The 143,005-nt window shown below is 51.7% G+C and overlaps 3 protein-coding genes across 6 annotated transcripts; all 3 read right to left on the minus strand.

The window, feature by feature from the left end:
- Nucleotides 1-7,005: 7,005 nt before the first annotated feature.
- LOC140715693 (uncharacterized) lies at nt 7,006-8,561 on the minus strand. Its single transcript, XM_073028062.1, has 3 exons — nt 8,533-8,561; nt 7,953-8,294; nt 7,006-7,841 (listed from the first exon to the last, which is right to left on the minus strand). Exons 1-3 carry the CDS (start codon nt 8,559-8,561, stop codon nt 7,445-7,447), a joined length of 768 nt encoding a protein of 255 aa, XP_072884163.1. The 3' UTR covers nt 7,006-7,444.
- Nucleotides 8,562-20,877: 12,316 nt separating this feature from the next.
- Nucleotides 20,878-66,949, minus strand: slc35a2 (solute carrier family 35 member 2). 2 transcript variants are annotated; one of them, XM_073028624.1, is made up of 5 exons: nt 66,782-66,949; nt 41,531-41,713; nt 26,321-26,472; nt 24,907-25,565; nt 20,878-21,032 (listed from the first exon to the last, which is right to left on the minus strand). In XM_073028624.1, exons 1-5 carry the CDS (start codon nt 66,825-66,827, stop codon nt 21,005-21,007), a joined length of 1,068 nt encoding a protein of 355 aa, XP_072884725.1. In that variant the 5' UTR covers nt 66,828-66,949; the 3' UTR covers nt 20,878-21,004. The 2 variants fall into 2 exon arrangements, with proteins under 2 accessions (XP_072884725.1, XP_072884724.1); XM_073028623.1 differs by lacking the exon at nt 66,782-66,949 and adding an exon at nt 66,367-66,583 and having other exon boundaries at nt 20,879-21,032.
- Nucleotides 66,950-76,693: 9,744 nt separating this feature from the next.
- otud5a (OTU deubiquitinase 5a) lies at nt 76,694-135,774 on the minus strand. Of its 3 annotated transcripts, none has more exons than XM_073028621.1 (9): nt 134,106-135,772; nt 107,109-107,199; nt 91,560-91,624; nt 89,731-89,905; nt 88,754-88,902; nt 83,743-83,928; nt 83,256-83,463; nt 77,580-77,693; nt 76,694-77,012 (listed from the first exon to the last, which is right to left on the minus strand). In XM_073028621.1, exons 1-9 carry the CDS (start codon nt 134,778-134,780, stop codon nt 76,888-76,890), a joined length of 1,788 nt encoding a protein of 595 aa, XP_072884722.1. In that variant the 5' UTR covers nt 134,781-135,772; the 3' UTR covers nt 76,694-76,887. The 3 variants fall into 3 exon arrangements, with proteins under 3 accessions (XP_072884722.1, XP_072884721.1, XP_072884723.1); XM_073028620.1 differs by having other exon boundaries at nt 107,109-107,202; nt 134,106-135,771; XM_073028622.1 differs by lacking the exon at nt 77,580-77,693 and having other exon boundaries at nt 107,109-107,202; nt 134,106-135,774.
- Between the last annotated feature and the right edge of the window lie 7,231 nt (nt 135,775-143,005).

The raw sequence follows: 143,005 nt of genomic DNA on the forward strand, positions 1-143,005 counted from the left end.
GGGCAGAGGGAGGGAGAGAGAGACACACACACACACGGGGGAGAGAGTGTCTCTCTCTCTCTCTCTCACACACGGGGGAGAAAGAGAGGGAGAGGGGAGGGGGATGGGGAGACACACATGGGAGGACAGAGAGATAGAGACACACACACACGGGGGGAGAGAGTGTGTCTCTCACACACACGGGGGGAGAAAGAGGGAGCGGGGAGGGGGGATGGGGGGGAAGAGACACAGACACTTGCAGAGACGGACAGAGACGCACACACGGGAGGAGGGAGAGAGGGTGTCACACATAGTGGGGGGGAAGAGAGTGGGGGAGAGAGTCTCTCACACAAACACGGGGAGGGGGGGAGAGAGGGTGTCTCACACTCACGGGGGGAACAGAGAGAGTGTCTCTCACACACAAACGGGGAGGGGGAAAGAGAGGGTGTCTCTCTCTCTCACACACATGGGAGGGGGGGAGAGGGTGGTCTCACACACTCGGGGGAGGAACAGAGAGATGGAGAGAGTCTCTCTCCCTCTCACACACACACATGGGGAGGGGGGGAGAGAGAGAGGGGAAGAGAGGGTGTCTCACACACAAACACAGGGAGGGGGGGAGAGAGAGGGGAAGAGAGGGTGTCTCACACACATGGGAGGTGGAGAGAGGGTGTCACACACTCGGGGGGGGGACAGAGAGAGGGAGAGAGTCTCTCTCCCTCTCACACGGGGAGTGGGGAGAGAGAGAATGGAAGAGAGGGTGTCTCACACACACAAACACGGGGAGGGGGGAGAGAGAGAGGGGAAGAGAGGGTGTCTCACACACACACGGGGAGGGGGAGAGAGAGGGGAAGAGAGGGTGTCACACACTCACAAACACGGGGAGGGGGAGAGAGAGAGGGGGAAGAGAGGGTGTCACACTCACACAAACACGGGAGGGGGGGAGAGAGAGAGGGGAAGAGAGGGTGTCTCACACACAAACACGGGGAGGGGGAGAGAGAGGAGGGGAAGAGAGGGTGTCACACACTCACAAACACGGGGAGGGGGAGAGAGAGGGGAAGAGAGGGTGTCACACACTCACAAACACGGGAGGGGGGAGAGAGAGGGGGAAGATGAGGGGTCACACACACACCACGGGAGGGGGAGGGGGGAGGGGAAGAGAAGGTGTCACACACTCACAACACGGGGAGGGGGAGAGAGAGAGGGGGAAGAGAGGGTGTCACACACTCACAAACACGGGGAGGGGGAGAGAGAGAGAGGGGAAGAGAGGGTGTCACACACTCACAAACACGGGGAGGGGGAGAGAGAGAGGGGGAAGAGAGGGTGTCACACACACACAAACACGGGGAGGGGGAGAGAGAGGGGAAGAGAGGGTGCACACACTCACAAACATGGGGAGGGGGGGAAGAGAGGGTGTCACACACACACAAACACGGGGAGGGGGAGAGAGAGAGGGAAGAGAGGGTGTCACACACACACAAACACGGGGAGGGGGAGAGAGAGGGGGGAAGAGAGGGTGTCACACACACACAAACACGGGGGAGGGGAGAGAGAGGGGGGGAGAGAGAGGGGGGAAGAGTGGGTGTCACACACTCACAAACACGGGGAGGGGGGAGGAGAGAGAGGGGGAGAGGGTGTCACACACACACAAACACGGGGAGGGGGGAGAGAGAGAGGGGAAGAGAGGGTGTCACACACTCACAAACATGGGGAGGGGGAGAGAGAGGGTGTCACACACACACAAACATGGGGAGGGGGAGAGAGAGGGTGTCACACACACACAAACACGGGGAAGGGGGAAGAGAGGGTGTCACACACACACAAACATGGGGAGGGGGGAGAGAGAGAGGGGAAGAGAGGGTGTCACACACTCACAAACATGGGGAGGGGGAGAGAGAGAGGGGATGAGAGGGTGTCACACACTCACAAACATGGGGAGGGGGGAGAGAGAGGGTGTCACACACACACAAACATGGGGAGGGGGAGAGAGAGGGTGTCACACACACACAAACACGGGGAAGGGGAAGAGAGGGTGTCACACACACACAAACACGGGGAAGGGGGAAGAGAGGGTGTCACACACACACACACACGGGGAGGGGGGAGAGAGGAGGGGGAAGAGAGGGTGTCACACACACACGGGGAGGGGGGAGAGAGAGAGGGGAAGAGAGGGTGTCACACACACACGGGGAGGGGGGAGAGAGAGAGGGGAAGAGAGGGTGTCACACACTCACAAACACGGGGAGGGGGAGAGAGAGAGGGGGAAGAGAGGGTGTCACACACACCGGGGAGGGGGGGAGAGAGAGAGGGGGAAGAGAGGGTGTCACACACACACACACACGGGGAGGGGGGAGAGAGAGAGGGGGAAGAGAGGGTGTCACACACACACGGGGAGGGGGGAGAGAGAGAGGGGAAGAGAGGGTGGTCACACACACACGGGGAGGGGGGAGAGAGAGAGAGTCTTTCTCTCACACCGGGGGGAGGGGGGAGAGAGGGAGGGGGAAGAGAGAGGGAGGGAAGAGAGGGAGGGGGAAGAGAGGGAGGGGGAAGAGAGGGAGGGGGAAGAGAGGGAGGGGGAAGAGAGGGAGGGGAAGAGAGGGAGGGGAAGAGAGGGAGGGGGAAGAGAGGGAGGGGGAAGAGAGGGAGGGGGAAGAGAGGGAGGGGGAAGAGAGAGGGAGGGGAAGAGAGGGAGGGGGAAGAGAGGAGGGGGGAAGAGAGAGGGGAGGGGGAAGAGAGGGAGGGGGAAGAGAGGGAGGGGGAAGAGAGGGGAGGGGGAAGAGAGGGAGGGGGGAAGAGAGGAGGGGGGGAAGAGAGGGTGTCACACACACACGGGGAGGGGGAGAGGAGGGAGGGGGAAGAGAGGGAGGGGGAAGAGAGGGAGGGGGAAGAGGAGGGAGGGGAAGAGAGGGAGGGGGGAAGAGAGGGAGGGGGAAGAGAGGGAGGGGGAAGAGAGGGAGGGGGAGAGAGGGAGGGGAAGAGAGGAGGGGGAGAAGGGGGGAAGAGAGGGAGGGGGAAGAGAGGGAGGGGAAGAGAGGAGGGGGAGGGGGAAGAGAGGGAGGGGGAAGAGAGGGAGGGGGAAGAGAGGGAGGGGGAAGAGAGGGAGGGGAAGAGAGGGAGGGGGAAGAGAGGGAGGGGGAAAGAGAGGGAGGGGGGAAGAGAGGGAGGGGGAAGAGAGGGAGGGGGAAGAGAGGGAGGGGGAAGAGAGGGAGGGGGAAGAGAGGGAGGGGGAAGAGAGGGTGGGGGAAGAGAGGGAGGGGGAAGAGGGGGGAGGGGGAAAGAGGGGAGGGGGAGGGGGAAGAGAGGGAGGGGGAAGAGAGGGAGGGGGAGAGAGGGAGGGGGAAGAGAGGAGGGGGAAGAGAGGGAGGGGGAAGAGAGGGAGGGGGAAGAGAGGGAGGGGAAGAGAGGGAGGGGGAAGAGAGGGAGGGTGGGGAAGAGAGGGAGGGGGAAGTGAGGGGGAGAGGGAGGGGGGAAGAGAGGGGGGGGGAGAGCGGGAGGGGGAAGAGAGGGAGGGGGAAGAGAGGGAGGGGGGAGAGAGGGAGGTGGGAAGAGAGGGAGGGGGAGAGAGGGTGTCACACACACACGGGGAGGGGGGAGAGAGAGAGGGGAAGAGAGGGTGTCACACACACATGGAGGGGGAGAGAGGGAGAGAGTCGTTCTCTCACACACTCACAAACACGGGAGGGGGGGGAGGAGAGAGGGGAAGAGAGGGTGTCTCTCTCTCACACAAACACGGGAGGGGGCAGAGAAAGTGAGGGACAGGGAGACAGAGACACTTCAAAAACAGACCCCACCCCCACTTCTCACCAGTAGACAAACGGCTGCACACCCACTTCCTTTGGCTCCTGACCTTTCACCCGGTCTCCAGGAAATGGCGTCATATCCCTCCCCTTCGCGGGAAGAGGGTTGAGTTTGAGGCAGGGCAATAACTCATTGGCTGCGAAGCGCCATTCGCGTCTCATTGGCTCGGTCTGAACGGCTCTTTGGGCGCAATTGGATAAATTTGACTGAGAGGATTCGCCCTTATTGGCTGGTAGCCATCATCGGCTGGGAGATGTCCGCTTCTCATTGGCTTGTGACCATCATTTGCTGAGGATCTCATTGAGGAGGTGTCTGGGTCTTATTGGTTGAGTGGTGTTGCCACCTCATTGGCTTTACTGGGGCCTGGAGCCTCATGAGAGACAGAGTCAAGGCCTGAGAGTAGGAGCAGGTTGTCAGCAGCATCGGAGAGAGCAAGGACTAGAGCCTGAGGTCAGGGTTGACTGTACTAGGGTCAGGATCAAGATGCAGACGGGTTCAAGGTCAGGGGTGAAGGTGGGGGTCACGGACAGGTTTAGGATCTGGGTGCAGGTGGAGTCAGAGTCAGGGGTGCAGCCAGGGTCCGAGTCAGGCGAGTGGTCAGGGTTAGAAACATGAACAGGGTCACCAGTACTAGGTCAGGGGTAGAGTGATCCATAGAGCACAGCTGTGGTCGATGTCAAGGATGATGATTCAGGAACAGCTTCTTCCGCTCTGCCATCTGATTCCTAAATGAACATTGAATCTTTGGACACTACCTCACTTTTTTTTAATATACAGTAGTTATGTTTTTGCACACTTTTTAAAAATCTAGTCAATATATGTAATTGCAAACACAAGGAAATTTGCAGATGCTGGAAATTTAAGCAACACACACAAAATGCTGGTGGAACACAACAGGCCAGGCAGCACCTATAGGGAGAAGCACTGTCGACGTTTCAGGCTGAGACCCTTCGTCAGGACTAACTGAAAGGAAAGATAGTAAGAAATTTGGAAGTAGGAGGGGGAGGGGGAAATGCAAAATGATAGGAGAAGACCGGAAGGGGTGGGGGTGACCTGACAGCCGAGAAGGTGATTGGCAAAAGGGATACAGAGCTAGAGAAGGGAAAGGATCATTGGACAGGAGGGCCTAGGGAGAAAGAAAGGGGGAGGGGAGCACCAGAGGGAGATGGAGAACAGGCAGAGTGATGGCAGAGAGAAAAAAAAAACTAAATATATCAGGGATGGGGTAAGAAGGAGAGGAGAGCATTAACGGAAGTTTGAGAAGTCAATGTTCATGCCATCAGATTGGAGGCTACCCAGCCGGTATATAAGGTGTTGTTCCTCCAACCTGAGTGTGGATTCATCTTGACAGTGGAGGAGGCCATGGATATACATATCAGAATGGGAATGGGATGTGGAATTAAAATGTGGTGGCCACCAGGAGATCCTGCTTTCTCTGATGGACTGAGCGTAGGTGTTCAGTGAAACGGTCTCCCAGTCTGCATCGGGTCTCACCAATATATAAAAGGCCACACCGGGAGCACCGGACGCAGTATACCACACCAGCCGACTCACAGGTGAAGTGTCCGCCTCACCTGGAAGGACTGTCTGGGGCCCTGAATGGTCCACTTACAAGATCAGTGGGAAAGGATTGGTGGGGGGGGGGGAAATGAATGGACAATGGAGTCGCGTAGGGAGCAATCCCTGCAAAAAGCAGAAAGAGAGGGGAGGGAAAGATGTGCTTGGTAGTGGGATCCTGTTGGAGGTGGCGGAAGTTACGGAGGATTATACGTTGGACCGCGATGCTGGTGGGGTGGTAGGTGAGGACAAGGGGAACCCTATCCAGAGTGGGGTGAGGGCAAATGTGTGGGAAATGGGGAGAGATGCGTTTGAGAGCAGAGTTGATGGTGGAAGAAGGGAAGCCCCTTTGTTTAAAAAGGAAGACATCTCCTTCATCCTGGAATGAAAAGCCTTATCCTGAGAGTAGATGTGGCGGAGATGGAGGAATTGTGAGAAGGGGTATAGCATTTTTGCAAGAGACAGGGTGGGAAAAGGAATAGTCCAGGTAGCTGTGAGAGTCTGTAGGCTTATAGTAGATATCAGTAAGAAAGATCAAGAAAGGGGAGGGAGGTGTTGGAAATGGACCAGGTAAATTTGAGGGCAGGGTGAAAGTTGGAGGCAAAGTTAATGAAGTCAACGAGCTCAGCATGCGTGCAGGAGGCAGCGCCAATGCAGTCATCGATGTAGCGAAGGAAAAGGGGGACGGATACCCGTATAGGCTTGGAACATGGACTGTTCCACAAAGCCAACAAAAAGGCAGGCATAACTGGGACCCATACGGGTGCCCATGGCTACACCCTTGGTTTGGAGGAAGTGGGAGAGCCAAAGGAGAAATTATTCAGAGTAAGAACTAATTCCGCTAGACGGAGGAGAGAGGTGGTAGAGGGGAATTGGTTAGGTCTGGAATCCAAAAAGAAGCGAAGAGCTTTGAGGACCGTCCGGGTGGGGGATGGAGGTACATAGGGACTGGACGTCCATGGTGAAAGTAAGCCGGGGGGTCATGTACGTAATTGATTTACTTTTTTATTATTAAATTTACTTTTTCTCTCTGCTAGATTATGTATTGTATTGAACTGCTGCTGCAGTCCACAAATTTGAAGTCACATGCCGGTGATAATAAACCGGATTCTGATGCTGCAGAGGGGAAGAAGCTGTTCCTGAATCATTGAGTGTGTGCCTTCAGGCTCCCATACCTCCTCCCGGAAGAGGGCATGTGCTGGGTGATGGGGTTTTTAACGACTTCTTCTCCAGCTGGGATGGGTGGGGCCACGGTGGTGCTGGCCGAGCTTACAGCTTTCTGCTGATCCTGAGCACTGGAGCCTCCAGTTGCAACCAGTCGGATGCTTTCCACTGTTCTGTAGAAATTTGCAAGTGTCTTTGGTGACATACCAGATCTTAAGTTCCTCCTGAGTCAAGCTGTCCCCTGTGAACTTCTCTAACACCCCTCTGACAAGAGTCACCTCCTTGAACCACTGAAGGGTAAGAAAGGTTTTCCTCACGGTGCACGGGAGGTTGCTGGCTGTCTCACTTCTGGCACAGCATGACCACACTCCCTCCCCCATGGCTCTGGGCAACCCCACCTTCTGCAGCCCAGGGTGAAGCCTCCTCTTCCAGCCTTGACTGGGGCTGGGGAGAGGGCAAACGCCAGGTCTGAGGCCGGGCGGGTGGAACCAGGAAAGGTGGACACAGGAGGTCATAAATATAGTTTATTGGTCTGGAATCACTCACACAGAGACAAAGACAGATTTCACAGAGTTTTCCAGCAGGTGGAGGGAGATACCCCTGGCTGGAGGTATCACCTAAGGGTGCTCTTCTGCCTGCTGATGGCCAGGTTTCTGCTGAGGACTGCCCAACCTCATGAACTTGTGGAAGAGGAATGCCTTGTAGAACATGTCCCGTTGCAGCTCAGTGTAGACATCCTGCATGTTGGGCTGGGCAACAGGGCCCATCACTTGGGACGGGGCCCGCCTCAGGCTCCTCCATCGCCAGGGGCAGCTCGTGCTCTGGGGAGGCAGGGGGTCCTCCAAGCTCAGCCGGCCCAGCCAGCACCAAGCCTCCTGACTGCCCTCCCTTTCTGCAGCCCTCATCTCGTGCATCCTCCAAAGGGTCGGCACTCTCGCCCTCCTGGAGCTCAGCATGGGGTCACTGTGCTGTCCTGTGAGTTGGCCGGCAGGTGGCTGCTCTCACCATCCTGGTTAACAGCCATGGAGCCACCATCCTGAGAATCTGCCAGCCCGACACAGTAGCAGCGATCTTGGCATTCCCCCATGAAGTCACTGGAGCCACCATCTTGAGTGTCACCCATTAGCTCACTGGAGCCGCCATCTTGGGTGTCCCCCATGAAGTCACTGGAGCTGCCATCTTGGGTGTCCCCCATGAGGGTCACTGGAGCCACCGTCCTGGGAATCTGCAAGCAGGACACTGGAGCCACCATCTTCAGTGTCCCCCATGAGGTCACTGGAACCGCCATCTTGGGTGTCCCCATGAGGTCACTGGAGCCACCATCCTGGGAATCTGCAAGCAGGACACTGGAGCCACCATCTTCAGTGTCCCCCATGAGGTCACTGGAACCGCCATCTTGGGTGTCCCCCATGAGGTCACTGGAGCCACTGTCCTGGGAGTCCTGCAAGCAGGAGCACCTGGAGCCACCATCTTCAATGTCCCCCATGAGGTCATTCAAGCCACCATCTTGTGTGTACTCCATTATGTCACTGGAGCCGCCATCGTGAGTGTGCATAAGTGGACCTCTGAACCTATTATCCAGGCTGCCCAACACCATGTCAGAGACGCCATCGTCACCAGCGTCCTCGTCGCCACCGGCCGCCAGACATGGCGGAACCAAGAAGCCTGGGCTGGAGCCCCTGTTCTGGCCCCAGGGCTTAGTGAGGCGGGGGGAATGCCGGCCTGGGCCCAGGGGGGGGCGAGGCAGCCCTGAGGAGCTGGGCCTGAAGGAGACCTGGCTTGCCGAGGGCCCCAACCTTCTTCAGACAGGAGAAGCTGGGAGCGGCAGCCGCTCAGCCTCAGGGGGAGGCCCATGGGTCATGGTCGAACCAGGGGCAAAGGTCACATGGCTGCCTGTTGTCTTGGTAACCTTGCGGAGCTGGCCTATCTGCTGGGAGACTGAGGTGGAAGACGTGGTGGGCTCCTCGTGGGCCAAGGCTGCCCTGGACGATTGAATGTGGGGTAGCTCCTCTCTTGCATGGTGGGGAGACCCAGTACAGGAAAGGAGCCTCCTCTGGGGGCTGCATGTTTCTGGTGCCACGTACCTGGGGAAGAGAGAGGGTGAGGCGTTACTACAGCCTGAGGCTGGGCCTATCCTGGGACTGGAGATGTATGCTTCCGCTAGACCCTAGCCTTTCCCCACTCCCACTCCAGCCTCAGCTCCCTTCTCTTCCCCGCCCCCTGCTTTCCCTCCTCTCTCTCTCTCTCCATCACCAACTTATCTTCCCTCTGCCACCTCTCTTATCACCTATTAGGGACCAGATGGTGTTCTAGAAATGGGGGAGACATGTAAGAGCCAGAGGGCAGTACAGAGATTTGGAGGGTTGGAGGGGTGTAGGGGAAGGGGGGGGGTCACAGAGACGGGAGAGCTGTAGGGAGGGAGGAATTAAAGGATATGGGGAGAGGTGTAGGGAGGAGGTCACAGAAATAAGGAGGATTGTAGGGGAGGGGAGGGGGGTCACAGAGACAGGGACGGGTGTAGGGGAGGGAGGGGTGTAGGGAAGGGAGGGGGTCATGGAGATGTGGACGGAAGGGGTCACAGAGAGGGGTTTAGGGGAGGGAGAGGGTCAGAGACTGGGAGGAGTAGGGGAAGGCTGGGGGGGTCAGACAGAGAGGAGTGTAGGGTAGGGAGAGGGTCACAGAGATGGGGTAACGCCGTAGGCAATGGAGGGACAGAGGTCACTGAGAATGGGAGGGTGTGGGCTGGGAGTCCAGACTCACAGTCACTGCCCAGGGCCGTGTCTTCAGCCTCCTGCAGGCTGCTCTCGTTCTCCTGGGACCTGCACTCGGAAGGTGACTGGGTACCAGGGGCAGGGCCCAGCTCCCAGGGTCAGCTCCCGGATCTCGCGCAGTGCCCACAGGCTCCTGGCCTGCAGCCGCCGTGCGTTACGCTCCTCCTCCTCGTCCTGGAAAAGGACCTGGGAGCCGGGGAGCACAGACACGAGGCCCTGCCCTCTCCGCGGGGTCACACCGAGCTTCCACTCCCGTGCAACGTCCAATAGACCGGAGATCTTCCTCTGCTGCCTCCCGGCTCCTCGCCTCCTCTGTGGAGAGACGGGTGCAGGGTTAGACACCATCGTAGGCTCAGCCTGCCGGTGGGAGTCCCTCAACGTGATCTTCCTGGGATTTACACTACATCCCACTCAAGATTAGAACGTAGAGCATTACAGTACAGTACAGGTCTGGCCCACAACGTTGTGCCGACCTCTTAACCTACTCCAAGATCCCTTCTACACATTTTTCTATTACCCATGTGCCTCTAAAAGGTCTTTTAAATGGCCTCTTTTTTCCTTCTTTCCGTGTACTATTAATTTAATTGTAATATATAATTCTTACAGTAATTTAGAGTTTTTATTGTTATGCATTGACAACGTGCTGTTGCCACCGAACAACAGATTTCCTGACATGCCAGTGATACTAAATGTGATTCCCTGATGTATCTGCCTCCAGCACAGCACCAGCCCTGGCAGAGTGTTCCACACTCTGACTCTTGAGTATTTAATATTGATTTGTCACGCCATGCTTTACGTTATTAATACTGTTATGCTGTTAGGTGTTTTACCCTTCTCAAAAGGCAATAACTGTTCCTTTCATCACATATACAATCGAGAGTTCCATTTTTGCTGTTTAAAATAAAAAACTCAGTTGATTAAGCTAGGCTTGTTGAATTAGACACGTGAATTTGTCTTGGGAAAACTAGCAAGAGTGAGCGTGGGAATAAGCCTAGACTTCTAGAGAGGGCATGGGATTGAGGAAGGAGAATGGAAACGAACAACAAGCATAGCAGAAAAGCGAGGTGAAACACTCATGGAATCCGTCTGGAAGGACAGATACTGCGGTCGGAAAATCCTCATGTGGGCATTGGTCTCACGGAGAATACGCAGGTAACTTTTAGTTAGCGCCGACATTGGAGAAAGTTCGACGCCTTTTTCCTTGGACGTGGCCTGGATATTTATTTATGGTTTGCTGGGACTGGGTTTTCATAGAAATTTACAGCTATTACAGGCCCTTCGGCATACCATGCGACCTACTTGAGAGACTGCTTAGAATTTCCCTAGCGCATAGCCCTCTACTTTTCTAAACTCTATGTACCTATCGAAGAGTCTCTCACGAGGGGGTGATGAATAAGTTCGTGGCCTAAGGTAGAAGGAGTCCATTTTAGAAAACCTAGCACATTCATTTTTCAACAGTCCCTCCTACGTGTACACATAGTCCAGCGGTCTTGGAGCAAATGGATCCCTTCTTTGTAGAAGTGGTCCACAGCAGGGGTGATTGATAAGCTTGTGGCCTAAGGTAGAAGCAGATGAGTTATTAATTTCAAACTTTCTGCATAATTACTCTGAGTTGAACTGCACGTGCATGTAACGAGAGCATCCAGGTGGTCCACAGCAGGGGTGATTGATAAGTTTGTGGCCTAAGGTAGAAGCAGATGAGTTATACAGCTCTCGTTACATGCGCATGCAGTTCAACTCTGAGTGATTATGCAAAAAGTTCTCATCGTCTACTTAGGCCACGAACTTATCAATCACCCCGCTGTGGACCACTTCTGGAGGTCCAAGATGCCGACTTCTACAAAGAAGGGATCCGTATGCTCCTCAGTCACTGGACTAAGTGTGTAAATGTAGGAGAAATAAATGTGCTAGGTTTTCTAAAGTTGACTCTTTCTACCGTAGGTCATGAATTTTATCAATCACCCCTTGTAAAAGATCCTTTTGTATCCACTGTCGCCGTTAGTGCATTCTGTGCACTCACCACTCTGTGCGAAAAATTTACCTCTGGCACCCCCCCCCCCCCATACCTACTTCCAAGCACCTTAAAATTACGCCCCCTTTGCGTTCGCCGTTTCATTGCAAACCTGTCTCAGTGCCATGAGCAAATGAAGTGAAGCAAACTGGATTGATTTCACAATGAGCTCCAGCCATTAATACACATTCTACACCAGGGGTGTCAAACTCATTTTAGGTCATGGGCCGGATTGAGCAAAATGCAGCTTCATGCGGGCCGGATCAGTCAGACGTGTGCGAATGCTGCTTTCGTTGCCTCCGTTTTTTCAGCCTGCTCTCATGTGTCTCAGTCTCTGCTATAACTACAAAGTGTTTCACTTTACAAATTCCGTTTCTTATGAAGAAGACTGCCGAATAAACACTAAAAACCCTGAAAACCTGGTACCTGAATAAACTCAGCATTAGCCATATCATACGCCATAGGCGCTTCGATTACTGGGGCCAGCTTTAATAGTAATTAGATATTATCTCGCGGGCCAAAGATAATTCCACCGCGGCCTTGATATATTCTAACTAATAGTTATATATGATAGGTCTTTTCTTTATTTTGTATTGTATAGTATTATTTTGTTATAGTTTAAAATGTTTTGTCAATATAATTTTGATCTAAGATTATACTGGTGAGAGTTAAATGATTATTTCCTTGGTAAACAGCAAACTTGCCTGGGTGCGTCAATGTTTGCACAATTACACAAAGGAACATTCAAACTTTTCTTTGTTGTGTTTATTTACTGGGGATGGTCATTACTCCCCATGCATTGTTGAGTTACGTTGCTGTTAGCTCATATTCACAGTAATACCTAACGCATTACAGCCTACCGCAAGAGGGTTATATATAGCTTAATTAAGCATTTTTGTTCGATTAAATAATTTGCTGCAGGTTATATGTAAAAATACATTAATTGCATATATCACACTCAACCACGTGACATGTGCGCACCTTGTTCAAAGTAAACATGGATTTAGACTCACATTTGGATTCCTACATCTTCGTTTGAATTAGTTTACTGTTTTCAGGTCACAAACCCCACCACTCTGTGTGAAAAAAATTACCTCCAAGATTCCCCCCTATACTTTCCTCCAATCTCCCGAAAATTATGCCCCTCCTATTAGCCCTTTCTACCCTGGCTGTCCAGTCAATCTATGCCCCTTCTCATCTTGCACACCTCTATCAGGTCACCTCTCATTCTCCTTCGCTCCAAAGAGCCCAAGCTGGCTCAGCCTATCTTCATAAGACACACTTGATAATCCAGGCATCATCCTGGTAAATCTCTTCTGCAACCTCTCTAAAGCTTCCACATCTTTCCTACGATGAGGTGACCAGAACTGAACACAAAACTCCCAAGTGTTGGTCTAAACAGGGTTTTAAAGAAGTAAGCATCACCTTGCATCTCGAGCTCAAGTCCCTTGACTAATAAAGACCAACACCAGGCATCTTCTTAACCACCCTATCAACTTGTGGGGCAATTTTGAGGGATCTATGGATGTGCCCCCCCAGGATCCCTCAGTTCCTCCACTGCTAAGAATCCTGCCATTAACACTGTACTACATCTTCAAATTCAATATCCTCCATCCCTTAGGTGCATTCCATCTGGGCTAGAGGATTCATCAAATTAAATTGCACCCAGTAGTGTACCTTTAGCCTGACCAGAATCTCTGACTCCCACCGCTGCGACCCCAGCAGCAGCTTTCATAATGGAGATCTGATTTACTAGAGGTGCCAACACACTCTTTTTTCCTGGGATTGAGATGCCCAATACTGGGGAGAAGACAGGGAACTGGGGTTGAGGAGGAGAATAAAAAAGGATCAGCCATGATTGAATGGCGGAGCAGTCTTGATGGGCCAGATGACCTAATTCTGTCCTTCGTCTTATGGTCCAATACTAGAGGTGACAACTTTAAGGCGAGAAGGGTGAAGTTCAAAAGAGATGTGTGGGGCACGTTTATTTTCACAGAGAATGGTGTTTTACAGATTTGTTGCTCCGTTTTCTGTTGTTGGTAAAGAAGATGGGGGTTGAACCAGTGTGAGGTGTTGCGCTTTGGGAAGCCAAATCCAGCTGGAAAGTGTTCAGTAACAATCGGGACCCTTTGAGCCCTGACGCACAGAGGGATCCCAGGGCTGCAAGTCCACAGTTCCCTGGAAGTGACTGAACACGTAGATTAGGTGGTAAGCAAGGCATACTGCATGCTTGCCTTCTTCGGTCAAGGCACAAGTTACGTTGTAGTTGTATAAAACTTTGGTGAGGACACATTTGGAGTTCTGGTCATCCTGTTACAGGAAGCGTATGGGGTCTTTGGAGAGGGCGCAGAAGAAGAGGTTCAACAGGATGCTGCCTGGATTGGAGAGCATGAGCTACAGTGAGAGGTTAGACAAACTTGGGTTGTTTTCTCTGGACCAGTGGAGGCTGAGGAGAGATGACCATAAGATATAGCAGCAGAATTAGGCCATTTGGCCCATTGAGCCTCAACTGCCATTTTATCATTTTCTCTCAGCCCCAATCTCCTGCCTTCACCCCATATCCCTTCATGCCCTGACTAGTCGAGAATTAATCAAGAATTGTTGGTGGGTGGCCAAGTGGTTAAGGCATTCGTCTAGTGATCTGAAGGTCGCTAGTTTGAGTCTTGGCTGATGCTGCGTGTGTCCTTAAGCAAGGCACTAAACCACACATTGTTCTGTGACGACACCAGTGCCAAGCTGTATGGGTCCTAATGCCCTTCCCTTGGACAACATCGGTGGCGTGGAGAGGGGAGACTTGCAGCTTGGGCAACTGCCGGTCTTCCATTAAAAAAAACCTTGCCCAGGCTTGCGCCCTGGAAACTTTCCAAGGTGCAAATCCATGGTCTATCGAGACTAACGGAGGCCTACACTCCAATCAAGAACCAATAAACCACAGCCTTAAATATAGCCAGTGACCTGGCCATCACAGCTGTCTATGACAATGAGTTCCACATATTCACCACTCCCTGGCTAAAGGTTCTAAATGGACATCCCTCTATTCTGAGCCTGTGCTCTCAGGTCCTAGACTCCCCCACCATAGGAAACGTACTCTCCACATCCACTCTATCAAGGCCTTTCAACATTCTACAGGTTTCAATGAGATCCCTCCTCATTCTTCTGAATTCCAATGAGTGCAGGCCCAGAGCCATCAATCAGTAACCCGTTCATTCCTGGAATGGTTCTCACGAACCTCCTCCAGACCATCTCCAATGTCAGCACACAAAACCACAAGACATAGGAGTAGAATTAGGCCATTCAGCCCATTCTTAGAAAAGGAGCCCAGATCTGAGAGGCATAGATACAGTAGACTGACATATCATTTTATTACACCAGGGTTGAAATGTCCAATTCCAGAGGACATGCATTTATGATGAGACGGGGGGAATGTAAAGATGTGTGGGACATTTTTTTTATACAGAGTGGGTGCCCTGGGATGGTGGGGCTTCAGAAGCTGTTAAGAGAGACACATGCAGAGGCAGGTAACAGAGGTTTGCGGACCATGTACCGGCAAGGTGGGATTGAGTTCAGCACCTTGATGGGCTGAAGGGCCTGTTCCTACGGCGTACTGCACTGTTCCGTGGCACCTCTCAACCTGCGCTGAATATTAATCCTGACTCCAATTGAAAAGGAGGGAAGGGGAAAAAAATGCAGTGAGGAAATGTACCAGAACCCCACCGCTGAACAGACTCCCTACCTCAGGACTGGCCGGCTTTCTGAGACGGTGACCTTTATTGTGCCTTTTAAGAAGTCCCCAATACATCTGCCTCTGTCACCACCCCCAGCAGTATGTACCACGCACCCACCACAGTGTGGAAAAAAACTTACTCTGATATCCCCCTAAACTTTCCTCCTATCATCTTAAAATCATGCTACCTCATATTGACCATTTCCACCCTGGGGGGAGGAGTCTTTCGCTGCCCACTTCATCTGCGCCTCTTAACATCTGTACACCTCCATCAAGTCACCTCTCACCTCCTTTGCTGACAGAGAAAAGTCCTAACTTGTTCAATGTGTCCTCATAAGACACTCTCTCTATATCCAGGCCGTGTAGACCCTTTAAAAGCTTCCACATCCTTCCTGTAACAAGGTGACCAGAACGGAAAACAGTATTCCAGATGTGGTCTATCCACATTTTATAGAGCTGCAACTTTACCTCACGGCTCTTGAACTCAATCCTCTGACTAACGAAGCCCAACACACCAAATGCCTTCTCAACCATCCTATCAACTTGCACAGCATCTGAGGGATCTATAGAGGCGATCTGCAAAATTCCTCTGTTCCTCCACACTACTAAGAATCCTGCCATTAACCGAGAGGGGCAAAAACATGGCAGATGCAGTTTAACGCTGGTAAATGTGAGGTAATCCATTCTGGAAGTCCCCTGACTGGTTGCATTGTGGTCTGGTACAGAAATTCGAATGCGCAGGAATTTAAGAAGCTGTAGAGAGCAGTGGACTCAGATCATTACATCAGGGCACATCCCTCCCCTCCATTGGCAGTACCTACGGGAGGCGTTGCTCAGGTAGGCAACATCCATCATCAGAGGTCCCCTCTGTCTGGACTGTGTCTTCTTCTCAGATCTCCCATCATGCAGGAGGTACAGAAGCCTGAAGACACCACCAGGTTCAGGAACAGCTACTTCCCTTCAACCATTTGGTCACCCAGTTTAAAGGGAGGAGAAGAGGTAATGATGCGGGATTCAGTAGATATGAGGTTCTGTGGACATGGAAGAGACACCCAGATGGCATGTTGTCTCCCAGGTGCCACAATCAGAGACATCTTTCATTAGGTCCATGGCATCCTAAAGGGGGAGGGTGAGCAGCCAAAAGTCTAGGTACATATTGGCACCAATGACATGGGTTAAAAAAAAGTCTGAAAGCGAATTAATAGGGAGCTAGGTAGAAAACTGAAAAGCAGGACCTCAATCTCCGGACCACTGCCTATGCCATGCACCAGTGTGGGTAAGAACAGAATGACTTGGCAGATGAATTGGTGCAGGGGGCAGGTTCCAGAGTTCTACATCATTGGATCTATTCTGGTGGAAGATATGAACTGTAGGAAAAGGGTAGGTGGCACCTGAACCCAAAAGGGGGACCAATATCCTTGCTTAAAGATTCACCCGAGTTGTTGGGAAGGATTTAAAATAATTTGGCAGAGGGTGGGTGGGGGCAGTGCGTACTGAGACTATGAGGAAGAATTAAGCAAAAACAGTTCAGAAAAGTGAGGATAAAGTAAAAGGGAAGGAAAGTGCAGGAGAGATTATGAAAGTCACCAGAATAAAGAAAGACAAAAAAAGTTTAGAAAAGGTTAAACATTTAATTCCCAGTAACATGGAGGAAAAATTGAAGGTGGTGATGAATACAGGGCTGAAGGTGTATTGGAATGCACACTGTGTATAAAATAAGGCAGATGATCTTGTAGCGCTGTTAGAGATTGGCAAGTACGATAATGTGGGTGTCGCTGAGTCGTGGCTCAAAGATTGTAGTTGGAAGCTTAACATCCAAGGATACACATTGTATTGAAAGGGCAGGCTGTTACACAGAGGGCGACTCTGGTGGTAAAATACGAACTCAACTTCTTAGGAGGTGACATAGGGTTGGAAGGTGTAGAATCCTTGTGGGTAGGTAGAGTTAAGAAACTACAAGGATATAAAGACTCTAATGGGAGTTATAAACAGACCTCCAAACAGTAGCCAAGATGTGGGGTACAAATTACAATGGGGGATAAAAAAGGCATACTAGATGTATCAGTATTATAGTGGAGCAAAGGGAACTACAGAAGCATGAGAGAAGATGGCGAAAATTGACTGGAAGGGGACACTAGCAGGGATGATAGCAGAGATAGCAGATGGACCTAACCAGTATTTTGCATCTGGTCTTCATTGTGGAAGACACCAGGCATGCCAGAAGTTCTGGAGTGTCAGAAGGCAGAAGTGAATACAGTAGCTATTATTAAGGAGAATGTACTTGGGAAGCTGTAAGGTCTTATGGTAGATAAGTCACCTGGACTAGATGCACTACACCCTCGGGTTCTGAAAGAGGTAGCTGAAGAGACCATGAAAGCATTAGTAATGATCTTTTAAGAATTGCGAAGGTCACTCCACTTAAGAGAGGGGGCAAAAGATAGGAAAATATAGACTAACACATACAAAATACTAGAAGAACTCAGCAGGTCAGGGAGCATCTATGGAAATTAATAGTCAACATTTCGGCCAAGACCCTTCATTAGGACTGAAAACTTTCTGAGTTCCTCCAGCATTTTGTGTGTTGCTCTGCATCTATTGAATCTCTGGTGTTTATGAATTATAGGCCTGACATCAGTGCTTGGGAAATGGGAGTCCATTATTAAGGCCAAAAATCAGAATGGCTTCTTTTAAGGGGAGATTTTGCCTGACAAACCTTTTGAAATTGTTGGAAAAGTAACAGGGAGGACAAAGGAGAGTCAGTAAATGTTATATATATATATATATATATATATATATATATATATATATAATATATAACTACGACATTTACTTAGATTTTCAGAAGGCCTTTGACAAGGTGCTGCACAAGAGCCCACAGTATCATAGAAAAGATATGAGCATGGATAGACGATTGGCTGACTGGCAGGAGGCAAAGCTTGGGAATCAAGGGGGCCTTTTCTGGTTGGCTGCCGGTTACTAGTGCGATTCTGCAGGGGTCAGTGTTGGAACTGTTCCTTTTCATGTTTATGTAAATATCCAGATGATGGCATTGATGCCATTGTGATCAAGTTTATGGACGATACAAAGTCAGGCGATGTTGAAGAAGCAGGGAGCCTACAGAGGACAGATTAGCAAAGATGTGGTAGACATGAAGTGTGTGGACATGCATTTCAGTAGGAGTAAAGGTGTGGACTATTTTCTAAATGAAGAGAAAAATTGAAACGTCTGAGGTGCAAAGGGACTTGGGAATCCTTGTGCACGACTCCCTAAAGTTTGTGGTTGGCGGTAAGGAAGGCAAATGCAATGTTAGCATTCACTTCAAGAGGACTAGAATATAAAAGGATGTGTTGCTGAGGCTTTATGAGGCATTGGTCACACCACACGGAGTATTGAGAGCAATTCTGGGCCTTCATCTAAGAAAGGGTGTGCTGACATTGGAGAGGGCCAGGAGGTGGCTCACAAGAGTGATCCTGGGGATGAAAGGGTTAATATTTGAGGAGCATTTGGTAGTTCTGGCCTTATACTCCATTTAGAAGAATGGGGGGGGGGGGGGGTCATTGAAACCTATCAAATATTGAAAGGGAAAACCCCGGAGCGAACGTGGAGAGGAAGCCTGGGCCCAGAGGGATGTCCCTTTAGAACTGAGAGAAGGAATTTCTTTAGCCAGAGGGTGGTGAATCCGTGCAATTCATCGTCACAGATGGCTGTGGGGGGCGTCATTAAACGGGAGGTTGATATGTTCTCGATTAGTAAGGGTGTCAACAGTTACAGGGAGAAGGCGGGAGAATGGGGTTGAGAGGGTTAATAAGTCAGCCATGATGGAAAGGCAGAACAGACTTGTCGAGTCAAGTAGCTTAATTCTGTCCCGTCGGAGATGCGACATGTATTTAAAAAATTGAGTGTAATTTGTTCTTCTTGAGAATGCTTCTTATCTGACGCTGCTGTAAGGAGGGGTTCCACGTGGACTTGTGCAGATATAGAGTGAATTTAGCTCTGACTTTACAAACTCTGCAGGCAGTGCCACGGGTGCTGGTGTACAAGCGTCAGTGTGGGCAAACGTTGCTCCTCCCCGAGGCAGGGCTGTGTCCGGGGAGGATGATGCGGAGGTAAAGGCATTGAGGGGTTGCTGGGCACCTGGCTGAAAGGTCACTCTTCACAACCGGCCACCTCACCGAGGGAGTCACCTTCCACAGTGTGCAGCAGGACTTCCTGACCAGTGTGGAGCTCCCTCCACCCCTCCTCTCCCGGAGTGGAGCTCCCTCCACCACTCCTCTCCCAGTGGAGCTCCCTCCACCCCTCCTCTCCCGGAGTGGAGCTCCCTCCACCCCTCCTCCCAGTGTGGAGCTCCCTCTCACCCCTCCTCTCCCGGAGTGGAGCTCCCTCCACCCCTCCTCTCCTGGAGTGGAGCTCCCTCCACCGCTCCTCCCCCGGAGTGGAGCTCCCTCCACCGCTCCTCTCCCGGAGTGGAGCTCCCTCCACCGCTCCTCTCCCGGAGTGGAGCTCCCTCCACCGCTCCTCTCCCAGTGGAGCTCCCTCCACCCCTCCTCTCCCGGAGTGGAGCTCCCTCCACCCCTCCTCTCCCGGAGTGGAGCTCCCTCCACCGCTCCTCCCCCGGAGTGGAGCTCCCTCCACCGCTCCTCACCCGGAGTGGAGCTCCCTCCACCGCTCCTCTCCCAGTGGAGCTCCCTCCACCGCTCCTCTCCCAGAGTGGAGCTCCCTCCACCCCTCCTCTCCCGGAGTGGAGCTCCCTCCACCGCTCCTCTCCCGGAGTGGAGCTCCCTCCACCCCTCCTCCCCCGGAGTGGAGCTCCCTCCACCGCTCCTCCCCCGGAGTGGAGCTCCCTCCACCACTCCTCCCCCGGAGTGGAGCTCCCTCCACCCCTCCTCTCCCGGAGTGGAGCTCCCTCCACCCCTCCTCTCCCGGAGTGGAGCTCCCCCCTCACCCTGCCCCCCATCCCACAGTGCGGAGCTGCCCAGTTGGGCCTACGCCCGGTTCTCACCGTCCAGTTGCTTGAGAAGTCTCAGGAGAGTAGGGGTGGGAAGGACGTCCCGGAACGGAGGTGTGGATCCCATCTGTGATGTGTGGGGGCAAAGCAGTGCCCTCAAGCTGTTAGGCACGAGGTCGGGGGGATGGGTGGGATCTCTCCCTGTGTGAGGTCATCGTGACCTCACAAGGGGTGCGACATTGTCAACCTCCCCACCCAGCAGCTCCCACTCAGCCCACAGTCAGTCAGCTCAGGACGGGCAAACCCGCCCCACAGCGCAGTGTGCCTGCCTCACTCCCCTCCCACAGACCCAGGCTCACACACAAAATACTGGAAGATCTCAGCAGGTCATGGAGCTTTGTTTCCTGGCCTCTTCGCCTTTCCTCTCTGTTCCTGACAAAACGTATCTGTCCATTCCCCGAGTTCCTCCAGCATTTCCAGTGTTGCTTTGGGTTTCCAGAATCTCTTGTGTTTTCACCCCGCGTTGCTCGGGGTGGGGGGGTGGGGGGTGTGTGTGAAGACACAAGAGACATGTTTGACCAGTGGGGACACAATGTCGCCTTGTTCACACTGACAGCTGGGCCAGTGTGAACTCCACCGCTCTCCCAGCCGCACTCTGAGCAGGGAGAGGACACTCCCTCCTCCTGGAGCTGGAACATGAGCCTCCCAGTCTGCCCACTGTGTATGGTGGGCCGTGAGCCAATTCTCAGTTGTTTAGCTGTTGTCTGAACCTCATCTGCCAAACCCCTCCACACCCAGCCAGCAGAATGAACACTGTTCCATTGACACACACACCACGGGTCTGGTAGCAACTGCAGAGCACTGAATGATGAGCCAGCGGGGGGGGGGAGGGGGGGGGGCGGAGAGCACAGGGCAGTAGGAGCTGGGGCAAAGCCAAGCTATTGTAAGTCTCACAGCAGCCCCCCAGAAAGCCAAGAGCTCTGAGTGGAGTCCATCCCCCCACAACATAATGTCCGAGTCCAGAATCCGCTGCCTCTGCCAGTCCGGTCGGTCTGGAGTCAGCAACCCTTCTCCTTGGAGCCGATTCTGCGAGGGAGGGGGGGCAGAGAGGGGAGGGAGAGAGAGGTTGGATGGGGGAGTGGGGGGGAAGAGAGGTTGGATGGGGGAGCGGTCCGAGGGAAGCAGGGTTGGAGGGGTGAGAGAAGGTGGGTGGAAGGGGTGAGAGAGTGGAGCAGGGAGAGTGGAGGGGAAGGCAGAGGGGGTTGGGGGGGGAAAGGAGAAAGGAATTAAACACCTGTCTTCTCTCCTCCATGCCTCTCCCAACCCACTTCCTCCTCCCCTTCCAAAACTGTGATCCCACTTCCAGACCCCTCCCTGTAATGATGCTCCCCCCCCCCCCCACTGTGAATGGTTCTCTCGGCTGATGGAGACTCGCATCCGTTTCTCTGGGTCATGCCTCACAGAGCAGTGTACAGGACAGAGTGGTTTCTGGAACCCTGAGGAGTGTGGGTAACTGCACTGCCATTGACGGTGGTCAGCATGCTGAGGCTGGAGATGCCTCCTCCCTTCTGGGTTTAGCTGGCTATTCCCCACCCCGTGTGTCTGTGTCGGTCACACTATCTGGTAAGGCACAGGGCAAAGTCCTCCCTCTGGGTTACGATGGTTGCCTCGAGGTGAGAGTAGGGGAGGATTCATTCTCCAACTCCACCCAGAATCCTGCCTTGCTCTCTGATATCAGTCCAGCTAAGTTCAGCCCCTCAGGAACCAGCCAGGGTGTAGAACAGATCATCTTTCATGACACCAGATGTGCCTGTCCGAGGGGAGGGTGCGTTCATTGTTAAGTAGTTGTAGGTTAGAAACAGGCCCTTCAGCCCATTGGATCCAAGTCAGCCCGATCTTCTTCCAGTCCCATCAACCCGCACCACAGCCCTCCATATCCCTCCCATCCATGTAATGACTCTTAAATGTTGAAATCAAACCCATGTCCACCACTTGTGCTGGCAGCTTGTTCCACGCTCTCACCTCCTTCGAGTGAAGCAGTTCCCTTTATGTTCCACTTAAACATTTCACCTTTCAGCCTTAACCCATGGCCTCTAACTCATCTCACCCAACCTCAGTGGAAAAAGCCTGCTTGCATTTCCCCTAACTACACTCATGATTTTGTTTAGCTCAACCAAATCTCCCCTCATCCTCCTACACTCCGGGGAATAAAGTCCTCACCTATTCAACCTTTCTCTGTAGCTCAGGCCCTCCAGCCCCGGTAAAATCCTTGCTAATCTTCTCCGCACACTTTCAATCTTTTTCCTGTAGCTTGGTGACTAAAACTGCACACAATACCCCAAACTGGGCCTCACCAACATCTCAACATCCCAAATCATGTACTCAATATTATGGACGCAGTTCTACCATTATATTTGAATGAGATCTTTATGTTACTAATTATTAGTACAGCGAATTGTGTCGTTTGCCTCAACACCAGCACAATCTGCGGGTGATGCTGGGGGCAGCCCGCAAGTTTTGCCAAGCCTGCGGAGGCTAGGAGTGATTAGCCTCCTCACTGACCCTAATCTGTACGTCTTCGGGATGCGGGAGGAAACTGAAGGAACCCACACAGTCACGGCGATAACAGACTCCTTCCTTCTAGACTGCGGTGAGAATAGAACCCGTGTCACTGGCCCTACTATTGCAAATGCTAACTGCTACACAACTGAGCCGCCCACTTTAGGATTTTCCAGGATGTGAGGGAGAGGTTGGACAGACTAGACCCTCCTTCCTAGGAGACTGAGGAGGGTATAAAATCACGAGGGGCTGAGGGTGAATGTGCACAGTCTTTTTCCCAGGGAAGGGAAGCTCTAGATTCAAAGTTCAAAGTAAATTTATTAGCAAAGTACATACATGTCACCATATACAACCCTGAGATTCATTTTCTTGCAGGCATACTCAATAGATCCATTATAGAACAGTAACCAGCGAGGGGTAGGTTAAGAAAGGGGCCTGAGGGGGCAATGTGTTCATACAGAAGGTGGTCTGTACCTGTTTCAGACACATATTTTAACATTTAAAAGGCACTCCAACAGGTTTATGGACAGGAAAGGTTGAGAGGGGTACAGGACAAATGGCTGGCAGAAGCCCGTTCCCCAACCCCTCAGGGTTTTGAGTCAGGGCGAGACTATTCAGTACCGGGGACAGGAGATCAGGATACCGTGCCATCGACGGAGAGCCAGACAACACGGAACCACCTGGCCCTCCGTGTACTACTGACTTACTGTCAATCATTACAAGGAAAATCTCAGGAGAAAGTTGAATTTTATTGTTGAAGCAATTTATACTATCACCTTTAATTTAAATATCTTTATGTATAGAACCTTTTAATCTTGATCAATGATACCTCTAAAACAAATATCAAAAAAATATATTAAAAAAAATAGTTTTCTTTATAAAGAATCTCGAAGTAAGCCCACTCCTTCACCTGGTTCCCTGGAGGTGAAGGGAACCCTCTATTTAATATCCCTATTGCCATTTCAGAAAAGCCACCGCCATCGAGGAAATGTGCTCTCTGAATCCCTCTCCAGCTCACACACCCCCACAGACTGGGGAGGGGCTCAGTCATTCAGCTCAGCTTTGTAAACACCCCCACGCCCCTGAAAATACTCAAGATACTCTGTGAGTCGGGCTGGGAAGAGTGTCAGAGTCACGCACCCGCACAGCATCCAGTCCCCTGGACAGAGTCAGCAGTGGGGTCACTCCTTCCAGTCTCACAGCCTGGATTTCTCTGTTGAAATAGTGACTAACAGAACTGGCAGATCCACAGGCAGCTGCAGCTGGACTTGGCACCCAACCACTCAACTTAGAAATGATTAGAAAAGAAATGAACCCTTCCTCCCCACACAGGCAATGCAGAGAGACCAGGCCAGCAGTGCTTGCTGACCACACACCCTAGCGGCCAGAGCAGAGTCTTTGGAGACCAGCATCTCTGCAGAGTGGGAGGGAAGGGGGAACCACTCGACATCCGGTATAAGACAGAAAAGATCCCTAAACAAAGCAGCTTTTCTCAAAGAGTGTTCACCTTGACATGCAGCAAGGCAGTGCTGGGGAGTACAGTGTGAAATTACCTGGGTAATATCACTGAGTGTTAGTGCATGGGCATGTGTGGGACCCGCGCCCCCAGCGAGGGCCAGCAGGCGGGACACTTGCCCAAAAGCAGGGTCAGTGCACGCGCCAGACACATCCCTCAATAAGTGTCACTGTGCAGGACACATCCCCCAGTGAGTGACAGTGTGTACACAGGACCAACACACAGTGAGGGTCAGTGCACACATGCGACCTGTCCCCACAGTGAGGGTCGGTGTGCACGCAGGACACATCCCCAGTGAGGGTCGGTGTGCACGCAGGACACATCCCCAGTGAGAGTCAGTGTGTACGCGGGGCCCGCCCCCCCCCCAGTGAGGGTCAGTGCAACACAGGATACATACCCAGTGAGGGTCAGTGTGTACGCAGGACCCCCCCCACCCCAGTGAGGGTCAGAGCAACACAGGACACATCCCCAGTGAGAGTTGGTGTGCACGCAGGACGCATCCCCAGTGAGAGTTGGTGTGCACGCAGGACGCATCCCCAGTGAGGGTCGGTGCGCACGCAGGACACATCCCCAGTGAGGGTCGGAGCGCAGGCGGGCGGGACCCGTCCACCAGTGAGGGTGTGTGTGCGTGTGTGCATGTTCGGGCTGCTTAGTGACCTATGGAACTTAAACAGCCCCTTTCCCACGAATGAACCCCTCCAGGTTACGTCCGTCTCCCCCCTCACGGGCAGTAACTGCAATGTCCCCAACCAAGCAGCCACGCCATTTGCAGAGAGAGGGAAGCCAGCAGCCCGGAGGAAAGGTCCCAGCCTGCTTGCGGACCAGGGGTGAGTGGGGTGTGGAGCAGATGGCAAGCCGCACAGTTCCTGTCATTTGATGACTAACTTGGTGGTGGCTGCCTCTGGCGGCTTGGCCATGCCGGGGTCGGTGCTGGGGCTACTCCTGGGCTGACTGTACAGAAAGACGGCGACGATGACGAGCCCGGCGCCCAGCGTGAAGTACAGGTCGAGGTGGAAACCGAACATGTGGATGGAGGCAACAGTAGAGATGATGATGGAGATGGAGGCAGCGAAACCCTTGAGGATGTTGTCGGCGTACTTGACGACCATGGCCACCAGCAGGCCCCCGAAGGCCTGGTTGAGGATGACGGACCACACCAAGGGCGTGTAGGCGAAGAAGAAGCCTTTCTGGGCGATGGCAGGGCCGTCCTTGGACATCATCGCCCCCAAACCCAGCAGCGTCCCAAACAGGCCCAGCTGGATGTTGCGAAGCCAGATGGAGGCCGAGGTCCCCTTCAGGATGCGCTCAAAGTAGACGCCCGCAAAGCCCGAGGAGATGCAGGAGATCACTACGGCCACCAGTCCCACCAGGTAGCTCTGGCCCGGCACCTGGTCCCGCCCGGCACTGCCCTCCTGCGTCACTTGTACAATACCAATGCCCATGAAGAGGATGAGCAGGGAGACCCACTGCAGCCGGCCCAGGGATTTCTTCAGCATCAACACCGAGAACAGGGCCGTGGTGAGGATCTTAAACTGGTACAGGACCTGAGGGGAGGGAGACGGAGCCACAGACCAAAGACAGATCAGTTTCCCCAACTCCACTCGTCCCCGACTCCTTCCACCCAAACAGAGGCAGCCACCTCCCACAGCCAGAGACCAGGGTACAAACCCCACCTCCCCCACTACACGTGGGGAGTTGTCACGCTCCCCATAAGCTCCCATTTACTCCTGCACTCTTTCCTCATGATTGGAGGGCAACTTTCCATGTAGATCTCCAAATTCCTGACACCACCCCCCCCCAACCCCGGCTGCGTTAATCCCCACCCCTCCCAGCCACACTTCCTGGACTCTCACCCCCCTCTCCAGCTCACCAAGCCCCAACAACCCCTAACCGCAAGCCCAAGCGGGGTAGAGCACAGGCAGAGCGATGGACTCGGGACCAGACTGCATATCAAACCGGTGGATGATAGGGTGACAAAGCTAAGGCTGACTGGGGCAGAGTGCAGATCCAGTCCTGTGCCCGTGCAGACATTGCAAACCCACGCGGGCAAGGCACAGAGCAGTCAGGACAGAGCGCAGACCATGCGAACCCACGTAGGGGAGTGTGGACAGGATGCAGACAGAATGGACCTGTGTGGGACAGAGTGCAGACAAGGCACAGACAGAGCCCAGATCCAGGAGCAGCCTGCGTGGGACAGAGCTCACACAGAGTGCTGACGCATGCTGACAGGGTTGGATGGACTGAGCGTGGGCTGAAAGCAGATCTGCGTGGAACAGGACGCAGGCCGGGCGCAGCTTACCTGGAATGTGGCTGCCGGCAGGTTGGAGATGGCGACGTACTGCAAGTTGTTCTGCAGGGTGTAGATGAGCGAGGGGATGGCCATCTTCATAGTGTCCATGTAGTGAATGATGAGACTGTCATACAGATGCAGAGCCAACTCCTTCACGTTCCCTATGGGGAGGGGAGGCAAGATGCTGTTAGCATCGTGGGGGATCACAATGCCACCGATATAGCGCGTGGTGGACGTACCTCAAGGTGGGAGAGCGGATATTGCCGTGGGCAGTCGGGGGAGGGCGTATGACAGTACAGACCACGCTTCTGGGACGGCAGATGGGGAGCGGATGTCGCCATGAGTGGGAGAGAAAGGGAGTGTGTTACAGTGGACTCCTGAAGCTGAACAGGCCCTGAGAGACTGCTTCGGTACTACTAACTGGGATGTACTGCAAGGGGGGCTCTGTGGGGGCGTTGAGGAGGTCACTGAATGCACAACGGACTATATTAACTTTTGTGTGGATGCCGTTGTCCCTGTTAGAACTGTTCGCTGCTATCCCAATAATAAGCCCTGGATCACTAGTCACATCAAAGGCCTCCTAAACCAGAAGAAGAGGGCCTTTAAAGATGGTGATCAGTTGGAGCTTAAAAGAGTTCAGAAGGAATAGAGTACAGATAAGGGGGGCAAAGGAGCAGTATAGGAGGAAGCTAGAACAAAAGCTGCAGAAAAAAAGCATGAAGGAGGTGTGGGATGGGATGAAGATCATCACCGGATGCGGTGCAAAGCGGGGGGCGAACATAAGTGGAGATGTGGAGAAAGCGAACCAGCTGAACAACTTCTTCAACAGGTTCGACAGCTCAATCTCATCCTCACCGCAGAAATCCACACCAGGCTTACTTCCCTCACAGGAAAATAGCCACTCACAGGAGACCTTGCCCACGCCCAGGATTACGGCTGCACAGGTGGAAGGTCAACTGAGGAAGATCTGTACCAGCAAGGCGGCTGGACCGGATGGAGTTTCCCCACGATTACTGAGGGCCTGTGCGACTGAGCTGGGAGAACCACTACAGCGTATCTTCAACATGAGCCTGGAGCAGAGAAGAGTACCCAGACAGTGGAAAACATCCTGTATTGTCCCGGTACCGAAGAAACCACAACCAAAGGAGTTGAATGACTTCAGACCTGTTGCCTTGACGTTGCACGTGATGAAGACCATGGAGCGGCTGATAATACAGAATCTGAGGCCACAAACCAGGCATGCCCAGGATCCTCTTCAGTTTGCGTATAAGGAGAAGGTGGGAGTGGAGGATGCTATCACGTATTTGCTGCACAAATCACTCTCTCACCTAGATGGGGTCAGTTGTGCTGTGAGGATTACATTCCTTGACTTCTCTAGTGCCTTTAACACCATCCAGCCCAAGATCTTAAGGCACAAACTAACGGAGATGGGAGTAGACTCTCACATGGTGGATTGGATAGTGGACTACTTGACAGATAGACCTCAGTATGTGCGGTTGGGAGACTGTAGGTCTGACACGGTGGTCAGCAGCACAGGAGCGCCGCAGGGAACCGTACTCTTTCCGGTCCTGTTCACCCTGTACACATCAGACTTCCAATATAACTCGGAGTCCTGCCATGTGCAGAAGTTCGCTGATGACACGGCCATAGTGGGGTGTGTCAGGAATGGACAGGAGGAGGAGTATAGGAAACTGATACAGGACTTTGTGATATGGTGCAACTCAAACTACCTGCGTCTCAATATCACAAGACCAAGGAGGTGGTGGTGGACTTTAGGAGATCTAGGCCTCATATGGAGCCAGTGATCATTAATGGAGAATGTGTAGAGCAGGTTAAGACCTACAAGTATCTGGGAGTACAGTTAGACGAGAAGCTAGACTGGACTGCCAACACAGATGCCTTGTGCAGGAAGGCACAGAGTCGTCTGTACTTCCTTAGAAGGTTGGCGTCATTCAATGTCTGTAGTGAGATGCTGAAGATGTTCTATAGGTCAGTTGTGGAGAGCGCCCTCTTCTTTGTGGTGGCGTGTTGGGGAGGAAGCATTAAGAAGAGGGACGCCTCACGACTTAATAAGCTGGTAAGGAAGGCGGGCTCTGTCGTGGGCAAAGTACTGGAGAGTTTAACATCGGTAGCTGAGCGAAGGGCGCTGAGTAGGCTACGGTCAATTATGGAAAACTCTGAACATCCTCTACATAGCACCATCCAGAGACAGAGAAGCAGTTTCAGCGACAGGTTACTATCGATGCAATGCTCCTCAGACAGGATGAAGAGGTCAATACTCCCCAATGCCATTAGGCTTTACAATTCTACCGCCAGGACAAGAACTTTTTAAAAGCTATTATTAATGCTTTTTGAGATAGTGATTTAGATGCATATCATATTTTTTACTGAGTTAATTGTAGTTTCATTGTAGTAATTAGTTTTGCTACAACAAGTGTATGGGACATTGGAAAAAAGTTGAATTTCCCCATGGGGATGAATAAAGTATCTATCTATCTATCTATCTACAGCACTGACCTCTCCGGTCCAACACTCTGTGTGTGACAGGGGAGGGCGTGTGTGTGACAGGAGTGGAAGAGGGGAGAGGGGGAGAGAGGGAGAGGGAGAAGGGGAGGGGAAGGTGAGGGGAAGGTGAGGATGAGGGAGATGTACTGACCCCCATCCTCTGGACAGCAGATGGGGAGCAGATCTCACTGTGGGTGATAGGGGAGGGTGTGTGTGTGTGACAGGAGTGGAGGGGGGAGAGAGGGAGAGGGAGAAGGGGAGGGGAAGGTGAAGATGAGGGAGACAAGTACTGACCACTCTGGACAGCAGATGGGGAGCAGATCTCACTGTGGGTGATAGGGGAGGGTGTGTGTGTGTGACAGGAGTGGAGGGGGGAGAGAGGGAGAGGGAGAAGGGGAGGGGAAGGTGAAGATGAGGGAGACAAGTACTGACCACTCTGGACAGCAGATGGGGAGCAGATCTCACTGTGGGTGATAGGGGAGGGTGTGTGTGTGTGACAGGAGTGGAGGCGGGAGAGAGGGAGAGGGAGAAGGGGAGGGGAAGGTGAGGATGAGGGAGACAAGTACTGACCCCTCGCCTCTGGACAGCAGATTGGGAGCAGATCTCACTGTGGGTGATAGGGGAGGGTGTGTGTGTGTGACAGAAGTGGAGGGGGAGGGGGGAGGGAGAGAGGGGAGGGGGAGGGGAAGAGAGGGGGAGGGGGAGAGAGGGGGGGGGAGAGAGGGGGAGGGGAGAGAGGGGGAGGGGAGAGAGGGGGAGGGGAGAGAGGGGGAGGGGAGAGAGGGGGAGGGGAGGGGAGGGAGAGAAAGAGAGGGAGAGGGGGACAGAGGGAGGGGGGAGAGAGAGGGAGAGGGGGACAGTACTGACCTCTCCTCTGGAACAGCAGACAGGGAGCGGATCTCGCTGTGGGTGATAGGGGAGGGTGTGTGTGTGTGACAGGAGTGGAGGGGGGAGAGAGAGGGGGAGGGGAAGGGGAAGAGAGAGGGAGAGGGGGAGAGAGAGGGAGAGGGGGACAGTACTGACCTCTCCTCTGGAACAGCAGACAGGTAGCAGATCTCGCTGTGGGTGGCAGGGGAGGGTGTGTGTGTGTGACAGGAGTGGAGGGAGAGAGGGGGAGAGAGAGGGAGAGACAGAGAGAGGGGGAGAGAGGGGGAGGGGAGAGAGGGGGAGGGGAGGGGAGGGAGAGAAAGAGAGGGAGAGGGGGACAGAGGGAGGGGGGGAGAGAGAGGGAGAGGGGGACAGTACTGACCTCTCCTCTGGAACAGCAGACAGGGAGCGGATCTCGCTGTGGGTGATAGGGGAGGGTGTGTGAGAGACAGTACTGACCAATCCTCTGGAACAGCAGACAGGAAGCGGATCTCACTGTGGGTGATAGGGGAGGGTGTGTGTGTGTGACAGAAGTGGAGGGGGAGGGGGAGAGAGGGGGAGGGGAGAGAGGGGGAGGGGAGAGAGGGGGAGGGGAGAGAGGGGGAGGGGAGGGGAGGGAGAGAGAGAGAGGGAGAGGGGGACAGAGAGAGGGGGAGAGAGAGGGAGAGGGGGACAGTACTGACCTCTCCTCTGGAACAGCAGACAGGGAGCGGATCTCGCTGTGGGTGATAGGGGAGGGTGTGTGTGTGTGACAGGAGTGGAGGGGGGAGAGAGAGGGGGAGGGGGACAGTACTGACCTCTCCTCTGGAACAGTAACAGCAGACAGGGAGCGGATCTCGCTGTGGGTGGCAGGGGAGGGTGTGTGTGTGTGACAGGAGTGGAGGGGGAGAGGGGGAGAGAAAGGGAGAGACAGAGAGAGGGGGAGAGAGAGGGAGAGGGGGACAGTACTGACCTCTCCTCTGGAACAGCAGACAGGGAGCGGATCTCGCTGTGGGTGGCAGGGGAGGGTGTGTGTGTGTGACAGGAGTGGAGGGGGAGAGGGGGAGAGAAAGGGAGAGACAGAGAGAGGGGGAGAGAGAGGGAGAGGGGGACAGTACTGACCTCTCCTCTGGAACAGCAGACAGGGAGCGGAATTCGCTGTGGGTGATAGGGGAGGGTGTGTGTGTGTGACAGGAGTGGAGGGGGGAGGGGGGAGAAAGAGGGGGAGGGGAAGGGGGAGAGGGAGGGAGAGGGGGAGAGAGAGGGAGAGGGGGAGAGAGAGGGAGAGGGGGAGAGAGAGGGAGAGGGGGAGAGAGAGGGAGAGGGGGAGAGAGAGGGAGAGGGGGACAGTACTGACCTCTCCTCTGGAACAGCAGACAGGGAGCGGATCTCACTGTGGGTGATAGGGGAGGGTGTGTGTGTGTGACAGGAGTGGAGGGGGGAGAGAGAGGGGGAGGGGAAGGGGGAGAGAGAGGGAGAGGGGGACAGTACTGACCTCTCCTCTGGAACAGCAGACAGGGAGCGGATCTCGCTGTGGGTGATAGGGGAGGGTGTGTGTGTGTGACAGGAGTGGAGGGGGGAGAGAGAGGGGGAGGGGAAGGGGGAGAGAGAGGGAGAGGGGGACAGTACTGACCTCTCCTCTGGAACAGCAGACAGGGAGCGGATCTCGCTGTGGGTGATAGGGGAGGGTGTGTGTGTGTGACAGGAGTGGAGGGGGGAGGGGGGAGAGAGAGGGGGAGGGGAAGGGGGAGAGAGAGGGAGAGGGGGAGAGAGAGGGAGAGGGGGACAGTACTGACCTCTCCTCTGGAACAGCAGACAGGGAGCGGATCTCGCTGTGGGTGATAGGGGAGGGTGTGTGTGTGTGACAGGAGTGGAGGGGGGAGGGGGGAGAGAGAGGGGGAGGGGAAGGGGGAGAGAGAGGGAGAGGGGGAGAGAGAGGGAGAGGGGGACAGTACTGACCTCTCCTCTGGAACAGCAGACAGGGAGCGGATCTCGCTGTGGGTGATAGGGGAGGGTGTGTGTGTGTGACAGGAGTGGAGGGGGGAGGGGGGAGAGAGAGGGGGAGGGGAAGGGGGAGAGAGAGGGAGAGGGGGAGAGAGAGGGAGAGGGGGACAGTACTGACCTCTCCTCTGGAACAGCAGACAGGGAGCGGATCTCGCTGTGGGTGATAGGGGAGGGTGTGTGTGTGTGACAGGAGTGGAGGGGGGAGGGGGGAGAGAGAGGGGGAGGGGAAGGGGGAGAGAGAGGGAGAGGGGGACAGTACTGACCTTTCCTCTGGAACAGCAGACAGGGAGCGGATCTCGCTGTGGGTGATAGGGGAGGGTGTGTGTGTGTGACAGGAGTGGAGGGGGGAGGGGGGAGAGAGAGGGGGAGGGGAAGGGGGAGAGAGAGGGAGAGGGGGAGAGAGAGGGAGAGGGGGAGAGAGTGGGAGAGGGGGAGAGAGAGGGAGAGGGGGACAGTACTGACCTCTCTGGAACAGCAGACAGGGAGCGGATCTCGCTGTGGGTGATAGGGGAGGGTGTGTGTGTGTGACAGGAGTGGAGGGGGGAGAGAGAGGGGGAGGGGAAGGGGAAGAGAGAGGGAGAGGGGGAGAGAGAGGGAGAGGGGGACAGTACTGACCTCTCCTCTGGAACAGCAGACAGGGAGCGGATCTCGCTGTGGGTGATAGGGGAGGGTGTGAGTGAGACAGTACTGACCTCTCCTCTGGAACAGCAGACAGGGAGCGGATCTCGCTGTGGGTGATAGGGGAGGGTGTGTGAGAGACAGTACTGACCTCTCCTCTGGAACAGCAGACAGGGAGCGGATCTCGCTGTGGGTGATAGGGGAGGGTGTGTGTGTGTGACAGGAGTGGAGGGGGAAGGGGGAGAGAGAGGGGGAGGGGAAGGGGGAGAGAGAGGGAGAGGGGGAGAGAGAGGGAGAGGGGGACAGTACTGACCTCTCCTCTGGTACAGCAGACAGGGAGCGGATCTCGCTGTGGCTGATAGGGGAGGGTGTGTGTGTGTGACAGGAGTGGAGGGGGGAGAGAGAGGGGGAGGGGAAGGGGGAGAGAGAGGGAGAGGGGGAGAGAGAGGGAGAGGGGGACAGTACTGACCTCTCCTCTGGAACAGCAGACAGGGAGCGGATCTCGCTGTGGGTGATAGGGGAGGGTGTGTGTGTGTGACAGGAGTGGAGGGGGGAGAGAGAGGGGGAGGGGAAGGGGGAGAGAGAGGGAGTGGGGGACAGTACTGACCTCTCCTCTGGAACAGCAGACAGGGAGCGGATCTCGCTGTGGGTGATAGGGGAGGGTGTGTGTGTGTGACAGGAGTGGAGGGGGGAGGGGGGGAGAGAGGGGGAGGGGAAGGGGGAGAGAGAGGGAGAGGGGGAGAGAGAGGGAGAGGGGGAGAGAGAGGGAGAGGGGGAGAGAGAGGGAGAGGGGGACAGTACTGACCTCTCCTCTGGAACAGCAGACAGGGAGCGGATCTCACTGTGGGTGATAGGGGAGGGTGTGTGTGTGTGACAGGAGTGGAGGGGGGAGAGAGAGGGGGAGGGGAAGGGGGAGAGAGAGGGAGAGGGGGACAGTACTGACCTCTCCTCTGGAACAGCAGACAGGGAGCGGATCTCGCTGTGGGTGATAGGGGAGGGTGTGTGTGTGTGACAGGAGTGGAGGGGGGAGGGGGGAGAGAGAGGGGGAGGGGAAGGGGGAGAGAGAGGGAGAGGGGGAGAGAGAGGGAGAGGGGGAGAGAGAGGGAGAGGGGGACAGTACTGACCTCTTCTCTGGAACAGCAGACAGGGAGCGGATCTCGCTGTGGGTGATAGGGGAGGGTGTGTGTGTGTGTGACAGGAGTGGAGGGGGGAGGGGGGAGAGAGAGGGGGAGGGGAAGGGGGAGAGAGAGGGAGAGGGGGACAGTACTGACCTCTCCTCTGGAACAGCAGACAGGGAGCGGATCTCGCTGTGGGTGATAGGGGAGGGTGTGTGTGTGTGACAGGAGTGGAGGGGGGAGGGGGGAGAAAGAGGGGGAGGGGAAGGGGGAGAGGGAGAGAGAGGGAGAGGGGGAGAGAGAGGGAGAGGGGGAGAGAGAGGGAGAGGGGGACAGTATTGACCTCTCCTCTGGAACAGCAGACAGGGAGCGGATCTCGCTGTGGGTGATAGGGGAGGGTGTGTGTGTGTGACAGGAGTGGAGGGGGGAGAGAGAGGGGGAGGGGAAGGGGAAGAGAGAGGGAGAGGGGGAGAGAGAGGGAGAGGGGGACAGTACTGACCTCTCCTCTGGAACAGCAGACAGGTAGCAGATCTCGCTGTGGGTGGCAGGGGAGGGTGTGTGTGTGTGACAGGAGTGGAGGGAGAGAGGGGGAGAGAGAGGGAGAGACAGAGAGAGGGGGAGAGAGAGGGAGGGGAGAGAGGGGGAGGGGAGAGAGGGGGAGGGGAGGGGAGGGAGAGAAAGAGAGGGAGAGGGGGACAGAGGGAGGGGGGGAGAGAGAGGGAGAGGGGGACAGTACTGACCTCTCCTCTGGAACAGCAGACAGGGAGCGGATCTCGCTGTGGGTGATAGGGGAGGGTGTGTGAGAGACAGTACTGACCAATCCTCTGGAACAGCAGACAGGAAGCGGATCTCACTGTGGGTGATAGGGGAGGGTGTGTGTGTGTGACAGAAGTGGAGGGGGAGGGGGAGAGAGGGGGAGGGGAGAGAGGGGGAGGGGAGAGAGGGGGAGGGGAGAGAGGGGGGAGGGGAGGGGAGGGAGAGAGAGAGAGGGAGAGGGGGACAGAGAGAGGGGGAGAGAGAGGGAGAGGGGGACAGTACTGACCTCTCCTCTGGAACAGCAGACAGGGAGCGGATCTCGCTGTGGGTGATAGGGGAGGGTGTGTGTGTGTGACAGGAGTGGAGGGGGGAGAGAGAGGGGGAGGGGGACAGTACTGACCTCTCCTCTGGAACAGTAACAGCAGACAGGGAGCGGATCTCGCTGTGGGTGGCAGGGGAGGGTGTGTGTGTGTGACAGGAGTGGAGGGGGAGAGGGGGAGAGAAAGGGAGAGACAGAGAGAGGGGGAGAGAGAGGGAGAGGGGGACAGTACTGACCTCTCCTCTGGAACAGCAGACAGGGAGCGGATCTCGCTGTGGGTGATAGGGGAGGGTGTGTGTGTGTGACAGGAGTGGAGGGGGGAGGGGGGAGAAAGAGGGGGAGGGGAAGGGGGAGAGGGAGGGAGAGGGGGAGAGAGAGGGAGAGGGGGAGAGAGAGGGAGAGGGGGAGAGAGAGGGAGAGGGGGAGAGAGAGGGAGAGAGGGAGAGGGGGACAGTACTGACCTCTCCTCTGGAACAGCAGACAGGGAGCGGATCTCACTGTGGGTGATAGGGGAGGGTGTGTGTGTGTGACAGGAGTGGAGGGGGGAGAGAGAGGGGGAGGGGAAGGGGGAGAGAGAGGGAGAGGGGGACAGTACTGACCTCTCCTCTGGAACAGCAGACAGGGAGCGGATCTCGCTGTGGGTGATAGGGGAGGGTGTGTGTGTGTGACAGGAGTGGAGGGGGGAGAGAGAGGGGGAGGGGAAGGGGGAGAGAGAGGGAGAGGGGGACAGTACTGACCTCTCCTCTGGAACAGCAGACAGGGAGCGGATCTCGCTGTGGGTGATAGGGGAGGGTGTGTGTGTGTGACAGGAGTGGAGGGGGGAGGGGGGAGAGAGAGGGGGAGGGGAAGGGGGAGAGAGAGGGAGAGGGGGAGAGAGAGGGAGAGGGGGACAGTACTGACCTCTCCTCTGGAACAGCAGACAGGGAGCGGATCTCGCTGTGGGTGATAGGGGAGGGTGTGTGTGTGTGACAGGAGTGGAGGGGGGAGGGGGGAGAGAGAGGGGGAGGGGAAGGGGGAGAGAGAGGGAGAGGGGGGAGAGAGAGGGAGAGGGGGACAGTACTGACCTCTCCTCTGGAACAGCAGACAGGGAGCGGATCTCGCTGTGGGTGATAGGGGAGGGTGTGTGTGTGTGACAGGAGTGGAGGGGGGAGGGGGGGAGAGAGAGGGGGAGGGGAAGGGGGAGAGAGAGGGAGAGGGGGACAGTACTGACCTTTCCTCTGGAACAGCAGACAGGGAGCGGATCTCGCTGTGGGTGATAGGGGAGGGTGTGTGTGTGTGACAGGAGTGGAGGCGGGAGAGAGGGAGAGGGAGAAGGGGAGGGGAAGGTGAGGATGAGGGAGACAAGTACTGACCACTCGCCTCTGGACAGCAGATTGGGAGCAGATCTCACTGTGGGTGATAGGGGGAGGGTGTGTGTGTGTGACAGGAGTGGAGGGGGGAGAGAGGGAGAGGGAGAAGGGGAGGGGAAGGTGAAGATGAGGGAGACAAGTACTGACCACTCTGGACAGCAGATGGGGAGCAGATCTCACTGTGGGTGATAGGGGAGGGTGTGTGTGTGTGACAGGAGTGGAGGCGGGAGAGAGGGAGAGGGAGAAGGGGAGGGGAAGGTGAGGATGAGGGAGACAAGTACTGACCCCTCGCCTCTGGACAGCAGATTGGGAGCAGATCTCACTGTGGGTGATAGGGGAGGGTGTGTGTGTGTGACAGAAGTGGAGGGGGAGGGGGGAGGGAGAGAGGGGAGGGGGAGGGGGAGAGAGGGGGAGGGGGAGAGAGGGGGGGGGGAGAGAGGGGGAGGGGAGAGAGGGGGAGGGGAGAGAGGGGGAGGGGAGAGAGGGGGAGGGGAGAGAGGGGGAGGGGAGGGGAGGGAGAGAAAGAGAGGGAGAGGGGGACAGAGGGAGGGGGGAGAGAGAGGGAGAGGGGGACAGTACTGACCTCTCCTCTGGAACAGCAGACAGGGAGCGGATCTCGCTGTGGGTGATAGGGGAGGGTGTGTGTGTGTGACAGGAGTGGAGGGGGGAGAGAGAGGGGGAGGGGAAGGGGAAGAGAGAGGGAGAGGGGGGACAGTACTGACCTCTCCTCTGGAACAGCAGACAGGTAGCAGATCTCGCTGTGGGTGGCAGGGGAGGGTGTGTGTGTGTGACAGGAGTGGAGGGAGAGAGGGGGAGAGAGAGGGAGAGACAGAGAGAGGGGGAGAGAGAGGGAGGGGAGAGAGGGGGAGGGGAGAGAGGGGGAGGGGAGGGGAGGGAGAGAAAGAGAGGGAGAGGGGGACAGAGGGAGGGGGGAGAGAGAGGGAGAGGGGGACAGTACTGACCTCTCCTCTGGAACAGCAGACAGGGAGCGGATCTCGCTGTGGGTGATAGGGGAGGGTGTGTGAGAGACAGTACTGACCAATCCTCTGGAACAGCAGACAGGAAGCGGATCTCACTGTGGGTGATAGGGGAGGGTGTGTGTGTGTGACAGGAGTGGAGGGGGGAGGGGGGAGAAAGAGGGGGAGGGGAAGGGGGAGAGGGAGAGAGAGGGAGAGGGGGAGAGAGAGGGAGAGGGGGACAGTATTGACCTCTCCTCTGGAACAGCAGACAGGGAGCGGATCTCGCTGTGGGTGATAGGGGAGGGTGTGTGTGTGTGACAGGAGTGGAGGGGGGAGAGAGAGGGGGAGGGGAAGGGGAAGAGAGAGGGAGAGGGGGAGAGAGAGGGAGAGGGGGACAGTACTGACCTCTCCTCTGGAACAGCAGACAGGTAGCAGATCTCGCTGTGGGTGGCAGGGGAGGGTGTGTGTGTGTGACAGGAGTGGAGGGAGAGAGGGGGAGAGAGAGGGAGAGACAGAGAGAGGGGGAGAGAGAGGGAGGGGAGAGAGGGGGAGGGGAGAGAGGGGGAGGGGAGGGGAGGGAGAGAAAGAGAGGGAGAGGGGGACAGAGGGAGGGGGGGAGAGAGAGGGAGAGGGGGACAGTACTGACCTCTCCTCTGGAACAGCAGACAGGGAGCGGATCTCGCTGTGGGTGATAGGGGAGGGTGTGTGAGAGACAGTACTGACCAATCCTCTGGAACAGCAGACAGGAAGCGGATCTCACTGTGGGTGATAGGGGAGGGTGTGTGTGTGTGACAGAAGTGGAGGGGGGAGGGGGAGAGAGGGGGAGGGGAGAGAGGGGGAGGGGAGAGAGGGGGAGGGGAGAGAGGGGGAGGGGAGGGGAGGGAGAGAGAGAGAGGGAGAGGGGGACAGAGAGAGGGGGAGAGAGAGGGAGAGGGGGACAGTACTGACCTCTCCTCTGGAACAGCAGACAGGGAGCGGATCTCGCTGTGGGTGATAGGGGAGGGTGTGTGTGTGTGACAGGAGTGGAGGGGGGAGAGAGAGGGGGAGGGGGACAGTACTGACCTCTCCTCTGGAACAGTAACAGCAGACAGGGAGCGGATCTCGCTGTGGGTGGCAGGGGAGGGTGTGTGTGTGTGACAGGAGTGGAGGGGGAGAGGGGGAGAGAAAGGGAGAGACAGAGAGAGGGGGGAGAGAGAGGGAGAGGGGGACAGTACTGACCTCTCCTCTGGAACAGCAGACAGGGAGCGGATCTCGCTGTGGGTGATAGGGGAGGGTGTGTGTGTGTGACAGGAGTGGAGGGGGGAGGGGGGGAGAAAGAGGGGGAGGGGAAGGGGGAGAGGGAGGGAGAGGGGGAGAGAGAGGGAGAGGGGGAGAGAGAGGGAGAGGGGGAGAGAGAGGGAGAGGGGGAGAGAGAGGGAGAGGGGGACAGTACTGACCTCTCCTCTGGAACAGCAGACAGGGAGCGGATCTCGCTGTGGGTGATAGGGGAGGGTGTGTGTGTGTGACAGGAGTGGAGGGGGGGAGGGGGGGAGAAAGAGGGGGAGGGGAAGGGGGAGAGGGAGGGAGAGGGGGAGAGAGAGGGAGAGGGGGAGAGAGAGGGAGAGGGGGAGAGAGAGGGAGAGGGGGAGAGAGAGGGAGAGGGGGACAGTACTGACCTCTCCTCTGGAACAGCAGACAGGGAGCGGATCTCGCTGTGGGTGATAGGGGAGGGTGTGTGTGTGTGACAGGAGTGGAGGGGGGAGAGAGAGGGGGAGGGGAAGGGGGAGAGAGAGGGAGAGGGGGACAGTACTGACCTCTCCTCTGGAACAGCAGACAGGGAGCGGATCTCGCTGTGGGTGATAGGGGAGGGTGTGTGTGTGTGACAGGAGTGGAGGGGGGAGGGGGGAGAGAGAGGGGGAGGGGAAGGGGGAGAGAGAGGGAGAGGGGGGAGAGAGAGGGAGAGGGGGACAGTACTGACCTCTCCTCTGGAACAGCAGACAGGGAGCGGATCTCGCTGTGGGTGATAGGGGAGGGTGTGTGTGTGTGACAGAAGTGGAGGGGGGAGGGGGGAGAGAGAGGGGGAGGGGAAGGGGGAGAGAGAGGGAGAGGGGGACAGTACTGACCTTTCCTCTGGAACAGCAGACAGGGAGCGGATCTCGCTGTGGGTGATAGGGGAGGGTGTGTGTGTGTGACAGGAGTGGAGGGGGGAGGGGGGAGAGAGAGGGGGAGGGTAAGGGGGAGAGAGAGGGAGAGGGGGAGAGAGAGGGAGAGGGGGAGAGAGAGGGAGAGGGGGAGAGAGAGGGAGAGGGGGACAGTACTGACCTCTCTGGAACAGCAGACAGGGAGCGGATCTCGCTGTGGGTGATAGGGGAGGGTGTGTGTGTGTGACAGGAGTGGAGGGGGGAGAGAGAGGGGGAGGGGAAGGGGAAGAGAGAGGGAGAGGGGGAGAGAGAGGGAGAGGGGGACAGTACTGACCTCTCCTCTGGAACAGCAGACAGGGAGCGGATCTCGCTGTGGGTGATAGGGGAGGGTGTGTGAGAGACAGTACTGACCTCTCCTCTGGAACAGCAGACAGGGAGCGGATCTCGCTGTGGGTGATAGGGGAGGGTGTGTGTGTGTGACAGGAGTGGAGGGGGAAGGGGGAGAGAGAGGGGGAGGGGAAGGGGGGAGAGAGAGGGAGAGGGGGGAGAGAGAGGGAGAGGGGGACAGTACTGACCTCTCCTCTGGTACAGCAGACAGGGAGCGGATCTCGCTGTGGCTGATAGGGGAGGGTGTGTGTGTGTGACAGGAGTGGAGGGGGGAGAGAGAGGGGGAGGGGAAGGGGGAGAGAGAGGGAGAGGGGGAGAGAGAGGGAGAGGGGGACAGTACTGACCTCTCCTCTGGAACAGCAGACAGGGAGCGGATCTCGCTGTGGGTGATAGGGGAGGGTGTGTGTGTGTGACAGGAGTGGAGGGGGGAGAGAGAGGGGGAGGGGAAGGGGGAGAGAGAGGGAGTGGGGGACAGTACTGACCTCTCCTCTGGAACAGCAGACAGGGAGCGGATCTCGCTGTGGGTGATAGGGGAGGGTGTGTGTGTGTGACAGGAGTGGAGGGGGGAGGGGGGAGAGAGAGGGGGAGGGGAAGGGGGAGAGAGAGGGAGAGGGGGAGAGAGAGGGAGAGGGGGAGAGAGAGGGAGAGGGGGAGAGAGAGGGAGAGGGGGACAGTACTGACCTCTCCTCTGGAACAGCAGACAGGGAGCGGATCTCACTGTGGGTGATAGGGGAGGGTGTGTGTGTGTGACAGGAGTGGAGGGGGGAGAGAGAGGGGGAGGGGAAGGGGGAGAGAGAGGGAGAGGGGGAGAGAGAGGGAGAGGGGGACAGTACTGACCTCTCCTCTGGAACAGCAGACAGGGAGCGGATCTCGCTGTGGGTGATAGGGGAGGGTGTGTGTGTGTGACAGGAGTGGAGGGGGGAGGGGGAGAGAGAGGGGGAGGGGAAGGGGGAGAGAGAGGGAGAGGGGGAGAGAGAGGGAGAGGGGGAGAGAGAGGGAGAGGGGGAGAGAGAGGGAGAGGGGGACAGTACTGACCTCTCCTCTGGAACAGCAGACAGGGAGCGGATCTCGCTGTGGGTGATAGGGGAGGGTGTGTGTGTGTGACAGGAGTGGAGGGGGGAGGGGGGAGAGAGAGGGGGAGGGGAAGGGGGAGAGAGAGGGAGAGGGGGACAGTACTGACCTCTCCTCTGGAACAGCAGACAGGGAGCGGATCTCGCTGTGGGTGATAGGGGAGGGTGTGTGTGTGTGACAGGAGTGGAGGGGGGGAGGGGGGAGAGAGGGGGAGGGGAAGGGGGGAGGGGAAGGGGGAGAGAGAGGGAGAGGGGGAGAGAGAGGGAGAGGGGGACAGTACTGACCTCTCCTCTGGAACAGCAGACAGGGAGCGGATCTCGCTGTGGGTGATATGGGAGGGTGTGTGTGTGTGACAGGAGTGGAGGGGGGGAGAGAGAGGGGGAGGGGAAGGGGGAGAGAGAGGGAGAGGGGGAGAGAGAGGGAGAGGGGGACAGTACTGTCCTCTCCTCTGGAACAGCAGACAGGGAGCGGATCTCGCTGTGGGTGATAGGGGAGGGTGTGTGAGATACAGTACTGACCTCTCCTCTGGAACAGCAGACAGGGAACGGATCTCGCTGTGGTTGATAGGGGAGGGTATGTGTGTGTGTGACAGGAGTGGAGGGGGAGAGAGAGGGAGAGGGGGACAGTACTGACCTCTCCTCTGGAACAGCAGACAGGGAGCGGATCTCGCTGTGGGTGATAGGGGAGGGTGTGTGAGATACAGTACTGACCTCTCCTCTGGAACAGCAGACAGGGAACGGATCTCGCTGTGGTTGATAGGGGAGGGTATGTGTGTGTGTGACAGGAGTGGAGGGGGAGAGAGAGGGAGAGGGGGACAGTACTGACCTCTCCTCTGGAACAGCAGACAGGGAACGGATCTCGCTGTGGTTGATAGGGGAGGGTATGTGTGTGTGTGACAGGAGTGGAGGGGGAGAGAGAGGGAGAGGGGGACAGTACTGACCTCTCCTCTGGAACAGCAGACAGGGAACGGATCTCGCTGTGGTTGATAGGGGAGGGTATGTGTGTGTGTGACAGGAGTGGAGGGGGAGAGAGAGGGAGAGGGGGACAGTACTGACCTCTCCTCTGGAACAGCAGACAGGGAACGGATCTCGCTGTGGTTGATAGGGGAGGGTATGTGTGTGTGTGACAGGAGTGGAGGGGGAGAGAGAGGGAGAGGGGGACAGTACTGACCTCTCCTCTGGAACAGTAACAGCAGCAGGCAGGTGAGCAGCTTGAGTACCTCAACGGCCACCACGGCAGAGGTGGTGAAGAAACGGTCGCCTGGCACGGTGCGTACATAACGAATACAGAGGATGACAGAAGCATTCTGGATCACCAGCACCACCAGGCACGAGTACTTCAGCCTATCGTTCACTGTGGGGGGCAGAACAGACGCTGTATCAGACGGGGGGCTCCACACAGTGACCACAAACCCACCGGCCCCTATTGAAACATTCCCCTCCCCCCATCTCTCGTGTCCCTGAGCCCTGTCCCACGACCAGCCCAGACAGGGGAGAAACTTAATCCCTGCCTGGCCCCCAAAATATTCTTCTATGTTCTCAAAATGTGAATGGGATTCCAGTTAATCCCTCCTCCCACACCATTCCCGACTCAACGGAAACGAAGCAGGGTCTCTCTCCACTGTTCATTCATTTCTATAGATGCTGCCTGACCTGCTGAGTTCCTCCAGCAATCTGGATGTGTTTAATTCTCTTCTGCCTGTGTCCCACAGGTTGGCGAGCAAGGGATTTAAAAACCGAGCGTTCGCAGGACTCTGGATTTGTTTGGCAGCGCAGGAGGCCTCACACAAGGGCAAATAAAAAGGCTGGGGAAAGTGGAGCAGTGTCAGAGCGGGGAGGCCTTGGCGAGGTATGTATCTAGTAATTTTCCTCATTCTTCAGCTGCAGTGAGAATGACTCTAGGGGCCCCTTGTGTGAGATGTGGGAATTCCGGGAGACCTCCAGCCTCCCCGGCAGCCACATCCGCAACTCCTCATTGAATGCGTTAAGGAACTGGAGCTGCAGCTCGATGATTTCCGGCAGCTCACACTGGAAACTGAGTAGGAGCTAGTCACCCCTGGGCTGACTGTCAGGAGCGGGAGATTCCTCCGCTCCCTTTCTGCTGTTGCACCCCGGATGGTGTGGGACATCCCAGGGACGTCTCAGATTGGGCTCTCGGCATTCTAAAGGGCAAGGGTGAGCAGCCAGAGGTCTCGGTACATACACTGATAGGAAAAGGGACTGAAGAGAGAATATAGCTGAAAAGCAGGACCCCCAGGGTAGTAATCTCGGGATTTCTGCCCGTGCAGCATGCAAGGGTCAGAGCAGGTTGACGTGGCAGAGACATTGGTGCAGGCGGCAGGGGATGACTGGGACGTCTTCTGCAATGTATGGCCTGTACAAAAAGGGACTGGTTACACCTAAACCCAAGGGGAACCAAGGCAGGTTTGCTGGAGCTACTGGGGAGAGTTTCAACTAATTTGGCGGGGGGGGGGGATGGGAACCAGAGCGACAGGGATGAGAAAAGGGCCGTTGATTTGCAAGCAGAGGCAGTGGGTAGTGAGTGACAGGAAGAACAGACAGATAATAGGGCAAAATTACAGTCAGTGGGATGAGCTCTAATGTAAAAGGGGGGACAAAATTGAAAAAGGTGATGAATACAGGACTGAAGGTGTTATATTTGAATGCATGCAGTACAGTCGGCCCTCCTTATCTGCAGGGGGATTGGTTCTGAGACCCCCCCCGTGGATACCAAAAAACGCGGATGTTCAAGTCCCTTATTTAACCTGGCTCTTTAGGACCCAGCGGAACCCCGGACTTTCTTTAACCACCAGTGCGGTGGACATTAGGACCCGGCGGTGCAGCTCTGAATCCACAATGTTTCTGTTCACGAAAATAATCACGATCACGATTGAAAATAAGGTGGAAGTAATAAAGCGATCGGAAAGAGGTGAAACGCCATTGGTCATTGGAAAAGCGTTAGGCTAGTCGGTCAACGATCGGAACAATTTTAATGGAGCATGTGAAAGGCTCTGCCCCAATGAAAGCTGCAATTATTACTAAGCAATGCAGTGGTTTAATTATTCAAATACGTATGTTCTTAAGTGTTTTATATGCATAGAAAGGTAAAATATGTACTATATACTAAAAAAAACTTTTGACTAACTGTTGCTAAATTATACCGGATGTACCCGTTCCAACTTCAAATCCGACTTAAAGACGGACTCAGGAACGGAACTCGTTAGTAAGCCGGGGACAGCCTGTACTTTTAAGTCATTTCTAGATTACTTGTAATACCTAATACAATGTAAATGCTATGTAAATAGTTGCTATATGTATTGCTTAGGAAATAATGGCAAGAAAAAATTGTCTGTACATGCTCGAGCAATGAGTGCTGGAGAGAGAACTTCCGGGTTTTCCCGATCCGCGGTTGGTCGAATCCGCACACGCAGAACCCGCGGATACGGAGGGCCGACTGTATACGGAATAAGGTAGATGATCTTGTAGAACTTTAGAGAATGGCAGATCTCTAACTTAGAAAGAAGTGACTCGAGATCAGAAGATGTAGAATTCTTGTGGGTAGAGTTAAGAAAGTGCATGTGTGGAAAAACCGTGATTAGAGTTATTTATATACATACAGTACAGGCTTCCGAACAGTAGCCAGGACGTGGGCTACAAATTTCAACAGGAGCACGTCAGAAGGGCAACATCATGACAGTCACGGGGGATTTCAATATGCAGGTTAGATTGGGAAAATCGGGTTGGTGGTGGATTCCAAGAAAGGGAACTTGTACAGTGTTTGTGAAATGGCCTTTTATAGCACTTTGTGGTTGAGCCCATGAGGCAAAAGGCAATTCCGTAAGAGACCACAATACACAGGAGCTGAATCAGGACATTTGGCCCATCGAGTCTGTTCCACCATTCATATCTGATCCTTTCCCCCCTCCCCAGCCTTCTCCCCGTAACCTTCCAATCGAGAATCCATCAGCCTCTGTCTTAAATAATGACCTGGCCTCCACAACTGACAGTGGTAATAAATTCCACAGATTCACCACCCTCTGGCTAAAGATATTTCTTCACATCTGTGTTTTAAATGGACACCCCTCTATCCTGACGCTGTGCCCTCTTGTCCTAGACTCTCCCACCATGGGAAACATCCCGTCCACATCTACTCTGTCTGGGTCTTTCAACATTCAAAAGGTTTCGATGAAATCCCCCCTCATCCTTCTAAATTCCAGTGAGTTCAGACCCAGAGTTATCAAACGTTCCTCGTAAGATAACTCTTTCATTCCCAGAATCATCCTTGTGAACCTCCTCTGAACCCTCTCCAATACCAGCACATCTCTTCTTCGATGTGGAATCCAGCACTGTTCACAATACTCAAGGCGAGGCCTCGTCAATGCAACATAAATCCCAGCTCTTGTATTCTAGACCTCTTGAAATGAATGCTAACATTGCATTTCCTTTCCTCACTGACTCAACCTGCAAGTTAACAGCTGGGTGTTCTGCACAAGGACTCTCAGGACCTCTTGCATCTCAGATTTTTGTATTTTCTCCCCATTTAGAAAATAGTTTGCACGTTTATTTCTTCTACCAAAGTGCATGACCATGCATTTTCTAACACTGTGCTACATTTGCCACTTGCTCAGCTGTTCTCCTAAACTGTCTAAGTCCTTTTGTAGTATACCCGTTTCCTCAACACTACCTGCCCCTCCACCAATCTTGGTATCATCTGCAAACTTGACAACAAAGCCATCTACTCCATCATCTAATATATATCTAAAAAATATTTATTTATTTTTAGATAAGATTCAACTTTATTGTCATTGTGCCGAGTACAGATACAAAGCTGATGAAATGCAGTTAGCATCTAACCGGAAATGCAAAGAATAGCGTTATTTACAAAACTACTGGGAATAAAAAGTGCTACAGCACACAAATATAAATTGACAGTACAATATGGGTGCGATACTGTTTAACGCTGTGATATGAGGTTCAGCAGGGTCACAGCCTTAGGGAAGAAGCTCTTCTTGAGCCTGCTGGTGCGGGAGCGGAGGCTCCTGTAGCACCTACCGGATGGGACGAGAGTAAAAAGTCCATGGTTAGGGTGAGACGCATCCTTGATAATGCTTCCCGGCCTGCCCAGGCAGCGTTTATGGTAAATGTTCTCAATGGTGGGCAACTGAGTGCCAATAATCCGCTGGGCAGTTTCCACCACCCGCTGGAGTGCTTTGCGGTCCGATACGGGACAATTGCCATACCACACTGAGATGCAGTTGGTGAGTATGCTCTCAATGGTACAGTGGTAAAAGTCCGTCAGTATCTTGGGACAGAAGTGAGCTTTCTTGATGCTCCACAGGAAATAAAGGTACTGTTGTGCCTTTTTGATCAGGATAGAGGATATATATATGATATATATCATAAAAAGTCATCCTAGCACTGACCTCTGTGGAACACCACTGGTCACTGGCAGCCAACCAGAAAAGGATCCTTTTATTCTCACTCACTGCCTCCTACCGATCAGCCAATCCTCTAACCATGCCAGTAACTTCCCTGTAATACCAGGGACTCTTAACTTTATAAGCAGCCTCATGTGTGGCACCTTGTCAGAGGCTTTCTGAAAGTCCAAATATACAACATCCACTGCATCCCCTTTATCTATCCTACTACTAATCTCCTCAAAGAATTCTAACAAGTTCGTCAGGAAGGATTTTCCCTGAAAAAAACCATGCTGACTTTGTGCTATCTTTTCCTGTGTCACCAAGTACTCCATCACCTCATCTGTAATAATTATCTCCAACATCTTCCCGAAAACTGAGGCAGGGTAACTGGTCCATAACTTCCTTTCTGCCGCCTTCCTCCTTTCTTAAAAACTGGAGTGACACTTGCAATTTTCCAGTCCTCTGGCACCAGAGTCCAATCATTTTTGAAAGATTATTACTAATGGCCTGCTAAACCTGAGACCACTCTCAGAGTAGCTGCTGCTTATTATGCCAGACCTACCGAAGCAGCAATCTGTAATCTCATTAGACTCTGCTCCATTCAACTGGGTTGGACCAGTCAGTGTTGAAGGACACAGACACACGAGGCTGGGGTGGGCAGAACCATGAAACAATGTTGGCTGTAGCCCTGTACACTGACCAGTAAGAAGGTGACCCAGGTAGGTCAGGTGACCTACAGCCAATGGGATGGAGATCCACCAGTTCAATTGATGAGAAACACTGTAAGAGTCAGGAGCTCCGAATACACAGGGCCGATAACTCTCCAACAACCAGAGACCAACCATCGCGGATAAGGAGGACCCCTGGGCACGTGGAGATCGGGACCATGAGGATCGCCTGGCCAGCGTGGACATTTCCTGGGTAATATCTTTTCTCTTCATTGACTATGTCTCCCCTCACAGTCCTCAGCAGCCCTGTGTCCACCGTGGAGAACTTCAGGTTCCGGGGAACCACCATCTCTCAGGATCTGAAGTGGGAGCAGAACATCAGCTCCATCCTGAAGAAGGCCCAGCAGCGGATGTATTTCCTGCGGCTCTTGAGGAAATACGGTCTGCCTCAGGAATTGCTGCTGCAATTCTACACTGCAGTCATTGAGTCTGTCCTGTGCACCTCCATCATTGTGTGGTTTGGAGCCGCCACCAAGCAGGATAGAACCAGACTACAGCGCACAGTGAGGACTGCCGAGCGCATTATTGGAGCCTCCCCGCCCTCTATTGTGGACCTGTACTCTTCCAGGTTGAAGAAGAGGGCGGGGAACATCATAAAGGACTCCTCCCATCCTGCGCACGGACTGTTTGATCTGCTTCCGTCTGGTAGGCGCTTCAGATCCCTCCAGACTAAGACTAATAGGCACTGGAGAAGTTTTTTCCCTACTGCGGTCACTTTGCTGAACAATTAACTGCCGGTTAACTGTCAGCTAACTATTACTTGGATTGCACTACCTGTATGTACAATTTATATTTTCATTTATATTTATCATTATTATTGTTATGAGCAGAGAGACAACATCTGCCGGAAGTAAATTCCTTGTATGTGCATAGGTACTTGGCGATTAAAGTCTGATTCTGATTCTGTTCACGGAGGGTCAGGGACTCTAGTGGGGTGCTCACAGGTAGTTAGTTTGTGAACACACCTGCTTTTTAGTTGAGACAGTAAGTTACTTGTCGGTAAATACAGATTCCCCGTGCCTCACTGATCATTACTACAAGGGGTGATTTGTGTAACAGAATTGGTGTTCCTGGTGGGGCTCAGTGGGAGACTCGAGTCGGAGCACGTGGGTGAGGTACTGAGGGATCTACTAACCCAGGATGAAGAATTCAGGAAATTCTGCAAGTCCGAAGGATTGTGATTGGAGGGGATACCTCCAGAAATAGGTGTTGGGGAAGTGGCCGCAATATGGGAGGCTTGCCGGTCACTCTGGCGGGGGAGGGAAAACTCTGTGAAAAACCACCCAGTGGAAACTGTCGAGCAGGAAGTTTAAACAATTACAGTTGGGTTTACTTGAAGATTTGAGAGAATTGCGACAGAATGCCAAGGCAGAACAGCACAGATTAAAAACAGAAAATGAATGTCTGCATAACGCAGATGCCGAGCGAGAGAGGTTAGAAGGAGAACACAAAAAGCTCCAAAAGGAGGTAGAAACCTTTAGAGAAAGGGTTACTGATTTACAGGGTCGGAGAGGCATGGACTTGATGCTTATGAACCAGTTTCAGTCGAAACTGTGAGAAATTACTTAAAGAGAAAAGTGAAGCAGCCGAACTAGCGAAGGATGAAGGGGAAGGATTTAGGAGACAGTGCAGCGATTTAAAGACGGCTATGACTGTGATGCAGGAATCAGCACAGGTAAGGAAGAGTAACACTGGCGATCTGTTAAAAGCAGATTCAAAAGCTGCAGGAACAACTTGCTGCACAGCGAGGAGTAGTATGTGCTTTTGGATCTGTTACAGGGGAGGAAGATGAATATGGAGATATTGATTTAGCAGATGAAGCTACTAGATACAGTTACGATAATTACGATGCACCATTTCCCGAGGAACTCCCACTGACACGCCATCAACGGGAGCCGGTGCTACCGTCAGCACGATTGGCACCCCTAGTTACTACCAGAGAGGGGGGAGCAAATCAAAAATCAGAATATAAGATACACCACACCGTTCGGGATACAGCAGCTTACAGATATTGCTAAGAATATTGAAACATGTGCTCGGACACAATCCTTGAAAGCTTTTCCAAGCAACTAGTCATCACAGAGTAATACGTGGCCTAGATGACTCCAAGGAAAGGAAATTGATTTAAATGTGTTTACACCCAAATATACACTCAGATATACAACATGGTGGGGGAAACAAGTGAGGGATTAAAGAACACAATACGGACTGTAATGGGTGCTGACAGAGGGAACCCTGTAGACACATTAGCAAATGTTACCAGAGGAGAGGTGAACATCCCCCTGTATTTGGAGACTGTGTTCCAAGGGGAGTATGGACCAGCATTAGAGTGGGACCATTTCGAACCAGAGGCCTCAGACAGATGGTTGAGGGTCTCACTGTACTGTTGAATCTAGAAAGGCACTGGAAATGTTTGATCCTTCTTAACCCATACATACTGAGGAAAACGAGTAGAGCGTGGGGGAAAGGAGATACAAAGACCATCTAAACCCTCTAATGGGAAGGTGATGCCAATTAAAAGTCACACAACTGCCTGGAGAAATGAGGGTAGGGTGTCCCTGCCATGCTATCAAGGAAATGGAACAGGGAGAACTGAAAGCAGAGTAATTAAATGCTGTAACTGTGGTCAAGAGGGACACATGAAGAGAGAATATCCAAACCTGAGACGAGCAATGTGGTTTGCCCTTGGAGGGGCCACAAAATAACATGGTGGAGACACCACCATCCGGGGAATCGTACCCCGAGCCTCAATGACAGTGTCCGGCCTCACCAACGTGGGTGTGTGACACAAGATGGGATGAAACCGGAAGACCTCTAGTGAGTGGTAGGTCAGAGGCTGCCCTCTTACCTTTTCATGGGACACTGGAGGATCCCGAATCACCACTAATGTAAATAACACAAACTGGAAGATGTCAGGTAAAATTACCCTAAGTGGATTCGCAGGACAGTTACAAGTGGGGCACGTGAGTGTGCTATAAGGATAGGAGACATAACATTGAAACACTCAATAGTCTTGGTGGAATTACCCAGGGAGTGATTGTATGGCCAAAGCGGGGCTTTGTTTTGACCCCGTTAATTGTATGGCTTGGCAGATGCCAACTGGCATGAAGAACGTACACCACATGCACATCCCAGCAGCAGAATATCGAGATAAAATTTACACAATGGGTGAAACGTGCGGAGGAGGTGCAGCAAATTATTGCAGAGAACTCGGCGGCATTTGCCAGGCACAAGCGTGACTGCGGAACGACGGCTGGCAGTGTGAGCACACAAGGACCAGAACCCAGAGCACAGATGCTGGTACAAGGGCTACTGAGGCCAGTAGCCTCCACTGATAACTCACCCCTTTGGCCAGTGAGGAAACCAGCTGGTAGATGGAGGCTGACAACAGACTATCGAGAGCTGAATAAAGCAACTCCGTTAACAGCCCCAAATGTAGCAACTAACCCAGAGACAGTGGTCAAACAGAATGGTTCAGTTTTAGACATACATAATGGATTCTGGTCTATCCCACGAGAAAGAGAGTGTCAATACAAGTCTGCATTTACCTTCCGGGACACAGACTTGACTCTCCTATCCTGAAACAAAATTAGTTGAGGAAAAATGGACTGCTTGAGTCCAAAGACTGGGAGTCCAGATTGGATGGTCTAGAAAAACAAAATACTGACTTAAAATAATTTAAGATTTAAACTGGAAAATAAGAGCAAAAATTACCCTTGTGTGTGACAGGTTTAATACGCTATGAAGAGAATAATATCTGTTGCTGCAATGGAACTAACCCTGACTGAAGCTGTGGTCAGACTCACTCCAGAGACAGTACAGTGGACAAATGCGCCAACAATGAGGTTGACGCTTGAGAAACATTCAGCGGACACGGTAATGCAGGCCAACAAAGGAGAAATGGAGGACTCCGATTGGTACTATACTGGGGAGATGGCTTGACGCACCTGGACAAAACCCTAGGTATTCCTGAAGGTACAAAGGTACAATTTCTATGCAGTAAAATTCTAGAGGTGGCATTATTCAGTGTCCCAGAGAGGATGATCGTAGTCAGTCTGTAGGTCCGATTATTGAACAGTCTTCGGGTAATGATGGCCATGGTAAGATGAGAGTTCTGTGGGATCACACTCATTGAGTGGGGCAGTGATCTACACCAGAGGTAAACTGACTGGGTGGTCACCCCAAATGTTTCTCAAAAAGAGGAATGTGGAACACAGGGAGAGTACTAAAGCGTGGGGAAGGCACTAAAGGACATGGGGAAACGTTTTTGTCAGGGCCCAGCCCCTTTCCAGGCTTTCAAAATTATTCGGAAAATCACTACTCCATTATCTCAGGTAACTAAAATGACACCAGAGCCTAGTGTAACACAAACAGGGTAGGATTAGTGTTAGAACATGCGGGGGAATTTGTCACTTTGGTACCAGGGTACCAGCACGTGCAAGTAATCTTTAATCTAACTGAAATAACGGTCCCCAAATGGTGCTCACCCAGAACAAAACGATTATTTGCTCACCTTCTCGGGAGACAACTAAGCAGGAGTGAGCTTAAGCCTGTTAAAAGTAGAAGGAAAAGAGAACTATTGGAGTTAGTGGGACAGGTTATGCATCAGGGGTAGCACCAGTCAACACCCTAGATATAGCAGAATTAGAAACCCAGCTACGGTCCCTCCGTATAAGGGACATTACTGGAGAAAATCATCAAGATCAGGTACAATCGGACTGGCCCAGATGCATCCCAGGTAACTCTGGATGCAGTTAAATTTCTGAAACCTCTTCAAGATACAACAAATCTGATTATTGACCACATGGACCTCATGTCTGAGGAAATGCATAAAACTGAGATCTGTGCTACATATGCTAGCTGTTTGCTTACCATGACTGGCACTAATTTATTACAACTTGATGCACATCAACTACCAAACTGGGTCCCAGATGAGCAGCTAACAGAATGGGTCAGAGAAAGGGTGGCAATGTGTCCTATTAGAGGCTTTACAATAACCAGAGTACTGGGCAAAGCTTCTATGTCGGAGCAGTAATCCACATTCCCCGACATGGAAATAATTCAACCAAAAGGGTTCCCAATGTTGGAAAATATCATGAGAATACATGGATATCCTTACGCAACCCACCAACACATGTTATTGTTATGAATGGTACTGAGAAAGGGATAGATTTATCAAGGAGTCCACTAGTCTTGTCCAGAAGAAATTACAAAGCAGCAAAGTAGAAATTGTGGTTTCAGTACTTATGAAAATTGTTCATTGTCTATTTTACCTGTGAATAACCAGTCTTTCTTACAATATGCATTGGTGGGACAGACATATTTTACAGCAACAGGGGCCACAAGTTACACCAAGGAATGGAAGCAATGCCCTTTGGGAAGTCACAATGTCAGCATAGGGAATGTGACTTTAGATCTGAACACCGGAGGACGAACATTGCCTCGGCCAGCAGGAGACACAGTAGTGAAGGAGAACTTCAAGATCCAACGCACTGATACAGATGAACATCTGTGGGACAGAGTGGTCACCCATTCCTCACTTGCCTGCAATCTGGACACGTGCTGTGGCGGATAACCCATCAAAGGGCCAGACACAACGCAGTTATTAAAACACATGCTAGTGAGGGAGAGCGACCGGGGCTTTTGGGATTGGGGAACGAATGGTGAAGTACATGTGTGGGTGAGAATAGTATCACACGCTGCTGTAATACTAACTTTACGTACCCTGATCATTGTATCGCTCAATGTATATCAACTGAGAAGCTGAAAGGCTGAAATAATGAAAAAAAAATATCTCAGATCACACACAAAATGCTGGGGGAAAAAGCGCAGTCCGCGTTTTGGGCCGACACCCTTCAAGCAGGGGATAAATTGAGGATAATGCTTTCATGAAACAGCAGAGAGGATTGTCAGTATAAAGTGGGTGAATTCAGTCAGTATATGTTAAATTATTTATAGGTGTTACACACCTACTGGGGTTCTGAGTGACAGGAGGATAATGATCCTAAATCTCTCTGGATCAAGAGGAGGGAGATGTTAGCCAGAGGGAACTACAGCATGCATGAAATGGATCTGACAAATCAAGGACAGGGCAAATAGACAAACCAGTTGTCTTTGTAGCCCCACCCATCTCATGTACTTTGAGCTGATTCTTGCCACGGGGATAATCTCATCAGAGCAACTGACGCAAGGAGCTTCGGGTAATGCTAAACCTCAGACCATTCTCTGATGAATAGCTACTTACTATGTAAAATGCCAGACCCACCCAAAAAGCAACCTGTAATCTCATTAGGCTCTCATTTAACTGGTTTGGACCAGTCAGTGTGAAGACACAAACACACAACCAGAACCATGAAACAATGTTGGCTCTAGCCCTGTACACTGACCAGTAAGAAGGTGACCCAGGTAGGTCAGGTGACCTTCAGCCAATGGGATGGAGATCCACCAGTTCAATTGATGAGAAAGCTCCGTATACACAGGGCCGATAACTCTCCAACAACCAGAGACCGACCAACCACTGCGGATAAGGAGGACCCCTGGGCACCTGGAGAGCGGGACCATAAGGAACGCTTGGCCAGCGTGGACATTTCCTGGGAAATAACTTTTCTCTTCATTGCCTGTTCATGGAGGGCCAGGGACTCTAGTGGGGTGCTCACAGGTAGTTAGTTTGTGAACACACGTGCTTTTTAGTTGAGACAGTAAGTTACTAGTCGTTAAATACAGATTCCCCGTGCCTCACTGATCATTACTACAAGGGGTGAATCTTGAAACAGTATCAATGATTAGGATAATAATGTGGTTAATTGGATTAGCAAATTGGTGGATGATACCAAGATTGTGGTTGCAGTGGACAGCGAGGAAAACCATCAAAGCTTGCAACAGGATCTGGACCAGCTGGAAAAATGGGCTGAAAATCGTCACTGCCATTCCTGCCGAAGGGTTTTGACCCAAAACATCAACTGTGCTCTTTTCCGTAGATACTGCCTGGCCTGCTGAGTTGCTCCAGCGTTTTGTGTGCGTTGCTTGGAAAAACGCTAGACTGAATTTAACGCAGACAAGAAGCTCTTTGGAAGGACCATCCAGGGTAGGCCTTACACGGTAAGGGGTTGAGCAGTGACGAGTGCGGTAGGGCAAAGGGATCTGGGTCACAGGTAGAGAGGGCCATAAAGAAAGCTCTTGGCACACTGGCCTTCTTAAATCAATGTACTGAGCACAGGAGATGGGAATGTTACGCTGAAGTTGTACAAGACGTTGGTGAGGCCTAATTTGGAGTATTGTGTGCAGTTTTGGTCACCAACCTACAGGGAAGATGTAAATAAGGTTGAAAGAGTGCAGAGAGAATTTACGAGGATGTTGCTGGAACTTGAGGACCTGAGTTATAGGGAAAGACTGAACAGGTTAGAACTTTATTTCCTAGAACATAGAAGATTTGATACAGGTATACAAAATTATAAGGGGTAGAGATAGGGTAAATGGAAGCAGGCTTTTTACACTGAGGCTGGGTGGGGCTATAACTAGAGGTCATGGGTTAAGGGTGAAAAGTGTAAGGGCAGCATGAGGGGGAATCTCTTCACTCAGAGGGTGGGGAGAGGTGGGAACGAGCTGCTAGCACAAACGGTGGACGCGGGTTTGATTTCAACATGGGAGAAATTTGGACAGGTACATAAATGGGAGGAGAGAGGGCTATGGTCTGGGACTTGGCAGTTTAATGGTTTGGCTCAGACCAGATGAGCTGAAGGGCTTGTTTTCTGTCCTGTCAGGTTTGATTTCCTCTAACTCAGGTTCTCAAGTCCCAACAACATCCCTCTGCTCTTTCAACCTTATTGATTGATAACCTTCCTGTCGGTAAAAACACTCTAAATTAGGCCTTTAAAATTTCAACATAACACCAGAACTCCTGTATCTGCCCGCAGGGTGTGTGTGTGTGATGGGACCCTGTGAAGGCTTGTGTCTTCACTCCAGTCCCACTTAGCTACAATTGGCCCACGTCCCTGTCTTCTAAACGTAATTTACATGCCTACTACGACCACTTCCTGTCAGCTCATTTCATACACTTGTCAAATTACTCACTGTTTGGCTCCCTTGTAAACCTCTCCACCAGATGGGCCAAAGGGCCTGTGTTTTTTTGTGTAGCCTTTGGCCTTAACACCGACTTGTGCAATTGGATCCTGGCAACAGCAACTCCTCTGTGATCTCCATATAGCCCCTATATGCTTTACTGGGAGCCTGAGTGTAGCTCCAATGCCATAGACAAGTTCGTCAGTGACATCCTATCAGATCCCCCCCCCCCCTCTCCAGCCCTGTATCTCTTTCACTAATCAACTTCCCAGCCCTTCACTTCACCCCTCCCAGCTTCACCTGTGGTTCTTCCTCCTCTCTCATCACCTTCTCTTCTCCAGCCCTGTATCTCTTTCACTAATCAACTTCCCAGCCCTTCACTTCACCCCTCCCAGCTTCACCTGTGGTTCTTCCTCCTCTCTCATCACCTCCAGCCCTGTATCTCTTTCACTAATCAACTTCCCAGCCCTTCACTTCACCCCTCCCAGCTTCACCTGTGGTTCTTCCTCCTCTCTCATCACCTTCGCTTCTCCAGCCCTGTATCTCTTTCACTAATCAACTTCCCAGCCCTTCACTTCACCCCTCCCAGCTTCACCTGTGGTTCTTCCTCCTCTCTCATCACCTTCTCTTCTCCAGCCCTGTATCTCTTTCACTAATCAACTTCCCAGCCCTTCACTTCACCCCTCCCAGCTTCACCTGTGGTTCTTCCTCCTCTCTCATCACCTTCTCTTCTCCAGCCCTGTATCTCTTTCACTAATCAACTTCCCAGCTCTTCACTTCACCCCTCCCAGCTTCACCTGTGGTTCTTCCTCCTCTCTCATCACCTTCTCTTCTCCAGCCCTGTATCTCTTTCACTAATCAACTTCCCAGCCCTTCACTTCACCCCTCCCAGCTTCACCTGTGGTTCTTCCTCCTCTCTCATCACCTTCTCTTCTCCAGCCCTGTATCTCTTTCACTAATCAACTTCCCAGCCCTTCACTTCACCCCTCCCAGCTTCACCTGTGGTTCTTCCTCCTCTCTCATCACCTTCTCTTCTCCAGTCCTGATGAGAAGAAGTCTCAGCTTGGACCCTCGACTCCACTCTTTTCCATCGATGCTCAGCTCCTCCAGCATTGTGTGTGTGTGTTGCTTGGATTTCCAGCACCTGCAGATCTCCTCTTGTTTGTGATTCAGCCCTTTACTCAATGCCAGCAAGACCAAGGAGCTGATTAAACTTGAGGAGAAGGAAACCAGGGGTCTTTGAGCCAGTCCTCACTGGAAAATCAGAGGTGGAGAGGGGTCGGCAGCTTCAAACTCCTCGGTGTCATTATTTCAGAGATGGAGAGGGGTCAGGAGCTTCAAACTCCTCGGTGTCATTATTTCGGAGGTGGAGAGGGGTCAGCAGCTTCAAACTCCTCGGTGTCATTATTTCAGAGATGGAGAGGGGTCAGGAGCTTCAAACTCCTCGATGTCATTATTTCGGAGGTGGAGAGGGGTCAGCAGCTTCAAACTCCTCGGTGTCATTAAATTCCTGTGTCATTATTTCGGAGGACTTGTCCTGGACCCAGCATGCAAGTGGAATTATGAAGAGAGCACAACTTTGGAGTCGGAAGAGATTCTGCACATCACCTGAAACCTTGACAAGATTGCTCTGCCCCCCCAGTACTTCAGGGCCGTGCCACTGACAGTGCAGTGTCTCTTCACATTTGATCTCCCCAAATGCAACACTTCTCATTTAGCTCAGCTAAAACTCCATTCCACTCTATGCTTTTTGCCAGTCCTCTACACTATCCACAACTTCACCAATCTTTGTGTCATCTGTAAACTTGCTAAGCCACCCATCTACTCTTCCATCCAAGGCATTTATATACATCACAAACACCACGATCCCTGCGGAACACCACTATTCACAGACTTCCAGCTCCAATATGTCCCTACAGCCACCACCCTGGTCTTCTATGAACAAGCCAGGTTTGCATTCGAACAGACAATTCTCCAGTGAGGAAGCAGAAAGGCTCCAGAAGAACTCGCACAGATTAGGAGAAAGGGCAGATGGAGTACAGTGCTGGGAAGTGTACAGCCATGCACTTTGATAGAAGAAATAAAAGGGTTCAGTGTTTTCTAAAAGGAGGAAAAATTCAAAATTCTGAGCAAAGGGAACTGGGAGTCTGGGCCTGTACTCATAGGAGTTCAGTGAAACCTATTGAATGGTAAAAGGCCTCGATAGAGTGGATGTGGAAGGATGTCAAGTCAAGTCGTTACTCTTATTGTCATTTCAACCATAACTGCTGGTACAGTACATAGTAAAAATGAGACAACGTTTTTCAGGACCATGGTGTCACATGACACAGTACAAAAACTAGACTGAACTACGTAATAAAAAAAACAGAGAAAGCTATACTAGACTACAGACCTACACTGGACTGCATAAAGTGCACAAAAACAGTGCAAGCATTACAATAAATAATAAACAGGACAGTAGGGCAAGGTGTCAGTCCAGGCTTCGGGTATTGAGGAGTCTGATAGCTTGGGGGAAGAAACGGTTACACAGTCTGGTCGTGAGAGCCCAAATGCTTCGGATCCTTTTCCCAGACGGCAGGAGGGAGAAGAGTTTGTATGAGGGGTGCATGGGGTCCTTCATAATGCTGCTTCCTTTGCGGATGCAGCGTGTAGTGTAAATGTCCGTGATGGCAGGAAGAGAGACCCCGATGATCTTCTCAGCTGCCCTCACTATCCGCTGCAGGGTCTTGCGATCCGAGATGGTGCAATTTCCGAACCAGGCAGTGATGCAGCTGCTCAGGACACTCTCAATACAACCCCTGTAGAATGTGATGAGGATTGGGGGGGGGAGATGGACTTTCCTCAGCCTTCGTTTCCTATAGAAGTGGAGTCTAGGACCAGAGGATACAACCTCAGAATACATGGATGTCCATTTAGAACAGAGGTGAGAAGGAATTTCTTTAGCCAGAGGGTGGTGAATCTGTGGAATTCATTGCCACAGGCTGCTTTGGGTGTATTTAAGGCAGAAGTTGACAGATTCTTGATTGGTCAGGGAATGATGGAATACTGGGAGAAGGCAGATTGGGGCTGAGGGGGAAATGGATCAGCCATGATGGAATGCTGGAGCAGGCTCGGTGGGCCAAACAGCCCAAATCTGATCCTGTATCAGATAATAAATTTGAATGCATTGCTAGGGATGAAAAGAGAGGAGGAGGTGGAGAGTATCTTAAATGTATCTATTTTAATGCTAGGAGCATTGTAAGAAAGGTGGATGAGCTTAAAGTGTGGATTGATACCTGGAATTATGATGTTGTAGCTATTAGTGAAACATGGTTGCAGGAAGGGTGTGATTGGCAACTAAATATTCCTGGATTTAGTTGCTTCAGGTGTGATAGAGTAGGAGGGGCCAGAGGAGGAGGTGTTGCATTGCTTGTCCGAGAAAATCTTATGGCGGTGCTTTGGAAGGATAGATTACAGAGCTCCTCTAGGGAGGCTATTTGGCTGGAATTGAGGAATGGGAAAGGTGTAGTAACACTGATAGGAGTGTATTATAGGCCACCTAATGGGGAGCGTGAGTTGGAAGAGCAAATGTGTAAGGAGATAGCAGATATTTGTAGTAAACACAAGGTGGTGATTGTGGGAGATTTTAATTTTCCACACATAGATTGGGAAGCTCATTCTGTAAAAGGGCTGGATGGTTTAGAGTTTGTGAAATGTGTGCAGGATAGCTTTTTGCAACAACACATAGAAGTACCGACTAGAGATGGGGCAGTGTTGGATCTCCTGTTAGGGAATGCGATAGGTCAGCTGACAGATGTATGTGTTGGGGATGTTATGATACCAGCCCCCTCCTTTGTGAGAATTGCAAGAGCCCTAGTGAAAGGGGGGTCAATGACCCGAGAGAGAGCAAGAGAGAGAGAGAGACATGCCGAATGGACACAGGAAATGGAAAGACAGCGACGTGCTGGATACCGCATTCCACTGGGACAAAAGCTGGCGACTGTGGCATTGTTCTCAGGAGACACCTGGGAACTGCAGACGTGCCAACTCGCAGGGACATTGTAAAGCCCTCGGGCAAAGTGGGCTGGTTGAGAGAGAGATTGCATCACCTGCAACCTGATTGACACCTGAGATCCCGTGAGGCAGTATAAAGAAGGGTCTGAAAGAGGACGACCCTCAGACGCACCAAGGAGACACCGAGAAGCACGATACCGCTTCCCGTGGGAACGGGAAGCCATTTTGAAGGAAGCCACGTGCGTTAAATTCCGAATGCGGAGTTTGTGGCTAGAACCAACGGAAAACCGCTTTTATTTAACACCAGGGAAGCCAAATCCTCTGAGGCTGAGGATTTGATTCATAAAGACAACGGCAAGTGTTCTCTTTTCCTAACAATCTCTCTCTCTCTCTCTCCAACACGTGAAACCAAAAGGGAAAAGCCTGCAGACTTCAGAGTGACTCTTTATATTTCCAATTGGACTCAGTTTTATACCCTAGACAACGAAAGAGCTTATTTCTGAGTGATTATTAATGTACCTGCGTTTTAGATTGAGTATTGACGCATGTTATCTGAATGTTTGTATTAACCTTAATTTTTGTGCCCCTTTATTAATAAAACTTTTGAAAATAGTACCATTGGACTTCAACTGACATATCTATCTTTGCTGGTAAGTGAAACCAGTTACTGGTTTCATAACAAGTGGGGGCTCGTCTCGGGATTTGACACCAAAAAGGGGGAGGTCAGTCAATCGGGATTGTAAGTCAAAAAAAAATAATAATTTGGATCTGGTACGCAGGTAGCCAGACAGAAAAACCAGCAAAGATGGACGTGTGTGAATTTATGAAAAACGCGACTGTGGCGGCGCTAGAGGTGAGCACCAAATCAGACTTGTTAAATTTGGCGAAGGGGTTAGAGGTGGAAAACGAGCAGGATCAAGCTGAGAGGCAAAGACAGCATGAAATTCGGATCAGAGAGTTAGCAGCAGCCGAGAGAGCGGCAGCGGGGAGAGAAAGAGAGAGGGAGGAGCTAAGGAGAGAGCGGTTTAATGTTAGTCGGGAGCTGAGAGTAGTACCTCCGTTCGAAGAGACGGATGTTGATAGTTATTTCTTGTTTTTTGAAATGGTGGCAGCTATGATGCCGACCCGCAGACTGGCGAGTGCGGTGGCCCCGCCCCTAGAGTCCCAAAGCTATCGCGCATGCGCGGTCACACGCACCCTGTCCAGAAAAGCAGTGAGCAGTTTAAATCGGGCCAGCAGTAATCTGGCCAAGATGTTTTTACCGACCCTGTACCATGAGGGTTCCGAGGGTGGTAAAACAGAAAGCAGTAAAGTAAAAGGGGGTAAGGGAGAGGAAATAGCCCTGCCCTTAGTGAAGAGAAAGGTCCTAGAGGTAGGAACTAAAGTTGAGAAACGGATAAAGTTGTTAAAATGTCCAGAGTTGGACATGGTTAATCTGTCTGGTTTGGCAGAATTGTTTGAAGAAGTTCAGAGTTCTAAAGGTGTTCTCGATGGTCCCGAGAGTGAAATGAGGGCAGTCTTAGAGAGGAAGGGTATCCTTGCTGTGGAGAAGTCAGCTGAAATGGCCGAGGAGGTTGTTTCAGCTCGCAGGGTTGCGCCTTCCCCAACGGGGGGCTGCCTAGAGAGTAACTGGAAGGATCGGGGGACGTTAGAATTTGAAAAAGGTACGGGTGTTGAAAGCCTGGAAGAGGCCAATGTCCCGTTTGAGTGTGTCCAAGATGGGGGCGCACGTGGTGCTGAACCTGGTAACAGAGCTCAGGGGAAGTCTGAGGTGTTTGATTCAGGGGAACGGGGCGGCCGTCTTTGTGGGTCAGATAGGGTTGGTTCAGTAGGAAAAGGGTTAACCTTGGTAACCGTGGGAAGTGTGAGTTCCACGGTGTTTGTATTCGAGAGTGGGGCCAAGGTTAATGCCGAATTTAAGGGGGGAATGAGGATTGTTATTGAAGGAAACGGAAAGTCTGTAGTTCCCAAGTCGAAGGAAGAAATTTTAAACCTGGCAGATCGCTCACAGAGTGAGTCGGGAAATAGCGGGGCCCCCCTCTCTATTGTTACGCCAGGGTGGGGTGTGAAGAGGTTGCATTCGAAATGCTACCTGAAAGAGGAGTTGGAATTAAAAACAAATAGCCTGAAGGGTCTTGACAGTTTGGGGCATGGTGTTGAAAAAATAGCCCCGATGAACGAGGCGGGCGGGAGTTCACCACGCCAAATTACTCAAAGTCCCAACGGGGGGACTCGCCAGAAAAGAGGTGACGGTTAATGGGGATGCCATTTTTTTTAAACAGCAAAGCAGGTTTTACAGGTTGCGCCAAAGCCTGTGAATAATAAAGACAGACCTTTAGAGACCTGCCGGCGAAGTACACCGACCGAAACGATTAGTATTCGCATAAACTTTTGTAGATGCACCTAAGCTAAGATCACACCTCCGCAGTTTTGTTGCTGAAAACAATAAATAAATAGGTGGTTATTGAATTGAAGTCTGATGTTACAAGACTTTAGTACGGTACGCAATGTTAAGATATTAACTAAAGGGACACTGTAATTGTTAACTGTTTAGATGCTGACTTGAATGTATAACTGTATTACTCTGTAGTGAAAAGAAAAGCTTCTGTATTGTGTTAGATTCAAAATTTCTGTAAGACTCTGTACCACTCTGTGTTTTTAACCGCTGGTAAAAAACCTTTAAGAGGGGAGGTGTTATGATACCAGCCCCCTCCTTTGTGAGAATTGCAAGAGCCCTAGTGAAAGGGGGGTCAATGACCCGAGAGAGAGCAAGAGAGAGAGAGAGACATGCCGAATGGACACAGGAAATGGAAAGACAGCGACGTGCTGGATACCGCATTCCACTGGGACAAAAGCTGGCGACTGTGGCATTGTTCTCAGGAGACACCTGGGAACTGCAGACGTGCCAACTCGCAGGGACATTGTAAAGCCCTCGGGCAAAGTGGGCTGGTTGAGAGAGAGATTGCATCACCTGCAACCTGATTGACACCTGAGATCCCGTGAGGCAGTATAAAGAAGGGTCTGAAAGAGGACGACCCTCAGACGCACCAAGGAGACACCGAGAAGCACGATACCGCTTCCCGTGGGAACGGGAAGCCATTTTGAAGGAAGCCACGTGCGTTAAATTCCGAATGCGGAGTTTGTGGCTAGAACCAACGGAAAACCGCTTTTATTTAACACCAGGGAAGCCAAATCCTCTGAGGCTGAGGATTTGATTCATAAAGACAACGGCAAGTGTTCTCTTTTCCTAACAATCTCTCTCTCTCTCTCCAACACGTGAAACCAAAAGGGAAAAGCCTGCAGACTTCAGAGTGACTCTTTATATTTCCAATTGGACTCAGTATTATACCCTAGACAACGAAAGAGCTTATTTCTGAGTGATTATTAATGTACCTGCGTTTTAGATTGAGTATTGACGCATGTTATCTGAATGTTTGTATTAACCTTAATTTTTGTGCCCCTTTATTAATAAAACTTTTGAAAATAGTACCATTGGACTTCAACTGACATATCTATCTTTGCTGGTAAGTGAAACCAGTTACTGGTTTCATAACAGGGAGCACTTCGGGTCCAGTGATCACAATAGCATTAGCTTCAATATAATTATGGAGAAGGACAGGACTGGACCTAGAGTTGAGATTTTTGATTGGAGAAAGGCTAACTTTGAGGAGATGCGCAGGGATTTAGAGAGAGTGGATTGGGTCAAGTTGTTTTATGGGAAGGATGTAATAGAGAAATGGAGGTCATTTAAGGGTGAAATTATGAGGGTACAGAATCTTTATGTTCCTGTTCGGTTGAAAGGAAAGGTTAAAGGTTTGAAAGCGCCATGGTTTTCAAGGGATATTAGAAACTTGGTTCAAAAAAAGAGAGATGTCTACAATAGATATAGGTAGCATGGAGTAAAGGAATTGCTCGAGGAATATAAAGAATGTAAAAGGAAACTTAAGAAAGAGATTAGAAAAGCTAAAAGAAGTTACGAGTTTGGTTTGGCAAATAAGGTGGAAGTAAATCCGAAAGGCTTCTACAGTTATATTAAAAGCAAGAGGATAGTGAGGGATAAAATTGGTCCCTTAGAGAATCAGGGTGGTCAGCTATGTGTGGAGCCGAGGGAGATGGGAGAGATTTTGAACGATTTCTTCTCTTCGGTATTCACTAAGGAGAAGGATATTGAATGGTGTAAGGTGTGGGAAACAAGTAAGGAAGTTATGGAACCTATGACAATTAAAGTGGTGGAAGTACTGGCGCTTTTAAGAAATTTAAAAGTGGATAAATCTCTGGGTCCTGACTGGATATTCCCCAGGACCTTGAGGGAAGTTTGTGTAGAGATAGCAGGAGCTCTGACGGAGATCTTTCAGATGTCATTAGAAACGGGGATTGTGCCGGAGGATTGGCGTATTGCTCATGTGGTTCCATTGTTTAAAAAGGGTTCTAGAAGTAAGCCTGGCAATTATAGACCTGTCAGTTTGACATCAGTGGTGGGTAAATTAATGGAAAGTATTCTTAGAGATAGTATTTATAATTATCTGGATAGACAGGATCTGATTAGGAGTAGCCAGCATGGATTTGTGCGTGGAAGGTCATGTTTGACAAACCTTATTGAATTTTTTGAAGTAGTTACGAGGAATGTTGACGAGGGTAAGGCAGTGGATGTAGTCTATATGGACTTCAGCAAGGCCTTTGACAAAGTTCCACATGGAAGGTTAGTTAAGAAGGTTCAGTCGTTAGGTATTAATGCTGGAGTAATAAAATGGATTCAACAGTGGCTAGATGGGAGATGCCAGAGAGTAGTGGTGGATAATTGTTTATCGGGATGGAGGCCGGTGACTAGCGGGGTGCCTCAGGGATCTGTTTTGGGCCCAATGTTGTTTGTAATATACATAAATGATCTGGATGATGGGGTGGTAAATTGGATTAGTAAGTATGCTGATGATACTAAGGTAGGTGTTGTGGATAATGAGGTGGGTTTTCAAAGCTTGCAGGGAGATTTATGCCAGTTAGAAGAATGGGCTGAACGTTGGCAGATGGAGTTTAATGCTGAGAAGTGTGAGGTTCTACATTTTGGCAGGAATAATCCAAGTAGAACATACAGGGTAAATGGTAGGGCATTGAGGAATGCAGTGGAACAGAGAGATCTAGGAATAACAGTGCATAGTTCCCTGAAGGTGGAGTCTCATGTAGATAAGGTGGTGAAGAAGGCTTTTGGAACGCTGGCCTTTATAAATCAGAGCATTGAGTACAGAAGTTGGGATGTAATGTTAAAATTGTACAAGGCATTGGTAAGGCCAAATTTGGAATATTGTGTACAGTTCTGGTCACCGAATTATAGGAAAGATATCAATAAATTAGAGAGAGTGCAGAGACGATTTACTAGGATGTTACCTGGGTTTCAGCACTTAAGTTACAGAGAAAGGTTGAACAAGTTAGGTCTCTATTCATTGGAGCATAGAAGGTTGAGGGGGGATTTGATCGAGGTATTTAAAATGTTGAGAGGGATAGATAGAGTTGACGTGAATAGGCTGTTTCCATTAAGAGTAGGGGAGATTCAAACGAGAGGACATGATTTGAGAGTTAGGGGGCAAAAGTTTAAGGGAAACACGAGGGGGTATTTCTTTACTCAGAGAGTGATAGCTGTGTGGAATGAGCTTCCTGTAGAAGTAGTAGAGGCCAGTTCAGTTGTGTCATTTAAAGTAAAATTGGATAGGTATATGGACAGGAAAGGAGTGGAGGGTTATGGGCTGAGTGCGGGTAGGTGGGACTAGGTGAGATTAAGAGTTCGGCACGGACTAGGAGGGCCGGAATGGCCTGTTTCCGTGCTGTGATTGTTATATGGTTATATGGTTATCTTATCATCCCTCTTAATCTTCCGGATGAGCCTCCCATGAGGGACCTTGTCGAATGACTTACTGAAATCCATGTAGGTCTCTTGCACTAAGGATGCCTCAGTCTGGTTTGGGGAAGTTGAAGTCACTCATGACAATAACCCTATTGCTTTTTACACCTCTCCCCAATCTGCAGAGAGCTGTACACTTAGTCAACTCCCTCATGACACCTTCAAGGGCCAATGTCTCCAAAAGGCAGCGAACATCATTAAGGACCCTGATCACCCAGGTCATGCACTCTTCTCATTGTCACCTTCAGGAAGGGGGCACCCAAACCTGAAGGAACACACTCAACAATTCTTCCTCCCCCTCTGCCATTTATTTTCTAAACAGACACTGAACCTACGAACAGGACCTCATCACTTTGACAAATACTTACTGTAATTCAGTTTTGTTTCTCTATTTATATTACATTGTATTGCTGCCATAAAGATAAATTTAATGACGTACGTGGCCATTCAGTGTTTTATTATTTCATACATTACTGTATTGTTAAATTTGTTTATCATGTACTTTTTTATTATAATTATTATTACTGTGTTTTTAAATGTTGCTGCTGTAACAGAATAATTTCCCGCTTAGGATCAATAAAGTTTTTAATATTATTATACAAAACCAGACTTTGCATGTCTGTTACACAAAAACCTGGTGAGTCGTGGGTGGGGCAGAGTGATTGCATCTTTCCTACTTTTGATAGGCTCAGCAGAGCTCTCACTATTATGTCCCCAACACAGTGAAGGGGGAAATGATAGAGAGGAAGACACCACACGAAATAGTAGGCCATTTGGCCCATTGTGCCTGCTATCCCGACAGGCAACTTAACTGCAGCACAAAAACAGGCCCTTCGGCCCACCAGTCCATGCTGACCTAGCCTTCTGCCCAGGGCCATCTACTGGCACTTGGGACCACATCCATATACCTAGGAGATCTAGGCCTCATATGGAGCCAGTGATCATTAATGGAGAATGTGTGGAGCAGGTTAAGACCTACAAGTATCTGGGAGTACAGTTGGACGAGAAGCTAGACTGGACTGCCAACACAGATGCCTTGTGCAGGAAGGCACAGAGTCGACTGTACTTCCTTAGAAGGTTGGCGTCATTCAATGTCTGCAGTGAGATGCTGAAGATGTTCTATAGGTCAGTTGTTGAGAGCGCCCTCTTCTTTGTGGTGGCGTGTTGGGGAGGAAGCATTAAGAAGAAGGACGCCTCACGTCTTAATAAGCTGATAAGGAAGGCGGGCTCTGTCGTGGGCAAAGTACTGGAGAGTTTAACATCGGTAGCTGAGCGAAGGGCGCTGAGTAGGCTACGGTCAATTATGGAAAACCCTGAACATCCTCTACATAGCACCATCCAGAGACAGAGAAGCAGTTTCAGCGACAGGTTACTGTCGATGCAATGCTCCTCAGACAGGATGAAGAGGTCAATACTCCCCAATGCCATTAGGCTTTACAATTCAACTGCCAGGACTTAAGAACTTTTTTTAAAGCTATTATTAATGCTTTTTGAGTTAGTGATTTAGATGCATATCATATTATTACTGAGTTAAGTATTGTATGTAATGAGTTTTTGCTACAAGTGTATGGGACATTGGAAAAAATGTTGAATTTCCCCATGGGGATGAATAAAGTATCTATCTATCTATCTATTTCTAAAGTGTGACAGTAGAACCCCTCCCGCTGGCAGCTCGTCCCACAGTTTCTGAACTCCGGAGCACTAGCCAAACTTTCCTCACAGGCCGCTGACCGACCACAGCAGTTTGCCCACACTCAGTTCGCCTTTCAGCCCGCGTCTCCCCTTGCAATTCTCGCTGTGGTGGCATCCTCGTCCCTCAGGCCTCATTCCCTCTTCACACCCACCCGGCCACATACCCGCGATCCCCTCACCCCTCTCACAGGGTCCGACAACCCCACCGTCCCGCTCCTCCAGCTACCTGTCGACTTCGGGGTCGGGGTCGCGGTCTCCTCAATACGCTGCGCGTTGCTGCTCTCCTCGGCCGCGGCCATGTTCCCCTCTTACGCCGACGCTCCAGCTGCTTTGTGTCGGACGGCCGCCGCTCCGCCACACCCCGTCATGTCCCCCGGCCACGTTTACGCACCAGCACCTGCACCCCCCGCCGTTCGGGAGGAACAGCCGCACACTAGTCCTCCCACGTGCTCCACAGCGCCCCCAGCCGTTCGGGAGGAACAGCCGCACACTAGTCCTCCCACGTGCTCCACAGCGCCCCCGGCCGTCCTCCCACGTGCTCCACAGCGCTCCTTCCTTCCCGGCTCCCACGCCCCCGTTCCGAGCGGAACAACCCGTAATAAATCCACGTCATCAAAAACGCCGACACGCGCAAGACTAACCTGGAGCAAAGAGCCGACAGAATACCGCAGCACAACGCCCCAGCATGGTGAACGGAGCGCAGCCAGGAGGACGGACTGCCGCGACCGACAAACCCGCATTACAGCGCTGCCGCGACCCTCCCGCAAAGTTACAGTCACCCGAACGTACGCGCACCGCCTGTCGCGGAGTCAAAGCGTCTGCGACACGCATGCGCAGCAGCACCACCTGCGGCCATTCGGTCCATCTCAGCCCCATTCTCTTGCCTTTTCCCTGTAACCGTTAACGTCCTGCTTAACCAATGACCTGTAAAACTCCGCCTTAAATACACCCAAATGTCTTTTACAATAAACTTCAGATTCACCACCCTCTGCTAAAGAAACTCCTCCTCATCTCTATTCTAAATGGATGACCCTCTATCTGGTCCGAGACTCACCCACTCCAGGAAACATAGTCTCCATGTCCACTCTATCTAGGCCTTTCAATATTCAATACGTTTCAATGAGACTTTCTGCCCGCACCACCATTCTTCTAAACTGCAACAAGTCAAGGTCAGAGCCATCTGGAATCATTCTCGTGAATCTCCTCTGGACCCTCTCCAAAGACAGCACATCCTTTCTTAGATAAGGGGATCACAATGCTCCAAGTGCAGTCTGACTAAAGCCTCGGCACTCCACCCTACTCCTCTCAAATGAACGCTAACATCGCATTTGTCTTCCTTACCATTGATTCAGCCTACAATTCAACACTTAGGGAATCCTACACGAGGACTCCCGACATACAGTGAGGAAACTCAGCGAGTCGGGCAGCATCCATGGAAGTAAACACACTGTCGACGTTTCGGGCCGAGACCTTTTGTTTTCGGGATTCAAGGCTGATTTCTGAATTTGCTCCCCGTTCAGAAAATAATCTAGAGTTCAACAGGTGGGTTGGCAAGATATGAGATAATCACTTTATTATTGTAATTAATTATGAGACACAGGAGATGCATGCAATAATTAATTCATTTCTCAAATTAAACCTGTAATTCCCGAGATGCCCACTTTGCTAGCGAGCACCAACCCCCACCTCTCCACCACCCCCCCAGGGGAGGGGGCGATATCTGGGAGCCACTGCTTCCAGTTGCACTTGGTGTGCTGTGTCTGGTTCCCGTCACCCTCTCGAAAGAAGAACGTAGTTAAAATGGAAAGAGCGCAGAGAAGATTTACGAGCATCTTTCCCGGACACGAGGGCCTGAGTTTTAGGGGGAGGAAGGTCAGGTAGGGTCTATCTTCCTTGGAACGTCAGAGGAGGGGCGATGTTATAGAAACTTTTAAAAATGCGTTCCACCAGCATTTTGTGTGTGTTGCTTGAATTTCCAGCGTCTGCAGATTTCCTCGTGTTTGCTGATCGATAAAGTGGACCGCCTTTTCCCCAGGGTGGGGGAGCCCAAATCCATGGGGTATAACAGTGGGCGGGGCACTGGACACCATCAGAATAAGCTGCGGAAAGTAGTAAACAGCCGTCTCCACCGTTAAGGACCCACATCAAATAGGACATGTCCTCTTCTCATTGGTACCGCCAGGAAGGAGGTTCAGGAGCCTGAAGACACACACTCAATGATTCAGGAACACCTTCTGCCCCTCTGCCATCAGATTTCTGAATGGACATCGAACCCATGAACACTACCTCACGACTCTTGTTGTAATACTTGTTTAATTTAGCTTTTTTAAATAAATATTCGCTGTAATTAAGTTTGTATTACGTTTTGCAATGCTCTGCTGCCGGACGACACATCGTAAACCTGATTCCTAAGTGAGGGGGATAGACTAAACCGAGACCTTCATCACCCAGAGGGTGGTGAGTGTATGGAGTTGGGATCATTTAGGAGGCTCCTGGATAGGTGCGTGGAGTGGCGGAGCGTGGAGGGGTATGGACCAGACGTGTGAATTTGGGACTATCTGGGTGGGCACCGACACTAGATGGGCCGAGGGGCCTGTGTTGTTCTGTAACTCAGTGGGACGAGTAGCACATCGCGGACGGGGCGGGGGAATTGTCCCGGTGAAGGGTTTCGACCCTAAATGTCGGCGGTTCCTTTCCTCCCATAGCCGCTGCTCGGCCCGTCGCTCCCGATTCCGGCGCCGTTCCGCGTGAATCACCGTCTCCTCGCTAGCCGGTGAACCACAGGATCGCACAGCCCCAGGCCGTTCAGCCCGTCATTCCACTCCCTCCGCGGCTAACCCGAGGCGCCGACCCCAGACGATCGCCCGCTTTCCCGCTCGGCCCGGGAACTCCCGCTCATCCTCGGCGGCTGCGGGAGGGCGTGCGAGTCCGAAAACAGGCGCAAGGAGGGGCCTGGGCCAGACGGGGCCGGCTTCGATGGGCACGGACATGTTGGACAATGCTGGCGCTAGTTCAGAGTTTGTCACCCTTTACTACTGAGATTCTGTACAGGGGGCGCTGGCAGCGGACGGGACCCAGCTCACGTAACAAGGGATGCAGAGCAGTACGGGGTGGGCGAGGCGCCACGGTCCCGGGCAGGGCACTGAAAAGAGGGTTCGGGGAATACAGATCCACGTGGCTTTCGGTACAGTGACCCGTTGGGATGTTGAAGATGTGAGGCCTAATTTGGAGTATTGTATGCAGTCCTGCTCACCCGCCTACTGGAAAAACGCCAATAATTCTGTAAGGGTGCAGAAATAATTCACACGGATGTTGCTGGGACCCGAGGATCTGAATGATAAGGAAAGATTGAATAGGACTTTATTCCCTGGAACGTGGGAGAATTGAGAGGTATACGAAATCTTGAGGGATATAGCTGGGGTAAATGCAAGTAGGCTTTTTCTACTGAGGCTGGGTGAGGAGATGGTAGGGGAACATGAGGGGAAAGCACTCTGGTGTGGAGAGTGGAACCAGCTGCCAGGGGGGATCACAACACTTTGGTTAGGTACGTGGATGGGAGGGGTACGGGGGTCTGATCACAACACTTTGGTTAGGTACGTGGTTGGGAGGGGGATGGTCCAGGTGCAGAGGGATGGGACTGGGGAACAGTCAAGCACAAACGGGAAGGGACGAAAGGCACTGGTTAGTGAGGGTCACCTTACACAGATCCACACCGCCGGGCAGGATTAGGGTCACACGGGAGGGAAAGGGGCTCCTCTGCCCACAGGCCTCCAAAGCTCCCATACCCTGTCATACGCTCCCCTGCTGCCCACAACTTTTCAAACATTGTCTACCCTGCTGTCTGCAAGAACGCAGGGGTTTCAACAATGCAATGAAGATGTCTGTAGGTAACCCTGTGCATCGGCCATCTATCCCACAGAGTCCAATTTCACCCTCAGGAATTCACAAAACACAGCGGTTAGCGTAAGCAATCGGGGTGCAATTCCGGCAGCTGTCTGTGAAGAGCTAGTAGCGTCTCGGAGTGACTGGGTGAGTCGGTTTAGTGAGATATGGGCCTGCTATGTCGGTGCCAGTAGCAGAGTGACTTGACAGAGGCTGGCTGCCCTCAGCACAGACCTCGGGTCATGTTGGCATTTCGCTGCATGCTGTGACATAAAGCTAATCCTCATGCTTACTGCTACTAACCTAACAATACTCCCCTTCCTCCCTCTCTGGAGATCACTCGCTCATCCATTCCAGAATCCAATGTCTTCAAATGTCCCTAAACTGTTGGGACATTCACAATCGAACTCCAAAAAAAACCCTCTGAAACCACGGAATTAGTACTTAGTGCTATTTAAAAACTATTTGCTTTAATATTTTCAACCTCCTTGTTGAGATTTAACAGCTTCCAGCTGAATTTGAATCTCAGGGTTGAATATGGTGACATACATTTACTTTGATAATAAACTTTAATTTGAACTTGGAATTTAAATTCTCAAGAGATATATACTTATGAACAATCAGTTGGATTAGAGCGATCTGGCGTTCAACTCACTGCTCTGCCAGGTTTACTCGTCTCTGCATTGAACTGAGGCTGCAGTCTGCAGCTAACGGGCTCCTGGATGACTCGTTCCGTGCCCGTGGACTCACTCCCTTGAGCTTCAGTTCTGAACTTTTATTGTTTGCACTATTTGCTTTTTCCCTGCACATTGGGAGGTTCGACTTTTTAAAAAATTAAGTTCTATTGAGTTTTTTTTTGTTTTATGGTTGCCTTTAAGCATAATAGAAGTCGTTTGAATTAGGTGGAATTTTATGTTGTTTGTACATAATTTTATGTTGTTTTATGTTGGTGAGGCTGAATTTCAAGTATCGTGGCAGGCAATAGGTGGAAGGGGTGAGACCTACGTCGTAGGAAAGGACCATGGACCGTGGGAGAAAGTGAAGGAGAAGGGGCAACCAAGAGGTGATGGACAGCTGAGGAGGGAATGGGAGCGGGTAGCAATCACCAGATATTATAGAAATCAAAGTTCATGCAGTCAGGTTGGAGGCTACTCAGCTGGAATGAGTTGTTGCTCCTCCAACCCGAGTGTGGCCTCATTTTGGCGGTAGAGGGGACCATGGGCCACGTCAGAATGAGAATAGGAATTAGAATTGAAATGGGTGGCCACCAGGAAATCATATTGCAGGAGGTGCTCAACAAGGCACAATCTTCGTCAGGTCTCAGCAACGTCGAGGAGGTCAGACCAGCCTCAGTGGATGAGCCAGACAAGCCTCGCAGGGTCAGAAGGCCCTATTCCATGTTTTATTGCCAAATAAATAGAGAGATTTAAACTTTTGTTGAATGTCGGGAAACAGGAATAATCCTGGAAACTACGGAGTGCAATGAACTGCCTGAGCAAGTGGTGGGTGCCTTTTAGATTTCAATGTTTAAGAGGAGTTTGGTTGGTATGACTGTGGTCCGGGTGCAGGTTGATGGGAGAAGGCAGTTTAAATGGTTCGGCACGGACTGGATTGGCTGAAAGGCCAGTTTCTGTGACTCTCTGAAGGGTCGCTTCACCTGGAGGGACTGCCGCGGCCCTGAATGGTGGAGAGAGAAGATGCAGCTAATGTCCTGCATGCAGGGTGGAACTTTATCCCTGTTGTGACAGCCGGAAGAGTGGGTGAGGGTGGATGTACAACAAATGGGGATGCGAGCAGCAGCAATGGTGACGGAAGAAAATCCCTGTTCTTTGAAGGAGGACATCTCAGAATTCCCTAAAGGCTGGCTTACAGGTTTGAGTCAGTGGTGACGAGACAGAAGATGCAATGTTCACATCAATTTCTAAAGGACTGGAATATAAAAGCAAGTATGTGATATTGAGGCAGTGGTCAGAGTATTGTGCTGGCATTGAAAAGGATTCAGCAGAGGTACATGAGAAAGACAGGGTTACATTACGAGAGTGTTTGATGGCTCCGGGCCTGTACTCATTGGAATTCAGAAGACAAGGGAGTGGGGGAGAGGGGGGAAATCTCATTGAAACCTATAAAATGTTGAACTGCCTCAATAGAGTAGATGTGGAGAGGATGTTTCTCACAGGGGGTAAGTCTAGGACCAGAGTGCACAGCCTTAGAACAGAAGGATGTCCTTTTAGAACAGAGATGGAGGAATTTCCCTCGCCAGAGTGGAGAATCTGTGGAATTCACTGCCACTGTGGAGGCAAAGTCACTGGGAATATTTAAGGCAGAGGCTGATGGATTCCTGAGTAGGGGCATGAAGGGATACAGGAGGCAGGAGATTGGGCTGAGGGGGAAATGGATCAGCCACTGATATAATTGTGGAGCAGACTCGATGAGCCAAATTCTGCTCCTATATCTTTTGGTTGCCTGGTTCTAGAAGGGAAAGTCACTATTATTATTGGTAGTGGATTTCCCCTCATCCTTGCCTCCCAGTCCACCAGCCTCCACATTTAGCACATCGCTCTCCGTGACTTCCACCATCTCCGACAAGATCCTATCTCTAAGCACATCTCTCCCAACATTTCCTCCCCCACCTCCCAACTCTCCATTCTTCCTTTTGCCTGGCCCGTGTTTCAGGACACTGCAGTAATACCTATATAGACAATAGACAATAGGTGCAGAAGTAGACCATTCGGCCCTTCGAGCCTGCACTGCCATTTTGAGATCATGGCTGATCATCTACTATCAATACCCGGTTCCTGCCTTGTCCCCATATCCCTTGATTCCCCTATCCATAAGATACCTATCTAGCTCCTTCTTGAAAGCATCCAGAGAATTGGCCTCCACTACCTTCTGAGGCAGTGCATTCCAGACCCCCACAACTCTCTGGGAGAAGAAGTTTTTCCTTAACTCTGTCCTAAATGACCTACCCCTTATTCTCAAACCATGCCCTCTGGTACTGGACTCTCCCAGCATCTGGAACATATTTCCTGCCTCTATCTTGTCCAATCCCTTAATAATCTTATATGTTGCAATCAGATCCCCTCTCAATCTCCTTAATTCCAGCGTGTACAAGCCCAGTCTCTCTAACCTCTCTGCGTAAGACAGTCCAGACATCCCAGGAATTAACCTCGTGAATCTACGCTGCACTTCCTCTACAGCCAGGATGTCCTTCCTTAACCCTGGAGACCAAAACTCTACACAATACTCCAGGTGTGGTCTCACCAGGGCTCTGTACAAATGCAAGAGGATTTCCTTGCTCTTGTACTCAATTCCCTTTGTAATAAAGGCCAACATTCCATTAGCCTTCTTCACTGCCTGCTGCACTTTCACCTTCAGTGACTGATGAACAAGGACTCCAAGATCTCTTTGTATTACTCCCTTACCCAACTCTATACCGTTCAGATAATAATCTGCCTTCCTGTTCTTACTCCCAAAGTGGATAACCTCACACTTATTCACATTAAACGTCATCTGCCAAGTATCTGCCCACTCACCCAGCCTATCCAAGTCACCCTGAATTCTCCTAACATCCTCATCACATGTCAATATAGGGAGACTTAACAGAAGAACAGGCCCTGTTTGCTGAACACAACAAATTAAACCAATTCTTTGCATAGGATCTATCTTTCTATTTCTTGTTATCCTCTCAAAGAAGCCTCTTAACCCTCTATTATACTTGCACATTCCGGGCACCTACTGCTCTCCATTACAAAAACCCGCACTGCACATCTCCTCACCTTAAATACACGTCCTCCTGTGCTTGATGTGAGTCGACACATCAGAATAACTGGAGCAAAGCACCCATCCCTCATTCCTCTAACCCTTTCCTGTCCACGTGTCCGAGTACCTGCCTCAACCCCTCGGGCAGCGCAATGCGTGGACCATCCTCTGGGTGAAAGGGTAGCATATGAACAGTGAGGGGGGAGGGAAGAGAGCTGGATGAAGGAAATGCAAACCACCCTGTTAGGCAGCTAAACAAATGCAGAGATATCAATCCCCCTGCCCCCCACCCCGCAAGGGGCAAAATACAGATTTGTAAATTGAGACATTTGGTGCTTGTGCTTTGCCTGAGGTGTCAATGGGGCAAAGTTCCTGCCCCCCGGGGTGTTGACTGAACTGACAAATCCTCTGCCTTGAAGCAGACTCGTCACTGAATACGGACCCCGGGACTCAATGCTTCCACAATTGGAAGATTGAATAGTTTAGGACTTTATTCTGTTGAATGTATGAATGTAGAAGATGGAGGGGAGATTTGATAGAGGTGTATATAAAATTCTGACAGGTTGCAGAGTGGAGATGTCCCTCTGCCAGCCTGTGGGTCACCCTGGGCAAGGTGTAGCATGAGGGTCACGTGAAGCCGTGGGGGCAGGTGGTGGATGGCTGGACGAACAGCTGGTGAATATCACAGTCCTGGTTATGCGATCACTGGCAATCTCTGGACTATTGATAATGGCTGGGGTCACCTGTTTAGTAAAGACACTGCCCAGGTAAATCACTGCTGGAGAAACATTTGCCAAGTGGTCACGCATCATACGGCACGGCACAGAATGAGGATAGAAGATTACCAGGGAAATAGAAAGCGTAAATGCAAACAGGCCCTGGGGTTAGGTGCCACAACTAGAGGCCATGGGTTGAGGGTGAAAGGCAAAACGCTTGAGGAACACGAGGGGAAGCAGCTTCACTCAGAGGATGGTGAGAGTGCGGACAAACAGCCAACACAAGTGGTGCATGTGAGCCCGATTTTAAGAGAAGCTTGGATGGTTACACAGTAGGGTTATAGAGGGCAGTGGTCCGAGTGCAGGTCGATGGGAGTGAGCAGTTCAAATGGTTCAGCAGGGACTAGATGGGCCGAAGTGCCTGCTTCTTTCCGTGCTGTACTTTTCTATGACTCTAAGTCGTGAGCGCTTGGCCAGAGTCCACTCTGACCCCATCTAACAGGGCCCTAGTGAGCTGGATCTCAAATGACCATGAAGATGGAAACACACTCCTGTCTACTTCAGTAAGCTGGCCACTGACTTCAGGAAGTGGGGGGGGGGGGGGGGGGGGGGGCGGCAATGCTCCTGTCTACATCAACGGTGTTGAGATCAAGTGAGAGAGCTTCAAGTTCCCATCATCAATAACCTGTCCAGGAAAGCTCACCAACACCTCTCCCTCCTCAGGAGGCAAAGGAATTCACCATGCCCATTTCCCTCTCCTGCCTTCCCCCCACAGCCTTTCACACCCTGACTGATCAAGAACCTATCAACCTCCTTCTTTAAAAACACCCAAAGGCCTGGCATCCACAGCCACCTGTGACAATGAGTTCCAGCTGGATATAAATCCCTCCTCGCTTTTCTAAATGGATGTCCCTCTATTCTGAGTCTGTGCCCTCTGCTCCTAGGCTCCCCCGCCACCAAAGGAAACATCCTCTTCACATCCACTCTATCTGGGCCTTTCAATATTCAGTCAGTTTCATTGAGACCCTGCCCCACTCATTCTTCGAAATTCCAGCGAGTACAGGGCCAGATTGCTCTGATATGATAAGCCTGGTGTGCTGCCCGCCTGTGTGTGTAGTTTTTCACTGATTCTATTGCTGTTCTACTGTGAATGTCAGCATCAGGGTAGTACATGGTGACATATGCACTTTGATTGTAAATTTACTTTGAACTTTGGACAATGGGGTGATGCTAACTGGCCTGCATCAAACCAGACAGGGTCACAGGTTTCGTTATCAATCGATAGTTGGAATGGTACCAGAGTCAGCCCTGACAACATAAATTTTGGGTATCTGGGATCTCAATCCCTGAAAAGCTTTCAGACCATCTGTATGAATTACATTGTCCCAGCAGAGGTGTTAAAACATTCAGGGATATGAACCCACTATAGATATGTAATTCAAAGGAAGCATAGCCAACCCAAAACGATGTTATTGTAACTATTGAAACTGTATTCGATCACCTGCTGTAGCCGTTGATCTTCAGGGTATAAGAACGTGATCGGCTTTTGGGCCTGTGAGACTCTGCAGAATGTTGTGATGAACAGCAGCTTCTCTGTGGGGACTCAGATCAGAGTCATGTCACCCGTCACCGTGCAAAACTGAAGAGCTGTGGACACATCAGAGAAACCAGCCACCCTGCCACAGACTGCCCACTCCTCGTTGCCTCAGTAGAGAAGCCACACTGGACATTCTCCCCTCTCCCATCGGGCGGAAGATACAAAAGCCTGAAAGCTCGTTCCACCAGGCTCGAGGACAGCTTCTACCCTGCTGTTAACAGACTATTGAGTGGCCCCCCAGGACGGTAAGATGGACTCTTGACCTTGTTCTACCTCAATACACTGTGTAATGATCTGATCTGTAAGGACAGTGTGAGACAAGCTCTTCACTGTATCTTGGTAGCTGTGACAATAATGAACCAGCTCCAGTCCATGTTAACAGACCAGCCTTGGGCCTGCAATGGCTGTTGGGGATATCCATCCAGTGCCCACACCCTCTCCAGTCAGGCAATAGAGGTGGGGCCAGGGCAGAGGATAGAGAGGGAACACACTCAGCAAGCTGCCGCCACCCCTCGACGTCTTCATCTCCTGAATCAAGATGCACCCCACCCCCCCCACTGCCTCTCACACCCCCGACGGAGCAGAGAACAGAGCCAAACCAGTAACACAAAATTATATTTCCGAAGACGGCAGGTCAGTATTGTGGTGGGTGCAACATTATTCCATGGCTTCTCTGTACATGCATCTAGTCAATAAAAGAAAAGTCTCTTGTGCCTAGCACGGTGGGGGGGGGGGGAGGCAGTGTGTGGGCTGGGGAAGGAGGTCAGGACAGGGTGGGGTAGGGGGCAGTCCATCAGCTGTGGTCTGGTGAAGATTCTCTGTGGGGCTCCCTGCTCTTCTTCATACTGTCCAGGTACTCCTGCTGGGACACAGCCAGCACTGAGGCGAGAATCTCGTCATCCTCCCAGTCAGCCAGGCCTGGGGTGTGAGGGAGGGGGAGGAGGGGAGGGGAGGAAGAGAGAGGGGGGAGGGAGAAGAGGATGAGGAGGAAGAGACAAAGCTGTGGTTAAAACTAATGATACCAATTTAGTTACTTCAGCTGCCAACCCCCGTCAGTATGCGTGCATGTCTGTGAGTGAGTGTGTGTCTACATGAGTGAGTGAGTTTGAGAGTGTGTACGTGTGTGTCTGTGTGATTGGGAGAGAGGGAGACCATGAGAGTGAGAGAGTCAGAGTGTGAAAGAGAGTGAGATTTGAAGCTCCTGTGTGTCTGAGTGCGTGAGATTGGTTGTTCGTGTGTGTGATTGGTTGTTCCTGTGAGTCTAAGTGGGTGTGATTGGTTGTTCCTGTGAGTCTAAGTGGGTGTGATTGGTTGTTCCTGTGAGTCTGAGTGTGTGTGATTGGCTACTTCTCCCATGCCCTCGCGGTCACACCTCAGAGGGCCGGACCCACTGACCGACAGACCCGCCCAGCCACCCTGCAGACTGAGCAACGACCCCACCCCCCCACCGCCCTGTTTTGGCCTGCGCACCACCCTCCCACTCACCGAAGGCGGTGGGCGACATCTGCTGCATGATGGCGCGACAGTCGAGGGTGGGACACAGCGACACGGCCGGGGATGAGACCCGCTCTCCGCCCGAGGACATTTGTCTGCTGGTTCCTGCAGAGGGACACAGCACAGGGCATGGGATGGTGCCTGACAGACCCCGGGGAGAGGGGAGGGGTGTGAGGGTGGTGTTACGAAGGATGAACAGCTCTGATGGGCAGAAGGGTGCAAGGTTGCCCATGTCCCCCTCCCCTGGGAGAATTACAAACCATTACTGTTGCCAGGCTGCTAATGAGAGAGAAAGAAGTGGAACAAAACATACTGGGACTGGAACATTTGCTTCAGACAAGGGAGAGATAACACCGGGGGAGAGAGACCATATTATGACTCCTGTAAGACTTACGGCTCCGGAGAAGGCTGTTTACTTTGTACTATTCTGTTCATTAAAATTCCTCAGTGGACAGCCGGAGTGGGCTGGTTTGATGGGCTAAGCCATTCAAAACTGATTGACATCTGAGACCCCGTGAGTAGGGATAAAAGTGAGGTCTGGGGAGACACCCCTCAGACGCACCAAGAGATGCAACAAGAGACACACTAGTGTGCACTGCTTAAGTGTTGGAACCCACGAGAAAGTGTGGGGCATCGGAGACCGAACGAAGGATCGGTCAATTTTAACTCACAATGTTTATAGCGAGGCCAGTGGGGGCTTGTGTGTGTGTCCACCCTTGCCTGGGTGACGAGTCCACCATAGAAGAACGGTCTAGCTAAAGGACAGAGGGGTCATACCTGAATGGCCACAACAACACATCGACGGATCAAGAATATAAAGGAAGGTTTGACTGGCTGTCACTGTTTGCTCTCTTTCTCTCTCTCTCTCCCCAACAATTACAACACATCGACCAACAACTACCTCAGCCTGTATGAACTGAACTTTATATTCACATATAGCAATTCATTATCCCCTAGACATCTATAGAGCTTGTTTATTATTGATTATTATTATATCCACACTTTTAGGTTTAGTATTGCTAACGTGTATTATCTGTATATTTGCATTGTTGATATTGATTTGTACATTTTACTAATAAACATTGTTTGGAAAATAGTACCAGACTCCAACGGGCACTTCTATCTTTGCTAGTAAGACACCCAGTTAAGGGGCACGTAACAAATTGGGGGCTCGTCCAGGATTTGATACCAAATTGGGGGGCCAGTGAAGCGGGCTATAAGTCCATTATTTGATCTGGTTGCGTGGGTAACCAGACGGGAAACCAGCAGAGATGGACATTGTCAAATTTTTAAAAGACCCGACTGCGGGGGCATTAGAGTTTGCCAGGAGGGCTGACTTGGTGAATATTGCAAAAGGTTTAAATCTCCCAGAGGTGAAGTCGTCAATGAAAAAGTGGGAGATACAGAGGGCCATAGCCCAGTATTATATATCCAAGGATGTATTCACACCTGATGCATTGAACCTGTTCTCTGAAAAGAAATCAGTTGTTGGGGTGGCTCAGTTAGAGATGGAAAAAATAAGGTTGGAGACGGAGAAGAGGAAAATGGAGTATGAGATCCTGCTAAAGGAGTTGGAGGCGAAAAGGGAGAAAGAAAGAGCTGAGTTGGTTGAGAAGGAGAAGCAGAGGGAGCATGAACAGGTTAAAACAGCTGGAAGCAGAGGAGGAAGAAAGGAAAGCTGAAAGGAGAATGGAGGAAGCTGAAAAACAACGGCAGTTTGAGAGGGAGAGATGGCAACATGTGGGTAGCGGGGCAGACCGAGAGGAGAAGTTTAATGTTAGTAGGGAGTTTAGGTTAGTACCTCCGTTCGAGGAGACGGATGTTGATAGTTACTTCTTGCATTTTGAAAAGGTGGCAGTGAATCAGAAGTGACCCAGAGATCAGTGGGTGGCGTTGTTACAAAGTGCATTAAAAAGTACGGCTCAATGGGCATATGCGGCATTGTCCATGGACGAGTCTGAGGATTATGAGGAAGTAAAAGAGGCTATCCTTCGGGCCAATGAGTTGGTACTGAAGCGTATAGACAAAAATTCAGAGATTTAAAGAAACTGTGGAATCAGACGTATGCAGAGTTTGCCTATGAGAAGGGTGTGCTCTTGGATCACTGGTGTGCTGCAGAAAAGGTGGAGGAGGATTTCCATCATTTCAGAGAGTTAATTCTGATTGAGGAATTTAAAGGTTGTGTTTCGGATAATATCCGGATGTATCTGAACGAGAAGACAAATAAGTCTATATCGGAATTTGCCAGGTTCACAGACGAATATGCCCTAACCCACAAGACAAAGTTTTCCTCAAATAAGAGTTACCAGAAAGGCAGTAGGGACGGTAAAGAAAGTCCACCGGCTAAGGTAGAGAATAAGCCGGGAGCTAGTGGTAAAGGTAAGGAGGACAAGCAGGCTGGCAGGAAAGTTCCTGGCTTGACCTGTTATAGTTGTGGAATGGTTGGTCATATTGCATCTAAGTGCTTTGCTCCGAAGAAGGAAACAGGAAAAGGGAAAACGGCAATCCCTACAGGGTGTATTGAGTTGATCAGCAAATCGACGAGGAAGGCAAAGGTAGATAAGAGTACGAGAGGGGCGTGAGAAATTTATTTTAGAAGGGACGGTGTCTGTGAAAGAAGGAGAGACCCCAGTTCCAGTGAGAATCTGGAGAGATACTGGGGCTGATCAGTCATTGATCCTAAGTAAGGTGCTAGATTTCGGTCCTGAGACTGGAGAGGTAGTTTTAAGAGGTATAGGAAAAGGGACAGAAGCTGTGCCTTTGCATGGGATCATTTTAAAATGTGACCTGGTATCTGGACCAGTCGAAGTAGGGGTGCGGTCAGAATTACCGAGAGACAGCGTGGACGTCCTTCTTGGTAATGATTTAGCAGGTGGTGAGGTGTGGTCAGCAGTGAAACTGACAAGCAAGCCTGTGAGTGCTGAGGACCCGCCCCTGGATTCTAAGATCTATCCCGCATGCGCAATCACTCGCAGCATGTCGAGAAAGGCGGCTGAGAAAGAGGACAGTTTAAATGAGTCCAGTGTTGATTTGGCTGAGACATTTTTACTGACCCTGTACCAAGACGGGTAAGGGGATGGTAAAGCAGAGAATAGGGAGGTGAAAGAGAATAAAGGAGAGGAGGTAGAGCTACCCTTAGCCAAGAGGGAATTTATAGAGGCACAGAGTAAAGATGAGAAACAAATTAGGCAGTTAGAAGGTCCAGGGTTGGACATGGATGATCTGTCTGGCTTGACAGAGCAGTTTGAAGTTGAAAAATTTAGATGTGTTCCCGATAATGATATAAGGGCAGTTCTAGATGAAAAGGATGCCATTACCTTGAAGGAGTCTGCTGGGTTAGCAGATGAAGTTGTTTTAACCCGCAGCGTTGAGTTTACTCCGGAAGGGAGTTGCTCAGAGAGTAACTGGGAGGATCAGGGGAACTTAGAATTTGAAAAAGGGACTGGTATGGAAAGCCTGGAAGAGGTAAATGTCCCGTTTCAGGATGTTCAAGATGTGGATGCACATGGTACTGAACCTAGTATTGAAACTCAGGAAAAGTCTGAGGTATCTGATTTAGTTGAAAAGGAATGCAGTCCTTTTGGGTCAGATGGACTTGGTTCGTGAAGAAAGGTGAACTCTCCTTGGTACCAGTGGAGAGTGAGAATTCTCAGTTGTTTGTGTTAGGTGTGTTAGAAGTTAGTGAGGAGATGAAAGGTGGTGATGTGAATATTATTGAAGGAGAAGGGAAAAGTGTTGTTCCTAAATTGAATAAAGAAAATTTAAAGTCTGGATTGGTTTTAGAAGCAGTAACCAGGCTGAAGGAACAATGGCTTGTTAACAAGGTGCCTGTGAATCAATTAGTTTGTTTTGGAATTTAAAGGTAAACAACTCGCTGATGTTATTCAGGGATGTGATTTGGAGGGACAGAACCAAAAGTGGTGTTTTAACAAAGAGGAATCACTTGCAGCTGTTAAACTGAAAACTAATAGAATGAAGGGTCCTGGAGATAAAATTAATGACTTGCTCAAAAATAAAGAATTGTGTGGAAGTTCAGAAAATGGGCTAAGTTTGGAAAACATTGGTGATAAGATAACTCCTATGAAAGGAGTATGTGAAAGCCTATTCCACACTGGTGAGCAAGCTAACCATGTGAGAGTTAAGTGGAAAAGGGGCAAAGGTTAACAAAATGCCACTTTGAATAACAGGATCTGGTTTTGAGGGAATTTGACAAAGCATGTAAATAATAAAGACAACATCATGGAAGATTGACTGTTAAGTTTAAAAGTAAAATAGAGATTAGTATTTGCACAAACTTTTGTAATGTACTATATTATAATCACACATGTATTAGTTCACATTTTGTAATATACACTTAAGCTAAAATCACAACCCTTTAGATTTTTTTGCTGACAAAAGGAAAAAAAAAATAGGTGGTTATTAATTTGGAGTCTGATGCTACAAGAGTTTGATATTCAGATACAACATATTAAAGGAAGTGACAATGTAATCGCTGACTGTTTATCTAGATGCTAAGTGAAGGTATATCTGTGTTACCTTTGTAGTTAAAAACAATTCTGTATTTTGTTAGATTCTGTAATCTTGTAAAACGCTGTACTAGTTAATTTTCCCCTTTGGTGAAAATTCCTAGAAGAATGGGGGTGTTACGAAGGATGAACAGCTCTGATGGGCAGAAGGGTGCAAGGTTGCCCATGTCCCCCTCCCCTGGGAGAATTACAAACCATTACTGTTGCCAGGCTGCTAATGAGAGAGAAAGAGATGGAACAAGACATACTGGGACTGGAACAATTGCTTCAGACAAGGGAGAGATAACACCGGGGAAGAGAGAACATATTATGACTCCTGTTAAGACTTACGGCTCCGGAGAGGGCTGTTCACTTTGTACTATTCTGTTCATTAAAATTCCTCAGTGGACAGCCGGAGTGGGCTGGTTTGATGGGCTAAGCCATTCAAAAGTGATTGACACCTGAGACCCCGTGAGTAGGGATAAAAGTGAGGTCTGGGGAGACACCCCTCAGACGCACCAAGAGACACACTAGTGTGCACTGCTTAAGTGTTGGAACCCACGAGAAAAGTGGGGGGCATCAGAGACCGAACGAAGGATCGGTCAATTTTAACTCACAGTGTTTATAGCGAGGCCGGTGGGGGCTTGTGTGTATGTCCACCCTTGCCTGGGTGACGAGTCCACCATAGAAGAACAGTCTAGCTAAAGGACAGAGGGATCATACCTGAATGGCCACAACAATACATCAATGGATCAAGATCGTAAAGGAAGGTTTGACTGGCTGTCACTGTTTGCTCTCTTTCTCTCTCTCTCTCCCCAACAATTACAACACATCGACCAACAACTACCTCAGCCTGTATGAACTGAACTTTATATTCACATATGACAATTCATTATCCCCCTAGACATCGATAGAGCTTGATTATTATTGATTATTATTATATCCACACTTTTAGGTTTAGTATTGCTAACGTGTATTATCTGTATATTTGCATTGTTGATATTGATTTGTATATTTTACTAATAAACACTGTTTGGAAAATAGTACCAGACTCCAACGGACACTTCTATCTTTGCTGGTAAGACACCCAGTTACGGGTACGTAACAGTGGGGGGGGGGGGGGGGGGGGGGTGGTGACAGCGGAGGGTAAGCGACTACTCACCTGGTGCACAGGGCGAGGGGGGCTTGCCGAGGGCCAGCGCGACAGCGGTGCTGGGGGAGGGGGGCTTGCCGCCGGCGTCTGGGTGGGGCTCGAGGTGCTCGGGTGAGGAGGCAGTGCTGCGTTGCCGAGGTGACCGTCCGCTCCACTCCTCCAGGCCGGAACTGGCCGCTGCTGTGGCCGAACTACAGGTGGCCGAGGCTTTCCGGGGCTGTTGGGAAAAAGGCAGGTCAGTGAGAACGAGGGGAGGGGGAGGAATCGGTGTTACCCCATCAGCACTCCCCTCTCTACAGGGTCACACCCTTCCGGTGGGCTACAACTCCCCCCCCCCCACAGGTTTACGCCGTCATTTCCCCTTGTTACTCCACCATGAACCCATCTGGGTGGGCTTACACCAGCGAACGGTCCGCTTCACACAGGATCAAACCACACCACCCACTGTCCGTGGGGTAACGTCGGGTTAGATCATCTCTGTCCCCTCCCTGCTGACCTGTCGGGCCTGCTTCTCCTGGTCACGCAGCCACTGCAGGTAGGACTCGCGGGCCACCTGCTCCTCGATGGCCTCGTTCGTCGCCTCCCAGTCGGTCGCCCGCTTCTTGTCCTCCAGCATCTGCTGCTCGATCCATGACTCCTCCGATGTCTTGATGGCGTTCTTCATCAGCGACTGGTCTGCGGACTGAGGGACGGCGGACAGTGAGCGGGCACGCTATCCCGACAGGGCCCCCGTATTGCCTTAAACTCCCCCCCCCCCCCACCCCACAGAGGCTGACAATGCCGAGCCTGATGCTCGGGCAGAGTCCGGCTGGATGCAGAAAATATTAGGACAGGTGCGTTGCGGGAGGGTGGGCCTGGCGGTTCAGAACCTCGTCACGCCTACCTCGCCATGAATCTGCAGCCAGGCAATAACACGGGGATACTGCGTCTTAGCTGTCTACACGACACACAAGCCAGGGCAGTAACATGGGGTAGACCATGGACACACAAGCCAGGGCAGTAACACGGGGTAGACCATGGACACACAAGCCAGGGCAGTAACACGGGGTAGACCATGGACACACAAGCCAGGGCAGTAACACGGGGTAGACCATGGACACACAAGCCAGAGCAGAAACACGGGGTAGACCATGGACACACAAGCCAGGGCAGTAACATGGGTAGACCATGGACACACAAGCCAGGGCAGAAACATGGGGTAGACCTTGGACACACAAGCCAGGGAGCAGAAGCTGTTCAGGCCACGCAGCAGGCTCCCTGTGACAGTGAGGTCCATCAGTAGGGAGGGAGGCTCGTGGCTCTGATCAGCACACACAAAACGCTGCAGCAACTCAGCAGGTCAGCCGGCGTCTGCGGAGGGGAATAAAGGATCGAGATTTCGGGCTAAGATGCTCTACAGACGCTGCCTGACCTGCTTGGCTCCTCCAGCTCGAGATCTGCAACACCTGCAGAGTCTCCTGTCTGCGTCTGTGTCTTCAACTGCAGGTCTGGAAACTCGTTCAACGTTCTGAGTGATCTCCCCCTCAGGCAGAGAGTTCCCAATTCCAAAAAACCCTCCTCAAAGCTACAAAATCCGGGTTATTCAGTCCTGGTTTCCTCACTATAAGGAGGATGTGGAAGCTTTAGGGAGGGTGCAGGGGAGTTTCACCTGGATGCTGCCTGGATTAGACAGCATGTCTTATGAAGATAGGTTGAGCGAGCTACAGTTCTTCTCTTTGGAGAGGAGGATGAGAGGTGACTTGATAGAGGTGTACAAGATGATGAGAGGCATAGTTCAAGTGGACAGCCCGAGACCTTTTCCCCAGGGTGGCAATGACTAATAGAAGGGGGCATAATTTTATGGTGATTGGATTAAAGGGGGGGATGTCAGAGGTAGTTTTTTTTTAAAAAACAGAGTGGTGAGTGCGTGGAACGGCCTGCCAGGAGTGGTGGTCAAGACAGATACATTAGGGGCATTTACCTCTTAGATAGGCATCTAGATAATAGAAAAATGGAGGTGCAAGTGGGAGGGAAAGGTCAGATTGATCTTTGGGTTGGTTTAGAAGTCAGCACAACATGGTGGGCAGTGTCCTATACCAAAACCGTGCCAGGTCGATGGAGTGGAAAGAATCGAGCAGGGGATTGGCACAGTTGGGCACCTTGGAAAGGGCCTGCTCTGAAGTTCACTGCAGGTGCATTCCACCTACCTACACGCCTCCACAGAGGAGCACAGGTAGGGTGAATGCTCTTGGGCGGGGTCTCCAAAATCAGTTCACTATCGTCACAGGTACCAAAGGTACACTGACGATCTTTCGTTTTGTGTGCATCCATACAGATCATTCACACATTATATCGGAGGCAGAGGGATTGGCATGGTAAAGGATGGCATCAAATCATTAGAAAGATGTGACCTAGGAATGGAAGATGTTGAATTCTTGTGGGTTGTGTTAAGAAACTACAAGTGTGAAAAGTCTCTGATTTCAGTTATATACAGGCCTCCAAACAGTAGCTACAGAACACGATGGGAAATAGAAAAGGCGAGTCAAAAGGACAATGTTATGATAGTCATGATTGGGAAGGTCAGGATCTCAAGAGAGTGAATTTGTTGAATGCCTAGAAGATGGCTTTTTAGAGCAGTTTGTCGTGGAGCCTACTAGGGGATCAGCTATACTGGATTGGGTGTTGTGTGATGAACCAGGGGTGATTAGGGAGCTTAAGGTAAAAGGAACTCTTAGCAGTCAGTGATCAGAATATGATTAGTTCAACTTGAAAGTTGATGGGGAGAAAGTAAAGTCTGACGTAGCAGTATTTCAGTGGAGTAAAGGAAATTACAGGGGTATGAGAGAGGAGCTGGCCAAAGTAAATTGGAAGGAGATGCTGGCAGGGAAGACAGCAGAGCAGCAATGGTGTGAGTTTCTGGGAAAAATGAGGAAAGTGCAGGATAGATATATTCCAAAAATAAAGAAATACTCAAATGGCAAAATAGTACAACCGTGGCTGACAAGGGAAGTCAAAGCTAATGTAAAAGCAAAAGAAAGGGCATACAGCAAAGCAAAAATTAGCAGAAAGATAGAGGATTGGTTAGTTTTAAAAATCCTACAGAGAGCAACTATGAGAATCATTAGGAGAAAAATGATAAAATATGAAAGCAAGCTAGCAAACAGTATGGAAATGGATAGAAAAAGCTTTTTCAAGTAAAAAATAAGAGAGATGAGAGTGGATATTGGACCAGTAGACAATGAGGCCGGAGAAATAATAACAGGGAAAAGGAGATGATAGATGAACGAAATGCGTATTTTGCATCAGTTTTCATAGTGGAAGACACTAGCAGTGTGGGTGTTGAAGAGTGTGAGGGAAGAGAAGTGAGTGCAGTTACTATTACAAGGGAGAAGGTGCTCAAAAAGTTGAAAGACCTAAAGGTGCACAAGTCAACCGGATCAGAGGAACTGCATCCTCGGGTTCTGAAAGAGGTAGCGTTGGAGACCGTGGAGGCATTAGAAATGATCTTTCAAAAAGCATTGGACTCTGGCATGGTGCCAGAGGACTGAAAAATTGTAATTGTCATTCCATTCTTTGAGAAAGGAGGAAGGCAGCAGAAAAGAAATTATAGACCAGTTAGCTTGACCTCAGTGGTTCGGAAGATGTTGGAGTCAATTGTTAAGGATGAGGTGATGGAGTACTTGGTGACAGAGGACAAGATAGGACAAAGTCAGTATGGTTTTCTAAAGGGAAAATCTTGCCTGACAGACCTGTTTGAATCCTTTGAGGAGATTACAAGCAGGATAGATAACGGGGATGTAGTGGATGTTATACATTTGGATTTTCAGAAGGCCTTTGACAAGGTGCCACACACCAACCTGCTTACCAAGTTAAGAGCCCATGGCATTACAGGAAAGTTAATGCTCTAACCATTGGCTGATTGATAGGAGACAGCGAGTGGGAATAAAAGGATCCTTTTCTGGTTGGCTGCCAATGACTAGTGGTGTTTGCAAGGGTTGGTGTTGGAACCACTTCTTTTTATGCTGTATATCAATGATTTGAATAATGGAGCAGATGGCTTTGTTTCCAAGTTTGCAGATGATACCAAGATTGGTGAGGGGCGGGTAGTGTTGAGGAAACGGGAAGACTACAAAAGGACTTAGATAGATTAGGAGAATGGGCAAGAAAATGGAAAATGAAATACAGTGTTGGAAAATGCATGGTCATGCATTTTGGCAGAAGAAATAAACGTGCAAACTATTTTCTAAATGGGGAGAAGATACAAGAATCTGAGATGCAGAAGGTCCTGGGAGTCCTTGTGCAGAACACCCAACTGTTAACTTGCAGGTTGAGTCGGTGGTGAGGAAGGCAAATGCCATGTTAGAATTCATTTCAAGAGGTCTAGAAGACAAGAGCAGGGATGTGAATCTGAGGCTTTATGAGGTATTGACGAGGCCTCACCTTGAGTATTGTGAACATTCTAAGAAAAGATGGGCGAAGGTGGGGGGGGCGATCTCATTGAAACCTTTGGAATGTTGAAAGGCCTGGACAGAGTAGATGTGGAAAGCATGTTTCCCATGGTGGGGGAGTCTAGGACAAGAGGGCACAGTCTCAGGATACAGGGGTTTTCCTTTAAAACTAGATGTGGAGAAATTTCTTTCGCCAAATGGTGGTGAATTTGGACCACAGGTAGCTGTGGAGGCCAGGTCGTTGGGTGTATTTAAGGCAAAGATTGATAGGGTCTTGATTGGCCACAGCGTCAAAAGTTATGGGGAGAAGACTGGGGAGCGGGGCTGAGGGGGAAAAATACGATCAGCCATGATTGAATGGCAGAGCAGACTCGGTGGGCCAAATGGCCTGATTCTGCTCCAATGGCTTACGGTTTTATGGTCTATTTCACTGCGCATTGAGGTAGAACAAAAGGAAAAGAAGCCAAAGGTATACAGTTGGTAGGTTAACTGGTCTTTGTAAATTGTCCCGTGATTAAACGAGGGTGAAATCGGGGGTAGCTTGAAGGGACCAAAAGACTATATCTCAATAATTTTTAAAAATCACAGGACAACTTACAATGACCAATTAACCTACCAAGCCGTATGTCTTTGGGCAGCGGGCAGAAACCAGGGCACCCAGAGGAAACACACACAGTAGCGGGGAGAAGCGCCGTGCTAACGTGGCTGTGCGGCCCCTTATCACTACTTGGTATTTAATGTGCTAAAGAAGCAGATACATTACTATATCACACATCAGGTTTTTTAATATTTTGATAACTGTATTCAATGTAATTGGTTTCTTTTGTAATCCTGCGTATGTCTGTTTCTATATTGAAATACCTTATTCTGAGATGGGTTCATAGGCCTCACCGGACTTCCAAAGGGGCCCACGGCATAAAGAAGGTTAAGAACCCCAGCTTTACAGCACGGCCAGATGGTACCGGGGCCGCTGTCAAGGGGCCGATGGCACGATGTGTCAACACGAATGCAACGAATCCCCCCACCCCCCCCACTTCCCACCTCCCCCACTGCCCGAAAGAGCGGAGGGAGATCACTCACGCCGGGTTTGAAGGCGGGAAGGCCGAGCCCCACGCCGATGGTGGCCTTGTTGGGGTTCACCACCGAGTTGTAGTGTATGTTGCGATGGTAGCTCACACGGATGGGCTCATCCTCGGTCTGGTGGATGCCGTGGAACGTGTTGATGGGTTCTGCCGGAGGGGTGAGAGAGCAGAGGGCATCAGGTGCCGTGGGGAACACCCCTCACCCAGCCAACCCACGCACAGCAAGCTCCCGCAAACGGCCAGTGTGAACGAGGAGGAAACCCGGGAAGGTGGCGGTGGGGGCGGCTGGGTGGAAGGACCAGGCAAAGCCGTGGGCGGGCGGCCAGGGTTTCGGGTAACCGTGTGGAGGAGTCAATCGGTCAGGGCCGTGGCGGGAGGGATGACTCGAAGAGCTGCGTGGTTGACACCTGCTCCGACGCTGCAGGGACTGGGTCGGCTGGAAAGGAGGAGAGCAGAATTCATGCCGTGGAGGGGGTGAGAGGGGTCACGGCGAGGGAGTTGGAGAGAGACTATGACAACAAGGCACCTTTACGGTTCAACGCTCCTCCAGGGAAAGGAAGAGAGATGAGGGTTCATGCAAGAGTGGTAGGAGCCCTGACAACGTACAAAATCCCCACTGTAAATCCAAGTAGCTGCAGGGGAGACTGACTGAGGGTGGGTGGGGGCTTGAACAGATACAGATGCTGTTTAACTGCTGGAGGGGGCGGGGGTGTAATAGACATCGGGTGATGGGGGAAGAGGAGACGCTCAAGTCGATCAGTGAGCGGGTGGGCGGGTGGGAACAGTGGTCAGTGATAGGGGAGTGGGGAGAGGGAGACAGACAGACAGTCAGTCAGCAGTTTCCCATACTGAGACTGTCCGGCCCTGCCGCACTGCACTGGTGCCTCTCCACTAGTCGGGGTGGGGACAGGTGGAGCGATGTGACCGGTTGGGCGGATGGACGGACAGACAGCGACGGAGTGGGGGCTTCCATACCGAGATTGTCCGGCCCTGCCGCACTGTACTGGTACACCTCCACCGGCCGGTTGTACATCTCAGCCATGGCCTGCATCTCAATGTGGTTGCCGTGGCAACTGCTGATTCGTTTGCGGTTGATGTAAGTGGTGAAATCCTCAGTCACGTAGTTGGAAAAGTAGTCTGCGTTCTTCACCTGCGCCCACAGGGAAACCTGGTTACTGGCATGTCTACCCAGGTACAGTGACACACGTCCTCTTACACGTGTCCATTCAGATCAACTCGCCGCGCCAGCGCAAGGTAACAATGACGGATGACACAAAGTTTGCTGGAACTACGCGTCAAGTGGAAAGTTGCCTTAGGTTACAGTGGGACATTGACAGGATGAAAAGTTACAGATCAGTTCAACCAGTAAAGTGTGAAGAGAGTCACGTTGAAAGATCAAACTTGGAGACAGAGTAACAGGGTTGTTGGGTTCTTATATTATTTTGGACAGGATTCTAGCAGCATGGCGTTACAGAGGGAACTCGGTGTCCACGTGCACAGATCCCTCAAAGTTGCCCAAGTTGGTAGGGTGGTTAAGAGGGCCTGTGGTGAGTTGGCCCTCATTACTTGGGAGATTGAGTTCAAGAGCCACGAAGCGACATTACAAATCTATAAAACTCTGGTTAGACCACACTGAACTGTTCTGGTCACCTCATTATAGGAAGGATGTGGAAGCTTTAGAGAGGGTGCAGTGCTGATTTAGCAGGATGCTGCCTGGATTGGAGGATATGAGGATAGGTTGAGTGAGCTGGGGTTTTTCTCTTTGGAGCAAAGGAAGATGCGAGGTGACCTGATAGAGATGTACAAGATGATAAGAGGCATGGAGAGATGAGGGAGACTTTTAACCAGGGCAGAAATGGCTAATAAAAGAGGGTAAAGTTTTAAGGTGATTGAAGGAAAGTACAGGGGGAGATGTCAGAGGTAGGTTTCTTTTACACAGAAAACGGTGGGTGTGTCGACACCCTGCCAACGGTGGTGAAAGATGCAGGTACATTAGTGGCATTTCAGAAATTCTGACAGAAAAATGGTGGGTTAGGATTATGTGAGAAGGCAGGGTTAGACTGACCTTTGGAGAAGGTTAAAAGGTTGGCACAACATTGTGGGCTGCAGGGCCTGTACAGTGTAATAACAGAATGCAGAAACTAACGTTGTAATTACAGAGTAAGTGCAGCGCAGGCAGACAATGAGGTTCAAGGGTCACGATGAGGGAGATTCGGAGGTCAAGAGTCCTTCTTATCATACCTGGCGACTGTTCAACAGCCTGATAACAGTGGGTAGGAACCTGGTGGGACACACTTTTAGGCTTTAGTATCTTCTGCCCGATGGGGGAGTGGAGAAGAGGCAACGCCGGGGTGGGTGGGGTTTTGACGCTGGCCACCTTACCGAGGCAGTGGGAAGCGTAGGCAGAGTCCACGGAGGGGGTGGGGGCCGGTTTCTGGGATGTGCTCACAACCCTCTCCAGCTCCTCGTAGCCATGGGCATAGCGGTTGCCGTACGTAGTCACAATGCAGCCTGACAGGGAGGCTTCCTATGGTGCACTGATTAAAGACTGGCAAGAGCTGACGGGGGAATGCGCTGAATTTCTTTAGCATCCTGAGGAAGCGAGAGGCACTGGCGAACTTCCTTGGCTACGCGGTTGGACCATCGCAGGCAGAGGTTTGTTGGGGTCTTATATTATTTTGGCAGAGGAGAGCAGAATGATAATTTTTTTTGGGTGGGGATGATGGGGGTGTGGGGGCATAGTGTGGAGGGTGGGGAGACAGGACCCAGGGGACTGGGGTTGGGGCTGTTGGGTTCTCTCTTACCAGGTAGTCCATGCAGTGCTTCCTGACCACGTCATGCATGTCCTGGTCGCCGTACACCTGGTCCGCTGTGAGAGAGAAGGAGAGGTGAGGAGGAATCGCCCATCGCAGCTCGCTGTACCGTCCGGTCTCCCCCATCCGCACGGCCTGACTTGCCACACGTTACCGGGACACGAGGGTCTGAGTGCAAGGGCGAAGCTGGGACATCATTCCTCGGAGACAGGAGGGTGGCTTTACAGAATTATGAGGGGTAAAGACAGGGTGACACAGTCTTTTACCCCAAGGAAAGGGAATGAAAGACCAGAAGGGATTGTGTATACGATGTATGTTCATGTATGTTCACTGTACATGTATGTTCACTGTACGCACGATGAACTGTACATGTGATAAATAAATGGAATCTATCGATCTTCATTTGACATACCCGCAGATCACCCCATCAGCCTCTTTCCCTGCTGGTGAATCAAAAAAGCCCACCACACCCCATCTCGTTCTCTATAACTGACGTCCTGACAAACCTCTTCTGTACTCTCTGCAGCATAACCACGTCCACACCACCGACAGGACAGCAGGCTGTCTAGCTTATGGGTGAACCAACTCTCAGCTCGATTCTGCATTTCTGCAACACCAGGTACCTCCTTCCTCAGCACACACCTGCCAAAGATATCCTGCTCTCAAACCTCCTGAAAGTGCCCCACAAAACCGACTACCCTCATCTCTGTCTAAATGAGTGACCCCTCAGTCAAGACAGTCCAGTACCGTTCTATGTTAGGATAGGCTGAGCGAGATAGGGCTTTTCTTTTTGGAGAGGAGGCGGCTGAGAGGGTGTACAAGATGGTAAGAGGCAGAGATCGAGTGGACAGCCAGAGATTAATTCCCAGGGCGGGAATGGGTTATACAAAGGGGCATAACTGGAGGAAAGTATGAGGGAGATTATTTGTTCAGATACAGTGCAGACAAGCCCCGATTATCACAGGACGATTTACAATGACCAATTATCCTGCTAACCAGTACACCTTTGGACCGTGGGAGGAAACCAGGGCACCCCGAGAAAACCCACACGTTTCACGGGGGCTCCTTACAGACAGGAGTGAACTCTGAACTCCCGCTGCCCTGAGCTGTAATAGCGTTGTGTGGAACCCTGCGCTACCCAAGGTAGTTGGCAGAGGGAGGTTTTATTTATGCAGAGTGGTGGGTGCCGGGGGTGGTGGTAGAGGCACATTTAAGAGACTGGAGAGCTACGTGGGAGGGAAGGGTTAGATTGATCTTGGAGGAAGTTAAAGGGCTAGCACGACTTTGTGGGCTGAAGGACCTGCACGGTACTGTGTTCCATCCAGTTTCAATCAAGCCACAACTCCAAACACAAGCCCAGCCGGATCGAAGTTTGAACCGAACACTGAACAGGTCAAAGGGTAGAGGCCATACTCAGTGCTCCTCCAGGTCTGGGGGTTCAGCTCAGGGTTAACAACCTTGACAGGTCAAACAACACTGCAATGTAAACAGCAATGAAGAATCCTTCGATACAGACAGACACGGAGGACCTTCTTTGCTGCCCATAACTCCAGCGGTGTAATGGGCAGAAAGTACTGAACTGAAAAAGGGCAAGTCCCTGTGCTGTTTGAGGAGAAGGCAGGTGTGGGAGAAGGCAGGGACTGGGGAACTGACTGGGAGGAGGTAGGTGTGGGAGAATACAGGACTGGGGAACTGATTGGGAGGAGGTAGGTGTGGGAGAAGGCAGGGACTGGGGAACTGATTGGGAGGAGGTAGGTGTGGGAGAAGGCAGGGACTGGGGAACTGACTGGGAGGAGGTAGGTGTGGGAGAATACAGGACTGGGGAACTGACTGGGAGGAGGTAGGTGTGGAAGAAGGCAGGGACTGGGGAACTGACTGGGAGGAGGTAGGTGTGGGAGAATACAGGACTGGGGAACTGACTGGGAGGAGGTAGGTGTGGGAGAATACAGGACTGGGGAACTGACTGAGAGGAGGTAGGTGTGGGAGAATACAGGACTGGGGAACTGATTGGGAGGAGGTAGGTGTGGGAGAATACAGGACTGGGGAACTGACTGGGAGGAGGTAGGTGTGGGAGAAGGCAGGGACTGGGGAACTGACTGGGAGGAGGTAGGTGTGGGAGAATACAGGACTGGGGAACTGACTGGGAGGAGGTAGGTGTGGGAGAATACAGGACTAGGGGACTGGTTGGGAGGAGGTAGGTGTGGGAGAAGGCAGGGACTGGGGAACTGATTGGGAGGAGGTAGGTGTGGGAGAATACAGGACTGGGGAACTGACTGGGAGGAGGTAGGTGTGGGAGAAGGCAGGGACTGGGGAACTGATTGGGAGGAGGTAGGTGTGGGAGAAGGCAGGGACTGGGGAACTGATTGGGAGGAGGTAGGTGTGGGAGAATACAGGACTGGGGAACTGACTGGGAGGAGGTAGGTGTGGGAGAAGGCAGGGACTGGGGAACTGACTGGGAGGAGGTAGGTGTGGGAGAAGGCAGGGACTGGGGAACTGACTGAGAGGAGGTAGGTGTGGGAGAATACAGGACTGGGGAACTGACTGGGAGGAGGTAGGTGTGGGAGAATACAGGACTAGGGAACTGATTGGGAGGAGGTAGGTGTGGGAGAAGGCAGGGACTGGGGAACTGATTGGGAGGAGGTAGGTGTGGGAGAATACAGGACTGGGGAACTGACTGGGAGGAGGTAGGTGTGGGAGAAGGCAGGGACTGGGGAACTGATTGGGAGGAGGTAGGTGTGGGAGAAGGCAGGGACTGGGGAACTGATTGGGAGGAGGTAGGTGTGGGAGAATACAGGACTGGGGAACTGACTGGGAGGAGGTAGGTGTGGGAGAAGGCAGGGACTGGGGAACTGACTGGGAGGAGGTAGGTGTGGGAGAAGGCAGGGACTGGGGAACTGACTGAGAGGAGGTAGGTGTGGGAGAATACAGGACTGGGGAACTGACTGGGAGGAGGTAGGTGTGGGAGAATACAGGACTAGGGAACTGATTGGGAGGAGGTAGGTGTGGGAGAAGGCAGGGACTGGGGAACTGATTGGGAGGAGGTAGGTGTGGGAGAATACAGGACTGGGGAACTGACTGGGAGGAGGTAGGTGTGGGAGAATACAGGACTGGGGAACTGATTGGGAGGAGGTAGGTTTGGGAGAAGGCAGGGACTGGGGAACTGATTGGGAAGACGTAGGTACGGGAGACAGATTGGGTGGAAAACAGCCTCCAAGGGCCTCTTGCTGTTTTCTGCTTCCAACTACTGCAGTTTATCTCAATCCCTGGGGCCGTGCTGGTTACCCGATGCTCCCAGTAGTATCGAGTCAGCTCCCCCTGTGAGTTTGATTTATTTGGAGATACAGTGCAGACAGGCCCTTCAGGTCCAATGAGCTGCACCGCCCAACAACCCACATTTTTAGCCCTAGGCTAATCGTGGGGCAGTTTACAATGAGCAAATAACCTTCCAACCGGTGCATCTTTGAACTGTGGGAGGAAAGCCACATTGTCACACAGAGAAGGTACAAGTCCTTAGAGAAGGCACCACAGTAGGGGTCATGGTGGCCCGAGTGATTTGACACTGTGGAATGGAGGAAAATCCTCATTCCTTGTTGGAATGTGGTGAGGATCACAGTGGCCCGACGGGGGAAGCAGGAGAATAGTGACTGGGGTGGGCACCTCCGGGTGGCCTTGGCCACCTTTCCCAACGGCACCATTCCTGCACCCTGCACCCGTACACAACTTTGTCAGTCTGGTACACACTGGTCGGGGACAACCATGGATATTGTGTCCTAGCTGTCTATATGATACGCAAGTCAGGGCACATGATATGCAGCTCATACAGCAGGCCCCCCCCGCAGCTGATGAATCCAAGGGAATGGCGGAGACCGACACAGTTTGGCACCAGCGGAGTGTCAGTTGTCAATCAGCATTCAACTCCGTAGGGACTACAGCTCCGGATTTTTCCCCTTGACGAATCCTTTCCCAGTATGCACTGATGTAAGGCAGTGGAGTTTTGAGATCAGTTTTCCTTCTCCTAGATGAGCTGCTAAACATGGCTGATGCATCCCATCTGCCCAAAGTGACTGGTTTTAAGGTGCCTTTGACCCTTCTGTCAGTAGAAATGGTTCAGACAGGCTCAGTAGCTAAGACACACCTGAAGGCCAGGTGCTGGACCTGGTTATCAGAGGCTATTTGAGACACACGCCACTGGAGCATTTAATAGCTAACGGGAGCTTGTCCCACCCCCGGCTTGAGGTAATGTTGCAGCTCCATAAAACTCTGGTTAGATCACACTTGGAATATTGTGTTCAGTTCTGATCACCAAGAAGGATGTATTTCGTTGTACGAAATATCCCCGGAATGGACAGGTCATGGCTGGGGGAGCCTGAGGAATGGGCAGAAGATACAGAGACGTAGACTTTAGAGCAGGGGTTCCTGGCATGGTTTTAGACCACAGACCCCTACCATGAACCGAGGGGTCTGTGGACCCCAGGTTAGGACCCTTGTTCTTGGGGAGGAAGGGTAGGCAGTCAGACATGAGCTCAGAATCATCAGGTTTAGTATCACTGACATAGAGCACAGCACAGTACAGAAGCTTTAGGGAGGGTGCGGAGGAGATTTACCAGGATGCTACCTGGATTAGAGAGATTGCCTTATGAGGAAAGGTTGAGCGATCAAGGCCTTGTCTCTTTGGAGCAAAGGAGGACGAGAAGCGACTTGACAGAGGTGTACGAGATGATGAGATAGTCACAGACCTTTCTCCCTGGGTGGCAATTAACTAATACAAGGGGGCATAATTTTAAGGCGATTGGAAGCAAGTATTTGGGCTGTGTGTCAGAGATAAGATTTTTTTTTACTTAGAGTGGTCGGTACCTGGAATGCACTGCTAGGGTTGGTGGTAGAGGCAGATATATTAGGGACGTTTAAGAGACTCTTATACAGACAGATGGATGATAGTAAAATAGAAGGCTATGTGTGAGTAAGTGTTAGATTGATCTAAGATTAGATAACAATGTCAGTAACAACATAGTGGGCCGAAGGGTCTGTACTGTGCTGTGCTCTATGTCAGTGATACTAAACCTGATGATTCTGAGCTCATGTCTGACTGCCTACCCTTCCTCCCCAAGAACAGGGGTCCTAACCTGGGGTCCACAGACCCCTCGGTTCATGGTAGGGGTCTGTGGTCTAAAACCATGCCAGGAATCCCTGCTCTAGAGTCTACGTCACTGTATCTTCTGCCCATTCCTCAGGCTCCCCCAGCCATGACCTGTCCATTCCGGGGATATTTCGTTGTTTGGGATGCTGTCCTGGCAAGAGGGAGAGGCTACCTTCCCTCTATCCTTGCTCCCTTTAGGAGCGGTTAGCGTAACTCCATTTCAGCACCAGCAGCCCAGGTTTAATCCCGCTGCTGTCTGTGAGGAGTTTGCGCACTCTCGCCATGACCGTGTGGGTTTCCTCCCGCAGTCCAAAGGCAGATTCAAGATCAGGTCAGGTTTACCGCGTTGTTGCTGACGTAAATGTCACAAATTTGTTGCTTTTGTGGCAGCAGTATAGTGCAAGATGCAAGTTTGTAATAAACATGAATATAGTCATCATCATGTGCTGTGTTGCATAACACGGGCAATTGTGGCCTGTCCATGACTGTGATAGTTCTTGGCAAATCTTCCTACAGAAGTGGTTTACCGTTGCCTTCTCCTCCCAGTGTCTTTACAAGACGGGTGGCCCCAGCCATGATCAATACTCTTCAGAGATCGTCTGCCTGACATCAGTGGTGTATAACCAGGACTTGTGATGTGCACCAGCTGCTCCCATGGCTTCATGCGACCCTGCTCGGGGGGCAAAGCAGGTGCTACACCTGCCCCAGGCCAGCGGAGGAAGGGGTGCTTTACATTGGGCATCTTCATTCAGGCCGCCCAGGACATGGAAACGAACACAGGGCTGTTGTTTTGGGCTGAGGCCCTTCGGCAGGACTGGACAGGACATCAGAAGAGAAAGGTAGGGCTAGGGGAAGGATAGCTAAAAGGTGAAGCCAAGCGGGTAGGAAAGGTAAAGTACTGGAGAAGAAGGAATCAAGGTCTTTCGTCGAGCACCTCCACTCCATCCACCAAAAGTGGAACTTCCCTGTGGCCAACTATTTTAATTCCTACCCTCATTCCAACATGCCAGTCCATGGCCTCTCGTGCCACCCTCAGGGTGGACGAGCAACATCTTATATTCCATCTCAGTAGCCTCCAACCTGACGGCATGAACATCGGTTTCAGTTAAAAAATTCCCTCCCCCTCCCTCTATTCCTCACTCTGACCTCTTGCCTCTTCTCCTCACCTGCCGATCACCTCCCCCGGTTCCCTTTCTCCTACGGTCCACTCCCCTCACCTACCAGCGACACAGGCCAGCGGCAACCACTCAGCTATCCGATTGGCCGAGCCTAGCGGCCAGCATGCCAGCCAACCAATTGGAACGAGTCGGACCAATATAAACACCAGCACACGGCAGAAACAACGCTCAACAACACACTAATCATGTCACCTCGACCTAAACTCCAGGCTCGCCGAACAATCTTGACAGGGGATCTCACTGAACCCTCCAAGAGGATGTCTCCGTCACCGCAAGAGTCTGGAATCTGAGGGTCTTCGGCACAGAGGGTCTATGGCTCAGAAGCGAAGCGGGGAGAGGAGTTTAGCACTGACAAGGGTAAAAAATCTTGGTACATATTGGCGCCAACGACATAGGTAGGAAAAGCAGTGAGGTCTTGGGAGAGATTTTAGGAGATTAGGTAGAAGGCCGAGAAGCAGGGCCCCAAGTGCAGTGTGATTTGAGTTGCTACCTGCGAGTGTAAGGACAGGGCGATCTGGCAGATGAACGTGTTGCTCAGAAGTTGGTGCGGGGGCAGGGTTTCAGGTTTCACCTCTGGAGGAGGTACTACGTGTACAAAAAGGGCAGGCCTGAGGGAGAATATAATTGCTGGAGCTGTTGGGGAGGGTTTAAACTAGTTTGGCAGGGGGATGGCAAACAAGGGTGATAGGGTGGAGGTTTGGACAATCATGTGACAGTGAGGACTGACAGAGCAAAATTGTCAGTGGGATGGGTTGAAATTTGTTTACGCAAGTATCTGGAGCAAAATCTTAACAGCAAAAAGGCGGAGCTGAGTGATGATGGCGCTAAACGGCAACTCCTTTGCTTTTATTTTTGGAAACAACTCTATTTCTCTCTTTGATCTCTTTTTCCCTTTCAAGCTTCTTTTGAAGATTACACTCTGACTTTGGCTGGAATGGGACCCCGCTCTCAGGGCCTCACGACCGGCCGCATTTCGACATGCCAAGGACGAGGCCTAGAAGACTAGCGCGCCTTCAGGATGCCAGATTTTGGCAGCTCTGGAGGCGGGCTGGTGCTGTCACCGCCAGGGGTGAGCAAGCAAGATCGGGTTTGCTGTTGGCTGTGCGCCCAGAGGCACAGACTTCAACACCAACCAGCGAGTTGTTTTGTTGTCTCCCCTCTCGCCGTGAAACGGCGACCCCTCTTTTTCCCTGACGAGGGAGAGAAAGCCTGATTACCAGGTGAAGGAGTAGTCTTTGGGTACTGCGTCTTTGCTGATGTTTTGCTGCACCCTTGAGGGCTCGGTGGAGGGTGCTGATGATTTTTTGCTTCTGGTTCTAATGTTTTGTGGTTCATTCTTTGGGGCACTGCTCTATTTTTGTGGATGTTTGTGAAGAAAAAGAATTTCAGGACGTATATGGCATACACTTCTTTGACATTAAAAGTACTTTTGAAACCTATAGCACAGATCAGGACATAGAATTACAATATGGCCCATTACAGAGACTTGTACACAGATTCCTCAAAGTTGTCACTCAAATTGATAGGGTGATTAAGAGAGCAATTGGTGTGTTGACACTTATTAGTCAGGGATTGAGTTCAAGAGCCGCGAGGTAATGTTACAGCTCTATAAAACTGGTTAGACCACACGTGGACTATTGCGTTCATTTCTGGGCATCTCATTATAGGAAGAATGTGAAAGAGGGTGCAGAGGAGATTTACTAGTGTGTCCCCTCACGATAGGTCATGATCTCCGGCTTTTCTCTTTGGAGTGACAGAGGATACGAGGCCATTTGATAGAGGTGTACAAGATGATAAAAGGCATAGATTGAGTGGACAGACAGAAATTTTTGTCAGAGCAGAAATGGCTGACATGAGGAGTATAACTTTTAAGGTGATTAGAGGAAAATGTCAGAGGTAAGATTTTTACACAGCGAGTGTAATGCCCTGACAGGTGTGGAGATAGAGGCAGATATACTAGGGACATTTTTTAAGAGACTTTTAGATAAACAGAGGGCTCGGGGGGGAGCAGGGTTAGATTGATCTTCTCAAAGGCTAAAAAGTTAGCACAGCATCCTGCACTCCGCCATAATTCTACATGACTCAGCTCTTGGGGATGTGTGGGCTGACACAGCGAGGGTGGGGCACTCCACCTGGGTAGGCCCATAGCCCTGTGGCAGCCAAATCAGCAGCCTGCATGACGCCGAGTCAAAGCTCGTTCAAGGGTGGGGCGATATCTGGCCCCGCTGAGCGATTCAGGGAGAATGCAGCTCCGTGTAGGAGGTTGTGTCCTGGGAGGGTGGGTATATCTGGCCCTCCAAGCGATTCAGGGAGAATGCAGCTCGGTGTAGAACACTGCATTGAGGAATTGGGGGTGAGAGATATCTGGCCCCTCTGAGTGATTCCAGGAGAGGGTCGTTGCATCAGGAGAGATCAGAGTAGCCCATCCATATGAGACGTCGATGCAGCCTGTCAGAATGCTCTCCATGGTATAACTGAGAAGTTTTTGAGTCTATTTGTTGACATGCAAAATCTCTTCAAATTCCTAATAAAGTATAGCCGCTGTCTTGCCTTCTTTATAACTATATCGATATGTTGGGACCAGGTTAGATCCTCAGAGATCTTGACACCGAGGAACTTGAAGCTGCTCACTCTCTCCACTTCTGATCCCTCTACGAGGATTGGTATGTGAAAGGGAAGAGGCCAGGCTCCCTTCCCACACTCGCTGACTGGCAGAGTGGGGAAACACTGCCCCACAGTGGCCATCATCCCTCAGTGCAACAATAATCCAGGAAACCCACACCCTCTCGGCACACAACCTTGCACCTCCCAGTCCTACTCCCGTGTCTCTCACCGTCGGCTCCACGGGAACCACTGCCGAGCGTGAATGGAATTATCGGCAAACTTCAGCCGCACCAGCAGGACAGCAGCTTCCCAACAGAGATCTAATGATCCATCACCTAGGTCATGCCTTGTCCTCTTTGCTACCATCAAGGAGGAGCTGCAGGAGCCTGAAGATTTACACCCAATGATTCAGGAACAGGTTCATCCCCTCTGCCATCTGATTTCCTAATGATCCATGAACACCACCCCTCATCTGCCCCTTTGAAATTTAAGTAATTTTTTAATGTCTTGCACAGCAGTGCTGCCACCATCCACAATATACTGTCCTGTTAAATGCCTTCGGCGGTGCCTAAAGCTTTCGCATGGTACTGTATCGGCAGCGTGGAGCAGAGACAGAGTTGGTAAACATCACGGGAGGGATGTGGGACAGGTGGCAGACAGAGGAGTGCCAGGGTCAGTGGGACGGGGTACAGGTGAGAGTGGATGTAAACATACCCAGCCCTGAGGCACCAGGCAAGGTCATTTGATTCCAAACAATTGGTTTATTTGCTCCCTTCCCCTTTTTACAACCATGATTCCACTCTCCCTGACCCCTTCCCACTCTCAGTCCACAACAGAGGCTCATCATCACTCACAGATGTCATGAAATTTGGGGGGTTTTGGCAGCGTCACAGTGCAATACATAAAATTACGACAGTACTGAGTAAAAGGCTTCGGTACCCGAGCTATATATAGGTCGCAATAAACCTGAGTCTTTAAGTCGTGTGAGAGATGTGCCACACTGTACAGAGACAAGACCAGAACACACTACGCACAGGAGGAACTTGGCATCTGTGGAGGGGAATAAATAGCTGAGATCAGAGTCCCGGCCTGAAATGGCAACTGTTCATTCCCCTCCCCGGATGCTTGCTGACCCACCGAGCTCCTCCAGCATTCTGTGTGCATTGCCCTGGATTTCCAGCATCTGCAATCTCCTATTTAAAGGTGCAAGGAAAGGCTCTTTTTTCAGTGTGCAGGACAAGATTTACTTTTCACAGGGTGCTGGGTGCCAGGGTGGAGGAGGAAACATATGCGTACAAAAGGACACAAAAAGGTTACTTTGGCATAAGACCATAAGAAACAGGAGCCAATCGGGTCGTTCAGTCTAATTTGGAGCAATATATTGAGTTTTGGTCACCTACCTACAGGAAAGCTGTAAATAAGGCTGAAAGAGTTACAGAGAAGATTTACAAGGATATTGTCAGGAATGGAGAATCTCACCTGGTCCCTCAACACCAGCTCCATAGCAAAGAAAGCCCAGCAGTGTCTCTACTTTCTGCGAAGGCTGGGGAAAGTCCATCTCCCACCACCCCCCATCCTCATCACATTCTACAGGGGTTGTATTGAGAGCATCCTGAGCAACTGCATCACCGCCTGGTTCGGAAATTGCACCACCTTGGATCACAAGACCCTGCAGCGGACAGTGAGGTCAGCTGAGAAGATCATCGGGGTCTCTCTTCCCGCCATCACGGACATTTACACTACACGCTGCATCCGCAAAGCAAACAGCATTATGAAGGACCCCATGCACCCCTCATACAAACTCTTCTCCCTCCTGCCATCTGGGAAAAGGATCCGAAGCATTCGGGCTCTTACGACCAGACTACGTAACAGTTTCTTCCCCCAAGCTATCAGACTCCTCAATAACCGAAGCCTGGACTGACACCTTGCCCTACTGTCCTGTTTATTATTTATTGTAATGCCTGAACTGTTTTTGTGCACTTTATGCAGTCCAGTGTAGGTCTGTAGTCTAGTATAGCTTTCTCTGTTTTTTTTATTACGTAGTTCAGTCTAGTTTTTGTACTGTGTCATGTAACACCATGGTCCTGAGAATCGTTGTCTCATTTTTACTATGCACTGTACCAGCAGTTATGGTCGAAATAACAATAAAAGTTGACTTGACTTTACTTGACTTGGAGGACCAAGGAAAGATTGAATAGTTAGGACTTTATTCCTTGGACATATTAACTTGAGGGGAGATTTGATGGCAGTATAAAGATGTGGGGTATAGATAGGGCAAATGCAAGCAGGCTTTTTCCATTGAACTTGGGTGGCACTACAACTAGAGGGCATGGGTTAAGGGTGAAAGGTGAAAAGCTCAAGGGGAAACTTCTTCCCCAGAGGGTTGTGAGATGTATGGAATGATCTTCCAGCACGACTGGTGTATGTGGGCTTGATTTCAATGTTTAAGAGAAGTTTGAATGGTCGGGGCATAGTCACGGTGCAGGTCGATAGGAATAGGCTGTTTAAAGGGGAACACGAGGGTCAACTTCTTCACTCAGAGTGGTGAGAGTGCGGAACAAGGGGCCGGCTTGGATGGCAGATGCAAGCTCGATTTCAACACTTAAGAGAAGTACGTGGTAGGGAGGGCTATGGTCCCGGTGCAGGTCAACGAGATTAGGCAGTTTAAATGTTTCGGCATTGACAAGATGGGCCAAAGGGCCTGTTTCTGTGCTATACCTTCCTGTGACTATTCAGCCCATCGAGTCTGCTCCGCCATTTTGTCATGACTGATGTACTATCCCTGGAAACCCCATTCTCCTGCCTTCTCCCCGTAACCTTTGACTATTCAAGAATCTATCAACCTCCACTTTAAACTGTACCCACGCTCAGCACCGACACTATGGAACTTCCGCCATTCTCTGTGCGCCGTTCGAAGGCAGTTTCACCAAAGCCAAAGCTCTGGTCAAACCATTATTGAGCAGTTTTAGGCCGCATATCTGGGAAAGGATGTGCGAGCTTCGGAGAGGGTCCAGAAGAATGATCCCAGGAGTGAAAGGGTTAATGTATGGGGAGCTCCAGGTCTGTACTCGCTGGAATTTAGTAGTATTGTGAGGGGGGGGGGGGGGGGGGATGAAAGAGGGAATTTCATTGAAACCTATCAAATATTGAAAGAGCGGATGTGGAGAGGATGTTTCCTATGACGGGGGATTCTGAGTACATTGCCTCAGAATAGAGGGAACAGAGATGAGGAGGCATTTCTTTTGCCAGAAGGTGGTGAATCTGTGGAATTCATTGCCACAGGCGGCTGTGGAGGACGAGACATTGGGTATATTTAAAGCGGGGGTTGACAGGTTCCTGATTAGTAAGCAGGTCGCAGGGAGAATGGGGTTGAGAAGGGTAATAAATCAGCCATGATGATTCGAGTGGTCGAGTGGCCGAATTCTGCTCCCATGTCCTACGGTGCATAAACAGGCTGGTCAGAGCAGGGTCACATGGAAAGGTTGGAGAGGACAGACAACAAAGAGAGAACTGGAACGAAAGACAGAACACAAGGGGTTTGGAAAAGGGTGGGTGTGGAGAGGATGTTCTGTTGGGCTTTAGGATAGCTTGGGGGTGACACTGCTTAAAGACAGGAGTCACACCAGTGAGGGGGAACCAACTTCCCCAGCAGCCACTGGAAGCGGACGGAGTGTGTATGCTCTCAGAGACAGGATCGTAGTGAGCATGGCAGTGGATTGTTACTGGGGTGGGGGGTTTACAATCACATTTGGCACACCTTTATTGAACCACAGAACAGGCTGGAGGGGCCGTGTGGCCTTCTCCTGTCCCTAATTTACAGGCCAATTCTCCCCAGTTCTGGACTTTCCCCTTCCTATGTCCTGAGTTTAACCAGCTCCTCCTTCGCCCTGTCTTTCAAGTTGCCCTGAAGCTCACCACCTCTGCATTAGGCAGGGAGATTCCTCCTGAATTCTCCATTTGACTCTGTAGGACAACATTAAACTGACAGCCTGAGGCCTCCCACACCCGCAAATACCTGGACACCCGCCCCCTCTAACAAACACTGCACAGCGAGGGACAGGCATCCAGCACCGAGCACCTTCACCCACCCCCTCTAACAAACACTGCACAGTGAGGAGTCCGAATCCCACCAGCACCCTCACCCACCCCCTCTAACAAACACTGCACAGTGAGGAGTCCGAATCCCACCAGCACCCTCACCCACCCCCTCTAACAAACACTGCACAGTGAGGAGTCCGAATCCCACCAGCACCCTCACCCACCCCCTCTAACAAACACTGCACAGCGAGGGACAGGCATCCAGCACCGAGCACCCTCACCCACCCCCTCTAACAAACACTGCACAGTGAGGAGTCCGAATCCCACCGAGCACCCTCACCCACCCCCTCTAACAAACACTGCACAGTGAGGAGTCCGAATCCCACCAGCACCCTCACCCACCCCCTCTAACAAACACTGCACAGTGAGGAGTCCGAATCCCACCAGCACCCTCACCCACCCACCAACGATTCAGGGACAGGCATCCAGCACCGAGCACCCTCACCCACCCCCAACGATTCAGGGACAGGCATCATTGAGTGATCTGATTGTACGCTAACAGGTGTCACACTGCAGAGCAGAGGAAGTCACTGACACCCCCTGACAGTGGAAAGGACTGTCCAGGACGTAGCCCAGAGTGGAGAGACCGCTCGTCCTAAGCCTATTGTCAGAGCTGTTCCAACACTGCACCAGTGGTCACAGCAGAACCGACACAACAGGGTTCGATCACACACCAGGCTGGATCCGGAGGTGAAGGGGGAAGACATCACGTCACTTGCTGGAATTCAGAAGAATGTGAGTGGATCAAAATGAATCAATAAATTATGAAAGGGATGGATAAGCTAGAGGCAGGAAAGTTGTTTCCACTGGTGAGCAAGGCTAACTTTTAATATCACTGACAGAGTGTGGATCAGGCCCTTCTGGCCCTTCAAGCTGTGCCGCCCAGCATTCCCCGATTCAACCCGAGCCTAACCACAGAACAATTTACAATTAACCTACCAACCGGTCTGTCTTTGGACAGTGGGAGGAAACCGGAGCACCCGCAGGAAACCCATGTGGTCACGGGGAGAACGACCAACTCCAACTGCCACACGTGGCTAAGTTACTAAGTCTGGTGGAAATTGTCTCGACTGACAGGAGAAGGGGCAAAGGCGGGTTACTGGCAACTTAAAACCAGTCACTTCGGGCAGATGGGGCTCATCAAGGAAAACCAATCTCAAACCTCCGCTGCCTTACGGCTATACCCAACCATGGGGAAGGCTTCAGGCGTAAACCCCTGAGGAGAAACCCAGAGCTGCAGTCCTTTGTAGAGTTCAACGCTGACTGGCAACTCCTGCGACGCCTCTGGTGCCAAACTGTCTCGGTCTCTGCCGTTCCTCTGGATTCATCAGCTGCGCAGAGAGGGGGAGCCTCTCCACATCGTACTGTCCAGGCCTGCGGATCACGCAGACAGCTGGGAGACATCGACCTTGACCAATGGAGGGGTCCCAAGTGAAGCTGTGGAATTCTCTGCCCAGAGGTGACCTCTTTAAATAGATTTACAACACAGTTTGATAGATGACTGCACGGCAGGGGAATTCAGGGTCCTGGGGAAAACGTGGGTCGGTGGAACAGTCAGTCACGATCGATGGGTCAGTTGGTTGGTTCCTGCTTCTCTGTCTCATAGGAGCTGCCCTGAGAACTGACAGAGACCCCAGGGGTTTCAGGACCTTCATCAGTGATATGGTGACGTGGAGCAGATCCCCCTCCGACCCCACTGGGCATTCGCAGAACTCATGGAGGGTCCCTCACATTGACCCTGCTGGTGCTAGCGGAGGTTAGGCAGGGGATTCTCCACAGTGGTGAGGATGCACACCAGGTGCCGAGACGGGGAGGCGGGAGCTCGGGTCGATCCTGGGCTGGCTGCAGCCTGCCACAGCTCCTGGGGGACACAAAGCCCAACCTCCCCTCAGCCGAGGGGAGGGGAAACGAGTGGCTTGGAGTGGGACAAACAAACCAGGGACTGATGTACAGGATGGGGTAAAAGCCACAAAGGGTTGTGAAATCAGCCAGCTCCATCACCGGCAACAGCAAGTACATCTTCAAACGGAGACGACCCAAGAAAGCGGCACTCATCACCAAGAACGTTCAACACTCATACACGCCCTGTCCTCCTCTCATTGCTACCATCGGGGAGTACGTACAAGACCCTGAAGAGAGACACTCACAATTCAACAACAGCTTCTTCCCCTCTACCATCTGAACCATCCAGGAACACTTTCCCTCACACTTTTGCACTAACTTTTAAAAAATACTTCTTATTGTAGGTCATGGTAATCTTTCTGTGTTCTGCACTATATTGCTGCCACAAAAGAGCAAATTTCACGACGTGTCAGTGGTAGTACACTCGACTGTAAACACTCGGCTCTGGATGTTGGGACAGGGCCGGCCTCTGGTCCGTTTGACCACGGGATCAGGGACTGAAGTGATGTGAGGCCCAGGCAGAGGGCAGCGTAGGGGTGGAGGGTGTGAATCTGCGGCAGTTGGCGGTGTTGTCGGTTCAGCAGGATACGACTGGGGTGGGCGCTCTCAGCACAAACTCACCGACTGCCCGGAAGAGACAGGCTCCGTCCTCCTTCATTCGTTTGATGACAAAGCCTTTCTTCTCGCTCAAGGCCTTCTCGAACCAGTGCTCCTGCTGCAGACACACACACAGGTCAGAGAGAGGGCCAGGCCCACTGATCGTTACCACCCCTCCCACCCCTCGCAGATACACACGGGTCAGAGAGAGGGCCAGGCCCACTGATCGTTACCACCCCTCCCACCCTTCACAGACACACACAGGTCAGAGAGAGGGCCAGGCCCACTGATCGTTACCACCCCTCCCACCCTTCGCAGATACACACGGGTCAGAGAGAGGGCCAGGCCCACTGATCGTTACCACCCCTCCCACCCTTCGCAGATACACACGGGTCAGAGAGAGGGCCAGGCCCACTGATCGTTACCACCCCTCCCACCCTTCGCAGATACACACGGGTCAGAGAGAGGGCTAGGCCCACTGATCGTTACCACCCCTCCCACCCTTCGCAGATACACACGGGTCAGAGAGAGGGACAGGCCCACTGATCGTTACCACCCCTCCCACCCTTCGCAGATACACACGGGTCAGAGAGAGGGCCAGGCCCACTGATCGTTACCACCCCTCCCACCCTTCACAGACACACACAGGTCAGAGAGAGGGCCAGGCCCACTGATCGTTACCACCCCTCCCACCCCTCGCAGATACACACAGGTCAGAGAGAGGGACAGGCCCACTGATCGTTACCACCCCTCTCTCCCTTCGCAGATACACACGGGTCAGAGAGAGGGCCAGGCCCACTGATCGTTACCACCCCTCCCACCCTTCGCAGATACACACGGGTCAGAGAGAGGGCCAGGCCCACTGATTGTTACCACCCCTCCCACCCTTCAGACACACACAGGTCAGAGAGAGTGGGCCAGGCCCACTGATCATTACCACCCCTCCCAGATACACACGGGTCAGAGAGAGGGCCAGGCCCACTGATCGTTACCACCCCTCGCAGATACACACAGGTCAGAGAGAGGGCCAGGCCCACTGATCGTTACCACCCCTCTCTCCCATCACAGACACACACAGGTCAGAGAGAGGGCCAGGCCCACTGATCGTTACCACCCCTCCCACCCTTCGCAGACACACACGGGTCAGAGAGAGGGTCAGGCCCACAGATCGTTACCACCCCTCTCTCCCATCACAGACACACACAGGTCAGAGAGAGGACCAGGCCCACTGATCGTTACCACCCCTCCCACCCTTCGCAGATACACACGGGTCAGAGAGAGGGACAGGCCCACTGATCGTTACCACCCCTCTCTCCCTTAGCAGATACACACGGGTCAGAGAGAGGGCCAGGCCTACTGATCGTTACCACCCCTCCCACCCTTCGCAGATACACACAGGTCAGAGAGAGGGCCAGGCCCACTGATCGTTACCACCCCTCTCTCCCTTCACAGATACACACGGGTCAGAGAGAGGGCCAGGCCCACTGATCGTTACCACCCCTCCCACCCCTCGCAGACACACACAGGACAGAGAGAGGGCCAGGCCCATTGATCGTTACCACCCCTCCCACACACACACGGGTAAGAGAGAGGGCTAGGCCCACTGATCGTTACCACCCCTCTCTCCCATCACAGACACACACAGGTCAGAGAGAGGGCCAGGCCCACTGATCGTTACCACCCCTCTCTCCCATCACAGACACACACAGGTCAGAGAGAGGGCCAGGCCCACTGATCGTTACCACCCCTCCCACCCTTCGCAGATACACACGGGTCAGAGAGAGGGACAGGCCCACTGATCGTTACCACCCCTCGCAGATACACACAGGTCAGAGAGAGGGCCAGGCCCACTGATCGTTACCACCCCTCCCACCCTTCACAGACACACACGGGTCAGAGAGAGGGTCAGGCCCACTGATCGTTACCACCCCTCCCACCCTTCGCAGATACACACGGGTCAGAGAGAGGGACAGGCCCACTGATCGTTACCACCCCTCTCTCCCTTCGCAGATACACACGGGTCAGAGAGAGGGCCAGGCCCACTGATCGTTACCACCCCTCCCACCCTTCGCAGATACACACGGGTCAGAGAGAGGGCCAGGCCCACTGATCGTTACCACCCCTCGCAGATACACACAGGTCAGAGAGAGGGCCAGGCCCACTGATCGTTACCACCCCTCCCACCCCTCGCAGACACACACAGGTCAGAGAGAGGGCCAGGCCCACTGATCGTTACCACCCCTCCCACCATTCGCAGATACACACGGGTCAGAGAGAGGGCCAGGCCCACTAATCGTTACCACCCCACCCACCCCTCGCAGACACACACGGATCAGAGAGAGGGCCAGGCCCACTGATCGTTACCACCCCTCTCTCCCTTCGCAGATACACACGGGTCAGAGAGAGGGCCAGGCCCACTGATCGTTACTAACCCTCCCACCCTTCGCAGATACACACGGGTCAGAGAGAGGGACAGGCCCACTGATCGTTACCACCCCTTCCACCCTTCGCAGATACACACGGGTCAGAGAGAGGGACAGGCCCACTGATCGTTACCACCCCTCGCAGATACACACAGGTCAGAGAGAGGGCCAGGCCCACTGATCGTTACCACCCCTCTCTCCCATCACAGACACACACAGGTCAGAGAGAGGGCCAGGCCCACTGATCGTTACCACCCCTCCCACCCTTCGCAGATACACACGGGTCAGAGAGAGGGCCAGCCCCACTAATCGTTACCACCCCACCCACCCCTCGCAGATACACACGGGTCAGAGAGAGGGCCAGGCCCACTGATCATTACCACCCCTCCCACCCTTCGCAGATACACACGGGTCAGAGAGAGGGCCAGGCCCACTGATCGTTACCACCCCTCTATCCCATCACAGACACACACAGGTCAGAGAGAGGGCCAGGCCCACTGATCGTTACCACCCCTCCCACCCTTCGCAGATACACACGGGTCAGAGAGAGGGCCAGGCCCACTGATCGTTACCACCCCTCGCAGATACACACAGGTCAGAGAGAGGGCCAGGCCCACTGATCGTTACCACCCCTCCCACCTTCGCAGATACACACGGGTCAGAGAGGGAGCCAGGCCCACTGATCGTTACCACCCCTCCCACCCTTCGCAGACAAACACAGGTCAGAGAGAGGACCAGGCCCACTGATCGTTACCACCCCTCCCACCCTTCGCAGATACACACGGGTCAGAGAGAGGGACAGGCCCACTGATCGTTACCACCCCTCTCTCCCTTCACAGATACACACGGGTCAGAGAGAGGGCCAGGCCCACTGATCGTTACCACCCCTCCCACCCTTCGCAGATACACACGGGTCAGAGAGAGGGACAGGCCCACTGATCGTTACCACCCCTCGCAGATACACACAGGTCAGAGAGAGGGCCAGGCCCACTGATCGTTACCACCCCTCTCTCCCATCACAGACACACACAGGTCAGAGAGAGGGCCAGGCCCACTGATCGTTACCACCCCTCTCACGCTTCGCAGACACACACGGGTCAGAGAGAGGGTCAGGCCCACTGATCGTTACCACCCCTCTCTCCCATCACAGACACACACAGGTCAGAGAGAGGGCCAGGCCCACTGATCGTTACCACCCCTCCCACCCTTCGCAGACACACACGGGTCAGAGAGAGGGTCAGGCCCACTGATCGTTACCACCCCTCCCACCCTTCGCAGATACACACGGGTCAGAGAGAGGGACAGGCCCACTGATCGTTACCACCCCTCTCTCCCTTCGCAGATACACACGGGTCAGAGAGAGGGCCAGGCCCACTGATCGTTACCACCCCTCTCTCCCTTCACAGATACACACGGGTCAGAGAGAGGGCCAGGCCCACTGATCGTTACCACCCCTCCCACCCCTCGCAGACACACACAGGTCAGAGAGAGGGCCAGGCCCACTGATCGTTACCACCCCTCCCACCATTCGCAGATACACACGGGTCAGAGAGAGGGACAGGCCCACTGATCGTTACCACCCCTCTCTCCCTTCGCAGATACACACGGGTCAGAGAGAGGGCCAGGCCCACTGATCGTTACCACCCCTCTCCCCCATCACAGACACACACAGGTCAGAAAGAGGGCCAGGCCCACTGATCGTTACCACCCCTCGCAGATACACACAGGTCAGAGAGAGGGCCAGGCCCACTGATCGTTACCACCCCTCTCTCTATCACAGACACACACAGGTCAGAGAGAGGGCCAGGCCCACTGATCGTTACCACACCTCCCACCCTTCGCAGATACACACGGGTCAGAGAGAGGGCCAGGCCCACTAATCGTTACCACCCCACCCACCCCTCGCAGATACACACGGGTCAGAGAGAGGGCCAGGCCCACTGATCGTTACCACCCCTCCCACCCTTCGCAGATACACACGGGTCAGAGAGAGGGCCAGGCCCACTGATCGTTACCACCCCTCTCTCCCATCACAGACACACACAGGTCAGAGAGAGGGCCAGGCCCACTGATCGTTACCACCCCTCCCACCCTTCGCAGATACACACGGGTCAGAGAGAGGGCCAGGCCCACTGATCGTTACCACCCCTCGCAGATACACACAGGTCAGAGAGAGGGCCAGGCCCACTGATCGTTACCACCCCTCTCTCCCTTCACAGATACACACGGGTCAGAGAGAGGGCCAGGCCCACTGATCGTTACCACCCCTCCCACCCCTCGCAGACACACACAGGTCAGAGAGAGGGCCAGGCCCACTGATCGTTACCACCCCTCTCTCCCTTCGCAGATACACACGGGTCAGAGAGAGGGCCAAGCCCACTGATCGTTACCACCCCTCCCACCCTTCGCAGATACACACGGGTCAGAGAGAGGGACAGGCCCACTGATCGTTACCACCCCTCCCACCCTTCGCAGATACACACGGGTCAGAGAGAGGGACAGGCCCACTGATCGTTACCACCCCTCGCAGATACACACAGGTCAGAGAGAGGGCCAGGTCCACTGATCGTTACCACCCCTCTCTCCCATCACAGACACACACAGGTCAGAGAGAGGGCCAGGCCCACTGATCGTTACCACCCCTCTCTCCCATCACAGACACACACAGGTCAGAGAGAGGGCCAGGCCCACTGATCGTTACCACCCCTCCCACCCTTCGCAGATACACACGGGTCAGAGAGAGGGCCAGGCCCACTGATCGTTACCACCCCTCGCAGATACACACAGGTCAGAGAGAGGGCCAGGCCCACTGATCGTTACCACCCCTCCCACCTTCGCAGATACACACGGGTCAGAGAGGGAGCCAGGCCCACTGATCGTTACCACCCCTCCCACCCTTCGCAGACACACACAGGTCAGAGAGAGGACCAGTCCCACTGATCGTTACCACCCCTCCCACCCTTCGCAGATACACACGGGTCAGAGAGAGGGACAGGCCCACTGATCGTTACCACCCCTCTCTCCCTTCACAGATACACACGGGTCAGAGAGAGGGCCAGGCCCACTGATCGTTACCACCCCTCCCACCCTTCGCAGATACACACAGGTCAGAGAGAGGGCCAGGCCCACTGATCGTTACCACCCCTCTCTCCCATCACAGACACACACAGGTCAGAGAGAGGGCCAGGCCCACTGATCGTTACCACCCCTCCCACCCTTTGCAGATACACACGGGTCAGAGAGAGGGACAGGCCCACTGATCGTTACCACCCCTCTCTCCCTTCACAGATACACACGGGTCAGAGAGAGGGCCAGGCCCACTGATCGTTACCACCCCTCCCACCCCTCGCAGACACACACAGGTCAGAGAGAGGGCCAGGCCCACTGATCGTTACCACCCCTCCCACCATTCGCAGATACACACGGGTCAGAGAGAGGGCCAGGCCCACTAATCGTTACCACCCCACCCACCCCTCGCAGACACACACGGGTCAGAGAGAGGGCCAGGCCCACTGATCGTTACCACCCCTCTCTCCCTTCGCAGATACACACGGGTCAGAGAGAGGGCCAGGCCCACTGATCGTTACCACCCCTCCCACCCTTCGCAGATACACACGGGTCAGAGAGAGGGACAGGCCCACTGATCGTTACCACCCCTCCCACCCTTCGCAGATACACACGGGTCAGAGAGAGGGACAGGCCCACTGATCGTTACCACCCCTCGCAGATACACACCGGTCAGAGAGAGGGCCAGGCCCACTGATCGTTACCACCCCTCTCTCCCATCACAGACACACACAGGTCAGAGAGAGGGCCAGGCCCACTGATCGTTACCACCCCTCCCACCCTTCGCAGATACACACGGGTCAGAGAGAGGGCCAGGCCCACTGATCGTTACCACCCCTCGCAGATACACACAGGTCAGAGAGAGGGCCAGGCCCACTGATCGTTACCACCCCTCCCACCTTCGCAGATACACACGGGTCAGAGAGGGAGCCAGGCCCACTGATCGTTACCACCCCTCCCACCCTTCGCAGACACACACAGGTCAGAGAGAGGGCCAGGCCCACTGATCGTTACCACCCCTCTCTCCCATCACAGACACACACAGGTCAGAGAGAGGGCCAGGCCCACTGATCGTTACCACCCCTCCCACCCTTCGCAGATACACACGGGTCAGAGAGAGGGCCAGGCCCACTGATCGTTACAACCCCTCGCAGATACACACAGGTCAGAGAGAGGGCCAGGCCCACTGATCGTTACCACCCCTCTCTCCCATCACAGACACACACAGGTCAGAGAGAGGGCCAGGCCCACTGATCGTTACCACCCCTCCCACCCTTCGCAGACACACACGGGTCAGAGAGAGGGTCAGGCCCACTGATCGTTACCACCCCTCTCTCCCATCACAGACACACACAGGTCAGAGAGAGGGCCAGGCCCACTGATCGTTACCACCCCTCCCACCCTTCGCAGACACACACGGGTCAGAGAGAGGGTCAGGCCCACTGATCGTTACCACCCCTCCCACCCCTCGCAGATACACACGGGTCAGAGAGAGGGACAGGCCCACTGATCGTTACCACCCCTCCCACCCTTCGCAGATACACACGGGTCAGAGGGAGGGCCAGGCCCACTGATCGTTACCACCCCTCTCTCCCATCACAGACACACACAGGTCAGAGAGAGGACCAGGCCCACTGATCGTTACCACCCCTCTCTCCCTTCGCAGATACACACGGGTCAGAGAGAGGGACAGGCCCACTGATCGTTACCACCCCTCTCTCCCTTCGCAGATACACACGGGTCAGAGAGAGGGCCAGGCCCACTGATCGTTACCACCCCTCCCACCCCTCGCAGACACACACAGGTCAGAGAGAGGGCCAGGCCCACTGATCGTTACCACCCCTCCCACCATTCGCAGATACACACGGGTCAGAGAGAGGGCCAGGCCCACTAATCGTTACCACCCAACCCACCCCTCGCAGACACACACGGGTCAGAGAGATGGACAGGCCCACTGATCGTTACCACCCCTCTCTCCCTTCGCAGATACACACGGGTCAGAGAGAGGGCCAGGCCCACTGATCGTTACCACCCCTCTCTCCCATCACAGACACACACAGGTCAGAGAGAGGGCCAGGCCCACTGATCGTTACCACCCCTCGCAGATACACACAGGTCAGAGAGAGGGCCAGGCCCACTGATCGTTACCACCCCTCTCTCCCATCACAGACACACACAGGTCAGAGAGAGGGCCAGGCCCACTGATCGTTACCACCCCTCCCACCCTTCGCAGATACACACGGGTCAGAGAGAGGGCCAGGCCCACTAATCGTTACCACCCCACCCACCCCTCGCAGATACACACGGGTCAGAGAGAGTGCCAGGCCCACTGATCGTTACCACCCCTCCCACCCTTCGCAGATACACACGGGTCAGAGAGAGGGCCAGGCCCACTGATCGTTACCACCCCTCTCTCCCATCACAGACACACACAGGTCAGAGAGAGGGCCAGGCCCACTGATCGTTACCACCCCTCCCACCCTTCGCAGATACACACGGGTCAGAGAGAGGGCCAGGCCCACTGATCGTTACCACCCCTCGCAGATACACACAGGTCAGAGAGAGGGCCAGGCCCACTGATCGTTACCACCCCTCCCACCTTCGCAGATACACACGGGTCAGAGAGGGAGCCAGGCCCACTGATCGTTACCACCCCTCCCACCCTTCGCAGACACACACAGGTCAGAGAGAGGGCCAGGCCCACTGATCGTTACCACCCCTCTCTCCCCTCGCAGATACACACAGGTCAGAGAGAGGGCCAGGCCCACTGATCGTTACCACCCCTCTCTCCCATCACAGATACACACGGGTCAGAGAGAGGGCCAGGCCCACTGATCGTTACCACCCCTCCCACCCCTCGCAGATACACACGGGTCAGAGAGAGGGCCAGGCCCACTGATCGTTACCACCCCTCCCACCCCTAGCAGATACACACTGTTCAGAGAGATGGCCAGGCCCACTGATCGTTACCACCCCTCCCACCCCTAGCAGATACACACTGGTCAGAGAGAGGGCCAGGCCCACTGATCGTTACCACCCCTCCCACCCCTAGCAGATACACACTGGTCAGAGAGAGGGCCAGGCCCACTGATCGTTACCACCCCTCCCACCCCTAGCAGATACACACGGGTCAGAGAGAGGGCCAGGCCCACTGATCGTTACCACCCCTCCCACCCCTAGCAGATACACACTGGTCAGAGAGAGGGCCAGGCCCACTGATCGTTACCACCCCTCCCACCCCTCGCAGATACACACGGGTCAGAGAAAGGGCCAGGCCCACTGATCGTTACCACCCCTCTCTCCCATCACAGACACATACAGGTCAGAGAGAGAGCCAGGCCCACTGATTGTTACCACCCCTCCCACCCCTCGCAGACACACACAGGTCAGAGAGAGAGCCAGGCCCACTGATCGTTACCACCCCTCCCACCCTTTGCAGATACACACGGGTCAGTGGGGTGGGTGTGGGAGGATTGATTGCTCAGTACCACCTCCACACACCTCCTTGACCTGCTCAGTACCACCATTCTGGGACCTCCCCCTCCCCCACATTCCCAGATGTAAGGGGGGGTGAGCAGTACTTTCTATTTTATATATAAGGTTTATTCAAATTATTACAATATCAGAGCGATATACAGTGGCATGCAGAAGTTTGGGCACCCGTGATCAAAATTTCTGCTACTGTGAATAGTTAAATGAGTAGAAGATGAACTGACCTTCAACAGTCAAAGTTAAAGATGAAACATTCTTTTCAACATTTTAAGCAAGATTAGTGTATTATTTTTGTTTTGTACAATTTTAGAGTAGAAAAAAAGGAAAGGAGAACCATGCAAAAGTTTGGGCACCCCCAGAGACTTGAGCTCTCAGGTATCTTTTACCAAGGTGTCAGACCTTAATTAGCTTGTTAGGACTATGGCTTGTTCACAGTCATTGTTAGAAAAGGCCAGGTAATGCAAGTTTCAAACCCTGACTCCTCAAACCTTGTCCCAACAATCAGCAGCCATGGGCTCCTCTAAGCAGCTGCCTAGCACTCTGAAAATTAAAATAAATGATGCCCACAAAGCAGGAGAAGGCTGTAAGAAGATAGTAAAGCATTTTCAGGTAGCCATTTCCTCAATTCGTAATGTAATTAAGAAATGGCAGTTAACAGGAATGATGGAGGTCAAGTTGAGGTCTGGAAGACCAAGTAAACTTTTCAAGAGAACTGCTCGTAGGATTGCTAGAAAGGCAAATCAAAACCCCCGTTTGACTGCAAAAGACCTTCAAGAAGATTTATCAGACACTGGAGTGGTGGTGCACTGTTCTACTGTGCAGTGACACTTGCACAAATATGACCTTCATGGAAGAGTCATCAGGTGAAGACCTTTTCTGCGTCCTCACCACAAAATTCAGCATCATAAATTTGCAAAGGAACATCTAAACAAGCCTGATGCATTTTGGAAATAAGTCCTGTGGACTGATGAAGTTAAAATAGAATTTTTTGGCCACAATGAGCAAAGGTATGTTTGGAGAAAAAATGTCCAGGTGTGATGCTCAGTCAGGTTCATGGGACCGGCCAGTGAGACAGGAAATGCATCAATTTTGAATGGGGATATTAATAATTAATTTACAAACAGTGAAAATTCAACCAAACATTCCTGTTCCCCAAGTTACAGACACCACATAGCTGAATATTCAACACACTTAGCTAAAAGAACGTACGGAGCATAACCCCAATGGTCATGTCTTAATCAAAGGAAGAAGAGAGCAAGACCCTTCCACGTGCTATTCTATATACCAGGATATTTGAAACTGGACACTACATCTTCTGAACTAACCAATCACAATGGAAGCTGCTTTTGACAATCAGAATAAGGCACCCCCCCCCCCCCCGCAGGACGACAGGGGAGCATGTTTTGTAAAGAGACCTTCACTGAGGACCTTGCTCGTCAGCAGCCCCTGGCAACGGGACTCAGAGCAGGGCAGATCGCTCTGGGTGCAGGAAAAGTATGGATAATCCTCCAAATTATAGACCAGCCAGTCTTACATCAGTGGTGGACAAATTATTGCAGAGGATTGATGGGGACTGAACTGACAAGCATTTGGTAGAACATACGTAGTTTTATTCGGGATAGACAGTATGCCTTTATGAAGGGCAGATCATACCTGACTGAATTATTCGAGGACAGAAACAAAGAAAACCTACAGCACAATACAGGCCCTTCAGCCCACAATGCTGTGCCGAACACGTACTTACTCAAAAATTACAGCCCTCTATTTTTCTAAGATCCATGTACTATCCAGGAGTCTCTTAAAAAAAACCCTATCATATTCGCCTCCACCACCATCACCGGCAGCCCATTCCACGCACTCACCACTCTGAGTAAAAAAACTTATCCCTGACATCTCCTCTGTACCTACTTCCAGGCACCTTAAAACTGTGCTCTCTCGAGTTACCCATTTCAGCCCTGGGAAAAAGCCATGATCAATGCCTCTCATCATCTTATACACCTCTATCAGGTCACCTCTCATCCTCCAACGCTCCAAGGAGAAAAGTCCGAGTTCACTCAACCTATTCTCATAAGACATGCTCCCCAATCCAGGCAACATCTTTGTAAATCTCCTCTGCACCCTTTCTATGGTTTCCACATCCTTCCTGTAGTGAGGTGACCAGAACTGAGCACAGTACTCCAAGTGGGATCTGACCAGGGTTCTATAAAGCTGTAACATTACCTCCTGGTTCTTAAACTCAATCCCACAGTCGATGAAGGCCAATGCACCGTATGTCTTCCTAACCACAGTCAACCTGCACAGAAACTTTGAGTGTCCTATGGGTTCAGACCCCAAGATCCCTCTGATCCCCCACACTGCCAAGAATCTTACCATTAATGCCATATTCTGCCATCACATTTGACCTACCAAAATGAACCACTTCACACTTAATCTGGGTTGAACTCCCATCAATGTCCCGCTGTAACCTCTGACAGCTCTCAAATTTATTGTCATTTATAAAAATCACAAGAGAAGGCTCTGCCTTCATCAATGTGTTCAGTCACATCCTGAAAAAATTTAATCATGCTCGTAAGGCACAACCTGCCTTTGACAAAGCCATGCTCACTATTCCTAATCATATTATGCCTCTCCAAATGTTCATAAATCCTGCCTCTCAGGATCTTCTCCATCAACTTACCAACCACTGGGGTAAGACTCACTGGTTTATAATTTCCTGCTCCCTTTCTTAAATAAGGGAACAACATCTGCAACCCTGCAATGCTCTGGAACCTCTCCCGTCCCCATTGATGATGCAAAGTTCATTGCCAGAGGCTCAGCAATCTCCTCCCTCGCCTCCCACAGTAGCCTGGGGTACATCTCATCTGGTCCCGGAGACTTATCCAACTTGATGCTTTCCAAAAGCTCCAGCACATCCTCTTCCTTAATGTCTATCTGCTCAAGCTTTTCAATCCGCCGTAAGTCATTCCTACAATTGCCAAGGTCCTTTTCCATAGTGAATACTGAAGTATTCATTAAGTACCTCTGCTATCTCCTCCGGTTTCATACACACTTTTCCACTGTCACACTTGATTGGTCCTATTTTCTCACTTCTCCTAATTTCATTCTTAAACTCCTTCCTGCTAGCCTTATAATTCTCTAGATCTCTATCATTACCTATTTTTTGAACCTTTCGTAAGCTTTTCTTCTTGACTAGATTTACAACAGCCTTTGTACACCACGGGTCCTGTAGCCTACCATCCTTTCCCTGTCTCATTGGAACGTACCTATGCAGAACTTCATGCAAATATCCCCTGAACATTTGCCACATTTCTGCCATACATTTCCCTGAGAACATCTGTTCCCAATTTATGCTTCTAAGTTCCTGCCTGATAGCCTCATATTTCCCCTTACTCCAATTAAAAGCTTTTCTAACGTCTGTTTCTATCCCTCTCCGATGCTACGGTAAAGGAGATAGAATTGTTCTCAGTAGCTCCAAAATGCTCTCCCACTGAGAGATCTGACACCTGACCAGGTTCACTTCCCAATACCAGATCAAGTACAGCCTCTCCTCTTGTAGGCTTATTTACATATTGTGTCAGGAAACCTTCCTGAACACACCTAACAAACTCCACCCCATCTAAACCCCTTGCTCTGGGGAGATGCCAATCAATATTTGGGAAATTTAAGATCTCCCACCACAACAACCCTGTTATTATTGCATCGTTCCAGAATCTGTCTCCCTATGTCCCTGTTACAATCGGGCAGTCATTAAAAAAACCCAGTAAAGTTATTGACCCCTTCTTGTTTCTAACTTCCACCCACAGAGACCCAGTAGACAATCTCTCCATGACTACCTCCTTTGTTGCGTCAAAGGACCTTGAAGAAGATAGAGAAGTGGATATGGCTTCTAGCGAAGCATTTGATAAGGTTTCACATGGTAGGCTCATTCAGGAGGTATGGTATTCAGAGAAACTTCTCTGTGTGGTTTCAGAATGGCCTTGCCCGTCGAAGGCAGAGGGTGATTGTAGGTGGAGTGTATTCTGTCTGGAGATCAGTGACCAGTGATGATCCTCCGGGATCAGTTCAGGGACCCCGCTGTTTGTGAGTTTTATAAATGACCTGGATGAGGAAGTGGAAGGGTGCAGATGACACGAAGGTCGGTGGCATCGTGGACAGTGTAGAAGGATGACATAGATTACAACGGGACATTGACAGGATGCAGAGCGGGGCTGAGGTGGCAGATGAGTTCAACTCAGAGAAGTGTGAAGTGATTCATTTTGGAAGGTCGAATTTGAAGGCAGAATTGAGGGTTAATGACAGGATTCTTAGCAGCGTAGAGGAACAGGGAGATCTTGGGGTCCACCATCGAGGACATCTTCAAAAGGTGATTCTGGACCCTCACCAGCCAGACATCCCCTCTTCTCATTCTCTCAGCCTAAAGAGACACACAGTTGACTCAAGAACAGCTTCTTCCCCTTTGCCATCAGACTTCTGAACAACTATTGTTTTGGTTACGATGGGGGGGAGGGGTTGTACCCAAGATGGAGCTGACTAATTTTATAACTTTCTGTAGCTTCTTTTGGTCCTGTGCAGTAGTTTTATCTATTTCTTATTGCAACTTACAGTAATTTTTAAGTCTTGCACTGAGCTGCTGCTGCAAAACAACTACCGGTAATTTCACGACAATAACAAACCTGAGTGTGAACACTGTACTCTGGGCCTCGGGCAGGGGCTGGTCCACGCTGCTCAACCACGGGAACGGGGAGCGGACGGGCGCGGGGAGCAGGCAGAGGAGAGATTGATCATGAAATAGATTTATATAAACTGGGACGACATAGCGAGCACCAGAGCAGGCCCTTTGGCTCACAGTGTTGTGCCAAACCAGCTAAAAATCAAATGAAATAAGCCCCTCCATCTAACCCCTCCTGCCTACACAATGTCAACATCCCCCCATCTTCCTCACATCAGAATCAGGTTTATCATCACCTGCATGTGTCATGAAATTTACTAACTTAGCAACAGCAGGGCAATGTAATACATGATAATACGGAAAGAAAAATTAATAAATCTATTACAGCAAGTAGAAATTAAAATAGTGCAAAAAGAGAAATATATATATATTTTTCAAATTAGGTAGTGTTCATGGGTTCAATGTCCTCTTGAGAATCGGATGGCTTCAGGCTCCTGTACTTCCTCCCTGACGGTAACGATGAGAAGAGGGCATGTCCTGGGCAGTGGGGTCCTTAATAATGGACGTCGCGTTACTAAGGGACCGCTCCTTGAAGATGTCTTGGACACTCTGGAGGTAGTTTCCAAGATGGAGCTGACTAATTTTACGACTTTCTGTAGCTTCTTTCGATCCTGTAAACCCCCCCCACCCCACACCAGTGACGCAGCCTGTCAGAATGCTCTCCGTGGTACACAGTACATCTACAGAACTTTTCAAGTGTTTTAGATGACAAACCAAACTGCAACCTCATATGAAATATAGCCGCCCTATGCCTTCTTTCTAGCTGCATCGATATGTTGGGACCAGGCTAGATTCTCAGAGATCTTGACAACCAGGAACTTGAAACTGCTCACCGTCTCCTTTTCTGATCTTTCTGAGGATTAGTTCATGTTCCCTTGTCTTACCCTTCAGCTCTTTCGTCTTAATGATATCGAGTGCCAGGTTGTTGCTGTGACACCACTCAACTAGCTGGTATAACTCACTCCTGTACACCCTCTCATTTCCATCTGAGATTCTACCAACAATGGTGTATCATCAGCAAATTTATAGCTATACCTAGCCACACAATCATGAGTATAGCGAGAGTAGAGCAGTGGGCTAAGCACACACTCCTGTGGTGCAGCAGTGTCGATCATCAGCGAGGAGGAGATGATCACCAATCCGCAGTTTGTGGTCTTCCGGTTAGGAAGCTGAGGATCCAACTGCAGAGGGAGCTACAGAGGCCCAGGTCCTGTAGCTTATCGATCAGGACTGTGGGAATGATGGTGTTAATAGCTGAGCTATAGTCAACAGACAGCATCCTGCCACAGGTGTTTGTATTGTCCAGGTGATCGAAGACCGTGAGAAGATTGAGTCTACCGTAGACCTATTGTGGCGATAAGCAAACGGCAGTGGGCCCAGACCCCTGCTGGGGCAGAAGTTCATTCTAGCCATGACCAACCTCTCAAAGCCTTAGATGCGAGTGCTATCAGGCGACAGTCATTAAAGCAGCTCACGCCACTCTTCTTGGATACAGTACAATTGTTGCCCCTTTTAAAGCGGATGGGAACTTTCAACCGTAGCAGTGAGTTTGGAAATGTCCTTGAACACTCCCACCAGCTGATTGGTACAAGTTTTCAGAGATTCTCCACCAGGGCCTGCTGCCTTCTGAAGGTTCACCGTCCTTAAAGACGGCTTCCAACACAGAAGCTAGTGTCACCAGAGGCTGCAGGAATCTTCACAGCTGTAGTGAATGTCCCTTTCAAAGCCAGTACAGAAGGCATTGAGCTCATCTGGTAGTGAAGCATCTCTGCCTGGAATTCATGCTGTCGGGTTTTGCTTTGTAAAGTCCTGCCAGAGTTGATGTGCATCTGAGGTCATCTCCAACCTCACTTGGAATTGTTTCTTTGCATTTGAAACAGCCCTCCGCAAGTCACACCTGGTTTTCTCGTTCAGACCTGGGTCACCAGACTTAAATGCCACAGATCTAGCCCTCACCTACTGTCTCGTCCACAGCTTTTGGTCAGGGAATGTTTCACAGGCAAACACTGATCATGTGCTTTTATAATGTCCCTTAAAAGCCCATTCCAGTCATCAACCACTCTGAGTAAAAAAACTTACCCTTCACATCCCCCTTTAAACCAACCCCCTCACACCCTCTAGTATTAGATATTTCTACCCTGGGGAAAAAAGGCATCAGTCCTCATTGGTGGGAAAACCGAGAATTGCTAGTCACTCATTCACAACCCACCGAGGCTGGTTGAAGGTCTTAGGCTTCTGATACATCACTTGCATTGGGATACTGGCCACTCATAAATCTGGTCACTGGAGCTCTGACCCAGCCGTTGTAATGAAAAACATCAAACCTCTGGGTGCTTCAGCCTCTCTAGAAGAGTTCCCGGAAGCTGTGCTGATAACCCTGGTCTCAGTTTCACCCCTAAACACCACGGTTCAGGCACAGACACCTGGCGGGGTTCACAGCGCAGAAAATCTGACCGTAACCATTGGGCAGAGTTATCTCCCGAACCTCCTCAGAATCGTTCACACTCAGACTACCTCTCTCAGATCAGACACATCGTTCTGAAGCCAATGGTCAGAGATACCCCCACAACCCCCTCAGACCACCTCTCGTCCCCCAGCACAGCAGTAAGGCAGAGAGTACAGATATCAGGGCCTGCCCAGCAGCAACACACCCACACCAGTCTCACAGTCAGTATCCCCGCAGAATCTTCACCGAGAAGACACAAAGTCATGTGGAGAAAAAAAGAGGAAGCTCTTTCTCAATCCCATTCAACGTTCGGCTCAGTGCAGAGGTCCCTGGTGCAGCTGCCAGTGGCCTGATACCCCGTTGTGGTGATGGGCCCACGCTGCCCAATTAGGCCCCACGTGACCGATCAGCAGACTAAGCCAGCGAGGGAGGAAACCGGAAACCCTCACGGTCACACAGAGAACAAACTCCTTACAGACAGTGACGGGAACTGAACCTGCTGACTCACAGACTAACAGTGGTCACACTGGGGTGGGTGGGGGGGGGGGGTGTGTGTGTGTGTGTGTGTGTGTGTGTGTGTGTGTGTGTGTGTGTGTGTGTGTGTGTGTGTGTGTCTGTGTGTGTGTGTGTGATCACCAGTCACTCTCTGTGTGGCCAAGGTACAGTGAAGGGGTGAGAACATCCAGGCAAACACCACACCTCCCTTCCCTCCACACAGGTAGGCTCGTCTTCCCCACCCTGGCTGCACAGTGAGTCCTGGGCGGGGAGGGAAAACAAGCTGGGGAAAGACACAGGCTTGTACTGGACGATACAGCAGCCCAAAGTGCTCAGCAGCTCACTCCATTACGGTCCACACAAGGACCAAACAACCACTGCTCGGCCACAGACAGGGGGTAAGGGCAAAAAGAAAAAACGTCTTCTTCACTCAAAAGGTGAGAGTGTGGAACGAGCTGGGGGTTGAAGTGGTGGCTGGAGGATCAATTGCAATGTTTAAGAGATGTTTGGATACATACATGGACAAGAGGGCTGTGAACTATGATGGGACTAGGCAGAGTAATAGTCGGGCATGGGCTAGATGGGCCAAAGGGCCTGTTTCTGTGTTGCCATTCTCTATGACTTCTGCAACAAGGCCGACCTCAATGCAGGTCACCCCGAGAAAACGCCCTTGTATGAGTCTAACACGGGCAGCCCGGGTCAGACTCACATCTGTGTAACCGCCGCTGGGTCAGCAGGACACCCATAGAGGCCCAGACCACAGGGCTGACAGCAGGACCAAAGGCCTTCACAGTGCAGTGCAGAGAGGCCCGTCTCACAGAGGACACAGCAAAGCAGCAAGCAGCTAACCTGGGGCTGTGGGAGGCTCGCAGAGATAGGGAGAGGTACATGGACCGTGGGAGGCTCGCAGAGAGAGGGAGAGGTACATGGACCGTGGGAGGCTCGCAGAGAGAGGGAGAGGTACATGGACCGTGGGAGGCTCGCAGAGAGAGGGAGAGGTACATGGACCGTGGGAGGCTCGCAGAGAGAGGGAGAGGTACATGGACCGTGGGAGGCTCGCAGAGAGAGGGAGAGGTACATGGACCGTGGGAGGCTCGCAGAGAGAGGGAGAGGTACATGGACCGTGGGAGGCTCGCAGAGAGAGGGAGAGGTACATGGACCGTGGGAGGCTCGCAGAGAGAGGGAGAGGTACATGGACCGTGGGAGGCTCGCAGAGAGAGGGAGAGGTACATGGACCGTGGGAGGCTCGCAGAGAGAGGGAGAGGTACATGGACCGTGGGAGGCTCGCAGAGAGAGGGAGAGGTACATGGACCGTGGGAGGCTCGCAGAGAGAGGGAGAGGTACATGGACCGTGGGAGGCTCGCAGAGAGAGGGAGAGGTACATGGACCGTGGGAGGCTCGCAGAGAGAGGGAGAGGTACATGGACCGTGGGAGGCTCGCAGAGAGAGGGAGAGGTACATGGACCGTGGGAGGCTCGCAGAGAGAGGGAGAGGTACATGGACCGTGGGAGGCTCGCAGAGAGAGGGAGAGGTACATGGACCGTGGGAGGCTCGCAGAGAGAGGGAGAGGTACATGGACCGTGGGAGGCTCGCAGAGAGAGGGAGAGGTACATGGACTGTGGGAGGCTCGCAGAGATAGGGAGAGGTACATGGACTGTGGGAGGCTCGCAGAGATAGGGAGAGGTACATGGGCCGTGGGAGGCTCGCAGAGAGAGGGAGAGGTACATGGACCGTGGGAGGCTCGCAGAGAGAGGGAGAGGTACATGGACCGTGGGAGGCTCGCAGAGAGAGGGAGAGGTACATGGACCGTGGGAGGCTCGCAGAGAGAGGGAGAGGTACATGGGCCGTGGGAGGCTCGCAGAGAGAGGGAGAGGTACATGGACCGTGGGAGGCTCGCAGAGAGAGGGAGAGGTACATGGGCCGTGGGAGGCTCGCAGAGAGAGGGAGAGGTACATGGACCGTGGGAGGCTCGCAGAGAGAGGGAGAGGTACATGGACCGTGGGAGGCTCGCAGAGAGAGGGAGAGGTACATGGACCGTGGGAGGCTCGCAGAGAGAGGGAGAGGTACATGGACCGTGGGAGGCTCGCAGAGAGAGGGAGAGGTACATGGACCGTGGGAGGCTCGCAGAGAGAGGGAGAGGTACATGGACCGTGGGAGGCTCGCAGAGAGAGGGAGAGGTACATGGACCGTGGGAGGCTCGCAGAGAGAGGGAGAGGTACATGGACCGTGGGAGGCTCGCAGAGAGAGGGAGAGGTACATGGGCCGTGGGAGGCTCGCAGAGAGAGGGAGAGGTACATGGACCGTGGGAGGCTCGCAGAGAGAGGGAGAGGTACATGGACCGTGGGAGGCTCGCAGAGAGAGGGAGAGGTACATGGACTGTGGGAGGCTCGCAGAGAGAGGGAGAGGTACATGGACCGTGGGAGGCTCGCAGAGAGAGGGAGAGGTACATGGACCGTGGGAGGCTCGCAGAGATAGGGAGAGGTACATGGGCTGTGGGAGGCTCGCAGAGAGAGGGAGAGGTACATGGACCGTGGGAGGCTCGCAGAGAGAGGGAGAGGTACATGGGCCGTGGGAGGCTCGCAGAGAGAGGGAGAGGTACATGGACCGTGGGAGGCTCGCAGAGATAGGGAGAGGTACATGGACAGTGGGAGGCTCGCAGAGAGAGGGAGAGGTACATGGACCGTGGGAGGCTCGCAGAGAGAGGGAGAGGTACATGGACCGTGGGAGGCTCGCAGAGAGAGGGAGAGGTACATGGACCGTGGGAGGCTCGCAGAGAGAGGGAGAGGTACATGGACCGTGGGAGGCTCGCAGAGAGAGGGAGAGGTACATGGACCGTGGGAGGCTCGCAGAGATAGGGAGAGGTACATGGACTGTGGGAGGCTCGCAGAGAGAGGGAGAGGTACATGGACTGTGGGAGGCTCGCAGAGAGAGGGAGAGGTACATGGACCGTGGGAGGCTCGCAGAGAGAGGGAGAGGTACATGGACCGTGGGAGGCTCGCAGAGAGAGGGAGAGGTACATGGACCGTGGGAGGCTCGCAGAGAGAGGGAGAGGTACATGGACCGTGGGAGGCTCGCAGAGAGAGGGAGAGGTACATGGACCGTGGGAGGCTCGCAGAGAGAGGGAGAGGTACATGGACCGTGGGAGGCTCGCAGAGAGAGGGAGAGGTACATGGACCGTGGGAGGCTCGCAGAGAGAGGGAGAGGTACATGGACCGTGGGAGGCTCGCAGAGAGAGGGAGAGGTACATGGACCGTGGGAGGCTCGCAGAGATAGGGAGAGGTACATGGACCGTGGGAGGCTCGCAGAGAGAGGGAGAGGTACATGGACCGTGGGAGGCTCGCAGAGAGAGGGAGAGGTACATGGACCGTGGGAGGCTCGCAGAGAGAGGGAGAGGTACATGGACAGTGGGAGGCTCGCAGAGAGAGGGAGAGGTACATGGACCGTGGGAGGCTCGCAGAGAGAGGGAGAGGTACATGGACCGTGGGAGGCTCGCAGAGAGAGGGAGAGGTACATGGACCGTGGGAGGCTCGCAGAGAGAGGGAGAGGTACATGGACCGTGGGAGGCTCGCAGAGAGAGGGAGAGGTACATGGACCGTGGGAGGCTCGCAGAGAGAGGGAGAGGTACATGGACCGTGGGAGGCTCGCAGAGAGAGGGAGAGGTACATGGACTGTGGGAGGCTCGCAGAGATGGGGAAGTAACAAGGGGGATTGCCACCTTCAGGAAGGGGAACACACACCAGTCCTCGAGGGGTTAGCGGCAGAAAAGGCGAGCAGTTGCAAGATTCAACGTCTTCATGTCAGGCCCAACATAACGATGCAACTATGAAGACACGACAAGCAGCAATATTACACGAGTCAGAGATTTGGCACGTCACCGAAGACTAGCAAGTTTCTACGGCTGTACCGCGGAGAGCATTCTGACTGGCTGCAGCATGGAGGGGCCTCTGAACAGGATCGGGAAAGGCTGCAGAAGCCTGTAGACTTATTCAGCCCCATCACAGACACAACCCTCCCCACCATCGAGGTGATCCTCAAAAGGCAGCATCCCCCTCATCTCTCTAACATGCCCACTGCCCATTGTACCATCCGGGAGGAGGTGCAGGAGCCTCAAGACACACACTCAACATTTCAGAAACAGCTTCTTCCGCTCCACCATCAGATATCTACCATGAACACTACCTCAATGTTTCTTCATAACTTTTAAAAAATATGTATAGTTCTCACTGATTTACAGCTTTAATTAACCATTGCAATGTCCTGCTGCTGCAAAACGACAAATGTCACAACATGTGCCTGATTCTACTTCAAGAAAGGAATTTACACTGAAACGCACGTTGGTGAGACAGTGGACGGATGAGGGTCTCTACACCAGAGACCATGGGACAGGCAACAGACAACTAGAAAAAAATAAACAAACCCCCGAACCCCTGGATTAGATCCCAACCTGTAATCCACTCCTGGGATCCCTTATTTTATATATAAACCTTCCCGAACCCCTGGATTAGATCCCAACCTGTAATCCACTCCTGGGATCCCTTATTTTATATATAAACCTTCCCGAATCCCTGGATTAGATCCCAGCCTGTCATCCACTCCTGGGATCCCTTACTTTATATATAAACCTTCCCGAACCCCTGGATTAGATCCCAACCTGTAATCCACTCCTGGGATCCCTTACTTTATATATAAACCTTCCCGAACCCCTGGATTAGATCCCAACCTGTAATCCACTCCTGGGATCCCTTATTTTATATATAAACCTTCCCAAATCCCTGGATTAGATCCCAGCCTGTCATCCACTCCTGGGATCCCTTATTTTATATATATAAACCTTCCTAAACCCCTGGATTAGATCCCAGCCTGTCATCCACTCCTGGGATCCCTTATTTTATATATAAACCTTCCCAAATCCCTGGATTAGATCCCAGCCTGTCATCCACTCCTGGGATCCCTTATTTTATATATAAACCTTCCTAAACCCCTGGATTAGATCCCAGCCTGTCATCCACTCCTGGGATCCCTTATTTTATATATAAACCTTCCTAAACCCCTGGATTAGATCCCAGCCTGTCATCCACTCCTGGGATCCCTTATTTTATATATAAACCTTCCCAAACCCCTGGATTAGATCCCAGCCTGAAACCCCCCCCCCCCCCCCCGGGGATCTGTTATTCTATATGTAAACCATCTAAGAAGGAAAACTCTTGATTTTAAATCTCTGCTACCTTGAGACCATACCCACCCATGGGAAGGCTTTGGGAGTAAACCCTGAGGAAGAAATCCAGAGCCAGGGTCCCTAAGGCAGCTTGATGTTATTTACAACTTCACTCTGGCAACCTCTGTGACAACACTGGTGCCAAGCTGTATTGGTGTTTGCCCTTCCCTTGTCAGTGATGTGGGGGGGGGGGGGGGGGGGGGAAACGACTCCCTGCATGGGCAACAGCCGGTTCTTCAAATCCCACCCAGGCTTCCACCCCGGAGAGGACACAGTCCACCAGAGGCACAAACCCACGATCCCCTGGGGTGGACAGCTGCCGACTCAAACCTTCCAAACCCCTGGATTAGATCCCAGCCTGTATTCCACTCCCGGGGTCTGTTATTCTACATATAAACTTCCCTGAACCCCTGGATCTGTCATTGCATTTATAAACTTTCCTGAACCCCTGGATCTGTCATTGCATATATAAACTTCCCTGAACCCCTGGATCTGTCATTGCATATATAAACTTTCCTGAACCCCTGGATCTGTCATTGCATATATAAACTTCCCTGAACCCCTGGATCTGTCATTGCATTTATAAACTTTCCTGAACCCCTGGATCTGTCATTGCATATATAAACTTCCCTGAACTCCTGGATCTGTCATTGCATATATAAACTTTCCTGAACCCCTGGATCTGTCATTGCATATATAAACTTCCCTGAACCCCTGGATCTGTCACTGCATATATAAACTTCCCTGAACCCCTGGATCTGTCATTGCATATATAAACTTCCCTGAACCCTGGATCTGTCATTGCATATATAAACTTCCCTGAACCCCTGGATCTGTCATTGCATATATAAACTTCCCTGAACCCTGGATCTGTCATTGCATATATAAACTTCCCTGAACCCCTGGATCTGTCATTGCATATATAAACTTCCCTGAACCCTGGATCTGTCATTGCATATATAAACTTCCCTGAACCCCTGGATCTGTCATTGCATATATAAACTTCCCTGAACCCCTGGATCTGTCACTGCATATATAAACTTCCCTGAACCCCTGGATCTGTCATTGCATATATAAACTTCCCTGAACCCCTGGATCTGTCATTGCATATATAAACTTCCCTGAACCCTGGATCTGTCATTGCATATATAAACTTCCCTGAACCCCTGGATCTGTCATTGCATATATAAACTTCCCTGAACCCCTGGATCTGTCATTGCATATATAAACTTCCCTGAACCCCTGGATCTGTCATTGCATATATAAACTTCCCTGAACCCCTGGATCTGTCATTGCATATATAAACTTCCCTGAACCCTGGATCTGTCATTGCATATATAAACTTCCCTGAACCCCTGGATCTGTCATTGCATATATAAACTTCCCTGAACCCCTGGATCTGTCATTGCATATATAAACTTCCCTGAACCCTGGATCTGTCATTGCATATATAAACTTCCCTGAACCCCTGGATCTGTCATTGCATATATAAACTTCCCTGAACCCCTGGATCTGTCATTGCATATATAAACTTTCCTGAACCCCTGGATCTGTCATTGCATATATAAACTTCCCTGAACCCCTGGATCTGTCATTGCATATATAAACTTCCCTGAACCCTGGATCTGTCATTGCATATATAAACTTCCCTGAACCCCTGGATCTGTCATTGCATATATAAACTTCCCTGAACCCTGGATCTGTCATTGCATTTATAAACTTTCCTGAACCCCTGGATCTGTCATTGCATATATAAACTTCCCTGAACCCTGGATCTGTCATTGCATATATAAACTTTCCTGAACCCCTGGATCTGTCATTGCATATATAAACTTCCCTGAACCCCTGGATCTGTCATTGCATCTTAACTTCCCTGAACCCCTGGATCTGTCATTGCATATATAAACTTCCCTGAACCCTGGATCTGTCATTGCATATATAAACTTCCCTGAACCCCTGGATCTGTCATTGCATATATAAACTTCCCTGAACCCTGGATCTGTCATTGCATTTATAAACTTTCCTGAACCCCTGGATCTGTCATTGCATATATAAACTTCCCTGAACCCTGGATCTGTCATTGCATTTATAAACTTCCCTGAACCCCTGGATCTGTCATTGCATATATAAACTTTCCTGAACCCCTGGATCTGTCATTGCATTTTAACTTCCCTGAACCCCTGGATCTGTCATTGCATATATAAACTTCCCTGAACCCCTGGATCTGTCATTGCATATATAAACTTTCCTGAACCCCTGGATCTGTCATTGCATATATAAACTTCCCTGAACCCCTGGATCTGTCATTGCATATATAAACTTTCCTGAACCCCTGGATCTGTCATTGCATATATAAACTTCCCTGAACCCCTGGATCTGTCATTGCATATATAAACTTCCCTGAACCCCTGGATCTGTCATTGCATATATAAACTTTCCTGAACCCCTGGATCTGTCATTGCATATATAAACTTCCCTGAACCCCTGGATCTGTCATTGCATATATAAACTTTCCTGAACTCCTGGATCTGTCACTGCATATATAAACTTTCCTGAACTCCTGGATCTGTCATTGCATATATAAACTTCCCTGAACCCCTGGATCTGTCATTGCATATATAAACTTTCCTGAACCCCTGGATCTGTCACTGCATATATAAACTTCCCTGAACCCCTGGATCTGTCATTGCATTTATAAACTTTCCTGAACTCCTGGATCTGTCATTGCATATATAAACTTTCCTGAACTCCTGGATCTGTCACTGCATATATAAACTTTCCTGAACTCCTGGATCTGTCATTGCATATATAAACTTCCCTGAACCCCTGGATCTGTCATTGCATATATAAACTTTCCTGAACCCCTGGATCTGTCACTGCATATATAAACTTTCCCGAACCCCTGGATCTGTCATTGCATTTATAAACTTCCCTGAACCCCTGGATCTGTCATTGCATATATAAACTTTCCTGAACCCCTGGATCTGTCATTGCATATATAAACTTCCCTGAAACCCTGGATCTGTCATTGCATCTTAACTTTCCTGAACCCCTGGATCTGTCATTGCATTTTAACTTTCCTGAACTCCTGGATCTGTCACTGCATATATAAACTTTCCTGAACTCCTGGATCTGTCATTGCATATATAAACTTCCCTGAACCCCTGGATCTGTCATTGCATCTTAACTTTCCTGAACCCCTGGATCTGTCATTGCATATATAAACTTTCCTGAACCCCTGGATCTGTCATTGCATTTTAACTTTCCTGAACTCCTGGATCTGTCACTGCATATATAAACTTTCCTGAACTCCTGGATCTGTCATTGCATATATAAACTTTCCTGAACCCCTGGATCTGTCATTGCATTTATAAACTTCCCTGAACCCCTGGATCTGTCATTGCATATATAAACTTTCCTGAAACCCTGGATCTGTCATTGCATATATAAACTTCCCTGAACCCCTGGATCTGTCATTGCATATATAAACTTCCCTGAACCCCTGGATCTGTCATTGCATATATAAACTTCCCTGAACCCCTGGATCTGTCATTGCATATATAAACTTCCCTGAACCCCTGGATCTGTCATTGCATATATAAACTTCCCTGAACCCCTGGATCTGTCATTGCATATATAAACTTCCCTGAACCCCTGGATCTGTCACTGCATATATAAACTTCCCTGAACCCCTGGATCTGTCATTGCATATATAAACTTTCCTGAAACCCTGGATCTGTCATTGCATATATAAACTTCCCTGAACCCCTGGATCTGTCACTGCATATATAAACTTCCCTGAACCCCTGGATCTGTCATTGCATATATAAACTTCCCTGAAACCCTGGATCTGTCATTGCATATATAAACTTCCCTGAACCCCTGGATCTGTCATTGCATATATAAACTTTCCTGAACCCCTGGATCTGTCACTGCATATATAAACTTCCCTGAAACCCTGGATCTGTCATTGCATATATAAACTTCCCTGAACCCCTGGATCTGTCATTGCATATATAAACTTCCCTGAACCCCTGGATCTGTCATTGCATATATAAACTTCCCTGAACCCCTGGATCTGTCATTGCATATATAAACTTTCCTGAACCCCTGGATCTGTCATTGCATATATAAACTTCCCTGAACCCCTGGATCTGTCATTGCATATATAAACTTTCCTGAACCCCTGGATCTGTCATTGCATATATAAACTTCCCTGAACCCCTGGATCTGTCACTGCATATATAAACTTCCCTGAACCCCTGGATCTGTCATTGCATATATAAACTTCCCTGAACCCCTGGATCTGTCACTGCATATATAAACTTCCCTGAACCCCTGGATCTGTCATTGCATATATAAACTTCCCTGAACCCCTGGATCTGTCATTGCATATATAAACTTCCCTGAACCCCTGGATCTGTCACTGCATATATAAACTTCCCTGAACCCCTGGATCTGTCATTGCATATATAAACTTCCCTGAACCCCTGGATCTGTCATTGCATTTATAAACTTCCCTGAACTTCTGGATCTGTCATTGCATATATAAACTTCCCTGAACCCCTGGATCTGTCATTGCATATATAAACTTCCCTGAACTTCTGGATCTGTCATTGCATATATAAACTTCCCTGAACCCATGGATCTGTCATTGCATATATAAACTTTCCTGAACCCCTGGATCTGTCATTGCATATATAAACTTCCCTGAACCCCTGGATCTGTCATTGCATCTTAACTTTCCTGAACCCCTGGATCTGTCATTGCATATATAAACTTTCCTGAACCCCTGGATCTGTCATTGCATATATAAACTTCCCTGAACCCCTGGATCTGTCATTGCATATATAAACTTTCCTGAACCTCTGGATTAGATCCCACATCTGGGATCTATTATTCTATATACAAATCCCTGGATTAGGTCCCAGCCTGTAATCCACTCCTGGTGATCTGCCATTCTATATACAAATCCCTCATCGCTGGATTAGATCCCAGCCTGTAATCCACTCCTGGTGATTTGTTACTCTATATAGGAACGCCCCCAACCCCTGGATCAGACATCAACCATGCCCCGGTGCCGGGGAATCGCAGGTTTGAATAAGCTCCCAGCCCGATAACCCTCCCGTTCCCGGCGACCCCGGGCCGAGCCTCACCTGCTCCACCTTGGCCGGGTCCTGCAGCTGCTCCCGACCCGCCGCCTCGTACTCGTCTTCGCTGTTGTAGCCAGCTCCTTGCTCTTCGGGCCCGGCCCCGCCGGGGCTGCCGACGGCCACTCCCCCCGCACCGCCGGCCCCGCCGCTGCCCCCTCCGGCCACCGCCGCCGCCGCCCCGGGGCCACAGGCCGCCGCTCCGCCGGCTGCCCCAGCCGCAGCCGCCCCGGGTACGCCCGGAGCGCCGGGCGGCGCCGCCCCAGGGTGAGGCGCAGGCAGGGGGAGGCCGCGGGGCTCGGGGTGGTGGTGGTGGTGCCGGTGATGGTGCAGTTGGTGCAGCAGGCTGGGCCGGTGCGTCTTCCGGCCGCCGCGGTGCGGGGAGGCGCGGTGCCGCCTCTTGGTGAGGCCGAGGCCGGGGCCCGGCCCCGGGCCGCCCGCCGCCACCGCACCGTCGGCGGCCTGCAACCAGTGCGAGGCGGCGGCGGGCGGAGGGGGCGAGGCCCGAGGCCTGGAGCTGGCCTGCCGCTCGTCGCGACCGCCGCCGCCCGCCCCCGCCGCCTGGTACGGCCAGCGCGGCGGCGAGCTGCGAGCCCGGTGGCCGTGCGGCCTCGGGTGCTCGGCGGCGTCGCGCTCCGCCTCGTCGGCCCGCTCCGCCTGCTGCTTGGGCAGGATGGTCATGGCGGCTTGGCCTCCGGCTCCGGCCCCTCACAACAAACAGCCGCCGCCGCCGCCTCCTCCCGCCCGCCTCACTTCCGCCCCGCGCCGGAACCGCCCAACGGCGCCGGCGGCGACACGCTCCCGGGGCTGCCCCGCAGTGCCGTCAACACGGTCCTCTTGCCCCGCAGATACGTCACGGCGTAGCTCCCTTGCACCGCGGTGACGACGTCCTGCCCCGCAATGACGTCAACGGCCGTCAACTTGCCCCACTGCGTTGTCGCTCAAATCCGCAGGCAGTGTTTTGTCCCGAACCCGGCCCACAGCCGACCTGGCCCGCAGTGACGTCAGATGGCAAAACACTTGCTCCGCAGTGACGTCGTCCTAACCCAGTCCAAAACCTGCCCCGCAGTGACGTACTGCACGGCCAACTTGCCCCACAGCGTCCTCACTCAAACCCGATGGCTACGTTCGTTCCTGACCATGGCCCGCAGTGACGTCAGCGCGCTGTTCACTTGTTCCGCAGTGTCGTCGTCCTGCCCCGTTCCCGAAATTGCAGCCGAGCTGCCCCGCAGTGCTATCACTCAGACAGCGCAGGCGCCCAGCACGGGTCCCGTCCTCCGCGTGACGTCAGAACGACGCTGCCCACTGCTGCCTCCAAATCAGTGTCTTTCTCCCGCTGTCCAAGCGCATGCACACGTCATGGGCCACACTGACCGCTGTCCAGCTCTGTCCCGAAGGACGTCGGTGGGGAAGGGGGAATATCACGGTCAGGTAATGGATCTGCCCCTCAGTGACTTGTGAACATTGCCCTTCCGCCCCGCACTTGCGTCAGCGCGTGAGCCATTCGCCCGAACGCGGACCAGTCGTCGTTCCAGAAGCGTCGGCGATCCGCCTGAGGGGAGCCGCAGGAGGGATAGGCCTCGCAGTCTTATTGCCGGTGCAGGCGCACGCTGTGAGCCGCGACTGCAGTGTGATTGCGGAGGTAGGGCGCCGGCCGTCTCCCACCCTCCCCTCTGCTCTCAGCTGATCGGGTGGCGGCCGTTCTCACAACAAACACGCGTCACTTCCGGTCCGCCTCTTGCCCCGCACTGACGCTGCGACGGGCGCCGCCTCTCCCGGTTGCCCCGCAATTGTGACATGGATGTTGTTTATAGTACTTGGATTTTCATAAGACCTTCGGCAATGTACCGCAAATGAGGCTGCTTAACACGCTGAGGGCCCGTGATATTACAGGCCCATGGATAGAGCAATGGCTGAAGGGAAACACGAGGAAATCTGCTGATGCTGGAAATTCAAGCATCACACACACAAAATGCTGGTGGAACACAGCAGGCCAGGCAGCATCTATAGGGAGAAGCTCTGTTGGGCCGAGACCCTTCGTCAGGTCAACAGAGCTTCTCCCTATAGGTGCTGCCTCGCCTGCTACGTTCCACCAGCATTTTGTGTGTGTTGTTTGGGAATAAAGGGAGCTTTTTTGCCAGTGACTAGGTGTTCCACAAAGGTTGGTGTTGTGACTGATTCTCTTTACGCTATATGTCAATGACTGTGATGTCAGAATAGATGGCCTTGTAGCCAGGTATGTGGATTATACGAAGATAGGTGAAAAGGCAGGTACTTTTTTTGGAAGCAAAGATGCTACAGATAGACTTTAGACAATCTGGGACACCAGGCAAAGAAATGGCAAATGGAATACAGTGTCAGGAAGTGTGTGGTCGTGCACTTTGGTGGAAGGTGCAGACTGTTTTCAAAAAGGGGAAAAATGTAGGTGATAGGTGGGGGAGGGAGGGGTGAAGTAAGAAGCTGGGAGGTGATAGGTGGGGGAGGGAGGGGTGAAGTAAGAAGCTGGGAGGTGATAGGTGGAAAAGGAAAAGTGCTAGAGAAAAAGGCATCAGATTGAAGAGAAGAGTGGATCATGGGAGAAATGGAAGGAGGTGGGGTTACCAGGGGGAGATGATAGGCAGGTGAGGAGAAGGGAAGTTGGAGAAATCAATGTTCATGCCATCAGGTTGGAGGCAACCCAGACAGAATAGGAGGTGTTGCTCCTTGAACCTGAGAGTGGCGTCGTCATGGCAGGAGAGTAGGCCACGGAGTGACGTACTGGAATGGGGATAACGGTTGAACACCAAAAGATCCTGCCTTTTACGGATGGAGCAGAGGTTCTCAACAAAACGGGCCCTCCCAGTCCACGCTGGGTCCTCTGATCCAAGGTTGCATCAGAGCACTAGACGACCCCCACAGATTCGCAGGTGAAATGTCGCCTCATCTGTTTAGACTCCTGAATGGAGGCGAGGGAGGAGGTGAGTGGGCAGGTGTAACACTTTGGCCACTTGTGCTGGGAGGGGTGAATGGACAAGAGAATCACAGAGGGAGTGTTTAGTTAGGGAAACCTCCCTTGGACAATGAAATGAGTCTCGCCCCAGGCTCGGGTTAAGGTTAGAGATTCTGCAGACAGTGGAAATTCAGAATAAGGCAGTACTGGAGAAACTCAGCAGGTCTCCATTCTACATTCTGTGAGAGAGCTCACTGAAGTGTGTTAATGTTAATGAGGCAGGCTTCCCCTCAGCGAGGGGATCTAGAACAGTGAGAGCAGGTTTGTCCATGTAAGGCTGAGAGATCTCTTCACATTTACCGTGTGATTGTTGAAATTCTCTGATGGAAGTAGAATATTCTGGGTAAACTCAGTGGAGGGGTGGTCAGGCAGTATGAAAAGACAGCAGTGATGGAAGGTGTGACACCCTCCATGGACCTGCTGAGTCCCTCCATAAGTATCCTTATCTATTCCATCCCTCTGGGCCGTGTCGTATGACGTGGGTAATCATGGACTCATCACCATGATTGTTCTTGGCAAATCTTCCTGCAGAAGTGGTTTTCCACCACCTTCTGGGCAGTGTCTTTACGAGCTGGGTGACCCCAGCCATTGTAAAACCATTAGACATAGGAGCAGAATTAGGCCACTCGGCCCATCGAATCTGCTCCGCCATTCAATCATGGCTGATTCTTCCCCTTCCTCAACCCCAGTTCCTGGCCTTCTCCCTGTGACCTTTGATGCCATGTCCAATCAATAACCTATCAAGCACTGCCTAAATACACCCAACGACCTGGCCGCCACAGGTTTTGAATGGCCGCCCCTCTATCCTGAGGCTGTGCCCTCTTGTCCTAGACTCTCCCACCATGGGAAACATTTACTCTGTCCAGGACTTTCAACATTCGAAAGGTTTCAATGAGAACCCCCCTCATCCTTCTGTATTCCAGCAAGTCCAGACTCAGAGCCATTGAACGTTCCTCATATGATAACCTTTTCATTCCTGGAATCACCTTGTGAACCTCCTCTGGACCCTCTCCAATGCCAGCACATCTTTTCTTAGATGAGGAGCCCAAAACTGTTCACGATACTCAGGGTGAGGCCTCACCAGTGCCTGATAAAGCCTCAGCATCACATCCCTGCTTGTCAATACTCCTCAGAGATCGTCTGCCTGGCGTCGGTGGTCACATCTCCAGGACTTGTGATCTGCACCGACTGCTCATACGACCATCCACCACCTGCTCCCATGGCTCCAAGTGACCCTTATCACCCTGATAAGCGGATGCTACACCTTGTCCAAGGTGACCTGCAGGGAGCATCTGGTAGGGATGTATCTCCACCCCGGCATCCTCTTTATCTTTAGTGATCCTAAAGGCTCAGGAGGTGCCGACACTGTTCCCTAACTCAAGTTCGGGTTTATCATCACTGGGGTGGAAATGTCCTTGGATACTCCCACCAGTTTGTTGGTACAAGTTTTCAGAGCCTTACCAAGCTATTCCAGCAGGGCCTGCTGCCTGCCCAAAGACAGCCTGATGTCGGCCTCCAATCTCGTCGGAGTGACAAATCCTGTTTCCCAGGAGGGTGGTGGATTTGTGGAATTAATTGCTACAGAAGGCTAGGTTGTTGGGTACTTTTAAAGCAGAGCTTGATAGGTTCTTGTTTAGTCAGGACGTCAAAGGTTATGGGGTTGAGAGGGATGATCAATCAGCCGTGGTGGATTGGTGGAGCCTAATTCTGCACCTACGTCTTAGGCAAAACACACAAAATGCTCGAGGTACTCAGCATCTATGGAAATGAATAAACAGTCGGCATTTCGGGCTGAGCACTGTCATGACGACTGAAGGAAGGGGGAAGACACCAGATTAAAACAAGGCGGGGGGAGGGGAAGGAGGACAAGCTAGAAGCCAGGTGGGTGGGAAAAGGTCAGGGCTGGAGAGGAAGGAATGTGATAGGAGAGGAGAGCGAACCATAGGAGAAAGGGAAGGAGGAGGGGCGCCGGGGGGTGGAGATAGGCAGGTGAGCGGAGTTAAGAGGCCAAAGTGGGGAAATGAAAAAGAGGGGAGGGGGAGGGAATTTTTTTAAAAGGAAGGAGAAGTTGATGTTCATGCAGTCAGTTTGGAGGCTACCCAGACGGAATATAAGGTGATGCTCCTCCACCCCTGGGGTGGCCTGTATCTTATGATATTCTGATTACATGTAAACAACCAAACGAAACAGTATCCCTCTGGATCACGATTTCTATATCACACACACAACGTAAAACAAAATATTACCACAAATCAGATAATAAAGTATAATTTGAAATGCACCGCAGGGCGGGTGTCAGAAACGAGCCACGCTCCTGAATAATGGCTTCAAGACAAATTCAAGGAAACAAAGTTTATTAACAGTTCTGCAGAGCTGGGCCCCCTCAGAGACGGGAACCCTGAACCTTACAGGGCAGCAGGTTTTATCCTTCTTCCTTACCACCCCCCTCCCTGACTCCATTCCATATTTGGAGTTGTTTTTTTACACGTTTCTGTAAAACAATAGTCCATATCTCAGGACTTCAATGATTCCACAAACAGTTAATTTTGTCAAGGCTTCTGCATTCATAATTAGATCACACTTGTTTACAGACTTTAACCCAGACATAATTATATCACATTTGTCCCTAAACATAATTAAATCACATTTGTCCTTTGACTTTAACCCGGACCTGTCAGAAACGCGCATCTTAATTTTGAATCTTACAGCGGGTAAACAGTGAACAGCTCGCTGTCCCAGTGACCAGACCTTGGCGGTGGCCGGGTATTCATTAGTCTCCCACCCCGAGGGGAGAAGCCGTTACCCAGTGTGGCAGTCCCAGTCCTGATGCTCCTGTACCCCCTTCCTGAGGAGTGGGTCAAAGAGATTGCGGTCGGGCTCCTCAAGAGAGTTTCTGGTCCTTGGAGTGCAACGGTCCCGGTAAACGTCGCGGGTCGCGGGGAGGGAGACCCCGGTGGTATTTACTGTAGAGTCTGGTGGTCTGATGTCTTGCAGCTTCCGGGAACCGCTCAATGATGCAGCTGGACAGGGCACTCTCGATGGTGCTCCTGTTAGAATGGGTCAGGGAGCCTTACAGGCCTCGGAGAGAGTGGACGCTGCTGTGACCAGGGAGGAGGCGTCGTGGGTCCAGGCTGGATGGTCCGTTCTGTGCACACCGAGGAGCTTCGTGCTCTTCACTCTCTCCACGGCAGAGCCATGGATGTCCAGTGGAGAGTGGACAACCTGTGCCTTCCTGAAGTCCACAGTCATCTCCTCCGTCTTGTCCATGTTGATCTCACACCGTCTGACAAGCCTCTCTGCCGCGGACTCACCATCGTTGCCGGTGAGGCCGGTCGCGGTAGTGTCACCGGCGAACGCTGATGCGGTTTGAGCTGGACTTCGTAGTGCGAGTCGGCAGCAGACTGAGCACACAGCCTCGGCGGACACACACCAATGTTCAGCTTCGAAGTTGAAAGTAAAATTTATGATCAGAGTACAAACGTGTCACCACGTACAACCCTGAGATTCGTTTTCTGCGGGCGGACTTAGCAAATCTATAGAACAGGAACTGTAAACTGCACAAACGCAGATGATAAATGAATAGCAATAAATAACGAGCACGAAATAACAAGATAAAAGGGTCATTAAACGTGTGCAGCTATCCCCTTCTGTTCAAGAGCCTGATGGCTGAGGGTGGTAACTGTTGTTGAACCTGGTGGTGCGAGTCCTGAGGCTCCTGTACCCTCTACCTGGTGGTGCGAGTCCTGAGGCTCCTGTACCCTCTACCTGGTGGTGCGAGTCCTGAGGCTCCTGTACCCTCTACCTGGTGGTGCGAGTCCTGAGGCTCCTGTACCCTCTACCTGGTGGTGCGAGTCCTGAGGCTCCTGTACCCTCTACCTGGTGGTGCGAGTCCTGAGGCTCCTGTACCCTCTACCTGGTGGTGCGAGTCCTGAGGCTCCTGTACCCTCTACCTGGTGGTGCGAGTCCTGAGGCTCCTGTACCCTCTACCTGGTGGTGCGAGTCCTGAGGCTCCTGTACCCTCTACCTGGTGGTGCGAGTCCTGAGGCTCCTGTACCCTCTACCTGGTGGTGCGAGTCCTGAGGCTCCTGTACCCTCTACCTGGGGGCAGCAGGAAGAACAGAGCCTGGCCTGGGTGGCAAGGATTTTTGATGATGGAGGCTGCTTTTCTACGGCAATGTTTCATATAGATGTGCTCAGTGGTTGACAGGGCTTTACCCGTGATGTACTGGGCCAAATCCACTACTTCTGCGGGATTTTCCACTCGAAGTGCCTCGGTGTTCAGCACACTTTCACCACGCGGAACTGTGCCAAGGTGTCGGAGGAGATGCCGAATCTCTGCAGACTCCTGAAGCCCTGTCGTACTTTCTTCCCAATTACATTTATATGATGGGTCCAGGGCATCCTGTCACCCAGGAATCTAAAGTTACTGACCCTCTCCATGTCAGATCCTCTGGTTTCCCTCTCCTGAAGTCTACAATCAGTTCCTTGGTCTAGTTGGCACTGAGTGAGAGGTTGTTGTTATTACACCACTCAGACAAGTTTTCAGTCTCCCTCCTCGATGCTGGTTCATCACCGTCTTTGATACAGCCCACACCAGCAGACTGGTCTATGGTGTTACTGAGCCTCACAGTCACAGGTGTAAAGCGGGTAGAGCAGGGGGCTGAGCACACATCCCTGCACTGCTCCTGTGCCGATGGAGATCGTGGAGATGCTTTTGCCGATCCGAACTGACTGGGGTCTACAAGTGAGGAAATCCAGGATCCAATTGCACAAGGCGGTATCGAGGCCCCGGTCTTGGAGTTTACTGATGAGTTTGGAGGGTGTTAAATGCGGAGCTGTGATTGATAAAGAGCATCCTGACGTGTGTATCTTTGCTGTGCAGACGTTCCAGGGACGATGAGCCGATGAGAACGGCATCTGCTGAGAACCTGTTGCTTTGGTATTGGAGCGGATCCAAGCCACCACTTAGACAGGAGTTGATATGCTTCGACACCAGCCTCTCAAAACACCTCATCACTATGGGTGTAAGTCCCACTGGGCCATAGTCTTTAGACACTCTTCTATGATAGAAGCCTGCTTGAAGCAGGTGGGTACCACACACTGCTGGAGCGAGAGATTGAAGATACCCCAGCCAGCTGGTCAGCACTGGACTTCAATAGGCGGCCAGGTACTCTGTCCGGACTGGATGCTTCCCTCGGATTCACTGTCCTGAAGGCAGGCTCATCATCGGGAGACGGCTCCTCCAGGTTCTGGTGATCAAAGCGGGCACAGAAAGCATTGAGCTCATCTGGAAGTGAAGCTCTGCTGCCCTCCATGTAACTTTGTGGGAGGTTATGGCATTCAAACCCTGCCACAGCCATCGAGCATCCCTCATCCGTCTAGTCTAGTCCGGAATTTTCAATTATTGACTGTAAGAGTTGGAATGTAATGGTAAGGTTGTATAAGACATTGGTGAGGCCGAATTTGGAGTATTGTGTGCAGTTTTGGTCACCGAATTACAGGGAGGATATTAATAAGGTTGAAAGAGTGCAGAGAAGGTTTACAAGGATGTTGCCGGGACTTGAGAAACTGAGTTACAGAGAAAGGTTGAATAGGTTAGGACTTTATTCCCTGCAGCGTAGGAGAATGAGGGGAGACTTGATAAAGGTATATAAAATTATGATGGGCATAGATAGAGTGAATGCAAGCAGGCTTTTTCCACTGAGGCTAGGGGAGAAAAAAACCAGAGGACATGGATTAATGGTGATGGGGGAAAAGTTTAAAGGGAACATTGGGGGGGGGGGGCTTCTTCACACAGAGAGTGGTGGGAGTTTGGAATGAGCTGCCAGATGAAGTGGTAAATGCGGGCTCTCTTTTAACATTTAAGGAAAACTTGGACAGGTATGTGGATGAGAGGTGTATGGAGGGATATGGTCCA

The sequence above is a fragment of the Hemitrygon akajei genome, chromosome 24 (genome assembly GCF_048418815.1).
Source record: "Hemitrygon akajei chromosome 24, sHemAka1.3, whole genome shotgun sequence".
Lineage (NCBI taxonomy): Eukaryota > Metazoa > Chordata > Chondrichthyes > Myliobatiformes > Dasyatidae > Hemitrygon > Hemitrygon akajei.

Excerpts from the sequence above, each read along its gene's own strand:
- slc35a2 (XM_073028623.1), bottom strand. The coding sequence starts at position 66,439 with ATGGCCGCGGCCGAGGAGAGCAGCAACGCGCAGCGTATTGAGGAGACC. Across the intron at positions 26,473-41,530 it reads GTTACTGTTCCAGAGGAGAG|GGAACGTGAAGGAGTTGGCT; the intron begins GTCAGTACTGTC and ends CCCTCCCCATAG. Across the intron at positions 21,033-24,906 it reads CCAGAGGCAGCCACCACCAA|AATCGGCTCCAAGGAGAAGG; the intron begins GTTAGTCATCAA and ends CCTCCCTCGCAG.
- LOC140715693 (XM_073028062.1), bottom strand. The coding sequence starts at position 8,561 with ATGCAGCCCCCAGAGGAGGCTCCTTTCCT. Across the intron at positions 8,295-8,532 it reads CCAGAGGAGGCTCCTTTCCT|AAGGTTGGGGCCCTCGGCAA; the intron begins GTACTGGGTCTC and ends TCCTGTCTGAAG. Across the intron at positions 7,842-7,952 it reads ATTGAAGATGGTGGCTCCAG|TGTCCTGCTTGCAGATTCCC; the intron begins GTGCTCCTGCTT and ends TGGTGGCTCCAG.
- otud5a (XM_073028620.1), bottom strand. The coding sequence starts at position 134,780 with ATGACCATCCTGCCCAAGCAGCAGGCGGAGCGGGCCGACGAGGCGGAG. Across the intron at positions 107,203-134,105 it reads ACCCGGCCAAGGTGGAGCAG|CAGGAGCACTGGTTCGAGAA; the intron begins GTGAGGCTCGGC and ends GTGTGTCTGCAG. Across the intron at positions 77,013-77,579 it reads GATGTCGCCCACCGCCTTCG|GCCTGGCTGACTGGGAGGAT; the intron begins GTGAGTGGGAGG and ends CTCACACCCCAG.